Source organism: Oenanthe melanoleuca, chromosome 11 (assembly GCF_029582105.1).
Source record: "Oenanthe melanoleuca isolate GR-GAL-2019-014 chromosome 11, OMel1.0, whole genome shotgun sequence".
Taxonomy (NCBI): domain Eukaryota; kingdom Metazoa; phylum Chordata; class Aves; order Passeriformes; family Muscicapidae; genus Oenanthe; species Oenanthe melanoleuca.
Window position 1 is genome coordinate 3,199,799 of NC_079345.1, and position 124,436 is coordinate 3,324,234.

The following is a 124,436-nucleotide window of genomic DNA, read 5'->3' on the forward strand; positions in this document are numbered from 1 at the left end:
GCTGGATCACACAGGAAGATGCTGGATCACACAGGAAGCTGTTCCAGAACCAGGCTTTTATAGTCCAAAGTTTTGAAAAAAAAAAACCAGCCTGGAACTGATTGGGGTAATTTGGCAATGCTGAGATGTACAAGAATATGACTGCATACTATATATAGTATATATATATATATATATACATACAGCCCTGGGAAAGGCATGAGGCAGGAACAGCTTCCTCTCTCACACTTTAATCCAGTGTCTCACCTTTTCCTGGATATTCCTGGAGCAGAGATCCCAGCACTGAGCAGTCAGCAGCAACTGGGTGCTCCCACAGCCTGCACTGTTTTTGCTTTGGGCAATAACCATCCTATCATGGTCACTGGGTTACTCAGTGAAAGGTAAACCAAAGGCTTTGGACTCTGAGAACTCCACACCTGGACAAAAATATGGAAAGCAATCAAAAAGATGAGTTATTGTGGAAAATAAACCGTCCTGCACTAACAGAGAATGAATAGATCAAATCCAGCCCAGGTGGAAGGGAAGCTGTGTGGGAAAAGGAGCTGCATGTAACAAAGCAGTGCAATGCCACTTGTACAAACCCCTGTGAAACTGCAAGAAATTTATTTGTTTACTCAATGGCTCTTGACACCACAAGCCATGATCGTGTTTCCATCACTTATTTTCAGAACTTAAGGGTTTTCCCTACAACAGAGGACAAAAGACTGGTTTCTTGTTACACGGTGGGTGTCAGTACTGCACCCTGCCAAGAAACACAGCTGCCCTGCTGAAAACGTCTTCCCTCACAAATCTAAGATGTTTCAAGGGGGTTTCTCCCACTGTTTGGAGAAAGAGTCTGCATGCATTGAAGAGGTGAACAAGGGTGAAAATGAGTTCAGGACTGTCACCAGAACTTTCCCATCTTGTATTCAGACATGTTTTTGTCTGCCAGATGCAGTGCTCTAGAATTGTTTGTTTTTCACTGTGTTTCCACCTCATTGTTTCTGGTGGCAGTAGCACTTCCAGGGTTTGGGGTGGGCAGACCAGTCTGACCCCAAGGAATAATTGGGATAACAGCCTGTGAGGTGATCCGTGCTCACAAACAGAACAAAGAGTCTGGGCCACAGTGTTACTGTGAGTAGTGCTGCCCACATTTCAATTGAAATAGATGGAATTAAGCTGTGTTCTGAGGAAATGAGACCTTCTGTTTCCATCTGTCCCACAGCACTATATATGGAAACAACTGAAGTTATGTATTTTCTATGGAAGACTTCCTCATTGGAAAAAAATACCCTCAACAAATTCTAAAATTTCTTCACAGAAAGCAGCTTGTAAATGAAAAAACAAAATCAAACCAAATAAAATAAAGAAGCAAACCCAAAGACTGTTGATATTCACTGAAAGACAGAATTCTACCATTTGATTCCTTTACTCAGTTACAGGCTTGCTGTACTCCTCTTCAGCTTTCACTAAACACAGATTACAAATCTTTGCAAACAAAACAAAAGAGTTGGGTAATGCAGTAAGTAATCTGGAATTTAATTCAAACTAGGTCTGGGCTAAGCAGAAAATAAACAAAAGGGGTTGTGTAGGGTTTCTAAGCATCAGAGGTTGCATAGTTTGGTGGAAAAGTTCCTCTTGTTAAGAATTGTTTGCCTTGTTAAATTATCTGTGGTTTATATGAACATTATCCCACCTATAAGTCCACTTTCTAAAAAACTGCATGTTCTAATCTACCCATTATCACAGAATCAGAGAATGGTTTGGAGGTGACCTTAAACATCATCTAGTTCCACCCCCAACAATCAGATTCATTTGTTCACTGCACCCTTTCTCCTTTTATAGAAGAGTTGGTTACCAGCAGGCAGAGGGGTTTGTAAAGGGAAGTACAAAGACTTGCAAAACCCAGAACTTCCTTTGTGACTACCTAAGGACTCCATTTGGGTGAGAATCAGACTTGCTTTTACCCTTATATGGCAATCCCACAAAAACCCAAAGGCAAATCAGGTGAGAAGCTGAGAAGGTTCAGCTCCTACAGCAGCCAGTTCCAGGCAGAGCTGAACAACACACAAAAGGCACCAGGGGTAGGTTTGGATTATACCTTTTAAAATCAAAGGAATTTTGTGCTGAGCCTACTAGTTTCATCAAATAACATTATTGCAGGATTTCACTGTGACTGCAGATGTGAAACTTTGTGTCTCCATCAAAACAGGAAACACAGCCTAATGGCATTAAAAGAGGTGAAATGACTTTTGTGTTCACTAGACCCTAAAATATGGATAAGGGTCTTTTATAATTTAGCTATTTTAATTCAAATGTGACCTCTTTTGCAAAGGCCAGAGTTCTGCAATATAATAATGTAACTGAAATGCTGAGTAATAACTGGAACTGAAAAGTATCAGAAATGTTTCCTCCATGTGACTTACAGCAGTGCTTATCTACACCCAGGCTGCAAGAGGCCTGAACATAATGGCTTCTTTTGACCTTTAATCCCAATCTCCCTCTCCCAGAAGGTGAATATACCCCCAAAATACCCTGCTGAAAAGTGCCTCCAGGGTGGTATCACCATTTTTGGAGTTCTCAGATGCCTGTGGTTTAGAGGGCTGGAGCTCTGCTCATTGCATGTGTGAATGCAGTGAATTATAAGCTCATTGGAACAGAAATCCTGTCTGTCTGCACAGTCTTTGGCACAGCAGGGTCCCTTCTCAGCTGGCCTTCTGTGAGACCCAGTTTGAAATATGAATCATATCAAAAGTGAATCAGAACAATTCTGAGTCACTGACACCAGAGAGTAACAACTTTCACATACAAGACCAATGAGCTGCAAAATTTCTCTGTTCCAACTCAAGAGAGGAGAAAAAATTATTTTAAAGAAACTAAAAGATAACTGAGGTAAAACAGATGTGCTTGTTATAAACACACAGCTGCTCAGCTCATCATTTACATTCTATTTTGTTATCTCGGAATAATTTATTCTCACTGAAGGAAACTTACCTGAACTGAGAGACTTGACCTGAAATGAGGATTACCTGGAACAAAGATCATCTAAATTTTCTGTGGTCTTGGTAAACTAATAAAGCCAAATCTACTCAGTTTTAAAGTCAATAAGTATATAGTGTTTTAAATAAATAGTTTGGGGTTTTGTGGTTTTGGTTTTTTCACTCTGCAATCAAACACATGTCTAACACCAGTTCACAAAATTAGCCACAACTGCTTATAGAACCTTCTTGTATTTTTTTTCCTCTTTTTTATACAACAATATATTCCTGAATGTCCTTAAAAGGCATCTTAGTGTATTCTCTCTTTCTTACTGGTAGAAACAAAGCACTCGAGACACTTAAGCAGCTCTGCTGAGTAGCTGAAAATATACATGAGGAAGTGACGACTCATTTAAGGAGAGCTGCGAATTACCGCCCGCATGCACCGCGTTTCCAGCTTGACTTTTTATACTCTCGGTGCAAAAAAAAGGCGTTGAAAGGGTGTTTAGCCTCTGACCTGGAAATTCCCCCGCAGCAGGAGCATAATCTGTGCGATTTAGTCTGAGTATCTTGTGGCTTTAAGAGCTCGTTGCCCTGCAGTTTACAGCCTAATGTCACAGGCAAGTGACCAACGTCATCCAGGAGCAGCAGGAAACTCGGGTTAGATTGACGGGCAGGGCAAACAAACCCACAGTTCACAGTCAGCTCAGTGACAAACGGGCAAAGCTTGAACAAAAGAGGATAAATTCGAGCTAAGCCAGGCCAGGTACCTTTCAGTAGCTTTTGACTGATTCTAAGCTCAGCAGCTGGAGAAAAAGGGTCATAAAATCATCATTTGTTTGTTAAGATGATACTGATCAGTCAGAATTAGCTGGCTGGTTGTCAGTGCAAGGTCAGTAAGACTAGAATCTCTTGTCTTGCATTTCCAGACTGAAAAGAGGTCCTACAGAAAGAGATAAAATATGAAAGACAACCCATAAAACAAACAAATGTAAAAATCCAATTGCATGTGAAACAGTACATCCACAGAAACACTAACCTTTAAAAAGAAATTAAAGAAGAAAAAGTTAACTTGAAGGAAAAAACTTTGTCTTTCTCATTCTGCGTGTTTCACTGTTTTCCTTGGGCATCAACTGAAAGTTCATTAACACTGATGGAAACCAAACACACTTTGGACTTTTTTCAGGACCTGCTCATGTAGCCCAGGGAGGGACTTCCAACAAGAACCGACTTTTGTCCTCAGGGTTATTACACAGAGTTAATAGGATATATTAATTAATTTATTACATAAGGTTTTACTTCTAACATACAGTGTTAAAAGGGAAACCCAAACCCACCTGGACGCTGTTGAAGCCCGCAGTGTGGGCACACAGAGAACTTGCTAAACGTGCGATGCCATCGTGTGGGCAAAGACATCTCCTGCAGTTTCCAGAGGAATGTCATTGAACCCTAAAATGTTTTGTGCTGTTTTGAGTTAAAATGGTCATCTCGACTGTGCTACAGGCAGGGACACCTTCCACTAACCCAGGTTGTGTTCACATCATATGGACATGCCATTAATTTCTTAATTTTTCTTGCTACGTCCCGACCCTCTGACAGGAGCTGTGTAACTTCTGTTCCTCTAGTGGTGATCAGAGAGAATCTGAAACAGCATCCACCCTGGAATTCTGGTCAATCTGTTTTTAAGTCTAAACTGGCAACAAGGAGATTATTCTACAGGTTTTTATGAAATTTTGCATCTGTAAAGGTTGAGAAACCACCCCACAATTAAAAAGTGTGGTTTAACTTTATCAAGGTTTTGCTCATTCTTGCAAAAGAGCAAAACAGTGGGAGCTCTGCCATGGTTAGTACAGAATCACAGATTGGGTTGGGTTGGAAAGGACCTTAAAACTCATCTCATTCCAACCCCTGCCATGGGCAGGGACACCTTTCACAATCCCAGGGTGCTCCAAGCCCCATCCAACCTGGTCTTGAAAACTTCCAGGGATGGGACATTAATAACTTCTCTGGGCAACTAATTTTTTCCCCCTAAATTCTCCTCTTTTGTACATTTCTGCCTTCTGTTGAACAATCAGACTATAATTAGAAGTGAAATGTCAAAGCTGCTTGCTGGTACCTCGCTGCAGGAACACTCACAACATCAGACTTGTGGGAATTTGCCCATCTCCCATCTGGGAGGAGAAGGAGGCTTCACACTGAGCTCAGGATGCAAGAAAATCAACCAGAGTCAGACAAAGCATGGACAGAAATGGTGTCACTGCTATGAAGACGTTGGTGTGCTGCAAACCCTGTGGCTGAAAGAACAAGGAGAATAATGCAAACGGGATGAAACATGACAACATGAAAAAAAAAAAAAAAAAAAAAAAGAAAAAAGCGAGATCTGGGAGCAGAGCTTTGCAACCACTGAGTTTATCATTTTTCTCCAAGTATTCACATGTCTGATTGAAGGTCTGGGCAGTCCCTGTGACCTTGCATTTATCCCTTAGCCCATGGGATCCCTGTCTTTTTACCTCAGCCTCAGACAAGCCTGATTTTGCCAACCAAACCTATTGATTGTGAAATTGTGCTTTCCCTCCACTCCCCATCGCCACTGATATTCACCAGAGCCCGAGTGTTTACCCTGCAAGTGACCTGTGTGTGTATTTATTACACACAGGCACACCCAGCTTTTCCCTTCCCAAAGGCCAGGAACTGTCTCCAGCACAGACCAGGGTCAGCAACACCTTCCCACAGACATTTCTGGGACTTCCCAGGACACTTTTTGGGATGCTTTTCAAAATGCTTCAGCACCGGGCACCTCAGCCCTGACAGGAGCTGCAGGGGTGGTTGCTGTGTCCCAGCTATAGCTTTATATTTTTACTATTTTGAGACACATTTTAGGGCTAGGGAGGCTGAGGGGAAAGGGATGCCTCAGGGAGATGGGTCTCCTCAGGGAGGAGTTTCTCTGGAAAAAAGCAGTGTCTTCTCAGGGAAAAGGGCTCCTAAAAAAGCAGGGTCTCCTTAGGGAAAAGGGTTCCTAGAAAAGCAGGGTCTCCTCAGGGAAAAGGGCTGCTGGAAAAGCAGGGTATCCTTAGGAAAAAGGGTTCCTAGAAAAGCAGGGTCTCCTCAGGCAGGATGGTTCCCTAAAGGAAAGCCTCTCTAGGGAAAAGAGTCCCCTCAGGGTGGACGGTCGCCTCAAAACGGAGACTTTCATCAGGGCGGAGGGTTCCCTCACAAAGGAGGGAAGTGTCCGCTCAAAAAGGAGTCTTTCCTCAGGAACAAGCGTTCCCTTGGGCAGAAGGGTCCCCTCAAGGCTGAGGAGCCCTCACGGAGGCGGCGTGGCGGCGCTGCCGCTGCTCTCCGGCCGCCTCCCCTCCGCCTCCCACCGCGGCCTGCGGCAGCGCCCGCCTGTCCCCACCGCTGCTCCGGCCCTTCCCTCCTTCCTCCACTTCCTCCATCCCTTCCCTCCTTCCTCCACTTCCTCCATCCCTTCCCTCCCGCCTCGCTCCGCCCGTTCCCCGCCGTGCCGAGGGCCGGCCCCGCGCTCCGCCCCGGCCGGGCGGGCGGAGGTGCCGGATGGCGCCGGCCGGGCCCGGGCCGGTGTCACAGCGCGGGTCCAGCGGGGCCGGCCCGGTGTCACAGCATCGGGGACAGCATCGGGGACATCACCGGGACAGCGGGGCCGGCCCGGTGTCGCATCCCGGGGGCTGTCAGGGGCTATCGGGGCCGGGCCGGTAAGCGTGGGGCGAGCGGGGAGCTCGGCCCAGCCTCAGCCTCGGCAGCAGGACGGGATGGGACGGGATGGAATGAAATGGAATGAGGTGGAATGGGATGGGATGGGATCCCTGTACTGCCTGCGGAGGGCTGAGCAGGGCTGAGCTGAGCTGGGCACACCGGGAATAAACCTGTCACCCCCTTTCTCCAGCGGCTCGCTGCTTAAATTAACATCGTCTGCACGGTCTGTCTTTGTAGGTTACAGTGGTTTCCATTCAGCCCTCGGTGTTTACCCCACGATCTGCATCTTCCTCAGGCCAACAAGGCTTTAGGCCTGAAGGTGGAGCAGCCACAACCCGGCCTCTTATTTACGGTAAACAAAGTTCAGGACAGAAATACTGCACTGGGCTCAACAGTGTGTCCTTCAGTGTGGATGAAGGGCTGCGTGATGGGCTCGTCTGATAAAGAGAGGTGTCAGGAAGGACATGGAATTTGCAGGAAAAAACACTACAGAATGATCTTTTCATTCCATATCTGATCTTTTTCATATTGTCACCCCAGACTTGTGTCTTCCCCAGACAGAGGGGAAGGCTGTTGGCAGTGGTGGCTGTCACTGTGATCGTGGTGGAATTCGGGGTTTCAGGTGCTGTTAGGTATGTTCTGTGCTGCTGCAGGGAGAAAGGCAGAGCACATGGCCCAGAGAACACTAAAAATCGAGTCTCTGTAGTGCAGGGGACTCCTGGGACATTGAGAGAAATAGTTGTACCACTAGAAGTGGAAAACAAAGAAACCCAAAACCAACCCCCCAGCATCAACTTTAATTCTGTGGGTACCAACTCCCAATGATTGATTTATTGGTTTTGTTTGAATTGGTTTTTAATGGGCTTGAATGGTGTTCCTAAGTATTTTTGTTCTTTTATTTAAAATTATAGTGTGTCCATAAAGAAGCCACTCTCATGTGATTTTGGGAGACTTTGCAGTGATGGTGTTTTAGTGCCACATCATATTGACATTAGGTTCACTCCATTAATGCACCAGCAAGATGCAGCATAATCTGTCATAACTAATCCATTATTAGATTTTTCCCTTCATGTTAGGGATGTATTCCAGCTGTCAAACTCACGGTCACTTTGTGTAAACTAATTTAACCATTAGATCATATTGGTTTTTCCATTTGGTAAAGACTTGACTGAGGTTTGCATTGGTGGCCAGGGTGGTTTTAGCCACAAGCTGTGCTTTTAAAGCACAGTTGCTGTTCACAGATGTTCTCCACGTTCATTAAGCCTTGGTGAATACAGAGCCTAAACAGTAGTTTTAATAATTTCCTGTAAGGCTGCTGATTTGCTCTTGTAAAGCTTGCACTGGTATGTTAGTCTGTTTGATGTATGTTTCATGGCCCTTGTGGTACCTTTCTGTGTTTAATGTTTCTTTTGATTTTTTTTCTTTGTTTCAGGTTGAAAAGATGGGGAATGCTGAAAGCAATGCCTATCAGAATCACCTTTCCAGATTTCTTCCTGAGGAGCAGTCTGACATTGATGGACTATTCGACACCTTATCAGGATCAAGTGGCTCAGCTGGAGCAAAAAATGCCAAAGCTGCAAAGAAAACTGTGACTCTGGCAGCACTACAGGCAAGAGAGTCTGTTACTAATGGTATTTCTGGGATGTAGTGATTGAACAGAATTCCAGAAATAAGCTATAAAGATATTTTTTAAGGATTGTTCATCTCAATTTAATTTTTCATATTTTGGGACAGGACAGATATTTAACTTTTTCTTGCAGCTTAACCAGAATAGTGACTTTCAGGTATGCATTTATCTCTTAAATTGAACTTTAGGGTCCATTTGGAGCTTTCCTGATTCTGAAGTAAGTTGGGGTGTATGGAAATATTTTCACAGAAACCTGAAGAATATTTTTACTCCTGGAGTCTGTAGTGTGGGATCATTTACAGATTGTCTTGAGGAGCTGTCACCAAGTCAGTTTTTATTTGGTTATGCCTATCTCCCTCGACATATCACTGTCTCTAATCACTTGTACTAAAAAGGGAGAATTCAATTTGACTTGATTAAACTGTGGCTCCCTGTTTTGGCTAATTAACATGCATTATGCTTCTGATTAACTTTGCATTCATTTTCTAATCAAGAAAAGAGAAAAATGAGTCATTGGGATGCTTAATAACTTCAGCTAGTCAGGAACTAAGTGGCCAAATGAATGTAGTGGTAAACTGCAGTTTTGTATATATTACACAGATAATGGAGTCAAATTAAAACTCTTTGAAAGCAGCAGGTTATTTTAAGGTGTTCAGCAATGCTTGTGCATACAGACCAGCTTCAGCCTTCCTGCAGCCTGGCTGTTTGTGAGCTCTCACCAATTTTTGGAACACCAAGTTTGGAAATGATGTTCCTTGCTGCCTGGTTTTTCAGCACTAGTTCATCCAACATCCTTGGTGCCTGTTAATTGTTTGGGACCTGACAGAAGTTCTCTTCCTAGCTTTTCCCTAGATCAGTGTGATCTTTGATGAACATTTACCTTTTCCCTTCCTGCCTTTTTGTTGGCCAGCTTAAATTAAAATCTTTTGGAAGGCTTCCTGTTGGTGCAGGGAGAATGGCAATGGCATTTCTGCCTTGTTGGTGACAATGCTCATGCCTGGGCTGAGATGTGACAGATTTGATCCAACAACAACCTGGTACCATTGGTGAGGCCCCAAGCATCATCTCCTGTGCTCTGCTTAGGTTATTACACATCTGGGCCAGGACAGGCTGCACTGCATAGCTTGGGAAGCAGGCAGAGCAGGAACCTCTTGAAAATTTCATGAAGCCTTTTTACAGCAAGGGTTCTAATCTGTCAGAGGTGTGAGTTAGATGGTTATTAAGGATTCCATTTTTACACACCTCCTTTTTTTGCACCCCAGGTCCACTCTTTGGAATAGCTAGAAGGTAAATGAAGCAGCACAGTTGAAGTGGTTGGATTAGGCAGGGAGTAGGTAGGTAATTCAGGAGTGAGAAGTAAAAAACCCTCGAGTATAATGTTTTAGTTGTGTTCCCTGCTGCCTCTCCCACTTCAGGCTCATGCAGGATTTTTAGAAAGCCTCTCAAAGACAGCTGTACCCCCTGTGAGCATCCCTCCCTTGCTGTGGAGCACTCTGATGTGAAAGGCTGTGGCTGCTATTTCTGCTGCTGCTGGGATCAATGGGAGTTGTAGCACTGACGTCAGTGCAAGCAGCACAGAGCTCAGGATATTGGATCTCTCATGCCCAGCAACAGCATTAACAACATTAACAGCAAATAGGAGCAGCCCAGGTGGCTTCCCAAGAGTGGTATTGAGCAGCAATCAGTAATAGCAGCTCCCCTGAGTGGAGTTGGGCTGTTAGGCAGGTGGGGCTCCACTCATTTCAGCACAGTCCCACTGAGCTGCACCTCGTGTGGAAGAGTCAAGGCAGGGCTTCAGCACATCTCTGCACAGTGAGGACACTGGGTAATCACGTCCTCCTCCATGAATGTATTTGAGATGATTTATTTTTAAAGTGGTAATTATCTTGAGCACTCTGAAAGTTGAATCCAGAGTCAGATCTTTCCCACAGAGCTGTGATGAATGATGATATATTCCAGCTAGCTTTCAATTCAAAGGGCCAAGCATGCAATTCAGATTAATAAGTTCTGATTTTGACTCTCTTAACACCAGGGATGCTTTTTAATCAGGTGATCTGTGCTTCAGTTAGTTGCTTTGCAGGGGGAGATTTTGCAGGGTTGTTTCTACATGTGCATGTAGGGTTAAACACGGCCTTGAGGACAAAACTGAGATACAGAAAACACTCCACTTTGTTTGTAAGTGAGTTGCACTATCAAAAGCAGAATTGAAACACAATATTGAATGTTTTACTGGCAGAGCTGTAAACCTTTGCACCAGAGTTATCACCTAGAAATCCTTTGCTAATACCCTATTAAGACTTTACAGTGTTGATTTTTCTGAAGTCCGTGGCACTTCTAGAAAAACAGCATCAACTAAATCACTAAAAAAATCACTATGAAAATAGAGATTTTTAGTTTTTCTCTTGGCAAAGCAGTTCTTTGACAAAAGTTTATTGCTGATACTACAGACTGTACGTCAGCACAGATTAACTGGAGTAACATCAGTTACTCTTCATTTGTAAAATGTGCTCTTTGCTGTTTCTCTCACTGCAGGCACACACCAGGGAGCCCCTGCCAGAGCCAATGACTGCTCGGTTGTACAGTGGGATGAAAAGCATTGACCTGCCTGGCAAATCATCCGGGCTGAGTGAACAGATTGCTAAAGAGCAGTTTGTAATTTTTATGTCAAACCTCTTGAAAGGGAATGCAGATGAGAAGATTAGCATAATAATGAGAATGATCGCCAAGACGGGAGGGCCTCTGAAGGGCAAACAAATCCAAGAGGTAAACGAGCAGTTAAATGTGTGTTGGGGGGACAGGAAGAGAGCAGGGCTATAGTTAGGAGCCAGCAAGGGCTGTGGTGTGGCTGGTGTTTCTGGGAACTGAGTAAAATGCTTTCTAGAGCTCTAGTTGCAGGATCAGCTATGTAGCTTTTGAGATATCACAGAACAGTAATTCACTAGCAGCTCCTATACTTGACCCTTCCCTCCCTCTTTCGTTCCCTGTGTTATGGAGGTGCTTTGTGAAGTAACATGTACAAAATGTCTTGAAAAAGGATCCTTTTCAAGGCCTGTGGCGCTGAAATAGCATTTCTGTAGTTCCTGACTTGTCCTGGCAGAAGATCCCTGCCTTTGGGATTACAGCATCACTACTGCTTGACCTTATCTTCAGACAGTCCTTCGAAGCTCTTGGAAATTTCACTTAAGAAATACCAAAATGGTGATGTTTTAATCTTTGAAGTTCACAGAGGATCTGATCACGTCTGTAGTCCATGTACTGAGCTACAGGAAGGAGCTGAAAGGTTGGAGTTTGGAGAATACGAGGGATTCTTCAAGTGGAGTCAAAGCTTTGGCTTCTGAGCTGCTCTCAGAATTGAAGTTTCCAGGTAAGCAGCCCTGATTCAGCATATCCCACAGCTTGTGCAGTCACTGCTCTCATGAGAAGTTCTCTCTTTGGGTCACATCTTTGAATTTCAAGGGTGAGACCAAAATTTCAAACCTAGTGCTTAGAAAATGACATTGGAATTTTATTTATTTAACCTTTTCATCTTTCTCCCCTAAATTCAGGTGAAATTTGATCTTAAGTCCCAGTTTGTCTTGGAGCATTCCTATTTTACAAATACCTGACTTGCAAATTATAGGAATGGACATCTAAATAGTATTTATTTAAATAAAATTTATCATGTATTTTTGACTATTTATAAAGCATAGGTCTATTTTTGCACTGTTGTAATAACAGATTTTGCTGTCTTGTAAAGAACATTTCATGAGCTGCAGCTTAGAGTCTGTTTCTAAATCATGACAGGCCAACCAAAGAATGCCACAGGTGAAGCTTTCCCAATTCTATGGTTGCATTTGCTTAATGTAGTTAACACCTTACTATTGCTAGCTCCTTTCACATGTGGTTTACAAGTTCATTACAACAATGAAGTATTTTGTTTACACTTAAAAAATCACCTGATTATTTTCCAGATGGGGAGGCTTACTCCTGTTCCTGTGTGTCTTGTTCTTTAGATGGGACAAAACCTGTGGGTTCTCAGCTGCTGGAGACAAATTTTGACCGAAGTGTCATTGAGGATTGGGTATACAGAGTTCCCCAGATCTCAGTTTTCCTCAGTGTTGTCATCAGGCAAGGCCTCCACGTCCTGCATTCCCTCCCAGACCAAACCAAGGACATCCTCAACCTGGTTCCTCACTGCAAAGGCATCAAAGGACGGGGGGTTGTCAGTCTGTTTGACATCCCAGCCATCATCTACATCAACTCCCACCTGCCTGCAGAGATGCAGCACAAGTGGCAGCTTTTATTTTCCTCCAGGCTCCACGGGGAAAGCTTCTCACAGTTGTGTGCCCATATAGTGAACAAAGGTCCTTGCATAGTCATCATAAGGGACTTGGATGGTTTCCTCTTTGGTGGGTTTGCATCTCACTCTTGGGAGGTGAAGCCACAGTTTCAAGGTAAAACTCACTTTTCCTATTTTAATGTCTCTGGTAAATTCCCTGGTTTTTGTACAGGCACAAGAATCCTGTCCCCTTAATGGATACTGTCCTTTTAATGACACAAAAACATTTTTTACACTTCCAAGTGAATTTCTCTGTGGAAAAAATAACACTAATTTTCAAAGAATACAAAACACATGCAAAGTTATTCTTAGCACTATGTCAGGCGTGTTGCTGATTAATATTTCTGGTTTGTTATTTGATAAGGCTTTTAAAATTGCAGGACTTATTGACCACAGAACAAGTTTTCAGGGAAATCTGTCAAGTCCTGTAGCTGCATAGGTTGAAAATGAAATGAAAATGAGTGAAGTAGAGCACATATGATGAATTAGTGTCTAAATAATTTGTCCACAGGATGGCAGTCCTCCATCAGGAACACCTGAGCCTCCTCTTGCCGTTTGTGCACTGTCTTTGTTTCCCTTCTAAAATCCAGCAGCCAGAGGATTCTTTGGACAAGCTAAACTTCTTGTTCCCTTAAAACTTTGAGGGAGAAGAGAGGGTTTTTGAAAAACTATTTGGAAAGAATGTTTGTGATGGATTTGTGAAGAAAAAAAATGGCTATGGGTGTTGCTGGGAATCCTCCCTATGGCTACATTAGAAACTCAATTCATCTCCTAAATGTGTATTAGAAAATTACCACTTCAGACAGTTAGTATAATATTATTTTACACTGATTACACCTCCCTTTCCTTGTATTTTTTCTTGCTAGAGAAACATATAAAGCATACAGGGCAAGCACACCACAGGTGCCACTGAATCCTGAGCTGGGCATGGTGAAAATTGCTCTGAGTCATTGACTCTGAACTGATTTATGTGTCAGTGTAGTCAGAACTAGGAATGTCTGCATTCACACCAGTTTGTCCAGATCTGTCAGCTGGCCAGTTTCAGGTGATATAATGCAGTCTGGGGTAGGTGACATAGTGACATAATGTCCTAGTGGTGCCTCTGTCCTTGACCACAGCCTGTAATTGCATTGACTTTTGTGACTGCATAGAGTTCACTGAGAATAAAAAATAGATATAAATCTTGATGGGAGGTTTACCAGCTTCCTGAGATGGCAGCTGCTGTCTTTGAATTATTCAGCTTAAATTACTTATTCTAATTAATTTGTAGGGAAGTTATTGCTTGACCTCTTGTCTGACCTGAGGTGCTTCTCTGTTTTCAGGTGACAACAGATGCTTTCTGTTTTCTGTTTTCCCCACTCTGGCTGTATACACATACACAGGGTACAATGACCACTACATGTATTTAAACCATGGCCAACAGACTATGCCAAATGGACTTGTAAGTATTTAGAAATGATGATTTGGAATTCAGATTTATGGCTGGCACTTGGAAGTGTTCTGTGTTTATTTTCTTTCTGGGAGCAGATTTATTTTGCTTGTTATTCTCTGAGTAAATTTGTATGCCTGAAGCAGCACAAAAAAATGATCTGTGTAACTGAGGATTCTTCCACTTGCTGCTCTCCCTGCCACACCAACTGCTTTTGGAATTATGGAGGAGAAAGACCAGCAAAATGAGAGTGCAAGTAGCTGCTACTGCTGTGTGATGGCAGTGGCAGGAGCTCCTCCTACTCAAGTTCACAGATGAGTTCTCCAGAGCAGAGGAGTTTCTATAGAGCTACAACACACCATGCCTTAGAAATACTTTAGTTTTAGAGCATTATGTGCCCATAACTTTGGGAATTGCAGCAGGCTGGAATTAACTTGCTCTAGAGAAAGTGAAAACATCAAATTGCATTATTGTAGATACTTTCCTAAATGGAAAGGAGGCAGCAAACCTGAGCACTGACACTCTGTTAATAGTCAATAAACAAAAGCAGGAGTTTAATTTCTGGCAGAAGTCACAGGTATTTGTATTCTGTGAAGCACAGAGGTAGGGCAGTATCACTCAGGTAAATTTTTAGTTGTATTCAGGAATAGATGCGGGTACAGAAGCCCAGCTTCACTCACTTCACTTTTTGCCTGTCCACAGAAGTGTGGCATAAATACTCACCACAGCAGCTTGTTCTCAGGTTTCCTAGCTTTCCCAGTCTGCTTTCCCTGTGCAGGATGTGTTCAGTGTGCTGGTTTTCCCCACAGGGTATGGGTGGACAGCACGGCTACTTCGGGCTCTGGATAGACAGTGACTACGGGAAGGGCCACAGCAAAGCCAAACCTCGGTGCACCACCTACAACAGCCCCCAGCTGTCAGCCAAAGAGGACTTTACACTGGATGCCATGGAAGTGTGGGCAGTGGGAGATGCCCCTGAGAGTGCAGGGGTAGGTGAAACTGTGAACTGAGTCTGTGGAATTGTGTTGGAACAGCAGTTGTGAATGCAAAGCTCACAGATGCAATTTTTTGTTAACACTGTCTCTCCATTGTAGTGAATAACATTTCCTTTACCTGGCCTTGGGGTGCCATGTGTTTTGTAGCACCAAATTGCAAAACTGTATTGGAATTATTGAGGGTGCCAACAAGAAAGAATTATCAGGAGCCATGAGGTGATAAAGTCAGAATAGCAGTACTTTTCAAAAGGGATTTTTGATACTGAGGAATGGTCTCCAGAGGAACCTCTGTGGAGGGGCTCAGTAAAACCCAGAGTTTCTAAAAGCACTGGAAATTCTCAAGTCTAATCTATAGTTCAGGAAGAGACCCAAAATCATTCTTTATCAGTAACTTTAAATTTACTATTGTTTTACCATAAATTTGTGTGAATAGGTTTATACCAGTCTTTCTGCACTTGGTTTATTTTTGGGTATGAGTAGGTGCCCTTTCTCCAGCCTCCCCTATCCCTGCAATTTATTCTCTTATTAAACTATCTGGTCTGTACAGTTTGGTAAGGTTTTAAAATTTATTTCTTTTTAATTTTTGCTTCTTTTCATACTGAATTCATGTGCCCTGACTTCACTGGACACGTAGCTCTATGTAGAAATAGAGCAAACTGTTTACAGAAAACGTTGCATTGTAACTGGATCTCCTCTTTAAAAACTCCACATCAGCACTTCAGACTGAGGTGGGGTTAACCAGGATGTCCTGGATGGCTTGTAACCTGAATAAACTTGAAATGGCTGACTGTCATCTTAGGAAAATTTATGGCTATTTTATGTAGCTGCAGCAATAAAAACCATTTGATGTACTTGCAAATTTTGAAATTGCAAATACATCTTCTTCATTGTGCCAAGCTTGCAGACCACATCACTTCCAGACTTTTGAGTGTGTCCCTTCCCTGCAGCCTGATACATTTTAAACTGACTGTATTTTATTTTGTTTTGAAGAGAAAAGGTAAGAAGAGTATCCTGGATGTGGATCCTCAGGCTCAGGCCTTGTTGGAGATGGCTGGAAAAAGCCGTCAGAGCGAAGGTCTGCGGGAGCCCGTGGAAGAGGATGAAGATGATGATGATGAGAGCTAAAGGAGCCACAGCAACACTAAAAACCTTTACTTTTGTTTGCTTCAAGTGGTGATGATGTCCCTTGGACAAGATATTTTTTCCTTTTTTTCCCCCCCTTGAATGTTCCTAATTGTCTGGGACAAAGCTTAGGCCTTGTACTTGTGTAATATTTAGGTCTAAAGCCTGTAGGTCTGTACTGCCTGAAGGGTTTTGTTTGGGGAAGACAGAAAATTAACTGGGGTCATAATCATTAGGCATGGCTGAGCTGGAGCTGGATATGAATTTGCTTTCATTCCCCATAGATCACATCTGCACACTGAATTAAAAGCAGCAGAAGTTATTGACAGTATGGCTTTCTGTCCTGGAGAATTGATATGTACATATTTACATATTTATAAAGCCTGTTCAAGGCACTGATTAAAGCTCTTATACCTCAACTGCACATATTTATTTGCATGCAATGAAATTAGTCAGCAAAGCTTATAAACTAATGATGTCTTACACTGGTGAACATAGAATAGTCCATGTGATGCCATATGAAGGATGCTATTAATTTGCATTGCTTCAGTTAAAACACTGAATTTCAAACTTTCTAAGTCAGATTTTCAGCAGGTGATTCCATGTGAGCAGTAGGATGTCTAGAATAGTTAAACAGCAACAAGTTTTGTAGTACAACACTATCCCTAGTGCACCTCACTTCATCTGTTTCTGCAGAAGCTTGTCTGTTGCTTTTTAAACTTAGAGCAGAATCGTTGGAGCCATATTTATCCTAAAAATGGGCCATACCTCCAGCACAATTCTCTAGAGAGGGTACATTCTTTAGTAGCCTCATGAGACTGGAGTAAAAGATCAGGCTGTAAAAAAGGCTCAGAAATAAGCAGCCACATTTAATTGGGAATAGGATCTGCAGATACCTTGTGAAAGAAATAAAAATCAGGGGTATGTCTGTAAAATGTTTAAAGAAGATTGCTGTATACTTTATTTCCACATAATGAATCATTACTCTGCTATGGAAAAGAATCCCCACAATGTGAAATGCAGTTCTTGGGGTTTGTGCTTTGTTTTGTGACTGTTCATCAGTCAGCACCAGTTTTGTCAGGTCTCTTATACTCAGGACTTTTTCTACTTGAATTAGTTCACATCTCTCAGAAATTATTAGTTTGACCTTGCTAATTCTATGAGTAATTAACTTGTCAAAAATAACCCTGATTTCTAGCAGGGGCTGTAATTTCTAACTCAGCAACAAGTGTTTGGTTATCAGTGTCTCTGATTATCAGTCTTTCTCCAGAGGAAGAGGACTGTGCCCAATCCCCTTTGTCCTGGCATGAGTTTGTCTTCTTGGCAGCAATAGAATTGTATAAATTCTGCTCATGTGGCCTTCCTTAAAATTCTTCCCCTCAGTGTTTTCCTGTATGAGACTTTTCCCCCACCTGTTGTTTTTCATAGGGAGCCAGATTTGAATATTCTGAACAATCTGCACTTGTGCCTTAACGTAGAACTCATTTTTAAAAATTATAATAAAACACATGAATTTGGCCTTGAAAGGAGAGCATGAAGAAATCACTCCAGCCAGGCATCCTAGGACTCAGCTGTGTGTTTTGTAGAGTACCTGAACTAATGCTTGGGGCATTTATGTGCTGTTTGTTCCAGTACAGAGAGTGCTGTGAAATGTCTGGGAGAATGTCCTTTCATGCTGTATTTGCTTAGAGAAACCAGATAATCTCCCAGCACAAAGAAAAATCAAGCCTCAGAACAATTGCACTGATACTTTTGTACAGTTTTGTTCTCTCTGTATATTAATAATATTAAATTTTACAGTGTAAGGAGTAGTAATGATGCTGTCTGTAAGTGTGGTGATAGCAGCTTTTGTTTGAACATTCTTAAACTCCCACCATGAGTCTCAGAGTTCTTTTTCACTCAGCAGTGACTAAGCCTATTAAATACTCCCATGTGGATGGCATACAGGATGAGACAGTTGAATTTCAGCAGTTAAACATAAAATAAATAGCTAGACTTTATTTTCCTTCCATTACAAGGCAGAACATGTTTTTGAGAACTGAAACTATCTGCAAGAGTATAAAAAAATTTAATTGTACAAAGCTACTCCCCACCAAAAGTATTTCAGTGGCCAGGTTTTCTTCGATTTTTAATGAGTATCAGTATAGCTGTTTCTTTCTAGACTATGAATCCAAAATAAAATCCTGTTTAAACTTCATCTTGTGACTATCAGCATAGCATTGTGACCTCTGAAATTGTAGTTTTTTGACAAGTTTGTGTCTGAGACTCTTCACTTTGAAGTTGTTACACTGGGGCAAGAAGAAAGCTGACACTGGCACTTTAGCAAATGTTCAGTGAAACACTATGCAGATGGGATTATTCCAAATTGTTCTTTAAATGTAAAAGATGGCTTGGGAGAGACTCAGTTTTTCTTTCAGATATCTGGGCTTCATGCTCATGCACCTAAAAATGTCCAGAAAGCTTTTGTGGGCAGTGGGCTTAGCTGTGATCTGAACAGCTCAGTCCCTTTTGTGCAGTTTTGACCCAACTGCAAAGCTCAGCATCCCTGCTCTGTTCCTGACTCATCTTTATTCTCAGGCTCTTGTGGAGGCCAGTCCCTTTCCCATTAAATCACCCAGTGTTGAGCACTGGCTCTGGTCAGCCTTCCCTTTTTCTCCTGTCAGTCACACAGGTACAAACACTGACAGCTGAGGGTTGGCACTTCAGCTCCCTGCTCTGTTTGACAGCTCCCCACAGTTTCCTTGAAAGTCTTGCTGAGTCAAGCCTGGATATCTGGGAATCCACAAACACTACAGAGTGAAGGAAATAGAAATGCTTCAAGGTGGCTCTTTTCCACTCTTCTAATTAAACATTAAAGGATGTGTCTAAATCACGAGTCTCACTCAGATACTTGTCAGCAACATTTTAAAATGTAGATTTTATTAATAAAAACGATTTTGATTTAAATAAATAAAATTTCAGCTTATGCACAATAGGTTTTTCTGTACAGGTGTGAAGCTCTTCTTTTGTCTGGGGCTAGCACAGCCTTCTGGAATACAGATCAGTGTTATAAAAATATACCTGCTCTTGGTTTAAACCAGGAGCCACTCTGGGGGAGTGGGTAGGAGAGTCTCTGGTGTAAGGACTGTTGGTACAGATGCACTTGAGGACCTTCAGGAGGGATGGACTGGGGTTATCCAGCATCACAGCTCTGTTCCCAGTGTGTTGTAGAGCAGTCTCTCAGTTGTGACATCCCTTTGTGTGCTTTGGGTGGCAGCAGCGCTTTTCACACAGCTTGACGAGCTCGGACACCACGAACACTGAGGAAGCCAGGCTGGTGAGGAACAGCAGGTCTGGAGAGCAGAGAGGAGCTGAGCTCAGCTGGGCAGGAATCCCAGCCCAGGCCTTCCTCAGCTGGGAACTGGGCTGGGGAGCCCCTGGGTAGGGGCCTCGCTGTGCCCTTGCCAGCTGAGAATGGGGGACACTGCTGCAGCAGACAAGGGCCACCAGCCACAGCTGGGACTGTCCCCTGGGAGGCTGGAAACAGGAATCCCTTGGGATCCCTGCCCCCTGCTTATAGCAACAGCCTGATATAGATGTAACACGGTGTGGCAGGGTGCAATTTGCTGATTTAAATTAAAACCTGTGTTGCATTTCAGCTGGGAAACTGAAGTTTAACCCAGCTCTTTCCACAGCTCCTTCTTTTCCACACAATCCAAGAAATATCATCATACAGAGCTGGAAAATCTTGTCTCCATTTACTTGCATTTATGTGCAGTAAATCAAAAGTCAGAATCTAAGCTGGGATAATATGAAGTACTACTACTATTTGGGTACAGCTCTGTGTAAATACACAGAGGCAGGAGCTGTGGTTGATGTGTTGGGAGCTCACAGAGCAAACTGGGAACAGCATCTAAAGTCACTTTAAGGAAAAAAACCCAACAAAACAAACCATTACTTATTTTGCAACTTACCTAACACTCCTAAATTCTCTGTCTGGAAGACCTTTTGTAGTGGAGGGATGTAGATAACAGCCAGCTGTCCCAAAAACGACCCAAGCACAGAATACAAGAACATGCGGTTTCGGAAAAATCCGATTTCAAATATCAACTTTGTCTAGAAAAGGGGAAAAAAAATTAAACAGTAACTTTTCCCAATCTCTGTTGGAGCTAAATGTCCCCCTGTTTCTTTATATTTCATCTCCATTACTTTTGAAGTTACATAAACATTTAGAGCTACATAGTTGCACTTGAACCGTGATAGATAATTTTATCTATATAAAAGGTTGATAAAAATCATACTGCTTTAAATAGCATTTAAAAAGCCCTTACTATGCAAAATGCTGGTATTCTAATGTTTATGTTTGTGATTTGAGACAAGAAATTACTGCTGACAGAGCCATCTCACCTGAGAGCGACATGTCAGGGCATTGAAGAGGTCAAAAAACACAAAACAGGTAAAAGTCATGGTTGTGGTTCGGGGAGTTATGCCCCCTTTTGGGTTCTGGAAGTACACAAAAAATCAGGGGTTAGTTTAACCTTACAAAATAGAAGAATTAAATGTTCCCTTTAATGAGCCCAGTCAAATCAAAGGGTAGTAAAACAAAGGAGTAAATCTCGTTCTAGCTATTATGGGTAGCATTCAGTTCTCTCTGCTAATTTTAAAGTTGATGATCTTATCAACTGTATTTTAAATTCTCAAACTGGTGTGGACTTTGAGTAAAGAACATTCTAAATTAAATTGCTGAAACTTAAAGTACCAACAGAAATCCATTGTACTTGGCATTTTCTGCTGGGAAAATGGAAAGCTAGAAGTGAAAAGTCTCTTGAAGTACTGATGCCACATCAAGAAATAGGTTTCCATTCTAGATTGGAAGGACCAAATTAGAGGTAGCAGAGGGATGCAGGGGCAGAGCTGGGAGCTGACCCTGCTTCCTCAGCCCTCTGCCCACACTGATCCTTCCCATGGGATGGATTCCAGAAAATCCTTCTCACGTCCTTCAGAAACTGCCCTCACTTTGTGCCCCCCCCACCCTGATGGAAACAAGATCTGTGTGCAGATCTCCCTCACCTCCTTCCAGAACACAAAGAGGGTTCCACTGATGATGATGAATGCTGACATGAAGATTTTCAGGATCAGGGATTTGCTGAGGATGGTGTCTGTGATGCACCGGGGGGGCTGCTTGATGGTGTCCCTGTCAACAGGTTCAACCCCCAAGCTGCCTCCAAGAGAAGCAGAGGGATGTGATAATTAATGCAGGGGGTCCCAAAATGGACATCCTGAGAGGAGGGAGCTGGAGGATGCAATTCTTTGGAATACAGCATGAATATTCAAACAAGGTGACATAAGGCTCAAATTTGTCCATGACACTGATACCAAAGGTCTTTTCTGCATATTGAGCTGCTAAAATAACATTAGATCATCAGCTCAGTATCCCAGCCCAAAATGAGAGCTAAATGTGAGAGTGTGCATAATGTGCAGGATGTAACTGCATTTAGCTGTAGTTGTAATTAGCAGTTGGATGATGTTCCTAAGTCTTGTGATTTTGGGAGATATCCCCACTATTCCCTGGCCATTCCACCAGCAGGTGATGCTTTCAGGATAACAGGCCATTCCTGGCCAAAAAATTAAATAGGCAAGTGATTTCACTGTAAAAATGGAAAATACAGAAAACCTCAAGTAAACGTGAAGTGCTTTTTGAAAGACCAGGAGGGAACATAATAATATATAATAATATAAAAAGTGCAGCTTATTGAACCCTTAATGGTTATTGCTGAGGAAATACTGAGCTTGTGCTCCTAGGCCAAATTCAGACATATTAAACCCAAAATTATTTTCCTCACTGGACTCTTCCATACCTCTGTGCAGGTGGCCCATCCATGATGATGTTGATCCATAAGATCTGCATAGCATTGAGTGGATTTGGTAGGTTGAGCACTGTTGACAGGGTAATTAGGCTCAAAGCTGAAATACTCCTGCAAAGCACAGAACATTATTCTGCAGGGCCTCACCCCCAAGGTGCTTTTGCAGGAGCTGAAGTGAGCAGGAACTTACGTGCTCAACTGGAACCGGACAAAATTTTTTATGTTGTAAAATATTCCCTTTCCCTCTTCTATTGCATTCCTGGAAGGCAGAGGAGAGTTTGTTAAGTCAAGAGCACTCACACTGTTTTACACTGAGCTCCCTGTGATACTCAAAGCACAAATTGACTTTGGGAGCCCTTATTTCAGTGGAAATTCAGAGCCCAGCTCAGGAGGAGTTGTCAGTGCAGCTTCTCACGTACAATTCCTTTATCAACGAGTAGATCTGCAAACCTGGGTCATGTGGCCAGGTTTTGGTTCATAAAGCAGACCTGAGACCTATTTATACACTCACTGTACCCTGCCCACCCTCTCTCTTGCTGCCAACCAACAGAGCATTGCAAAGTATGTTTTTCCTGGATGAGGCAGAGCAGGAGGGAGAATCAGAAAGGTTGGAAAACACCTCCAGGATCATCGAGTCCAAATTTTGACCAACAAAAGCTCTGATCTACCCAGACCTCTAGATGCTCTCAGATCCCAAATTAGCTACAGCAATGAGGACCCAGGGCTTTCAGGTGAGAGGTGGCTTAGAAGGAAATTCATTGCCATGGATGCAACTAAAGATGAGTTAGTGCCACCTTGGCGCTCTCCACTTCCATTCCTCACACAACAGCCAGAAGAGAGCTGAAGGGGCAGGAAGCCTCTAGACCCACATGACTTTTGAGAAGTCATCATCCACGAGGATCATGTTGGCAGCCTCCTTGCTGACGTCCGTGCCCGCCTGCCCCATGGCGATGCCGATGTCCGCGCATTTCAGCGCCACCGCGTCGTTGACGCCGTCCCCCGTCATCGACACCACAGCTCCAGCCCTCTGCAAGGCCTGTGGGAGGGGACAGCTCACAGCACCCCGAGCCAGAACATGGACAAGACATGCTGGCAGTCTCAAAAAAGTCTGTGCTGTTTGCTTTGCTCTTTTTGTGTGGAATGATCAGCTCTGTTTGGCTCTGAGGGTAGAACGGACTCGGCACAAAACTAAGAATGAGGAGAATGGTTTTTCAGGAGTATAGGGAATCTCACAACTCCAGCAGGTGTTAGAAGAGGGGAGTAAAACCCTCAGAAATCATTCTCCCGATGATATAATTGCTAACACCTCACTAGTTTTATTGCAAGGCTCAGACTTGCAAGAACAATCATGAAATCATGGAATCATAGAATATCCTGAGTTGGAAAGGACCCACAAGGATCATCAAATCCAATTCCACAGCCAATACCTTCAGAGAAACAGTGCCAGTGCTCTAGCTGGGGTTTTACAGTCCTTTAGTTTGAGCTGATGCTGCTGGGGAAGACCAGATCATCCAGAGAACTGAGGCTCCCTCCCCCTTGTTTTTGTGAGGTGTACCATGAATTTCAGAGGCTCTTAGTACCTTTATTATTTTTAGTTTGTGCTTTGGACTTGTTCTGAAGAAAATGGAAACCTGGAAAAAAACAAACAACAAAACAAAACAAGACAAAATGTAAAATCAGATTAGATGGAAGCTATTGGAAATAAGTTTTTTTTGTGTAGTCAAAGCCATTACATTTTGGACAGTGGAGGAGAGCTCTGCCTCTGCCAGTTGGTCCAGCTCTTCCCCAGACATGGCTTTCAGCTTCCCATTGCAGAGACCAATATTCTGTCCTGCAAAGAAAAGAGATACTCACACTCTAAATATTAGTGGGTTCTATAATCCTAGCAATGCTATCTGTGTCTTTTAAGAGCCTTACACTGAGATTTTGCCATTTCTGGTGGTAAAATAGTGGAATTAATTTACTGGAATTTGGCCCAGACTTCATAGCTGCTCTATATTCCATTTAATGTTTGTTTCAATGGAAAAGCAAAAACTCAGTGACCTTTAAAGCCTCTACTGCAAACACAAAAATGATGCTTAAGTTGATTATTAAGGGATAAAACACTTGATTGATGTGACAGACATACCCCAGACCTTCAGGAAAGCAGCAAATTTTGGTACCTATAGCCACAGCAGTTTCCAGGGCATCTCCAGTGACCATCTTCACTGACACACCAGACTCAAACAGGACTTGAACTGCTTCTCTCACTCCAGCCCTTGGGGGATCAATTATTCCAACCAGACCTAGAAATGTTAGTTTGCCAAGTTCTGGACCTGAAGCCAAAGCAAGTACTAGTAACAGAGGAGAAAAAAAGAGGACAAGAGTAAATTGTCAATGATGATGCTTTAAAAGGAATATTTAGAGAAGATATTAAATTGCCTTTTTTCCAGCAGAAAAAGTCAATCAAAGCAGATCTTTAGCCATTACAATCAGGTCTTATATAGACACAAATATTCAGTCCACTAAATAAGTTTCTCTGAATGAGAAGCATTTCTGTTTGACATGTTTCTCTTAGGATTTCTTTCTTTCTAATTTTAAGCTGTCTACCACGTCTTCCCTAATTGCAGATGGATTAAATCTGGACAGTGTTATGTTAAACCAGACACTATTAAACTACTAAGTTAAACAATAGCATTCCTGCAAAAACTTACACTTCTTTTAAAACCTAAAAATGTGAAATGTAAATTCAGTTAAAGCAGTGAAACTCCCATCATGTAAACATCCAGGCTCTGAACATTTTGTCTCTGTTCTTGGTGCACACCCGTTATCATTCAATCATTCTGAAATCACTCAAGGATATTTTGCCAGAGGCTCATGTCAGTGTTGCTTTGATGATGGAATCAAAAGCTGCAGCAGCTGCCTGAGTTAATCACTTCCCTTCAGAGCAGTAATTTGCCATTGCCACAAGGGCAGATGATTTGGATATTGTAAATCAAGCGCTGCACAGGAGTTCCTAACCACAGGACACAGGGTGGGGGAATCTGTACATTAACTACAGCATCCTCCAGATCCAGCTGCCAAGGCTTGTTCTCATCTCCTTGCAGCCTGGGAAGGGTGTCTGTGCTGCTGTGTGAATGTCTGAGATGTTCTGAGGGGATGTTTCTGCTGATGAAGGAGGTGACACGTGTGTGAGGCTCCTGCGGGCTGTGCACTGACAGGCAGCTGGCATCAGGACATTGGGAGATTTGGGCCTAACAAAGGGCTGAACTGAGCTTCAGACAGAAATCTCAGTGCCCAAAGCCATGTGTGGAGCTCATTTCAAAGTGGCTTCTTGTTGCTGTCTTCTCCAAAAACAAAACTTGGCAGAGCAGTGCTTAGGTCGGGCCCAGCACAAAGCTCAGTGCATCACCCTGAGTGTATCCCAGACAATCACAGCAGTCCATGGAAGAGAAACATTCACATTCCCAGTGCTTGTTTTTAGTTCCTTTCAACCCCACTAATTTAAACCCAGGGAAAAAAAAATAAAAATAAAAAAATAAGAGCAGCTATCAGACCTAAGGCACTCTGACAAGCGTTGGGAAGAGATGGTGTCAGTGATGCTAAGAACTGAGGAACTTAGGGCTTCAAACTGAAACAGGGGAGATTTAGATTGGAGGTTAGGAATAAATTCTTCCCTGTGAGGGTGCCCAGAGAAGCTGTGGCTTCTCCTGGATCCCTGAAGTGTCTAAGACCAGGTTTGGACAGGGCTTGGAGTACCCTGGGGTGGTGAAGGTGTCCCTGCCCATGGCAGGGTGGCAATGAGAGGAGCTTTAAAATACCTTCAACCCAAACCATTCTGGGATTCTGTGAGGTCTGAGCCTCTGCCCACTCTAACCACAACAGAGCAGGAAAGTTTTAGGCCAGATAACCTGTAAGCTTAAGGGACATTGGCAGTAAGGACTTGCCATTGGATTCTACTGGGAGCCAAGAAAGCAGCCCTTTACAGCAATGATTAAACACCTGCTGGATTATAACAATGATTAAACACCTGTGTACTATGTGCTGTTTTGCAGAAAGCATGTTTTCAAAGAGCTGTTGCCTTCTTGGACCAATGAGTCTTTTCTAATCTATTTTGCACAAACTACCCTGTGTAAGAGTAGTGTTTCTTTAAATAAAGCTCTCTCTTTTTCACTTTTCCATTACACAAGGAACTATGTTGCATTATCCTTTTTGCTGCTCTCCCATAGCCTCAGATGCCACAAGGACTGACCTCGAAGTCCTGAGGAGCCCATCCTCTTCTCTTCCTGCTGGTACAGGGCTTTCTGCTGGGGTGTGAGTGACAATGAGATGCCACCACTGTTGTACAGAGTGCAGTGCTGGATAACTTCTTCAAATGCTCCTTTCATAAAGTAAATATCTTCCTGATCCTTTAAAGCAAGGAGAGAATACAATTCATCCAAATAAAGGAGCACATTTAAAATGAATTAGTCTTTAATTGTAGGTAGAAAAGATCCTGTTTCCTCTTTTACCTGTTTCAAGAGGTGCCCAGGAGCATATATTATGGATGGGATGGGATATTTTTGCTCTGGCCATTTTTCATGTTCAGCCCTCACAGACAGCATGGTAATGAAGAGGTTGGTGAGTTTTTAAACCAGAGCACAATATCAGCCAAAATTATCTCCTTACCCCAGTGAGGGATAAAGGGCCAACCTTTCCTCCCAAACCCCAGACCCCTCTCTCCCTGTCAGTATCTCTGAAAAGCTTTTGTTTTCCTGCTTGAACCACTGTATGAGAAGTATTCCCTCCTCTCATTCAAACACAGTTTTACAAGCTAAATATCCACCCAAGCCGGGAATTCTGAGGTTTGTTCCGTTTTCTCCTGACATAGTTAACTCCTGAAAACATTATTTGCTGAAGAGATACCATTTCATGCCCTTTGTTGAGGTGCACAATTAGAAACATGAAACCAGCCCCTGCCTCTGTTTGCTTTACCTGATTTTTCAGTGTGCATTTCACAGCCATCCACTTCTGCTCGGAGCTGAATGGAATTTCCTTCTTTCTTACATAAATGTCCTTTATGTCAGCTAATTCCATCTGAAGCAGGGTAAAACAAAAAGAGCACTGTAAGGCTGGGCATTGCCAAAACCTGGATGTATTTTCCATATCACAAGGGTTGACTGTGTTTCAGGATGTCAGATACCACAGAGCTCAAGAGAAAACAGGAGAGCAAAATTCATATTTCAAAGCATTTTTTTCCTTTTGGTGTGTCTGATGTAGGATAAATTAAACTGGAGTTTGAAGCTTGATTCCTGATAAATTTTTAAAGAATTAGGGAGCTGCCCTGCCTTTTTGTGAGGCTTTGGGTCAAAGGACAACCATTCCCTAGATCTGTGGCAAAGCAATGGGCTGAGCAGATTTCTGGGTTTATTTTCTCAGCAACTCTACTTGAAAGAAGAAAAGAAATAGCAAATAACAGAATGGTCAGTCGTGGGTGTGGTTTTGAATTATTTCCAGGTGAATGAGACTCAAAAAGCAATTCACAACACAACCTTTCAGTCCAAATCAGTGCACTCCTGCTCCAGCAGAGTGTGGGTGTTCCAGGTGAAGTGGGAGAGACTGGAAGCTGCTCGTGGTCACCTTTGTCCCCAGCTCCCACCAAAGCAAAACATTAAAAACAAAAATAGGAAAGCAACATCCCTCATATTCTGCTATTGCTTGGCTACTGAATTCCAAAGTGAGAGGAAGATTTAATTCAGAATTTGGGAAAATGAAATGACATTGTTTAAAAAGGAAAAATTTAAAAAAAAAATCATGACTTCAGTGCTAGAGTTAAAAAGCTGGAGGTGAAAGCAGCAGGCTGGGTGACACTGATTGAGGTGACACCCAGAGGTGTTTCACAGCTCTGCCCAGGAGTGTGAATGCAATATTCATAAAAACATCTTGTTTTACATAATCATGACTAGGAAAAAGTAAAAGTCAGCAGATGATCCAAAATGAGGGTGACTCTCTGCTGTGCAATCTGGCCTGGCCTGTTCCTGCCCATTTTTAACTCTTGTCTTCCTCCTGGACTCTTAACTGGCATGGGCAGGAAATATAAAAAAGGCACAAAAGAAATGCATCAGCCAGCCTAATGCAGGATTAACAAACCAAACAGTGATGGCTGTCAGCACAGCAGCTCAAGGAAAGTGTTTGTCCATGGCTAAAGCTGACTGGGGAGGAAACTCAGTGACCTTGGGCACAGGAGACAAGGGAGGACTGAAATCACTCTGGGGGGTTTAAAGCAGTCCCACTCTGCTGCCAGACCTCACAAATCCAGCTCTTGTTTGTTTATTTATTTATTTCAATAGCAGGAAATGCTGAACTCTAAGGATCTTACCTTCATTGCCAGGGCAATGAGAGCTCCTTCTGTGGGCTGTCCTATCACACTGTTTTTCCTGATGACAGCATTATTGACCACACAGCCAGCCTGCAGGAAGGGACAGGTTCACAAGGGCTGCTCTTGTCATTGCTGAAGTCACAGCTTTTTCATCTCTTTAAATGAAGGAATTATTGGGGAATGAAAGCAGCCACTTCCCAAAAGTTCTGGGAAAAGATTTCCCCACAGCAGCATCACTTGAGATCAGTCCTTGTGTTTCTAAAGCCACTTCATCCATAACAAACACCAATATTTTGGTAAAGTATTATGCTTTGGATAAATTAACATCAAGAAAACATGAGAAACATATAATGAGCTTGATAGATCATGAAAATGGAAGCTCAGTCTCTCCTACTATTGTTTCTAATGTGCAGTATGAATAAAACAAGGCCTAATCTCCATTTGAGATTCCAGCTTAAATCATTTCACCACCCAAACACTCACTTTAGCCTCCAGCTGAATGTTCAAAATTTTATATAAAGCTGACACAAAACCCAGAGAACCTCACAATAAATTTATAAACTGACTGTGTAGCTGGCTAATGTCTACAAACTGTGCACATTAAAAACCTGAACGTGGTAAAATGTATTGGTCTGTCTTCTGCTAGAATTGTATTTTTATTCAGAATATCATTGACTCCTGAAGCTGTTGGGTCTGAATGTCTTATGATCACTGCCTTTCACTTCTAAGCTTCAGCAATTACATCTCACTCAGTCTTTCCATATGTTTTAGCAAGACAGTCCATTTTAGAATTACAAAAGTGTTTTTTTTCCACACTGATTATCCAAGGTTATTTGTGCAACTGAAAACTGGGTGTAACTAGGATAAGCTGGTTCATAATTTATACTTACCTCCACAAGTTTCCCAATGGAGATGTTGGAAAACTCTTTCAGGATCTCTTTGGATGGCAGAAGATAAACATTTCCTTCTCCATTGTAGCCCACCCCACTGACCTGAGGGAGGGAGAGAGAAATGGGAAATTTCCCCTTTGCCAGGCAGGACTGGACTGAGGATGTGTGCAGGGGGCTGCTCTCTAGAAAATTCTCATTTTCAAGGAGTGCAGGGGTTCTTCTTTCTCTCTCACAGCAATGCTTACAGGAAAGGCTGCAGAGAGTGACAATATCACATTAAAATGGCTTTTTAGGGACAAAAGGAGCCAATTTATGCTATAGGGAACTTACTTGTCATGATTCCAGAAGTCTCCTGCAGCTCAGGGGAGAGATGCAGATCCTTGGCAGCAGTGGCATCACTGGGTTTGTTCAAGCCCTGCCCTCTGTCTGACTGCCCTGTCTCTGCCTCACATTTTGCATTTTCCCTCATTTTGCACAGAGAGGAATGAACCAAGCAGAGAATGAAGCTGCTCTTTTAATAAATATTCCTCCAGGAGATGGGTCAGTGGCAGGTTTCAGTATTTACAGCAATTGCAGGGAACAGCAGGTTATGCCAATGGACATCTCTGAGCAGTTTTTGTACCCTCAGCCCCAGCTCTGCTCATCCAGGGCTGCAAAAATCCCTTCTGCTTATGGGATGTGCAAGAAACTGCTTGGTTTGGGTCTGAGTGAACCAAAGGGAAATTCAGTGCTGCTGGATTCCAGCAGGGAAACCTGCATTCCTGGCAGATCCATAACTCTGCCTCATCCACACCTCTCCTGGTCCATAACTCTTGGGGTTAGTGAGTCAGGGGTGTCTCTGAATCCTTCAGAGAGAAATCAAAGTGCAGGGATTGAATTAAAGCCTTTGGATGGACTGAAGTATATCAAGCCACTCACACATAAAGTTAGTAAGTTGTAATTTTAGGGTGAGTTCTAATGCTTTTAGTAAGTGAAAGGTTTCAAATGCCAGAGTAGCAGAGTGAGTTCTAGTGAAGGTTGAAACACACTGATATCTTCAGTAGAGGCTCCAGGCCCACAGATGTAGACAGGACTTAGACATAATAGAGCTATAATAGGAATATTGCTTACATTTTTCAGATAGAACAAGATAGGGTATATGTGTATTTCTATATGTAACCTGGGGTGCTAAGAAACTGGAATTCTAATAGGTTAAGGAGTGGTGGTTTGGGTTTGTGTCTTAGCTTGTTGGAAAAATCCTATATAAGAGTTTGTACTGGGGAGAGTTGGTGCTTTTAGCCATTGGCTTTTGCCAGGGCTTTTAGCCATTCTGCTTTTAGCCATTCTGGCTTCTAGCCATTCACTTATTGCTACTGCTTTGCTGTTGCTTGTCTGCTTGCCCTTTGAGACTGATGTGCTTTGTAATAAGATGTGCTTTGTAATAAATAACCTTTTTAACTATTAGCTGCTTTGCTTATTTAGAAGATTACCCAACGAAGTAGGAGCCTAAGAGCTCTGGAGGTCTGAGAACCTCACACATAACTCTCCTGGTCCATACCTCAGCTTCATCCACACCTCAGCATCATCCACACCTCAGCCTGGTCCACACATCTCCTGTTCCATAACTCTGCCTCATCCACACCTCTCCTGGTCCATACCTCTGCCTTATCCACACCTCTTCCTCATCCACACATCTCCTGGTCCATACATATCCTGCTCCATCCCTCTCCTGGTCCATACATTGCTGCCCCACACCTCTCCTGGTCCTTACCTCTGCCTGGTCCATACATCTCCTGCTGCACCCCTCTCCTGGTCCATACCTCAGCCTCATCCACCCCTCTGCCGGATCCACCTCTCTCCTGGTCCATACATCTCCTCTCCCACCCCTCTTCTGGTCCATACATCTCCTGCCCCACCCCTCTCCTGGTCCATACATCTCCTCTCCCACCCCTCTCCTGGTCCATACATCTCCTCTCCCACCCCTCTCCTGGTCCATACATCTCCTGCCCCACCCCTCTCCTGGTCCATACATCTCCTCTCCCACCCCTCTCCTGGTCCATCCCTCTCCTGCCCCACCCCTCTCCTGGTCCTCACCTCAGCCTGGCAGCCGTCCGAGGTCACCAGCCGTGTCACTGTCATCTCGTTGGCAGTCAGAGTGCCTGTCTTGTCTGAGCAGATGACATTGCAGCAACCTGGGACAGGGGTGGTTTCAGTCAGAACTGATAAATAGTGCAGCCCAGAAGTGAGGCTGAGGAGAGGGAGAGCAAGTTTCACTAATGTTTGAACTGCACTGGTGAAGGGGAGGAAAGATAGGAATGGATGAGCTTCCTTTTTCTCCTTTTCAGAAGTTTCACTGGCAGTTTTGGCTGTTCCTGCAGTTCCACCTCTGTGGGTGCAGCCCTACCAGAACAAATTCCCTCAGAGGGAAAAGCTGTTTTACATGTCCTGGGTCAGGGCAGAGACAATAAAATCAGGGTGATAAGATTCCTTAACTGCAGAACAAACAAGGGCAGCTCCAACAATAGCAGGACAAGTTTCAGCTGCAGGACCCAGCTGTGCAGCAGATTTTGGGAACTGCAGGACCAGGTTTGGTATTTATTGTGCATTTAGTGAGTGCACATGTGTCTCCTTCCTGACCCAGCAAAGCCTGGAGTGCAGCCACCTGGGAGGAAGGGACAAATTAAACATCAGGGCAGGTTGAAGAACAATTCCATCCCAGTTCCTTGTGCCCTGCAGCTCTGAGGATGTGATTCCCAAGGTCCCCTCTGTCCCTCTCAGTGACTTTTTGGATAGCAGGGAGATGGCCACCAGCCTGCAGAAGGATAAATGGCTTTATTTATGCTGCCAAGCTTGATTTGGCAGGAAGGGGATGGCAGGTTTTTTAGCCAGGCACTGAAGAAGTGGACAGAAGGATCCCACAGCATGGAGAGGAAGGAGAAACAAAGATTTTAACCCAATGTGTGTCTGCAGAGGGGCTCTGCTCCCTGTGGGCTGCACCATTCCCAGCATGTGCCCATATCCATACCACCAAAATAAGGGAAAAGGGTGAGAAGCACAGGGCAGAAAATGCATTTAATTCCCAGTGGGTTGCTCTATCCCAGCAAGCCTATTCCAAATGCACTTTTCTGGATCAGACCAAGGCTCCAGCTCAGATTTTGGAGCCTGGCAGGCCCCTTGGCAGCCTTACCTAAGGTTTCTACTATGGGCAGCTTCTTCACAATCACCTTTTTCTTGGCCATGCGCAGCACTCCCAGCACCAGGGTGACAGTGACCACGATGGGAAGGCCCTCAGGGATGGCAGCCACAGCCAGGCTGGGGACAGAGAGACACAACAGCCTCAACACGGGCCCCAAGCCACAGGCACTGACCCACAGGTGCCAAAGGGACATTGCCAGGCTGAGTTTTCCTAAGGGTCTGAAGGGGATGACCACTGGGACTGCTGGCACACTGGGAATACAAAAGCAGGATATTTATCCAGCCCTTCCACCTTCTCCTGGGTGATTTTGACAGAGTAGCTGTTTCTCTTTACATTACCAAAGAGTAGGAATTTCTGGCTAAGCAGGGATTTAGAGGCTGGGTTTCATTTCATTTATTTAACTTCCTGAGGATGGGAATTGACTATTCCCTGGCATCAGGGCTCACATGTTAACTCTTCCTGGCCACATGCAGCCCCTCACCTCCTCTCCTATCCCACAGTGTGGGGACAGAACCAGCTCCCCAAATATCCCCAGCAGCAGAACCTGCAACACCTGAAAAATCCAGCCACAGTGTATATTCAATATTAGATATTCCTTGGAAAACTCTGCATGCTTCTGGGAATGTACAAAATGTAATCCAGGAGACATTACAAAACCATAATCTGCCCTCCAAAACTCAGGATTAAACACTTTTCTTTGCTACCACATCCTCCTGGGAGGCAGGAAGGTGACCCTGAGTCAGTTTTCCTCCTCACCTGGGATTTTTTTTTTATTTCCATAGAACCCTTCTTTTTCTAAAAATTGATTTTAGAGCCATGACAACACCAAGTTAACAGGTTTTATGGGCACTACTGGGAACATTTTTTTATTGTGTTTGATTAAGAAGCTGTTAATGCTTTTTTATGGTGTATGAGATGTGCATTCATTTTTTTTAGATGTAAATCCAGTAGGAATAGCAAAGAGCAATATTTGCTGTTGGTACACTCCCACTAAACCCATAGCACAGATAGGAAAGGGCATTCACAGCAGGATGAGGTAGAGATGCCAGTGAAGATTTTCAAGATAACAATTCACAAAATTAGATAAACCCTCAAGCTTGGTTTTGTTTAAACCTCACATTAATTTTGCCAGAGCAGGAGAAATATGCATTTATGAAAGGTTTTACTCAACTTCTCACATGTGAAATGCCTGTTGTTTTGAGCAGGGAATTCCCTGGGACATTTCATTGGAAATCCAAGGGGAAAGGGCTCACCTGACTCCAATGGTGAACATGCTGAGCAGAGGCTTCCCCTGCAGCCAGCCAATGAGCATGATCAAACCTGGGGGTGGGAGGGAAATGACCTGATTTACAAGAGGTTTAAAACATCTCTAACCTGTTTCAGCTGGTGTTGTACAACTAAAAATGCAAAGAAGCACCCAAATCTCTCCTTCAGAACCCCCAGAGTCCAGCTAGCCCAGACCCAGGAGTGTTTTTGGAGGAGCAGCCCTAGAACTAGAGGGATGCCAAGGGTGAGCCTGCATCCCACTCACCAATTATCCCAAAGGAGAACAGGGTCAGCTGCTTCCCCAGCCTGTCCATGCTCTTCTGCAGAGGTGTCTTGGGAGTCTGGGAAAATTAGAGATCACTGGTTTTGCTCTGGTTGTTGTGTGGGATGAGGAGATGATGGTCAGCCCAGAACAAGTGGCCCACTCTGTCCTGGCTGTCAATACATGATTCCTGTGCTGCTCTGTGTTTTCCCACCCTCAGCCCTCCAACATCAGAGCCTGTCCTGTCCTTGTGTCAGGCACTTTGGTGTCCCTCACTCACAGCAGAACTGAACCCAGTCCTGGGACTGCTCCTGCTCACAAACTTTCATCCAGGACATCCAGAATTTCCCCAGACAGGGACTGTGTTACCTCCTCAGCCTGCATCATCTTGAACACCTCGCCAAACTGGGAATTTTCACCCGTGCCAATAACCACACCCTGAAAAAAGGAGAAAACAGAGATAGAGGTGGGAAAACCTAGAGAATCCCAGACTGGTTTGGGTTGGAAGGGCCAAACTGGGAATTTTCACCTGTGCCAATAACCACGCCCTGAAAAAAGGGGAAAACAGAGATAGAGGTGGGAAAACCTAGAGAATCCCAGACTGGTTTGGGTTGGAAGGGCCAAACTGGGAATTTTCACCTGTGCCAATAACCACGCCCTGAAAAAAGGGGAAAACAGAGATAGAGGTGGGAAAACCTAAAGAATCCCAGACTGGTTTGGGTTGGAAGGGACCTTAAACACATCTTGTTCCACCCCATCCATGGCAGGGACACTTTCCACTCTCCCAGGTTGCTCCAAGTCCTGTCCAGCCTTGGACATTCCAGGGATCCAGGGGCAGCCACAGCTTCTCTGGGCACCCTGTGCCTCCCCACCTTCCCAGGGAACAATTCCTTCCCAATATCCAACATAACCTGCCCTCTGTCAATCCCCTTTTCCTGCCACTCCATGCCCACACCCAGAGACTCTGTAGTGAACGATCAGTGATGTCAGGACTCACTTTTCCCTTCCCGTACCGCACCAGGGTCCCCATGAAAACCACATTGCTCAGCGTGGTGATGTCCCCAGCTTCCAGCAGGACACCATCAGTCTTGTTGCAAGGCTCAGCCTCTCCAGTAAAACTGGATTCATCCACCAGCAGATCTGTAACCTAATTAAAAAGGTGCATTTCTGGCAGTGTTACAAGGAATTTCCCATTTCCCTGGTTTCCAGCTGTATTTACCTCGATGAGCCTGAGGTCTGCAGGAACCCTGTCACCCACAGACAGGTAGATGATATCTCCAGGCACCAGCTCTCGTGCTAGAAGGTGCTGCAGTTTTCCTTCCCTTAGGCTGCACGAGGCAAATGAAAAAAAAAAAAAAAAAAAAAAAGAAGAAAGGGAACCAGGCCTGTGAGGTTTTTATTCCTTCTGCAAGCTTGGGAATGTGGCTGGCAGGAAAGCAAGAAGCTTTGCCCCAAAGATCTTCCAATGTAAATAAGAACAGAAAATCTTCATAGCAATGAGCAGAGGATTATGTTCAGTTTGGGCTCACTTTTAATTCATAAACAGATGGGCAGGTTCTGGATGATTTACATTTCAGGAGTGACTTAAACATTATTTATACAATAGAGGAGCAATAACAAGTTGTGCTTTCATGCTTTAAATAATGAATTGCAGATTCTTGAACCTAAAAAGACGCTTTTTAAAGCTAGAATTACCCCTGGCATTCCACTGTTGCATTCAAAGTGGAGCCTTCCAGGCAGCTGGATGCTTCTGCTGTCATATCATAAGTAAATAAAGAACCAACATGGGTTTTGTAAGCTGCAGGGTGAACTTTGGACCAAAGGAAAACCTCACACCTCTTTGGCAGGGCAAGGCTTCCCTGAGCCTCACAACTTATTTCTGTTGGCTGTGACAAAACTGATTTGCAACGACATGAATGGGAAAAACGTTTCCTGTAATTTCCAGCCCTGATAGCAAACATCAAAGCCACAGGGAAAGCAGTGTCTGATCCCCCCTGCAGCTGCTCCATGGGCTGTGACCTGGCTGTGCCTGTGTGCAGCACCAGCTAGGACAGGAACCCCATCCCACCTGCACCTGCACTCAGGTGCTGCTTTGTGCCCATCTCCTGGGGGGAAAAACTACCCTAAAGCAAAAAAATATATACACAGGTGAGGTTTTCCCTGCCTGGGGAGACAGTGACGTGCAGGATGCTGCAGGGATGTAGAGCAGGATTTTTCTGGGACCCTCCTGTCTCTTGAATTTATTCAATTCCACAGGGTGCCTACTCCTTATTTCTAATTTTATCCGAATAATTAAACAAAAATTCTAATAATTCTAATAATAATACTGATTATTTCATCCCTTTTCCTGCCACCTGGAGCTGCACCCATTCACGGTGCCACCCCTCCATTATGTGCACAACAGCCTGGAATAATTTTCTTCTCCTGCTGGCCCTGCCCTCTCAGCCCCTCTCAGCCCCTCTCAGTCCTGCTGCAGCCACCTCTCACCAGTTGCACTCGGGGGGCACCAGCTTGTGCAGCTCTTCCAGAGACTTTTCCGAGCGATATTCCTTTCAAAGAAGGGAGAAGAAGGGCAGGTTACAGCAGAGATCTCTCCTGAGAGCCTTGGGCATGGAGCAGAGCTCTGCACAACCCACCTGGATGAAGGCCACGGTGACCACGATGAGCACAGCCTGGAACAGAAAACAGGGAACAGAGAGGAGAGAGGGGAGAACAGAGAGCAGGGAGCAGGGAACAGAGAGCAGGGAACAGAGAGCAGGGAACAGAGAGCAGGGAACAGAGAGCAGGGAACAGGGGACAGAGAGCAGGGAACAGGGAACAGAGAGCAGGGAACAGAGAGCAGGGAACAGAGAGCAGGGAACAGAGAGCAGGGAACAGGGGACAGAGAGCAGGGAACAGGGAACAGGGAGCAGGGAACAGAACAGGGAGCAGAGAGCAGGGAACAGGGGACAGAGAGCAGGGAACAGGGGACAGGGGACAGAGAGCAGAGAGCAGGGAACAGAGAGCAGGGAACAGGGGACAGAGAGCAGAACAGAGAACAGGGGACAGAGAGCAGGGAACAGAGAGCAGAGGGGTGTTACAGGTGTGGCACAGAGAGATGGGGTGGGGGCAGGACAGGGGACACCACCATGGGGATAAAGGACAGGTGACAGCCGTGGGGATGAGGGATAAGTGACACCCACCATGGGGACAAAGGACAGGTGACACCCACCATGGTGATGCTGGCAGCATCCTCGTACTCCTTGGTGATGACACTCACTAGAGCTGAGGCCAGCAGCAGGAGGATGAGGGGGTTTTTGAACTGAGGAAACAAGAACAAGAAGGAATGGGAGGTGCTGAAGCTGAGCTGGTGCAGACCCCATCAGGAAAGGTGGGGTTTTGTTTCCTGTGTGGTTTTTTGACCCTCCTTGCCTCAGGGTCAAGTTTCTGCAGTTCCTGCCCCACCTGTTGAGTGGCCTTGGGACCAGCAGGACAAAGTTCACACCAAAACACATGAACCCCCCACTTTTCCCCTTTTTGCACAGGCTGTGCTCCCCTCTGCAGACACACAGCACAGAGCTGATCCCAAAAGCTTCTTAGATGCACAATAAGGACAAACAAAAACATTACTGTCTTTTTAGAATCTGAAACCAGAAATCCTCTTTCTTCTTCTTTCTCATTTTTTCTTTAATTAATCTGCTCAAATCTTCACTGGACCGAGGGCTGTGGGAGTCAGGTGCTCACTTGTTTCACTTTTAAACAGAGATTTTGAGGCCCCTTTTCCTACCTGAGAAAAAATACAGCTCTGTTTAACTGCTGTGGGAATTGATGGAAAGGAATTAAATAGATAAAGATAAATCTGCCTGCTTGGTGCAGCAGATGTGTGGTGATGCTCAGCAGGAAAGCCAGGGTTTAACTTTATTCCTGGCTGGATCCAAAGGTGAAAGTCCCTCCATTTCTCTTTAGAAAACCGAGGCAGAGGGGATGTTTACAAAAATAGCAGCTGGAAAAAGCCACAGCAAGGGGCTGCTGAGGGCTGATGCTCAAGGGCAGGGTGTGAATGGTGCAGGACCAGAGGCACCAAAATTTGCAGGAGGATCAGAGATGCACCAAGGAATCCCTTTGGTGTCCTTGTAGGAGAAACTGCTGCTTAAAAAAAACCAAAAAAACAGCATCTCACTTCTATCAGGAATAAAAGAATCCTTGAAGAGATTTAGTGATGATTACCAAAAGGTTAAAGAATATAAATTATATATAAAAAAAGGGACAAACCATGAAATAAAAATGAAGCCTTTCAAAGAAACTCAAATTCTTGTAATTTAATGAAGAAAGAAAATCAGTCAAATCATTGGAAATTAAAAATAAAAACAAACAAACAGAAGGTCCTTCTTGCCTGGTTAACAGCTCTCAAAGGGAGGTGAAAGACATATTAAGAGAAATAGTTAATAAAAGCAAAACTCAAGGATAACTCAGTTGGGAAAGAGAAGATAACAAATATCACCTGCCTGGCTTTTTGGGGCAGTTGGTGTGAAATTGTGTCAACATGGCACCATTTATGGATGTACCTGCCACAGGTGGATCACTGACAGAGCCCTAAAACCCCCCTGAGCTGCCCCTTTTCTGGAGGCATGGCCAAAGCCAGAGCATCTTCCAGCTACCACTGGCTCTCCTCCAACCTTCCACAATTTTATCACTTGCCTTAAAGGGAATAAATATGCTCCAGCAATCAGGCCCCTGGTGTGCAGCGTTTGATTTGTGGGCTGTGTGGAGATAAAAAGGTTCATTTCTGTTTGAAGATGTTATCTGCACCCTCAGTGAGCTGCAGAGGAGCCTCACAATGGTTTTCCCAGCAGAAGGAGCAGCTCCTGTGCCCAGGGCACAGCCTGTTCCAAGGCTCTGGGGGTAGAAACCCTGAATATTTCAATGCAGACACACTCTCAGAGCCAGCCAGGTTTTGTTTCTGCCAAGAAATGAGGATCTGTGCAGAAAATCCTTACCTGGTCCAGATATTTCTTCCATACTGGCTCTGTGCTCTCGACCTGGAATTCGTTCCAGCCGTGCTTGGAGCGGCGCTGGAGCACGGAAACCTCAGAGAGTCCAGCCTGTAAATCAACCTAGAGGGCAAAAAAAACCAACCCAGCCCGATCATTTCACATCACAGGAAACTGTGTGTCAAGTAATTTATGTCAAATTCTATCAAATTTATATATAAATTATGCCAAATTTATGTTAAACCCCTATAAGCAGACTAGGCAAGATCTTCATGGCTCAGTCCCAAATATATAAAAATTGATCTGCCTGTTGTTTTTATGTTAAACTATAAAATTTTGCCATCAACCACCACAGAAACCCATAAAGTAAGCACGAGTTAATTAAAAAAAAACAAAGTCTGTTTCCAAAAAGGAGAAATTATATCATAGATGACAAATTAAAATAGTAAAAGAAAGAAGCAATTTCTGGTTACACTGTGTATTTAAAGAGAAAATAAAAATAAATACACCCTGACAAAGTTCAAAGGGATCCAAATGAGAAAGGATAAAATCTATTCTGCCTGGATTTAAAAAATGCTGAGGTCAGAAACCAGAATGCAGCCACTGGGGTTTTCCCTGATGGTGGGGACCCTCTGAGGAGAGGATCCATCCCACAAAAAGACAGAGGAACTGGGCACTCCACGAGCCTGCAAGTCAATTCACGACTGACTTTGCAGCTCAGGCCCTTCCCCCGGGCAGATCCCACATTCCCAGAGACAAATCCTTACATTTAAAGCTCTTGCCAATTCCTCCTTGTGGCATTTACAGGCGTCCTTCGGGGGCAGGACTGCCACCTCCTTCTCCTGCTCGATTATCTTCAGCTCACACTCCTCGTGGGGCTGAGTAAACACCACAAAGAATCATTAGGTGAGAGCAGTGTTAATTAAAGTTTTCCAGCTTTAACCTCCTTGCTTCTTCCCTTAATCCCATTCCCTTCCTGTCACTGTGACTCTGGATTAGAGATAGACAAGACACACTTTTCCAAATTGTGAAAAAAGGTGTTTTCAGTACCTACAGCTTAAATTTATAAGTTTTTCTAAAAGTATTGTGTTTAATTGGTTGGTAGCCAGTTGTTATTTGGTTTGACTGGTTAGTTTGTTAGTAGTGATATGTGGTTGTTGAAGTGTTTTTCTTTAGGTATGTTTGTATTCTTTTTTTAATTATTTAGGATAGGTGTAGTTAACAGATTTTACAGGTGTAGTTAAGTCTTATGGTTTTAGAATCTTTTCTTACGAGAATAAATAGATTTTTACTGTTACAGGATTCTATTTTCATGAAAGTTGTTCCATTTTCACAGGTATGTTTGATTAAGTCAGAGTTTGGTCCATGAGGCTTTCAAGACCTGTTGTTCAGCCCTTGGGCACCTTCAGTCACTCCACCACTTCCCAAATCTCAGCTGCTTAATACCAGCTCTAATTAACCCTGATCACACCTCAAAGCACATTCTGGTAGGGGGAGAGAGACCCTGAGGAGCTGCAGAACCAGAAAAGAGAAACTCACAGTGCTGATGAGCACTGAGCAAGGAAAACCCCTTTCCCCTCATAAAAACATCATCAGTGAACTGAAAACATGAGCCTGAAGGAGAAGCAAAATTTCCCCTCCTGTGCCCAGGGCTGTTTTGCTCCACCACTGCCTCTGCAGCTGCCTCCAAGCAGGACAAACCCTTCCTGCCCTATCCCAACCTCTCCCTCTCAATTCTCTTATTCCCTTCTCCAAATTGCAATCCCCAAATCTCTGCCAGGCCCACGATGAAGGCACTGTGACCACTTCTGCCAAGGGAGAGGAGTTCCATTCCCTTTTGCCTTCATTCATAAAGCACAAGAGTGTGTCTTCATTAAGAAACACACTAAGAAAGGAACACATTAGGAAAAAAAAAACCAGGGAGCATGGCTGGCATTTGGCACTGGCTCCCAGCCCCCTGGATTGTTTGCTGTGGGATGCACTCAGGCCTGGCTCATCCTCCTGCTGTGCTTTTTGGGGACTCAGCCCTCCCTTGAATACTCAGGAGCTTTCTAGGAACACCCAGTGCTCTGCAATCTAAAGCCTGAGATAAAGGCAGAAAATCATAAATGCAGAAAATCATAAATGCTGAAAACCATAAATGCAGAAAATGTCCTTGGCTCTGTCTCATGGAGTTATTCAGTCCTGGGGTTTCAGGAGAGCTCAGAGCATCTCTAAGCCCTGCTCCTGGAGCAGGCTTTGGCCATACCCATCTGTTGCAGCCCCTCTTTTCCTGCCCCACAGCTCAGGGGATGCCAGCACCCCTCTGCTCCCAGTGGAAAAGCACAGGAGTCTGCTGGGCAGGGCTCATTTAGAAACCATCCTGTCCCAAGAACAGCCTGCTTTTCCAAACCCCCAGCAATTTGCCCAAGATCTCCACGGATTTTCCTGCTCCCACTTTTCCCCCAAGCTTGTGGCCCCAAAGGAGCTGCAGTACTGCTCCCCTTTTTAGGCAGCACTGGACATCACCCTTATTTCCACATCACCCTTATTTCCACATCTCTTTAACAGACCCCTTGAGAAGGGACAAAAGTACTCCTTCCACGTTTAAATCTCATGATTTATCCCTGTCTGGGTGTCCTGGCTGTACAAACTCATCAGTTCCCTGTAACTTTGTTGGCTCCCAGACACTGAAATCCCAAGAGCCAAGAGCTGGAAGGGTTTGGTGGGAAGAAAGCACAGGGCTGCCATGGGCAGACACATCCCTGAATTCACTGCCATGCTGGTCAGGTGGCCTCCCCAGGCTGCTCTGTGCTGCAGGTGACACACACAGGTATCAAGGTACAGCTCTGCCCTGCAGCAGTTTAAATTTTAATGAAAGCAGCTGGAGGGCAGGAGGAGACCCGGACATGGGGATAACATGCCTGCAGTCCCCAAGGGCAGCAGGGCCCAGCTCTGTCAGCAATATTTATTTACCTTCCCAAAGGTGTGGAGGAAATGCATGACAAAGGCTCTGGATGTGTCTGAGCCCTCTGTGGTTTCTCTAGAAATGCTGGCAGCTCCCTGCTCCTGCCAGCCAGGGCTGTGACAGGAGCAGCTTTATTGGGATGAGTGAGCCTGCACTGCTGATCCTGCACCTGGAAGGGGTTTCCCTCCTGAACATGGCACTGCTTTTCCCCCCTGAAATGCACAGGCTGGAAATGCATCAGTGGGACCCCATCTCCCTCCTCCTCTGCATGTGCTGCCCCTGCAGAGCCCCTGTGCCCCAATCCCACCCCACCCCACCCCACCCCATGGATGATTTGCACCCTGTGCAAATCTCTTCTTAAACCTCTCCTCGAGCTTTACTCACTGTTGTATTTACATTGCAAAGCAGATGTGGGCTATCCACAAAATCCATTTACATTTACAACCTTTATCCTTTCTGCAGAAGGGCACAGACTCCACACAGCAGGGCAGGAAGAAATAACAAAAGGGCAATTATCAGTTTATCTATTGCTTTGCAAGATCAGGAGATACTGGAGGCTGTAAAGGGCAGCTGGTGTGGCTGGGAGCCACCTTGGAGGTACCTGAGCATCCCTCATCCCAAAACAATCCATCAATTGTGCTGCTGAGCAGCCCATGTGCAAGAAAGGGAGCACGGGGCTTTCTGCAGAGCACACAGCCCTTTTTGTATGCTCTGGCAAAAAGCCCAAAATATCAGTTCTCGGGATTTCCCCCCACCTCTGCCTCTGCTGAGGCTTTGCAAATTCTTCTCCCTGTCTTAGGTTACTTTGGAGCAGTTAATGGACTGCAATCCAGAGCGGGCTGGGTTATTTAGTCTACATGAAGCCCTTCCAAACATTAACCTTTATGCCTGCTAAAAGTACAATAAATAGATCAAACCATTCTCTCCAAAGCCTTTTACATTTCTTTTTTTTTTTTTTTCTTTGGGTGGACATGGCAGGCAAAAAGACCCATGTTCCAGGGGTGCAGGCAGAACCCAGAATCCATCCTAGAGCAACCCTCAGCCCTGCAGGTGAGGAATGCCTTGCTGGGCTCCCCTATCCAAGCTCTCAGCCCTTTCCCACCACAATTTCTGCACTTCCCACACAATTTCCCACTCCCATGTTGCACATCTGTCAACAGAATTCCAAGATTTTTTTTATGTGAAACAAAGATTTTGCAGATACAAACTTCAGAACAGTCCCTTTGATTGTTCAGAAGCCACAGGTTTTCCAGTACAGCTGATTTGAAGCACCCAGCTGCAGCCCTTGAGAATCCTGCCCTGGACTGGGGGTGACCTTGGGGATATAAAGAAGCAGTGCCCAGGCTTTTCTCCCACTTTCACACACACAGGCACATGTGATTGTGCATGTGCACACACACTGGAATGCTCAGAAGAGAAATCTTTGACTGTTCTTCAGATTTCTGCAGGAAACACACAGCTCTGATAAAATGCAAATCAGCCCCACAGAAATCCCCCTGGTTCTGAATGGGGCTCTGCAGAAAAGGAGTTAAACCGTGCACAGCAGGGTCTGGACCCAGGCTGGGTGTGGCTTTGCTGTGCCAGGGGAGTGCCCTGCCATCCCCAGGGAACAGCACGGCCATCACCCCACACTGACAGCACTGGGCTTTCCTTCCCAGCCCATTTATCCTGCCTGCAGTCCCATTTATCCTTGGGCATTTATCCTGCCTGCAGTCCCATCAGATCCCCTGGAATCAAACCTTTACAGCCCAGCACGGTGCTCTAACCTAAATATTTAGAAGGTTGAAAGTGCTCTTCAACTATTTTCAAGTAAAGAAGCAAAATGATGTCAAACAGGGGGAAAATGAGTAATTTACCAGCCTAAATCATACTCTGAGAACAAGTTCTTGATTTACCAAGTTCTTATTTTCATTTTACACTGCTGTCTACTTCCTACTCCGTGCCAAAGCTCTCCTCACCTCCCACTTCTGTCACAGACCACTCTGCAAGGACCAGAGCTAAAATTCAAGAGGGGTTTGACTTGGAAGTAAATACATGTCACTATTTATTTTGGCACAGCCTAAGAACAAGGCAGCCTAATTGCCAGTATCCTCCTGCCTACGTGCAAGCAGAAAATCTCAGTTTCCCACCAAGCCAGGTCACAGGGACCTTCTGTAACCGCATCAAGATCTTCTTTTCCTGGGATTTTGAGCTCTGGGTGAGCAGTGCAGAGCAGCATCACCCACTGCACTGCACAGGGTAAGAGTTCAGCATCTCATTTTCTTCTCCCTCTAACACTGACCCACCCCACACTGGACAGACAAGGCTGAGAAAAGGGATTAGCTGAAATGATACCTGGGAAAGGCCTCAGGCAGTCAGGAAAAGTGCATGAATCTCTGCAGGTGTGTGGATGGAGCTCGTTGGGGTGGGAGCTCGGGCCAACCCCATGTGCTGAAGGAATTAGACAATTGTGGTTCATGTGGCAGAGCACCCAACCAGTCTGCCATGTGGGAGAAAAAGTGGGGCTTGAGCCACAGAAACCTTGTGCCAAGCAAATAAACAGATAATCCCAGAGCAGATTTTGTGGTGAAAAGCCAAGAAGAGCAGCAAATGTGCCACCCAAACCACCACTGGCCACTCCATCTGCTGAGGACAGGCAGTGAGAGCAGGGAGGGAACACCAGTGCAGCATTTTTCAGGAAAGGAAAGCAGCATTTCCAAATGGACTCTGCAGGTCTGAGCCAAAACCCTCCTTGGCCACAGGTTACCAGCCCTGACTGCAGCAACAGCACAGAGAAGAGAGAGTCTGAGGGGCACAGCCAGGGTCAGAACTAAGGGTCAGAGCTCAGGGTCACAGCCCAGGGTCAGAGCCAAGGGTCAGAGCTCAGGGTCACAGCCCAGGTCAGAGCCCAGGTCAGAGCCCAGGGTCACAGCCCAGGGTCAGAGCCAAGGGTCAGAGCTCAGGGTCACAGCCCCAGGGTCACAGCCCAGGTCAGAGCCCAGGGTCACAGCCCCAGGGTCAGAGCCCAGGTTAGAGCTCAGGGTCACAGCCCAGGGTCAGAGCTCAGGGTCAGAGCCCCAGGGTCAGAGTCCAGGTCAGAGCCCAGGTTAGAGCTCAGGGTCAGAGCCCAGGTCAGAGCTCAGGGTCAGAGCCCAGGTCAGAGCTCAGGGTCAGAGCCCAGGGTCAGAGCCAAGGGTCAGAGCTCAAGGTCACAGTCCAGGTTAGAGCTCAGGGTCAGAGCCAAGGGTCAGAGCTCAGGGTTGGAGCTCAGGGTCAGAGCCCAGGGTCAGAGCTCAGGGTCAGAGCCCAGGTCAGAGCTCAGGGTCAGAGCCCAGGGTCAGAGCTCAGGGTCAGAGCCCAGGTCAGAGCTCAGGGTCAGAGCTCAGGGTCAGAGCTCAGGGTCAGAGCCCAGGGTCACAGCCCCAGGGTCAGAGCTCAGGGTCAGAGCCCAGGGTCACAGCCCCAGGGTCAGAGCCAAGGGTCAGAGCCCAGGTCAGAGCCCAGGGTCAGAGCTCAGGGTCAGAGCCCCAGGGTCACAGTCCAGGTTAGAGCTCAGGGTCAGAGCCAAGGGTCAGAGCTCAGGGTTGGAGCTCAGGGTCAGAGCCCAGGGTCACAGCCCAGGGTCAGAGCCCAGGTCAGAGCTCAGGGTCAGAGCCCCAGGGTCAGAGCCCAGGTCAGAGCCCAGGGTCACAGCCCAGGGTCAGAGCTCAGGGTCAGAGCCCAGGTTAGAGCCCAGGGTCACAGCCCCAGGGTCAGAGCCCCTCTGCCAGTGGCCAGCACTGGTGACAGGGGTGCCTGGGGACAGGGGATCCCTGCTCTCCATGTCCCCTGTTGTACCCACACTTCAGAGTGCTCCCAGGGCACTCCAGGGCTCTCCCACGCTCTTCCTTAATTTGGAACAAAGTTCCTGGGCAGGATTTGGTTCTCAGCTCCGTGTCTTTGGATTGCTGGATAGAAACCAGGCTGCCCATGGCTCCCTGACCCTGGCAAACCCCCCCAGCCCATCCCTGCTGCCGCACAGATCTCGAGTTACCCCGGGACAGCGCAGGCGAGGCGGACAAAACCAACCCCAGCCACACCAACTACCCCAGCAGGTCCAGGCAAGAGGCACAGGCAAATCTCACCTCCCCTTCCGGCTCGCCGCTTCCCAGGGGCTGATATTTCTGCACGAAGCGGAGGAGCGACCTTTTCTGGAGGAGTTTGGTGAAACTCCCCTCGCCCATCCTCGCCGCGCCGCGCCGCGGAGCGCCCCGGGCACCGGCGGGGTGGCACCAGGGGGATGGATGGCACCGGTGACCGCTGGCAGGGCCGGCTCCAGCTCCCCCAGAGCTACCTGCAGGGACACAGAGGCACCTGTAGCTGCCGCCAAGTCACGCCTTCCTTCGCTCGGCGCCGCAGCCCCGGAGGGGAGCGCTCCCATAAAAGCCGCACGCAGCCCGGCCGTGTGTGGGACACCGGGCACTCCTCCATCAGCGCCACCTGAAGAGCAGGTTGGGGCTTTTCCTCCGCCCTCCCCAGGATTGCTGCGGGAGGAGCAGATAGGGAAGGTGTTTGGCCAGGGGCGGGACAGGTTACGGGCACCGCCGAGCCTGTTTGTAAACTTTGGGATAGTCCTCCTTAGGAAATGCTCCAGTCAGCACAACGCCGCGATTTAGAAGTGTTTACATCAGGGGTGTGTGATGTGGGGATTTGTAATGATCATTTGTTAAACCCACAGTGTTTCATTTGTGCTTTTGTGGCTCAGCTAAGGCTGGACTTCGGTGTCCAGAGCTGGACTTCAATAATCCGTTCCAGCTCGGGTTATTCTCTGGTTCTGTGATTCTAGGATTGATAAAGTTCACTGGTTACATCATTCCCAAAGCTTTATGGCTGCCTGTCAGGGAGCATCACGCTCTGGTTTGCCCCATGAGACTGACATCCTCCCCCATGCACCGTGGCTGCAGGATCCACTTACCCTCAAATTGTCCCTGAGGTGTAAACCGTGAGATTAAAATCCTCCTTTGACAGTAAAAACTGCACCGAGGGAATAACAGTCATTCCCAGCCAGAGAAAAACGAATGAGCAGTTTTCTGCAGGAGAACAGTTTCCTCCAAGGACGATGTCCAGAAAACTGCACATTTATTTTTCTCTGGACCATGATGATCCCAAGCCCCTAGACCTCTGTGGCAGCCTGTGGTACCCAAAACCTGGCCAGCCCTCCCCAAAACGCTGCTTTCCCAAGCTGGAAGAGAGCTCCCACCGGGATGCTGTGGATGGAGGGGCTTCTTCCCAGACCGAGGGGAAAACAGGGATTGGGAAACGCCCTGCGAGGAGCCGGGAGCTTGTAGAGCACAGCTGGGCTCGCTGGGTTGAGCAATGCTTTCGCAAGGAGCCGAGCAGGATGCGTCAGGCAGAGGGAGGAAGTTCCTGCATCACCGAAACAGCGCTCCTTCCCATGGGAGAGCAGCCAGCAGTAATGCTGGGCTCTGGTTTTCGGGAACCTCACATGCAGGACCTGCCCAGGGTTTAGGGAAGGGCTTGGAGCAGATCCAGAGGGATTTGGACTTTATTGTATCAGGAGGTGAAGTGTCTCTGAGCTCATTTATGCTCTTGAACTGGTCCCCTCCTTGTCCATGGAGCAGGAGCACATCCATCTGCCAGCTCCTGACAGGGCACAGCCTGGCAGGGAATCCCTTCCCCTGCCCACCTCAGCCTGCTTGTAGCCACCACAATCTTAAAATCACCCCAAATCCTCCTGTTTCTGCCTGAAAAGGTGGTGGAAAACATCTTCCCCCTCTCTAGACAGAAAATTTCCCTTTGGTTTTGCTTTTCTCACCCCAAATCCTCACCCATCATCATCATCATCATCATGAAGCTGCTGCCCACGAGGAGCATCCAGGGGCTGTGCTGGGGAATTGGCAGTCCCAGTGAGGCCCTCATTAGCCAGGGTGGCTAATTGAGCAACAGGCTGCTCCTTTCCTTATTTAACATCATCCCCTTGGCACAAACCTGCTGCTTGTAGAGACACACGGAGCTCCAAGAGCGAAGAGCCACACCCTGGGTTAGGGAGGGACAGCAATGCCTTGAGTGGGACTGACAGAACTTCCAAGGCAAACAGGACACAGAAAAGGAGAAAAATGCATTGATGAGGATAATAATGCACTGTAACAATCAGTGCAGGGTGATTAATTATCCAACAAACTGGCAGCTGGGTTTGGGCTCAGGACCACTTCCCTCTCTCTCATCTTTGTGTTCCCTCAGTTCTGTTGTGAGAAATTATATTTGATGAGATGGAATAAATGCAGGAAAAAAATGTTGCTGTTTGCCACTCACTCTGAAAAATTGCTGAACAGATTCAGGTTTCATTTTCTTGCTGCTGTTTCTTTTCTGTTAGGAAATCTAATGAAAAATTAATGTGTTTTGCTATCCCATGGCTCGGAAAATGCTGGGAATAGATTGAATCAGGACTATAATGTTAAGAAAACCACACTAATACAAGTTGTATTTCTTCACTCTATCATTTTCACACTCTAAAAATGTAACACACAGCCCAATTACAGTGCCCTAACAGTATTTCCTATTTAATTAGGTAATAAAGCTCCAGTTCTAAGGAGATTATTTGGAAAACTTTTTTTTTTTTCTTTTAAATAGAAAATATCTGTTATAAAGACACACACAGCAAAGGAGCCATTCTCTGAAACCCTCTGAGCCCAAAAATATGATGCTGTGAGTTCAAAACTGCTCCCTGCCAGGACTGGGACGTGTTGCACTTTTGTTCCTCTTGTGCCACCTTGAGGGAAAAAAACTCTACTGTGTGGGTAGAATGGAGTTTGCAGCTACCCAAAAATCCAAACACTTCACTTTTGGGTTGGGATTTTCCTGGGCAGTGCAGGATCCTGATGAGCAGGTAGAGCAGGACTGGTGGAGTCTGGGATCAGCCCAGCCCCTCTCCTCTGCCACCCTGTCCTGCAGTGGGCACAGCCCAGCTCTGACCCCACCTTGGCTGGACTCTCCACCCTCTGAGCCTCCTGCAGGCTGCCTGAGCAGCAGCAGCAGCACTGACCCTTTGTGGGCAAGCCAAGGTCACAGCCCAGCCTGTCCAGCAGCTCCTCTGCAGGCAGTGCAAGTGCAGGGGCCAAGAACTGAGGCTCTGACCCACAGAAAAGGAAAGGAACAGGAGTGCTGGATGTGTTTTGGGGTCTGTCACCTCCATTCCAGTGGACAAAATAACTTTTGTCTCCCTACTCTTGTGTTATGTTCTCCCAACAGCAAAAATTTAGAAGATTTGTCCTTTTTTTTTTTTTTTTTTTCTTCCAAAATCCAAAACTGAAATCACATCAAGAAAACACAACAGAAACTCGGCAGGGTTGAAAAATAGACTGGTCACTTTTTATTGAGCACCAAAGCAGAACCTGAACGTGTGTGAGCACCAGGGGCACAAACCAGGGAGGGGCTGCACAGATCCTGGGGGTGGGGAGGCATTGTGAGCACTCAGTGACACACAGCAAGGTTGTCATAGCACCAAACATCTGCAAAGTGTGCATGGAAATGTCAAAAACAACCCACACCAGGCATTTCCTACCGTGCTGCACCAGGTAAAGCAGCTGTGGAGAGAAGAGCAGCTGAGCACAACTCACCTGCTCTGTGCTTTCATTTCACATTTCAGTGTTTCACTTTTGGAAACACAGCACTTTGACAAGTCCCTTCTGTGGCTTTTGTTTCTGAGTTTGACAATTAATAACTTGAATTTACTTGGAATAAACCCCCTGAGCGTTATAGCACCACAAAGAAGGGCTGTGAAACACCCAGTAAACAGAAATTCGTCATCAGATTATTCATTTGTCCATTTTCTTCTTTTAAAAATTACTTTTGCAAGGAGAAAATACCTGTACTGTCCCACCCAGGTGGTCAGGTATGTGCTTCTGCAGCTACAAAGAAATCAAACACTGAAGTGAACGTGTCCACTCAAATTAAATAGATTTTGGGCTGCTTTGGGAGATTAGGTTGAGATTTGAAGTTTTAATCTTTCAAATTTGTGAAGGCTCAACACCAGTTTTTCAACTGGCTCCTCACAAGGTTTTAGGAATTTTTTAGGTTAAAATAGAACATTTTGGCATTTACTCTGTGGGCCTTAGCAGTGATCACTGGAGGGCTTTGCTCATTTAATCAGAATTTGATTTTTTTTTCTGCAGAAAGCAATGCTGAACAAAATCAATCCATTTCACTGAGCAGCACTGAGGATGAGGCTGCAGCAGGATAAGTGGCAAGATTCTGGTCCAAACACAGATTGGAACTATAAAATATGGATTGGAGCCTTGATAACCTGGTCTAGTGGAAGGTGATGAGCTTTAAACTCCCTCCCAACCCAAACCATTCCACAATTCTCTGGCTCTGTGGCTCCTGTGTCCAAGCAGGAATTAAGATCTCATTGCAGGAAGCTGTATAGGATAAAATTCCAGAATTAGCTCTGTCCAAACACAGTGCTGCATTTAATATTTTGCACTTTGGAAAAAAAGTGAGTTCAACAAGTGAAGATATTTAGGAAAATGTGGAGCCCTTCAGCTGTTCCTTTGCTCTGTAAAGCACCCAGGACTGCTTAAATAGGAAACAGAAGAGCAGTTTGGCACTTTCCATCTCTCCAGCTGCAAATGTCATGTGCAAAGTATCAAGAGTTTTACAGGTGTCTGGGATTTGGCTTAAACCATTTAGTGAGTGGAAAAAAAAAATTCTGTATTTTGTGAGTGGAAGCAGGCATTGCCTTTATGAATTGGGTATTTATATGCAGTGCTACTACTGTGCAAATTGAAATGCTAATTTCATGCATGCAGGTGGGAACGTGGACTAAACCATGGAGCAAACGTGGCTTTTCTGCCAAACAATTCTGATTTGTCACAATAAATGCAACTACCCCTTCAGGACTGCCACAGGAAAGGAAAACCTTAATAAAAAAAATGCATTTTCCATTGTATAATGCTAAACAGCTAAAAGAAGCTGTGAGGTCCAAGTACAAATATCCAGCCCTTAAGGATTAATGGAAGCCAACACAAAGGTACAGGACTCCTGAGGAGCAGTGGCCCCTCTGCCTGACAATCCTTCTCATCACACAAATTTATCCTGGGTTTGCTTTTCCAACACATTTCTCAGGTTATCCAGACTTCAGGCCTCTCACTGAGGTTCTGCAGGTACAAAACCACAGATTTTGTGAGTATTAAGGGCACATTACAAAGCCTGGCATGCATCTGTGTCTGCCTGGATACTGCAGGAAGGAATCTGTTCCATTATTAATTCTCAATCTGCAGCTCTCCAGACTGAGAAGAGGAAAGTAACCTAAAATCACTTATAAAGCTGGTTTTGCTCCTAGCTTAAAACTCCTCAAATTCTTAAGACTTTTGCCATTTAGAGTGGGTGTCAAGCCTGGTTTCTATCTGGATATAAATAGGAAAAGAAGGAATTTGCAGGTTTGTTTGAATTTTAAGCTGATGAAAAGGCTTCTTTAAAGGAGTTGCTCAAGACAGGCAGGCATTGGATTTGATCCAGAGAACCTCTTTAGTCTCACCTAATTTAAAAGAACTTAGATATGATTTTAGGTGGAATTCTGACGTCAGAATGGGTTGTGTTCACAGGCCTGAAGTCTGAATTGGTCACACAACGAGCACATGAAGGGCAGGCAGCCTGAGCATGGCACTGTGGCTTGCAGGGATCCCTTGCAGGTGTTTGCATTTCATTTGTAGAAAGGCAGCTGATAAGCAGTGTGGTTTCCTTCAGGGGATCACATTTCTCCCCTTCCTGGTGGGGTTAAAATCTGGACTCATCCTGCTCCTTGGGTAATGGGATTTTTTTTGTCAGTGATGGGCAGGGATCAGGGGGATGCTGGAGATGTGATGTGGAGATCTGGGGCCAGAAAGCTGCTGGGTAAAGCATTCCTTGACAGAGTGGTCCAGCTGGGTGAAAACCAAACAACAAAAGAAAAAAAAAAAAAAAAACAAAAGAGGAATTAAAATATTTATCCTTCCTGGGATGTTTGCACAGAACTTGTCCTTAAGTAGCTGAGTAATCTTAACAGCCAGCCTGACGTAGGTACAGAAAGACACTGAACTACTTTGTGTTCATAACTCCCTGCTAAGCCCAAGTTAATCTTAAAGTGAAGCTGAAAGTGTTGAGGAAACCATCTTGGGACAGAACTTTTGCTATAATAAATATTTTCATTCTTGTCTGGTACAAGGTTGATAAAACAGAGGGAGCTTTTGCTGTTGGCTTGGCTCTGGCCAGATAAATGTGCCTTTGCTCACAATTTTATAATTATAAGTGAGACCCACTGCTCTGCACAACTGTTCACACACATAAAATTATCCCACAAAACCCCCCATGTGCTGAAGTATTTTCAAGACTGACCCTTTTTGCAGCCAGTCCAGAATAAACAGCTTTTCAGTTGTCTGGCAGGACAAGCTACACCTGTGTTAGAAGAAGCCCTTAAGCACAAAGTTTAAAGTCTTAAGGAACACCAATTATTTTTCATCCTAAAAATCACCCCATCCTCTAAACACCCACGAGGCAAAGGTTCTGCAAAGAAATCAGGTGTGTCTGGTGGAATGAGAGTGTTTCATGCACCTGCTCAGGGTTTTAAGGTGCTGTCCTTCCTCCAGCATTCTGATTAGAGGAAATTTCACCCTCAGACAATGGTTTCTCTGAACAATTCCATTCTAAGCACCAGCTATTTGCACCCAGCTTTCCCTTTATTCATGGAACACTTACCCAGGCACACCTTCAATCAGCCTAAATGCTTCTGCTGGTTTTTCACATAGCCGACCAAATTGTTGGAATTGCTCCCTGCAAAACAAGTATCAGCAAAGTCAGGTTTTAGGCTAGGCTGTGGCACATGGCTTCTCGAGGTCCTCTCAGTTTTATTGGTCTCATTGTTAGCAGGTCTTTTGAAGAGCTGGGACAGAGCTTTTGACAGAGCTCTGTGTTCAGCTGCAAGAACAAGAGCAAAGCTCCAAAAATATGATTAAAAATTAAAAAAAAATTAAAAAATTCTTGTACTGGGTGTTTCCCCTGGCAGAAGAACTGCACAATTTAACTCACCCTGTCACAGCTGAAAATTCTGGTTCTCAAGAGTCCACAGTCAGGACATTGCAGATGTTAAAATAAGATCTTCTGACCAAGGCATAGAGTTAAGGATGAAGAATCTTTTTTTTCTATGTACAAGCCTTCATTTCATAAGGAACAAATTCCTTGTAAGCATTGCAAAAACGATAAAGCTTAATAATAGCAACAAACACTTCATGCCAGCAGCTTACCAAAATATTCCTTGTAATATTTATGCCTCAGGTTGTGTCCATCTGGAAAAGAAGGTACATGGTGAGAACATACCCAGACAGCCTTCATTTTTTGTGTTAAACTCTGACCTCCTGTGTACAGAGATATGGAAATAACAACCTCACAATGAGGAAAAGAAAAGTCCTCTGCAGCTGAAGTAATTAGGGTTGCTATAAACCTTTTATAAACTGCTGAGATTACTGAGCTCTGTGGACAAAACTCACTTGCCACAAGAGTGGGAATTGCCATCAGCATTTTATAATCTTTTCAGTAGCTACAAGTCAAGGAATCAGAGGCTTTCCCAAATTAAATAAAATTTGGGTGACATTTCAGACAATCTGTTAGTATTTCACATAATTCAGGTTCCAGCTAGGTTGTTCTGTTTGCCATTTATATAATTATTTAAGCCCTTAGAAATAGTTCATGTCTAAGATCCCCACAGTTCTACATTACATTGGAAACTATGGGTGTTATTAAAGAAAAGGTTATAAAAGAGATGATCCAAAAGCCCTTAACTTCTGGCTTTTTTTAACTTTTTTTAACTTTTTAAGAGAAAAACTCTTAATCTGTTTTGGAAGCAGGTCAGAGATCTGGTTTGATGCTTCCCCTGGTTTTTACAGTGACCAAATGGCAAAACTGGTGTCTCACATCTCTCTACTGAGGTGATTTGTAGCCCAGTGCCAATGTACTTATCCTACCATTCAATGAATATCTAAAAATGCTATGAGCTTTCTTGGAAAATATTTTGGCATGCATGAAATTCTTTTTTGGGCAAAGACGTCAGCAGAATAAAGGCAACAAAGTTCTGGATGCAGAAAGCAAAGTCAGAAGACAAAACTGGAATTTCAAACTCAGTAACACATAAATATTTCTAATTTTTGTGCTGCACAGTAACAGCACAGCCAGACACAACACCAGAGGACACTGGCACGGAGTGTCCTGGTGATGCCTTAAGTTTCACCTTTCATATTTTTTAGATTCTGTACTGCCTTAGTGTGTGATTCTGAACTTCATATGAAATGTTAGCAAGTTCTCTTCACATTTTAGTTAGACAAAAAAATCCCTTTCCAGCTTAAGAACCAAGGACACTGCTGGAGCTTCAGATCCAAAAAGTGTAAATAACAGCAAATTGAGGAGAGAATCTGGGAGGGTGGGACTGCAGAACCTGGAGCTGGAATTGGACAATGAACCAATATGGAAATGGACCAAAACTTATAAAAGTGTGAAAATATGTGATCCATCTTGGGTGTAGCCATGGCTGGGCTCTTGCACTGCCCAAGGTGAATCCTTTGAAGGCTTTTAATAAATCCCCACTTTATTCCTTTAACCCTGCCCACCCTCTGTCCCATGCCAGCCTCTCCAGCCATCCCTGTCCCTGTTTTTCAGGGGGTGGGCACTGACCTGTGTTCCCTCTCTGTTTGGTTGGGGACACCCTCAGCTGTGTTTCCAGGGTTGATGATGTGGCACTGACCTGTGTTGCCCCTCGGTTTGGTTGGGGACACCCTCAGCTGTGTTTCCAGGGTTGATGATGTGGCACTGACCTGTGTTGCCCCTCTGTTTGGTTGGGGATGCCCTGGGCTGTGTTTCCAGGGTTGATGATGTGGCACTGACCTGTGTTGCCCCTCTGTTTGGTTCAGGATGCCCTGGGCTGTGTTTCCAGGGTTGATGATGTGGCACTGACCTGTGTTCCCCCTCTGTTTGACTGGGGACACCCTCAGCTGTGTTTCCAGGGTTGATGATGTGGCACTGACCTGTGTTGCCCCTCTGTTTGATGCACTGGCCCCGGTTGGGGACGCCCTCAGCCGTGTTCCCAGGGTTGATGATGTGGCACTCGTAGCCCGTGGGGCAGTGCAGGGGCTCGTCCCCGTCCTCCGTGGTGCTGCACGCCTCGGCTGCAAGACAAGCTGCAGGTCACCACCCTGCCTGTCACACAGGGGCATTCATGTCATATTTTCCAGATTCTGCATTAGTCTATAACTCTGAACTTCATGTAAAGTGTCCCAAGTTCTCCTCCCAGCTCATCACACAGAACAATCCTTGTCCAGCCCAGAACCAAGGACACGCTGCAGCTTCAGCCCCAAAAAGTGCAACCAGAGAGAACTGAGGAGAGAATCTGGGAGGGTGGGACTGCAGTGTGCTGCCCTGTTCCCTGCTCACACCCACACACCTGCTGCTGAATCCAAAGCTCAGCTGTGGCTCCCTGCCCCTGTCCCAAACTGAGGTTTCATCACTTTGACCCGGGACAGGCAGCAAGTGCAGCTCAGGAAGGGCAAGCAGGACTCAGGCAGTGTCTGTGGCTATACCTGTACACACTCTGCAGGGCCACTCCACCCTCTCATTTCTAATTTCAAGGACCTCTGCTGTAATTCTCATGCCATGGCTGATGGTCTTACTTCCCTAATTACTCCCCCAAGCTGAGATGAAGGTGTTCAGATAAGAACAAATAATATGAGCATGACAAGGATGGATGAGGAGGAACCTATTTTATCTTATTTCTAGCTGTGCAGCTTCAATGAGCTGGAGGCAGAATTTTCTCTTCAAGAACTTGGAGTTTCCATAATAGATGAGAGTTGAGGCTCAGCGAGTCTAAAACCATCTGTGTAAGACCAGAGAGGGGAATTTATTGGCAGTACCTGGGTCTGACTAATGCTGATCAAAAGCTGGGTTGGCACTTCCATGAAAAGCCCAAAAACTTCAGGTGTCCATACATCTGGGAATGCCACTTCTCTTCCCATTTCCCCACTCCCTCCTTATTTCAATTTTAGGTGTTAGACACAATGAATTTAAAGCCCTTTTCCCATGGAATGAACTGGAAGCTCAATCTCATGATCAGCCTCCAGACTCAGATGCCCCAGGTTCACATCAGCTTGGCAGCAGTCTGCCAGGGCTCCTGGCCAAAGCACCTCCAGATCCAAGAGCCACAGCCCCAGCCCAAGGCACCTGAGTGATGAGGCCACTCTGGATTAAAGGATCTCCCATTCCAAGTCCACCCACGGTCGATCAGGAAGCTGGCACAAAATTATGCGTATGATGACAAAACCTTTTTCTAAAAGGAAGATATATCTCTAATTATTTGAAGAATGGGTACAAGCCCAGTTCCCTACAGCTTTCCTAGTGCTCTGGACAATCCATATCCATAAAAAGCAATTTATTTACTGCACAGAAAGCAGCCCCCAGCACCACACAGAGTAATTCCTGTGGAAACTCCAGACAAATACCAGCAGCCCCAACAGCCCAGGCAAGCTCTGTGCATGAGGCATTTATTCTCCAGGGCCTTTGTGTGATTATGGATGTTGCAGAGAAGACAGAGAAACGTCCTGTACCTTGTAAGACTTCCTCTGGGCCGTCCAAAAGCCACCCATTGCCTCCCAGCCAGCGGGGTTTGGGCTGAACCAGCCAGTCCAGGACTGCAGAAGAAAAAACAAGAGACCACAGTGCCAAGATGGAGCAGCCAGAGGGCACAGGGTTATGGAAAAGTCATGGATTTCCTCTAAGGGCTGGTGAGAAGGTTGCCTGGTGGATTGATCTGATTTTGACTTCTATTCATGCTCTTGTTGTCCCAGTGGAAAGGGAGACATGGATGTTGCCCAGGGCCACAAGAACCTGCTGTTCTAGAAGCAGCTGCTGCTTCCCACTGCCATTGCCATGGCAGGGAACGGTGAGGTGGCTGCCTCACTCCTGCCAGCACTAGGTAAGGCTGGGATTGCCTCTTTTCCTGGGTGTGGAAACACAGAATGGTTTGGGTTGGAAAGGACCTCAAAGATCCAGAAACAGCAAAGGAAAAGGGGCAAGCCAGGGGGCTGAGACTTCATAACCTGGAGCTGTGGTTGGACAATTGACCCCAATATGCAGATGAACCAAAACTTATAAAAGTGCAAAGACTCGTGACCAGGACCCATCTTGGATTTGATTTGGTTGTAGCCCCAGCCAGGCTCTTGCAGTGCCCAAGGGGGAGCAGCACAAGGGCCACCCCAGCAGCAGAGGTGGCCATCCTCTCACCCTCTGGGGCCAGCCCAGCAGCACAGGTGACTATCCTCTCACCCTCTGGGGCCAGCCCAGCACACAGGTGGCCATCCTCTCACCCTCTGGGGCCAGCCCAGCAGCACAGGTGACTATCCTCTCACCCTCTGGGGCCAGCCCAGCACACAGGTGGCCATCCTCTCACCCTCTGGGGCCATCCCCTCAATCTCTGAGCCCACCCCAGTGCAGGTGTCTACACCTGGCGGGGGCTGCACGGACTCGAGGTGGCCATCTCCTCCCCTCTGAGCCACCCCTTTGGGGCCATCCCCTCCTCCTCTGAGCCACCCCAGCAGCACTGGTGGCCATCCCCTCCCACTTTGTGGCCATTCCCTCCCCCGTGAGCCATCCCAGCATCAGCAGGTGTCTGCACCTGGAGGGGGCTGCACGGGTTAGAGGTGGGTGGCCATCCCCTCCCCTCTGAGCCACCCCAGCATCAACAGGTGGCCATCCTCTCACCCTTAGGGGCCATCCTCTTCCCCTCTGAGCCACCCCAGCAGTACAGGTGGCCATCCTCTCACACTTTGGGGCCATCCCCTCCCCTCTGAGCTACCCCAGCATCAGCAGGTGGACATTCCCTCACCCTTAGGGGCCATCCCCTCCCCTGAGCCCATCCCAGCGCAGGTGTCCGCACCTGGCGGGGGCTGCAGGGACTCGAGGTGGCCATCCCCTCCCCTTTGGGCCATCCCCTCCCCTTCTGTGGCCACCCCAGCATCAGCAGGTGGCCATCCCCTCCCCTCGTGAGCCAGCCCGTGCAGGTGTCCGCAGCTGGCGGGAGCTGCACGGGTTAGAGGTGGCCATCCCATCCCCTTTGGGCCATCCCCTCCCCTCCGTGCCCCGGTGTCCGCACCTGGCGGGGGCTGCAGGGACTCGAGGTGGCCATCCCATCCCCTTTGGGCCATCCCCTCCCCTTTGGGCCATCCCATCCCCTTTGGGCCATCCCCTCCCCTTTGGGCCATCCCCTCCCCTCCGAGCCCAGCCCGTGCAGGTGTCCGCACCTGGCGGGGGCTGCAGGGATTAGAGGTGGCCATCCCCTCCCCTCCGAGCCCATCCCAGCCCCGGTGTCCGCACCTGGCGGGGGCTGCACGGCCTCCAGGCAGGAATACTTGCAGCCGTTGTAGCAGCAGCGCTTGTGGCGCTGGCACTCGCTGTCGGAGCGGCAGCTCGGCACCTCGCAGGCGCGCTCGGGCAGGCTCTGCGGCGGCGGCGGGCACCGCTCGCTCTTGTGCTGCCCGCCCTGGGCGAGGAGGGGGTACTCGTAATCCTGGGCAAAGGGGAAAAGGCAGGTTCGGTGAGAGGGTACTCGTAATCCTGGGCAGAGAGAGGGAAAGGCAGGTTCGGTGAGAGGGTACTCGTAATCCTGGGCAGAGAGAGGAAAAGGCAGGTTCGGTGAGAGGGTACTCGTAATCCTGGGCAGAGAGAGGAAAAGGCAGGTTCGGTGAGAGGGTACTCGTAATCCTGGGCAAAGGGGAAAAGGCAGGTTCGGTGAGAGGGTACTCGTAATCCTGGGCAGAGAGAGGAAAAGGCAGGCTCGGTGAGAGGGTACTCGTAATCCTGGGCAGAGAGAGGAAAAGGCAGGTTCGGTGAGAGGGTACTCGTAATCCTGGGCAGAGAGAGGGAAAGGCAGGTTCGGTGAGAGGGTACTCGTAATCCTGGGCAAGAGAGGAAAAGGCAGTCAGGCTCGGTGAGAGGGTACTCGTAATCCTGGGCAAAGGGGAAAAGGCAGGTTCGGTGAGAGGGTACTCGTAACACTTTGCAAAGAGAGGAAAAGGCAGTCAGGTTCGGTGAGAGGGTACTCGTAACCCTTTGCAAAGAGAAGTGTTGGAGTCAGTGAGTTGGGGGTCTCTGAATTCTTCAGGGATTGAATTGAAGCCGGTGGATGGATTGAAGTATATTAGTATTGAAGTGTGTATATATATATATATATATATATATATACATATATATGTTGAAGTATATTAGGTAGAGGTGTAAGTTTCTTGAAGTATATAAGGTAGGGCTGTAAGTTTCTTGAAGTATATAAGGTAGGGCTGTAAGTTTCTTGAAGTATATAAGGTGGAGGTGTAAGTTTCTTGAAGTATATAAGGTAGAGGTCTAAGTTTAAGTTTTAGGATAAGTAAGTAAGTCAGTAAGTTTTAGTATGAGCTCTAATGCTTTTAGTAAGTAAAAGGTTTAAATACTAAAGTAGAAGTGCAAGTTCTAGTGAAGGTTGAAAAACATGCTGATGTTTTCAGTGGAGGCTCCAGGCCCACAGTGGTAGAGAGGACTTAGACATAATAGAGCTGTAGTAAAAATATTGCTGACATTTTTCAGATAGAACAAGATAGAGTGTATGCATAGTCTATTAAGAAACTGGAATTCTAATAGGTTAAGGAGTGGTGGTTTGAGTTTGTGTCTCAGCTTGTTGGGAAGATTCTATATTAGACCATGCATTGAGGAGAGCTGGTGCTTTTTGCCATCTGTTTTCTGCTTTTCCTGCCATTGCTTTCCTTTTGCTTTTGAGACTGATGTGCTTTGTAATAAATAACCTTTTAGCAACTATTAGCTGCTTCACTTATTTAAGATAACCTGACAAAGTTGGTGCCCAGAGAACCAGAGGTTTGTAACCTCACAGAGAAGGAAAGGAAGGTTCAGTGTAAGGTGAGTATGGAGCATCCTGCTGGGGCCTCAAAGTGGTTTTTGGGTGCTCATCAGAGAGGGAATTAAGCTCCCCCAGCACTGTATGATCCCCTTAGGGAAGTGCTTTGGAAACACCAAACAATCACTAAATTATTGTGTGGAGCTTCTTTTATAATTGAGATTATTGCATTGAAAATTAGAAGGTTAAAAAAGGAAATTCTTTCAAGTCTTTTATGTCACTATAAAACTAGGAATGATATAGCAACACACAACTTCCTTCAGAGGCAGAAAAGAAGTGATTTATTAAGAAAGCAACCGTGCTTTTATAGATTAGATTGTGGAATACAGGATAGAAAAAGCTCATTGGTCCAGGAAAGGCAACACCTCCTGAAAACTTGTTTTTACAAAACATCACAGAGCTCACACACAGCTCTGTGATCAACACCAGGTGCCAATCTCTGCATTAATTCCTTTGCTTCATTTTGCTGCATCTTTGCCTGAATCTTCACCAGTATCCACACTTTTATACTTGTCTGGGAAACAGGGAGAAGACTCCAGCACCCTCATGAAGAGGACACCAGAACACTTGGGTAGGGCAGCAGTGGAAATGAGAGCACTGTGCTGCTTTGGGGCATGGAACAACGTCCCCGGTATCACCTCTCTCCTCATGGGCTCCTTCCATCTCCACCACCTGGATGGGACCAGGATTTACAGGGGAGCCTTTCAAGTTTATCCACAGTGGAGCTCTGGGTTTGTAAATTAGAGGCTGTTCCTGAATCATGGGACATTCTGGATGAGACCTGTGAGAGTGATGCCAGCTTCATCCCAAAGAAGATGAGGCCGCGTTTCACTGCAGCAGAAAGAAGCTGAGCTGCTCGTTGTACACTGACAGGACTGGGGAGGTATAAAGTGGATTAGCAGGCACTGAGGCACCTTTCAGATATTTTTCACACTGGGGCTGTTTTAGCAAGAAGCCAAATCCCTCCAGCAGAGAGGTGAATCACCCCAGCCCACTCCTTTCTCAATCCCTCACTCATCTCTGGGCTGCAGCTCAGCTCCCCAGGGCAGCAGAAAGTGCTCAGGGCACTCAGGTCTCAGATTTATTAACAGCCATTTATAAACTCTAATAAAATCAAAAAGTGGATTCTGCATTTGCACTTCTTAGACAGATCAGCATCAAGCCAGGGCTGTGAAGTGAGCACTGATGGCATCATGAGCAGGCTGGTGAGAGTCATAAATACATAAAAATTTGTGTAAATATACACTTGGCCCAATCACTGGTGTGTTACAAAATCAGTGATGAGAAAGCAGGGTTGTTATTTCAAGAATAAACATGGTGCAACAGTCCCCCAGGGGTTTCTAGGAAATTTCACCACCAGACTATGGGGAAATTTGAGGTGGGATTAGCATCCCTCTCTGCATCCTGCTCCATCCTTACTGCTGCCCCCAGTGGCTCCTTTGGAGCATCTGTGCCTTTGGTAAAACCTGAATTCTCCCAAAAACTGACCAAGGAGAGGCCAATGCATGGAGATGGAGTGTCAGAGAGTCAGAGAATTCCTGATATTTTCACTAATGACAGTCTCCTGCCCTGTTCCCAATACCAATAAACAATTTTCTTCTGTTCCTCCTTTAAAACCCTTCCATGACATTCTTTTCCCATGAACTGGTAAATGTTTAAACCACTAAGAAGGTTTGGAAAAATCCAATTTTGATGATGTTTTCCACGCTGAAGGTGCAAGCTCTCATGTTAGTCCATCCCTCAAAAGCTGCAAATACTCCAAATTTGAAGCATGTTTTAAAATTGAAGATACTGAAAATACACTTAGTTTTTTTTCTTTTTGTCTTTTTTTTGGGTTTTTGTTTGTTTGTTTGTTTGTTTGTTTGTTTTGTTTGTTTGTTTGTTTGTTGGGTTTTTTTGGTTGTTGTTGTTGGTTTTTTTTGTTGTTGTTGTTGGGGTTTTTTTTTGTTGTTGTTTTTTTTTCTTTTTTTGGGGCGGGGGGTGTTGCTGGATTTTAAATAGACAAAATTTTCAGACCAGGTATAATTTTGGTCTATAAGGGAGCACTGAGCAGTAAATCTGTGCAATTCCAAACACTGAACAGGTCTCCTTGTTGGAGGGAGTGTTCATCCTGGAAGGTCACAGTTTACTATTCTATTTGAAAGGTCATCTGCAGAGGGAAATGTGACCAGAATAATACTGGCAAATAATGGATACATGAAAAAACCACCAAACAATTACTGCAGTTGCTTCACAGATGATTCAGAAACCAAGAAGCCAAAATTGCAATGAACAGCTGGCTCCATGAATGAAATTTCCGTTGGGGAACAATACAACAGTTGCAGCCAAATAACTTTGTACCTCATGACCTCCCTGCCCATTTTCTCTGGTCACCTATTGCTCACAACTCATTCCTTTCAAAATAAGAATATTTTGCTTATTTGGTTTAATTGTGTGCATAAAACAGGATTCCCTCATTCCCCACAATAACCTGGTTAAGGACATCTCCAGGTTTGGGTTACAAGGTTTTTTTAAAAGCTCTCCCAGCATTCACAATTTGGCTCTGATCAAAATTTATTTAAAAACATTTTTTAGTGCAGGAGGTAAATTTCTGCTTCCCATGGAGACTTATTAAATAATTTAATGACAATATCTGCCTTAGAGATACCCAGAAACAAAGTAAGGAGAAAAGTTCAGAGTTCAGCTGAGGAACCCTGGAAATCAACAAAAGATGAGGAAAAACCTGGATGGAATCACTCAGTCTCAGCCATGATTTCAACAGCAACTGAGGGATGCAGTCTGCCTCCCAAAAATCCCAGTTCTATTCTGTTATTTGTGTCTGGAACTGGTCCCTGAGCTTGTGTCAAAGCAGAGCTCTCTGCTAACTCATATTCTGCATGGAGCCCCTGGAGATGACACATGAGATTTATTTCAGCCTCCCACCACCAGCTCTGGCCTGGCAGGTATTCCCAAACACTGCCCATAAAACACCTTTCCCCTGGAAAAAAAATACAGTCAGGGAGAATTTTGAATCCTGCAATATTCCCATTAAAGACCTGGAAAATCACCCATCAGTGATGATCAAAGTGGCAAACGTAAAAAAGGCAGCTTAAACAATCTGTAGGACAAGACCAAAGCAATGGGAATAATATTCTCCTGTTGTTGGCTCAGGATTTGTCATTTTGGTTCTGCTGTTTGCAGTTGGAAGAGTGCTGCAGGACTGGGGTGGGCTCCAAGAAGATGCACAATAATGACTGAGAGGCTGGAAAGCAGGAAATGCAGGAAATGCAGGAAATGCAGGAAATGCAGGAAATGCAGGAAATGCAGGAAAAGGTTTGTGTGTGTGCAGGTCCCAAAGGGGAGGCTGAGGCTGCTCTGCTCACAGGTTACTGAGGATATGGGGACCAGAAATCTGGGAACAAAGAGGGTACCCCAGGGCTGACTGATGACAGCTGGCTGCTGGAAGGGCAAATAAATTGTTGGAGGAACATTACAGCAGCTGTGAGGAATTCTTCATTTCTGGAAAAGTTTAAAAGAAAGCTGGGATTTTTCTAAAACACTTGCTGTAGTTGACAGTGGAATGAAATCCAGACTGGCCCAGCTTTTCCCAGCAGGCTGCTGGGTGTTTTACAAGGAACTGGAGCCCACTCCAGGTAGTTCCCTCCCTCTGCCCTTTGGGAACAGTCCCTGGAGCGTGGGGGCTGCACAACCCCAAATCACTAAACTTGGCAAGTGTTCCTCTGTAAAATATATGGATTTTTTTCCCATTATGACTACCAGATTTTTCTCCTCACTGCAATCCCTCTTTCTCCCTTCTCCATTCACATTTGTCCCCTCCTTGCCACCCCAACCTCTCCTCAGGGTGAAGGAAAACCCCCTGGCCAGACCCTCATCCTCATCCTCACATTCTGCACCCAGCATTTTTCTGGATCCACTCCTCCTGCTCAGCCTCAGATTTTCTGGACTCAGACCACACAAAGCTCCCTCCCCCACATCCTTTGGGGTCCCACAGGGATGTCTGTGGCCCGTTCCCATATGGCTGCAGGTTGATGTAAGCACCTCCATCTGTCATCCCTCTGTCCAAGTGACTCACAAATCACCTGCTCTGCCCCCAGACTCTGATTTTCCAAGCACACAGCATTTGGTAGGAAGGAAAACATCTCCCTGAGGAACCAGAGGGGCTGCCAGAACTGACTCCTGGTGCAGAAGAGGATGGAGAGCAGACACTTTCCCCCTGACAAGGCACTGAGGAGGGGAAAGAAAAACATTTTCTGTTTTCAGTGGACCAATGCTTCTGTCAATATGAGCAATTCTAGCTGAGCTTGCCAGATCAGTAGCACCTGGATTCAGGGCTGCCAGGAAAAACAGCCCTTTGAAGAAGTGCAGGTTGAAAGAAGAGGATATATCCTCAGGGGAGCTCCTTATCTCAAGATCAACATGTAAATTCCTCTTCTGCTCCTGTCCTATCTCTCTGGGTCATTCACCTCACAGCTCCTATTTGATTTGAGCTTCACATTGAAATATGCAGAAGAGCATCCATATAAGTGCACTTTCCAGTGAGTGATTTTGCAGGAAATTCACCTCTTTATATCACCATTTTCCAATTAAAGTTCAAACCAGAAAAAATACCAAATATAAAAATACCAAAAATACCATATCCCAAGAGAGGTTATAATGAAGGAATTTTCTTACAAAATCCTGAGGTGCATTTCAATATCAACACAAAGTTTTCTGCAAAATTTCAAGGAGACAGAATTTCACTTTGCTCACTGGGGGGCAAGGGATGTGTGTCACAATTCTGAGTCAGCAATTGCACAAACCAAATGTTGCCATGCACAGACATCACTCTAAAAGTCACGGGCATCAAAACATCCTTTCTGAATTAAAAGCTGCAGGAAACAGATGGAGGAATCTGCCTATGGCACCAAGGTGCTGTTTACACACATGCAGTGGTTGGAAGATGCAATCAGACATGAGCACAAGAAAATAAACTGTTTGGGGCTTGCACCCAAGCTATTCAAGGGGCAGAAACTTTGGCTCAGTGCTGATTTCTATGCCAATGGACCAAGTAAAAATTTTAAATTTATAACTTTTTTTTTTTTTTTTTTTTTTTTTTTTTTAATAGCAGATCCTAAAACTCAAGTTATCAATTTTTTTTTTTTTTAATTTTTTATTTTATTTTTTTTTTTCCAATTTCCATTTCCCCTATGGCCATCTCTGGTCGTTTGGCCCAGCCCCACCAGGACAAGACCCAGCACCATCCCTGCACTCCAGTAACTCGCATTTCCAGCCCAGCCCCGTGTCCCGAGCGGGTTTGGGCTGTGCTCAGTGCCCTGAAGGATGCCCAGAGCAGCAGGGGATGAATTTTGGGGATCTCCACCTTTCAGGGTGATGGGCACACCAGGGATTTACAGAATCCACCATCCCTCCCTCCAGCACAAAATTACTCCAAAATTACCCCAACAAGCAGCACAGGAGCTGGGCACCCTCCTCGCTCCAAGCAATAAATCCCATTATTTTCCTCCCCTGCAGGGATTGCATCCCCCTTCTCCGCAGTCACTTTTCCCCGGGGGTTTTCCAGGGAAAGCGGTGCCGGTGCCACCCCAAACCCCTTTTCCTGCTCCTTCCCAAATTTCCCCGTGCAGCAGCTAGGTGGCAAAAGTTCCGCGCAGCCTGGGAAAACACAGACCGGGGACCGATCCCAACCCTCCTCATCCCCAAACGAGAAAGGAAAACTTCCCCAAAAAACCCCCAAACCTTACTCACATCGTATTTCTCGGTCATTTTGAGCAGAGCGCGTTTCCAGAGGGTCCTGGCACAGCCCGGCTCCGGCAGCACCACCAGCGCGCACAGGGCTGCAGCCAAGACCTTTCTACAGAAAAGCATCTCTGGCAGCAGCCCGGAACCCGCTTTTTAATTTGATTTTTCCAGGGAGAGGTGGGATAAAGAGCCCGGCTCCGGGGATCCGGGCGGTTCCGAGGTTTGGCAAGGAGGGAGGGAGGGAGGGCTGAGCGCTCCCAGAGCCGCTTTTCCCTGCGCAGCTTCTGGGAAGGGAAAAAAAAAAAAAATAAAAAAGAAAGAAAAAAAAAATAAAAAAAAGAGGCCACAGGCAGAAGCCGGGAGCTGCTGTTGAACTTCTTTAAGTTAGATCAGGTTCTCGGCTCACATGTTCGCACAAAGCTCACGCTCTCCTCGAGTGATGGACGGGAAGATTACTCGGAAAGATTATTTTTAGACCTTTGTTCCCAACATCTGGCATCCTCCGAGAGCCCCATTCAGAGCCAAAGCGTGGGATCAGATGACAGCTGCCGCAGGGGGAAATAAAGGTCTCGGAGGGGTGGGCTCGGCAGAGTTTTGCAAACAGTTCACCCAAACTCCCCCAGAGCCCGGGCTCTCCCTTTGTGCTTCCTGCTGGGGGTTTGCATCAGCTTTGACAAAGTGATAACTTCATCTGAAGCCCACTTGAAGGAAATTATTTAATGACACGGGAAACATCCAGGGGCTTTCATTAAACCAAAGTGACGCTGGTTTTCTGAAAATGATTTTGAAGGAGGGGAAAGACGTGGCTGTTGGGAAAAAAATAAATCGGGGTGTGGAATGGGGAAGGAAGGTGATTTGGAGATTACATGAGCACGGAGAAAGCAAGGAAGGGGACATGAGTCAGGCTGTGCCTGACAATGGCAGGGAGGGAAGGAGAGGACGTGGGGATTTGGACATCCCCATGGACATCAGTGCCTGGAGGATGGGAATGGACTGCTGAAATCATCCTGTGCAAGGGAGACAAGCAGGTGCTGGAGGAGAACTGTAAGAACGAGCCAGCTGCTGCATTTATGTGTATAAATATGATAAATGTGTATATCTGCATGTATATAACTTTAGAGACATCAGGAGGGCTTGCTGAGCCAAATGTGGGGAGAGTTTATTTTATAATTCCTCCTGAATTTCTCCTCCAGCAGCTTGTCCAGCCTCCTGAGTGAAGGAAGAAACAGAACCACAAAACTTTTTGAGATACAGACATTGAGTCCTGTTTGCCCTGCTGAGCAGAGAGGAGCCTTGCTGGATGCACTGGATATTTATTTTATATCCACTCTAAAGTGGGTCTGCAGAGGAGTGTTATACCCTGTGGACACACAAAAAAATCTTCCAATTATTCCTTGTACCTGAAAGCTCTGGAAATTCACTTTGATCCATGCCCAAGTGTCAATAGCTGCATGCAGGTGGAAGCCAAAGGATTTTGTCTTGAAGCTTGCCAGAATATGATGATGGGAACCTGAAAAAAGAGCAAGCTTAAAAAGCTCAGTATTTAAGGGAGTATATTTGATTTATTCAGAGTTGTGGTTCCTAAAGGTTTTCTAGCAGTAACTGTGCTTTGGGCAGGTCTCTATCTCTACTGCTCTAAAAAGGTTCTTAGTAACAAAATCTGCTCAGTTCATGCCAGGGAATTTAAAACAGAATTAATCCAAATTTTCCTTCAGACAGGTCGTTTTCCTCAGGCTTCTCTCTTCATGCAGTGGTAGCTGTGGACAGCTCACAGCCAGCCTGTGGAAAAGTGAGTCCCTAAGGACAGGAGTGTCACCTCTGGGTGCTGGCAGAGCTCAGCAGCTGCAGGTCACTGTCACCTCCACCCAGATCTCATCCAAGCACTGTCTGAAATCAGCAGCTGAGCTGCAATTAGTGACAGGCACACTCAGGCAGCTTTGGTACATCCAGAGGGGAATGGATCTGTGCCACAACACTGAGACCTGCTCCTCCTCTGACTTGAATTTTACTGCTCAGAGGGCTCTGCCTGACCCTGCAGGGTTCTCCAGCTCCTCTCACAGACACAGCTCCCCAGTTTGTTTCCATATTAACACCTGCACCTGATCCAGCCCCTCTCAGGCACATCCAGCAGCTCCCACCCATGCCCTGACTCCTGTGCTCCAGGGTGACAAATGGCACAGATGCTTGCACTGAATAAACAAGATTTTTCCTAGGAGTATTCCTATTTAATTGATGTCTCTGTGCTGATATTTCACTGGTCTCTGCTCTCACTGAAACCCAAACCACCATGAAATAACTGCTCACCATCAATCTCCCTAATTTAATTCCATTTTTTGTTGTTTCATATACTTGCAATCTGGACTTGGAGCATCTAATTCCACAGATTAATAGCTACTTCAGACACCATTTACTGGCTTTTATTTTTGCAGATACACAGCTTTGACATTTATCTGGGGGAAAAAACAGGGTCTGTGCCTTGCAGTCCAAGGATTGTACACTGAAAAAAAATGAGAATTCTTCAGGACCAAAATTCAATAGCTGGTCATGGTCTTCACATCAAAATGAAAGTTGATGTCACAACATTTATGGAACTGTAACTCATCCTGCACACAACTCTTTCATGAATTCTTCCTGCCACCCATCTCCATTCCTCACATGCTTCTACCTCCAGTCTGGTGGAAGCTGGACAAGGGATGGTATATTTTTTTACAATGTTAAGGAAAATTTCCCTGGCAATCCTAGAAAGAATATTTTTTTCTCCCCTTTTCTGGATATTCATCTTCTTGGCAGTCCCTGGCTGGTTTAAAATTTAAAATTTAAATTTAAAATTTACTAAGCAGGTGTCTGAATTGTGTAACTCAAATGCCAAGTATGATGATTTAAAAACAACTGTCCCAAGAGGGATAAAATTACCATCCATTTCCTTTTAAACTGCATTTTATCCACACACAACAGCAGGGCTGAAGCTGTTTACTCCAAGTGGAGCAGTTCCCCCTGGGATGGCACATCCATAGGGAGTGGGTGCATGGCTATGCCCAGGGCAATGAGACATGATTGAATTATTACAACATCTTGGCTGGATTTGGCTCCATTTAGGTGAAATTTTGGTCATTCAGCAGGCCAGCAGCTAAAACCATTTTTTAACATGTGATTATCCATGGAATCCAGAGAACATCACTAAGATTTCTCTGCCCCAGGATTTGTGGTGCAGTTCCTGCTGCCTTCAAGGATTCTGAGTGAATTGCTCCACACATCAGCACTGAGCACAGAGTCGCCCTCTGTGCATGAATCTCTGAGAATTTCCATCCCACAAGTGCTTTCAATAAGGCAAATTCTGCAGTGCCATAAATTGCTGTCAGATGATAATGCAAGAACATGGGTGAGACTTGAGCACCTCCCCAGGGCCTGTGGAACCAGGAAGATGGATCTGAAGGAAAGGACAGGCATTTTATATGCTTAATTATTTTATCAGCAAAAAACAAAACCCTTTTTTTGGAACTGGGGTTCATGCTGCCTGATTGGGATGACTTAAATAATGTTCTCAGGGAGGTTGTGAGTGAAAGTCATGGGGCAGCCAAGGAAAAATGTCATTTTCTAGCCAAAAAACAAGGTAGGTCAGCCTAAGTCAAGACTTGCCTTTTCCCAGAGGAAAGATCTGACTTTTAAAGACAGATTATATCAAAGAGAGAGTTTCCTCAGAGCACACCACTGCAGCACACGAGGTGACTCATTTCAGCTGGATAGAATCCAGCACCTTCATGCCAGGGGTTGCTGCAATTCCTTTTCCAGGGGCTGTTTCATGGCCAGCTCTGCACAGGTTCTGCTGCCAGCAGCAAGGGCAATGGTTTTCTGGGGGTTATTAGAGATTTTTAATGTTACCTAATCCAGTGGAAAGGTTACAGCTGCTTTGTGTCCCCCCTGAAAAATAATCTAATGCTCCTCCCCTGCTGCTCTGGCTGCCTCATGAAGGCTCAGTCCTGAGGCTCTGCCCCACTTCCACTCAGAAAATCAGAAAAAATGAGTAAATCCAGAGTGGTTTTGTTGTGAATATGAGCACAGAGAAAGCACAGCTCTGGTTCAGATTCCTCAGCTGAACCTGCCCCATGGAGAGCAGGGAGAGCCCAGGATGGCACCGTGTGTGCTCACCCCTCCAAACTCTGCTTTGTGCAGGGCATCCTAAAGCAGCAATATTACAACTGGTACCTCTTTCTTTTTTACCTAATCCAGCAATTGGAATTGCTCCCTGCATGGGTTAGCAGGAAAAGGAGTCCCTGAGCTGTGCCAGCCCTGATGGGTGAATACAAAAACCAACAAACAGAAGAACCTGCAGCATCTCTGGAAGGGTGACCTGGATGCAGGTGATTCACCCCCTCACCCATTGCCTTATTTTATGGCCAGCTCTACAGCAAGACACCAAATCTGGGGCTTCAATACTGGATTCATTCCTTCCCTGAGCAGGAAAAACTGTGCCAGATGTTTGCTACCAGCAAGCTCCACTGGGAATTTATAGAGTGAAATAAAAGATCAAAAGCAATTCAGAACACAGACAGGTGATTCCCTTTAAGCACCTGGCCCCAAGCCCTCACAAAGCCTGGCAGAGGTCAATGTTAAGTGGCCCCTGACCATTTGGAAAGGCCTGTAAAGAAGAATATAAAGGCTCTACTTTTATCCAGCTTGGTTGGATATGAGGTATAAATGAAGCAGAGGAACGAGGGCTGCATCCCACTGCCAGAATTCCCAGGAAGCCTCCCAGTGCACGATGCTATTAATCACAGGCAGAATGGCTCTCAGTGAGGGGAGAGGCTCCTCTTGGTGCCCTGGGGGCTCTGCTGGGATCCCAAACAATTCCTCTGGGTGGGAGTGCCCAGCTGTGGTTCTTGCCCCCTGTGCCAGCTCCCAAAGCTTTGGGCATGCCTGTCCCAAAGCCTTTTGTCTCCAAAGAGGTGCTCTGAGCCCTTGGTGTCCCCACAGCAGAGGGTTTGGGGGGCTGGGGGCAGAGGGATCCTCTCCCAGGCCAGTGGGAATTGCTGCTTGTTTTGGGAGGGGAGGATGTGCAGTGGAGCTCTCACACTGGGGCTGCTGAGAGGAGACGAGCCACAGACTGGAAATGTCAGAGAAATCTCCCTGGTGGGCAGATTCACCCTGAAATTAAAGACAAGGGAGGTTTGGCTGTGGATCCACATGGATTTCACAGCAAATCCTCAGTTTTTACCACACTCTGCATTCAGCCAGGCTGAATTCCTGGGGGTAACAGGGTTGCATTCAGAGCTCCCAGCCCTAAAAGAGCTGAGCTGTGCTCTGGGAGTCCCCAGAAAGTTTGGGGCACTTGCTTGGACCACAGCAAAGTCAGAGCCAGGGCCCACCAAGAAACCCACCTAAAAGGCACATGCCATTGCAAATGCCAGTTTTCCCACAACTCTGAAACAGGGCTGGTGCCCTGCTCTGACCCAGCAGGACTTGGCCAGTTTGGTTTTGGGGCTGCACCTCTCCCAGCTGAAGCTCTGCCTGCCTGTAGCCCCAGAGACAGATGGTTTCCCATAACAAATGTCCTGCCTACACCCAGATATAGCAAATCCATACTCAAGGGCCTGGCAGGGACACCTGCAAACCCTGCACAAGGCAGGGGAAAGGGCAGATGTGTATCAGCACCGTGCCTGTGTAGGATTTCCTTTATGGAACCTTTAACCTCCACATCCCACATCCTATTGCCAGTGAACTCCTCGCCCTGCTGCAGCTCCTCTGAGGCCAGGAGCACTTTGGCAAGGACATTAAATGATATCCCAGGCCCAGGCAAATGCCTCTAGAGCTCTGGAATAGCTCCAGCTGCTCACAGCAGCCCTGGGGATGTCAGTGCTCTCCATTGTCACCTCGAGCTGTGCTGCCACCTCTGCAGGGATCAGGGGCTCAGCAAGGATCTGGCAGGCAGGGAGCATCCCTGAGCCCCTCAGGGATTGTCAGTCAGTAAAGCAGAATTCCTTAGAAGGTTTCCAGGGGTTTTGGAGCCCCAGCTGCATTTGCTGGATCACGCTGTTTGCTATGAGAAGGCAAAGAGCTTTTCTTGTCTTTTCTTATCCAAAGTGCAGGGTTGAACAAGCCGTAGAAAATCCCACTTGCCTTTGGCATCTGGTAAAAGCCTTATCTGGGGCTGGCTGAAGATAGACAGCAATATTTGGAGCTGCTGCAGGCTGGGCTTTAGCTGGGAGAGTTCCCTTTCTGTCCTTGTGGTTCCACCACCCACCTGGCCTGAAGGGCACATCCAGGCTCTGTCCTATCCCAGATCTCTGCTAAGTGGGCTGGATCTCACTCACCACTGGTGCCCAGACAGAGCTCAGGCTCTGGCTTCTGTCCTTGCATTGTTTTGAATCCTCTCTTGGCTTTGGGCATTCAATATAATGAGATCCCATTTCAAAACCAGAAATCAAGAGATGCCAAGCTGGCATTGTAAAGCAAAAACATCCTGTAAGAAAATTCCCCAAACTGCCTGTTGACATCCACACCTGCCTCTGGGCAGACAGATTTTGCAAGCATCAGAGTGGCAGAAAACACAACAGAGCTCAGGGAATTTTATTTTCTGGGGATGTATGTGGCCCTAATTCAGAGCCTGGATCTTCTATACTGGCTAATTTCACTCCTCAGCTCAGCAAGGGACTTCTTTCAGCAGTCAGACATAGCTTAATTTTTTTGAAGGTGTTGGAAGAAGTATAATAGAAGGGGTTTCCTCCACTGGTGTCTCTGTGTGAGGTCCTGAGCAGCACATTCAGTATCCAGCTGAATTCCTTCAGAATTGTTCAGCAGGCTGGGACAGACACATGGAGAGTTTTCACCTTTTATCTCAGCTCAGAAGTTTCCATCTGAATAGCATGGCTTTACTGGGAGGGTTATTGTCCTCCAGTGAGCCACTCGTTTTTCAGATGCAGTAACTTGCATTTTGCCACAGATGTTTCCTATTACAGCTTTTCCCAGCCCTGGCATAAAGGGGAACCTGCAGCCTCTCCCAGTGTTGGCATTCCCTGCCATGCTCTGCTCTCTAAATCCCCTGGGCAGGACAGGCAAGGATGAGCACCTGGGACAGGAGGGCATGGGAATGGGCACAGCTCTGTTACAGCCATGGCTTGGTTACTGCAGAGACCTCAGCTCTAGTGGCCTGGAACAGAGACCAGGCAGAGCAGAAGGGATAAAATAGGTATTTATTGAAAGGATAAAATGGTGATTTATTGAAAGGATAGACCTTGGGCAGTGCAAGAGCCCTGCTGGGGCTACACCCAAATCAAATCCAAGCTGGATCCTGGTCACAAGTTTTACACTTTTATAATTTTTAGTTCACCTCCATATTGGGGTCAATTATTTAACCACAGCCTCAGGCTATGAATATTCAGCCCCCTAGCTTGCCCCCTTTCCCTCACTGTTGTTTCTGATTTTGGGTACCAGGTGTCCTTGATTCTCCAGCTGGGAATGGATTGCTTTGTCCAACCACCCTGTGAGGAGAACTTACCTAATATGAAGTTTGAGTTATACACTAAACAGCAGACATTCTGAAAAATATAAAAGCCAAAACCCAAGGCATCACTTGGAGCCCCTGCTGGAGCAGCAGAACAATCTGGATGTTGTTAGCTGAGCACACAGCCAAAAATCCCTGCACACCCTGTTAGCACCAGGCAGAGATTAAGGGCAGCACTCAAAGCAGGCTGGATTTCAGACCTGGATCTGTCATTTCTTAGAGCTGAGTGTGGCTGCAGAGGACAATCAAACCTCTGACTCTGGAGGGAGCACCCCCAGCTTGGCAGGGCACAGCTGCCTTTGCTGTCCCCCTTGTGGATTTTATATGCTGGAAAATGTTTATTTCAGTTTTGCTTCAATGTTCTTGTTAAACTTTATGTACTATATAACTATGCTATATAGTGGTGTGTTTATGTTATATAAAGATAATTATTTTTATATATCTATGTAGTTAAATTTGTTTACATACCCATAATTTACATCTCCAGCATGTTTCTTATGTGTTTATGCCTCTCTAGCCTGTCCCCCAAAAAGAATGGAGGAGCATCATGGAATCCCTGATTGGTTTGGGTTGGAAGAGACTTTGGAGCTCATCCCATCCCACCCCTGCCATGGGCAGGGACACCTCCCACTGTCCCTGGCTGCTCCAAGCCCTGTCCAGCCTGGCCTGGGACATTCCAGGGATCCAGGGGCAGCCACAGCTGCTCTGGGCACCCTGTGCTAGGCTGCCCACCCTTCCCAATAAATTGAGAAGAATTTATTCCCAATATCTAATCCCAATCTAATTATCAATCTCTCTGCTTGGTATGCTATAGCTCCACTTAATACCTGCAGAGCAGCTCCAGGCCTTGCCAGAGTTTGAGCTCAGATTTACACTCATGTTTTGAACCACTTGGGAACTTTTTTTCTGCTTCTTCAGGACTCATTTATCTGAGTTTTGCAGTGCCCAGCAATGCTGGACATGTTCCAATGTAAATTATTTCTACAGAACCAGCAGTTGTATATTTTGTCCAGCCTGAATCCTGGCAACCCCAGGCCTCTGTGACTTGTATTTAATTATTAGGAGTAGGAGAACAACCTAAAAGTATGTGAGTGCACTGGTGCCATGGGCTGTTTTTCAGCATGTCTCCATAGGATGGGATGAATATTTGCAGTTGATTTGGCACCTGTTCCAGGTCCCCTTCAACTCCACCTGTCTTTTAAAGTCATCAGCCTGCTCTTGAGTGTAACCAGCCCTAAGAAATCACTTTCTTCTGCCTTGCCTTCCAAAAGTATTCCCATTATTTCATCACCCATGTTTTCTTCATTCTAAGAGTGTTAATGGGAGGAAGTGAATAGCTGTGTGTTCAAATCCTTTCCCACAATATCTCTCTGTCTTCTCTTTAAAGTCCTGAATTTGGGGTTTTTTTTCCAACTTACATCCAGCAAGCTCTTTGGCAAGAGAAAGCTCAGATGAGGCTTGGTCCTTTAATTACATTATTGGCAGACTGTGGCATTCCTTTGTTACTTTCTTGATCTAATTCCCCCAAAGAGCTGCGAGAAAAAAAAGAGAGAGAATGGTGGATTAATTTAATCACAGCTCCTTGTGTGGTTAAATACCAGCTCCTTTATTGTCCACCCACACCTTTGGGTGCTCTGAGCTCCATCTCTTCCACCCAGGGTGAAAGGCTCCTCCTCTGGGTATTTTTTCACTTCAGACTTAATTCAAAGGATAAAGTCCATGTGTTGGGGATTCAGTAGCTGGAGCAGAGGATTCAAAGCCTTTTTTATTCCATCAAGTCCTTCAGGGACAAAGTGACAAGGCTGATGTAGCTGATGGCCGAGTGACCCCTCCCAGTCAGGATCCCTGACAGAAGGATCCCAAAATGTCAAAACCCAGCGCTGAGAAACGAGTCTGCTGGAGGTTTTTGGGGCACTGAGCCCCACACCCTCATTTCCCTGTGTGGAGGGAAAATCCTTCTCATGACAAGGTGCTGGAGACAGATGGGGCAGGAGCTCTTTCACCCTGCAGAGCTGGCACTTATCACCAACTTTCTGCCTCAATTAACTCAACACTTCTGCCAGAGGAGCCCTGGACATGCTGCTTGCAGCAGGGCAGGTTTACTGCTCTGTGCAGGCTCCAGCAGCTGCTCCAGACTGTGGCTTTTACAGCTGAGCTTTTCCAGACTCTCCCTGGAAATGTGAGGTGTGTCCCTCGGGTGGGAGGCCTGCCTGTGTCTCAGGGGGTGAAATCCCACTTCCCCTTTGGAGAAATCCTGCCTAGGTCCATCCAGCTTCCCATTCCTCAGGCTCTCTCCTTTGGGAGCTGGTTGCCAGCCATAAATCCAAGGGAGCCTTTGCAAATCAAAGCAACATTTAATTTGGGCAGAGCTATTGATTGGATCATTGGGTAGTCCTGCTTCTAGAAATTCCAAATAAACTCTCTCCTTTCAAATATTTCCTTGAGCAGAGGACCCTTCATTCTCTGCAGTCAGCTCTGTGTCAAGGTTGAAAAATCAAGCTGCAAAGCTGGGCTGGAATAGGTTTTTCCCAACTAATTTCTTAGGATTTTCTTAGCTGAGAGATTTTCTTTGAAGCTTTAGTCTGGAATTCCCACAGAGGAAGTTTTTCACACCTAAATTGGCAGATTAAACATCTCAACAATCAGTTTATATACAGTAACTGTGAATTACTACAAAGCAACACCTCACTCAGAGAATCAAGGAAAACAGATTTAAACATTATCTGAATGAATAGAAAGGATCTTAAATTAAGGGAGAATGAAGACTAATAAACCAGCAGTCTGTGCTATAGGAAGGCAGCATTATATCCAGTAGAAAACACTGGAATTTAGGTCAGAAATTCCATAACTTACACACAGGTCACACATGACCTGGCACAGCAGCCCAGCTCCTCCAGTTTTCCTCTCTGAGGAACAAAACGTGCTGCTCTCCCCCCTCCAGACCAATTTAGGTTTATAATTGTGTGTAACTCGGCCTGATTCTGATTTCTTTGTGAGTAATTGTTTGCTGAGAGATCAGAAGAGATAATAACTGAGAATAAAGCACCTCCCTTCACGTGAATAATTGCACCATCAGCCCTTTAGTGAGAGTCACAGCCAGAAACTTCAGGCTGCTGCTGGGACCAGTGCAAAGTCTCAGGAATGCATAAGCAAACCCATTAGACACAATGCATCTACTGGAGCAGGGATTCATTCAGCACAGCAGCTCCTGGGAGCATGGAAAAACATGTTCAGCACAGGAATAACTCATGGCTGCTCCCCCCAAAGCTGAGCACTTTTTATAAATAGATAGGTGAAAATACTAGTTCTTCATAAATATATTTTGGGCAGCTATACCACAAACCCAAATGGCAATGCATTTCATCAGTTTCCAGATTTTCAGAGGAAGAAAATAAAAATTTTATAGGCTTGCCTGGAATAGGAATTCTGAATGGAAAGGCTGAAATTGTGCCCACCAGTCACCCAGGGGCATTTCAGCCTGTTTCACCTTCACTCTACACAGTCCTCCTCATTCTATCCCTCATTCTGCACATTTCTCCTCATTCTGTCCCTCCTTCCTCTCACTCTACACATTCCTCCTAATTCTATCTCTCCTTCCTCTCATTCCTCATCATTCTATCCCTTCTTCCTCCCATTCTGTCCCTCCTTCCACTCATTCTGCATATTCCTCCTCATTCTGTCCCTCCTTCCACTCATTCTGCACATTCCTCCTCATTCTATCCCTCCTTCCTCTCATTCTGCACATTCCTCCTCATTCTATCCCTCCTTCCTCTCATTCTACACATTCCTCCTCATTCTATCCCACCTTCCTCCCATTCTATCCCTCCTTCCTCTCACTCTACACATTCCTCATCATTCTATCCCTCATTCTGCACATTCCTCCTCATTCTCTCCCTCCTTCCTCTCATTCTGAAGTGTTTTTTATTCCCACACCCAGTGCAGAGCAGATGCAGGGAATAATTCCTGCTTTCTCTGACCCATGAGCAGCACATCTCTGGCTGAGGGCTTTGTCACCGAGTTCCTTCCAGGTCAGAGCTTTGGGGCCACCCTGCAGAGAGGCTCCTGCTGCCCTGAGGTGGGAGCCCAGCAGCTCAGGGGTTACTGGCAGAGCCACAGAGACCTGGGAAGGGCCTCAGGAGCTCCACAGGAATCTTGGCCTTAGCCCTGCATTTCTTGGGATGTGAGTAATGTCTCCAGCCCTGCTGCTGCTCTGCTCTAACAAATGCCAGGCTGGATCCTGGCCCTGCCCACCATGGGAACCCCAGAAACCTGAGATTTTTGAGCTTTCTGTGCTTTCTGGCACCCACCCCCAGGAGAACACTGCTTTTGACCAAATTTGAGTGATGGAGTTAAAACCACAGGTGTGTAGTTAAATACAAGTGTGTGATTTCACATGGTGAAGGGTTTTAAATCTGAGGGTTTTATTGTATTGTAATAGGTATGGGACAAGATGGAGGATTTTGGGTGTTGTCTTTTTTTGGTGTTCTTCCTTCTTCATGGTTTTAGGTAGTAGTTTCTGGCTGGTCAGTGAGTGTCACTCTGAGGGTCATGGGAATTTAGTTATTGGATTAAAAGTATAAATAATAAAGGTGTTCATTCTCTATTGGGCTGTTTAGCTTTAAAAGACTTTGTAGCAGCTGCATCTTTCTCCATTTTTTCCTCACTTCTAGCAGGTAGCTGGAAGTGCTGTCAAATGCTCTGTATTTTTTATAAGATTTAATAAACAACCATTTAATAAACACAATAAAATCAATTTCCTTTGTGTATTTGTTAATCCTGGCTCTGAGTGAAGGCAGAAGAGACTGAGACAAACCACAAATTAATTGGTGCAAAACTCCCACTGCTGTTAGAGGGATGGAACTCCTGTTTAAGGGAAGAAGCAAAAAGGAGAGAAGGTTTTATGACAAGGTAAAGGGAAAACAGAGTGAGAAATTCAAATGCCAGCAGGGTTTGGTGTTTCATGCCTTGAGGTTTCATGGGTGAGCCCCAAAATGTGTCCCAGGGAAGGGTTTTGTCTGCTGGCATCACAAGGGTCAGTGTGACTCAGGGGAGGGCTCATTGCAGACTTGGCTGCTCCAGCTGCTGTAAAAAATGAACTCAAGCATGGTCCCCAAAATATAGCACAGCTCACTCTTGGAATTGAAATTTTCCTGCCTTCCTCAGGCTGCTGGGTCCTGGCCTGGCAGAGAGGGAAAGGCTGGGAATGTGTGATGGGAGCAGGGATGAGCAGGGATGTGTTTGCACCTCTGGGGCTCCTCTGGGTCAGGGCACTGAAATGGGACACAGCCCACCCCAAACAGGGGAGAAGGGTGTGCAAAGGATGGGAGAAATGCTGGGTTTGGGAAAAACCAGCCTTCATCAGAGGGCTCTGCATCAATCTGTGTGTGCTTGGGCTCCCTCTCTGCACACAGGGAATATTTTGGGACTGATCCCCACTTATGACCCTGCTTGGTTTTGGTTATTGCAGAAAACAGAGCAAAGCAAAACCCTATAAAGTAGAAAAGTCAGAAAACTGACAACAAGCAGAGAAGAAACTGAAATTGTTTTTAATTATTTTTTTTTTTAAGGTATATCCCTCCTGCTTTGAATTTCACCACTTAAAGGCAGCTTATCCCCTCAGCTGGGATAAGCTGCTCTGGGACCATTGTATTTTGGGATGAAATCCTGCTCCCATTTCAAGTGGAATTGCTCTTCATTCTCAAAGCCCAGGCATTGCAGCATCTGTGCTGAAATCTGTGGGTTTCACACTCTGCAGGGGAGCAAATATTGCCTTCAAGACACAGTTTTCATTGAGGATTTTATGGAAGCAAACATTCTAGTCATTCAAAGGCTCCATTTTAAAAATGCTGATTCAAGGTCTTCAATTTGGAGCCAAATTTAAGGTAAGGGTTGCCCTTTCCCCATGTCAAAATCAGAAATATGAAAAATAGTTGTCAAAAGATTTTTTTATTAAAGCCTGAGAAATTAGGTCAGGGGGTCAAGGAGCTCTGGAAAACAGAAATGCTTCAGGAGCATGCCTGGTTGTTTTTTTTCTGAATGGGAAAGTTGATTTGCTTGAGCCTTTTAAGAGTCTGCTGATAGAGATGAGGCAAAGCTCAACCTCTGAGGATGAAAATGGAACTGAAACTCCATCTCAGGGAGTGGAGTGTTTTGGAGGAGCTGACCCCTAGGGATTCAAAAGCCAAATATTGACCCCAAAGAACAAGCAGAAAGATGTTTTGGTGGGTTTTTGTTTGTTTGCTTGCTTTTAAATTACTGAAAAGCTAAAAAACAGATATAGAGATGCAGATTCACGTGGCTTTCCTGGTGAGGTGACATGGGAGTCACACAAATCTCTGATGGGCCATTCCTGCCAGTGCCAACATTTCCAAGGAGCTGCTTCAAAATATGGAGGAGTGAGAGAAAATATCTTCCCTGCCTCCACATGGTGATGAGATCAAGAGTTTCCCTCCTGTGCTCTGTCCTTTTCCCAACAATTTGCTTGTTCCTCCTGCATTTTGGTCACCCTCTCTCCTCTCTCTTGGAGAAAAACCATCTTTCTGAATTTTATTTTCATGGCTGCTGAGATGCTCAGGTTGCTGATTTATCAGGAGGAGCAGGATGTGCCAGCTGGGGGATCTTTGAAGGGAGGAGTTCCTTGGCTGCAGGCTCTGCAAGGACACATCAGTGATATGGAGCAGTTGGAAATGCACCCAACTTACCCAGAGAGGGGACAAAAATTTGGAGGCTGCTTCTTTTAAAGAGTGATCCAATGTTCATTCCTCTTTGATTGCAAGTTAAAATATCTCTTGAGGAAAAAAAAATCAGTTGTTCTTATTTTCCCTAGGATTTTTTTTTTTTTGTGTAGGAGTATAATAGGAGCATAATTGCCTTAAATCAGGCATAGGCCATGAAGGAAACAGATGCTTATTTCTTTTAGAGATTAGGCAACCTTGCAGACTGCCCAATAGGAAACAGAGTAGAAGCCAGGCAATATATCTCATAAGCATCAGGCAAATTTCAACAGTGCTCAGGAAATAACCAGATTTTATGACTGATAGGAAAAAAGCTCTCTCTCTTTTTTTTTTTTTTTTTTTTTTTTAATGCAGGTTGTAGCAAGATTTCATTCATTTTGAAGTAATCTGCCTCTCTAGCAATTGTATTTTGGCCAGCTGCACCACCTAGATCTGTCTGATGGTTTGAAAGAGAAGAAAAAAGGGTATTTCCTGAAAATCCACTGCACACACCTATAGCCCAACACCAGCAGCTTTCCTTGAGCTGCACCTTGGGGGTTCCTGAGTTCAGGAATTTCCAGGAGCTGCTGACCATCCCTTCAAGGACCTCAAAGCCCACACACCTGTGAGGACCTGGGGCTGGGCCAGCCCCAAAAGCAGCATTTTTGCTGTCAGGGCAGAGCTGGAGCCTTGCAGCATCCCCTGGCCCCTGCAGAGCAGAGATTTTCCAGTTCATTAAAGCCCTGATGCAGTAATGGGCTGTGCGTGACTCCAGGGGCTGCTGTGCAGGGCTCCTGCAGCTCCTGCCTGCAGCTTGTTAGTGTGATTTTCTAGCATTGATTCCACTGGGAAGCCTTGGGGAAATGCCCTTAATCCCCCTGCCCGAGGGGTCCCTGCTGGGCTGCTGCTGCTGCTGGGATGTGACTCTGAGGGAAAGTTCTTCTCTTTATGGAACTGCATCGGGTGCAATGGAGAGCCATTAGCTAATGGCAGCTTCGTGGAGGCACACACTTCATTTTCACACCCCCCAGCTTGTCTGAGCCCCCAAGGGCTCCCACAAAGCAGAGACACTGACTCAATCCTGGCTTCACCCCTGTACCTCCTATAAAGCTCAACAAGCTCAGACAGGGATGCTCTAGATGGAATTTTACCTGCTGGAAGGACACTGTGGGTATTTTAGCACAGAAGAGTGGTGTATCTGTGTGAGCTATTATACACTGGAGAAAGAAAACTAACCAGAATAATTCAATTTCCTAGACAAAAGGTGGAAAGTACTAAAATTAAGTAGTAAGTAATTCGATTTTCCAGTTACAAAACAGAACATTCTTGGTAGAATTAATGAATGAATGCCGAGTTCCTGGGCCAGTGTTTACAAATCAAATCTCACAGTACACAGGTGGCAAGGGACAATAAAAAGTCTAATTCTAAATTAGGGCCACCAAAGGAGGGGCTTGGAAGCTGGTTTATATTTTGAATAAGTTTTTGCCTATTGTGTTGAGGCAGTTGGGGATGTGAACACTGCTTGCAATATCTTGTTCCAAGTGCAAAATGACCTCCAGTGATTTTCAGTTTTACATTGTGTAAAAACTTACCCCAGGGAAAGTATTATCAGCAATGGCCCAAAGAGGGAAACAGTGAAACTTAGAGAAAAGCAAAGTGCCTAAAGATAGACAAATTGTCTGGATAGTCCAGACATTGTTTTCTTATCTCTGGCTAAGCTGGGGAAGTGGATTTGCTGGTCCTGACCAGAAAGCCCTTTGTACATAGTGGGAGCAGGGGGCCCTGGGGGATGAGAACAATGGGCTTCCTTTGACACTGGGATTGATGACCTTCAGGAAGTGCATGTGGATGGCTCAGGCATTGAATTCCACTCTTGCTTTTCCAGGATCATCTAATTATATTACAGACTCTACCCTGCTCCTTTAAATGGCCACAATCCCTTTTACCACGCTGGTGAAATAACCACTGCTTTAAATAATGGTATTTCTGCAAAGGGCTCTGAGCCAGCACTGGAACACTTTCTGCTCTGACTCCAGGAAACTCCAGGGATGTGTTGGCACATCCCTGCAGGCAGGTGCTGTGGGTCTGTCCCTCCATCCCATTCTGCCCAGCTGCCTAAACCATGCTGGCAGGAGTCTGGCAGGGGGAGAGCTCCTGCTGCTCCTCCCCATTCCCAACCAGCAGTGAAATGGTTTCTGAGAGGTAGGAAGGAAAAAACAACAGGGCAGTGCTGGTTCCTCTTGCATCAGCAGCTGCACTGGATGTGGGGACACTGTGTCTTTTCAGAGTTAGAGGGGACAGCACTGTTATAAAACCTTTGGTACTGAGGCCATGGAACCAGGGAAAAACCCAGGCCTTGGGTTTCTCAGGCTGCACAAGGACAAGAAATTACAACAATGATTAAACACCTGCTGGATATGTGAGAGATGTTTTGCAGAAAGCATGTTTTCAAAAAGGTGTTGCCTTCTTGGACCAATGGGTCTTTTCTATTTTGTATTGCACGAATTACCCTATATATATAAGTGTGGTGTTTCTTTTAAAAAAGCCCTTTTTTACTTCTCCATTACACGAAGAACTATGTTGCATTTTCCTTTTTGCTGCTCTCCAATAGCTCAAATGCAACAAGGCCAGATGTGGCAGCTCATAGGGAGCCCAGTGCTGTTTTACCAGCTTCATGATTAATCCAAATTTCTGAATCAGCCAGCACAGCACCAGGCTCACTGCTCCCCTCACAACCCAGCATCCTGCAAACTCCAGCTTCTTTCTTAAGCAATCTGCTTTGGGAAAGTTTGCCCCTTCCCCTTTCCTCACACTGTTTGTTTCCAGGGAGATGCCAGCTTGCCCTGCAGCTGTGGCACCCTGCACTGCCCAAGGACTGCCCTCAGTCCCTTCCAAGAACAAAGGAGATTTGTGGCTGTTTGCTTACAGACTTTTAAAAGCACAGCTGTAATTTATGGGAGATTTCCCTTTCCTGTCAGCAGAGCTAGAGCTGGAGGAAAGCTCTGTGTTGCTTGCTGTGGTTGTGTGCACACAGCCCTCGGATGCTGAGCTACCAAGGACATTTCCTTGCACAGATGTTGGGGATTTCATTTTTTTTTTTTTTTTTTTTTTGTGCTGGAAATGATGAATTCCAGAGATCACAAAAGCTAGAAAGCTGTCAGCAAAGAGCTTGTGGTTGAGGGCAAGGCAAGGCAGCTGCTGGGAGCACCTCTCCCCCTGGGGCCCCTGATGTGACCTCCACCTCTGCAGGGAATCATGAGGAAGAATGGGATGCCAGAGCTCCCACATGGAGGTCAGAGAGAGCAGGGGTGCCAGAGGTGATTGGGAAGGAGCAGGGCTCCCAGAGAGTTAGAAGTTTGTGAATAGAGGCCATGGGAGTGGTTCACAAAAGATGCTTCACTAAAAAGAGAGCTCAGATTGACAGAAATTACCCCCTCACCATTGCTACCTTGATATTTCACTATCTAATTAAATCAATTTCACTACCTAATTTTTTTTTTTTTTTTTTTTCATCAAAACAGTCTGATTTTTACAGCCAATTCTGTGGCAGAGGAGACAGACCCACAGGTAAATCATCCCCCCTTTCCAGCTGACCTTTTGCTTTATTTACAAACATCAGCTCACTGCTGAGGGCTGCAACTGTTGATGGGTGCTAAGGTCAGCTGAAACATCAAAGCAAAGGCAATTTATGAGCAAGGATGGAAAAAACATGGCAAGCTGCCTCCCTTCCTTCCCAGCCATGTGCCTCAGCCACGGCTCCATCCCTTGGAGGAATATTTGAGAAGAACAGGCTGCAGCTTTTATGGGCTGAAGATGAAATAGCCAGTGTGGGCTGGATGGCAGCAAACACAAATCTCCTGATTCCTCAGAGCTCCAGGTGCCACTGAGTCCTGTGCAGGGGATGAGGAGGAGGATGATGAAGGCTCTGTGTCAGTGTTACCCACTGGGCTGTCCCACCCCAGCAATTAAAGTCACTTTGCTCAAAATGGCTTTATCAGGATCCACAGCAGGATATAAAATCCCTGCTCATTCCTAACTTTATGTGAGCAGCGAGATCCCTTTATCCTCTCAGCCCCAGGACCTAAATCAGAGATGTCCCCTTGACATTCTCTCCCTCAGCTTTCCCAAGCTGCAGATCCCACAAAAAACACCAGCCAGGATTCTTCCCCCATCAGTTTAGATTCTTTCAGTCCTATTTGAATCAAAAAGTGGTTGTTTTTAATTTAATTGTGCTATTTTTTCCCTTTTATTATTATTTTTTTTTTTTTTTTTTTTTTTTTTTTCTGGCAGATTTAAAAGACTAAAAAGAGCAATTAATTTTTCAGATAAAGTATTTCCTTGAACTTCCCTGGTCAAGAATTGGGATGTTTTCAATAGTTTTCAGGTTCAGACAACCAACTCTCTCTGTTTTTCTTGCAAAAAACCCAAATTAAACACACAAATCAAGGGTATCAGTAGCTTAGTATCTTGTCAGAAACTGTAAATAACACACAGTTTATTCCCCAGGGGCATATTTTGGAAAATACTTTTGCCTTTCAAGAAGGCTAAAGGTGCAAAAGGAGAGGAAAGCTGGGCACAGTTTCCTCTTGTTCCCATTCTTTCATTACATTTCACCTTGACATTTGTAATTTACCAGATAAATGATTTGCACCAAAATGGGAATATTTCCATTGATGAGGGAGGATGTGCACCATCAGAATACTTGGGAGCCTTGTTCCTTCTGTGTTTGGCTCCTGAGCTCAGAGAGCTATTTTCCACTGTGCATGGCTCTCTAATATATCTCCCAGGAGATATTGGGCTAAATAAAGCCACCCAAAAATGGCATTTGTGTTAAAAAGTACCAATATATCCATTTCCCCAGGCATGACAACCTCTCAGCTTTGTTTGGCTCTTGAGAAGAAGTGAGAACACTGAATTTCTGTTTTTACTTAGAGAAGGGAGCTGAGCCTGGAGTTGGTTCAGAGTTTTTATTTCTCTCAGAGTTGTCATTGTGGTCAAACTGCTTCCTGGAGCCTGGGGTAGATGTCAGATCCCCAAAATGGACTTTCTCCAGTTTCTCCTGGGAAAAGCAGGCTGGTTTTTTTGCAATCACAAGTCCCACACCATTTCAACCCTTGGTAGCCTTTTCCCTCAGGTCCTGGCACTTTGCCACACCTCAAACCCTTGGGAGCACACTTTCCTCTGAATGTGGGCTGAGAAAGAGCAAACGAGCCTGAAACCTCGTGGAGACAAAGAGGGGATACTCAGACACACAATTTCTTATCATTCCCTCAAAAACCACTGGCTTGTCTTCCAAACTAATATCTTACCTTGGGCTCTTACCTCTCCATCACACCCCAAACACCAAATGCCTCCACCTCTCCACCTGAAGGCATTTTTCACTTTTCCAAAGCCATCTTCCAAAAAACCCCAGATTACATTACAAATTACCCCATATTTCGTCCTCTCTTCTTTCCAGGAGAAAAGGAGGGTGGAGAATATTAATTTCTAGGGATGGAAACTGGGAAATCCTTTAGTAGATTACACTACACTTCTGTCACACTTCCACATGAGGATACTTCAGGAATCTTCAGGTGAAGGTCACTGGTAAGGATATAAAATCAGAGGATTTTGGCTGCACAAGGTTTTAAGCACTTTAAATAAGTCCCACTGAAGGAGGCCTCATATGTTTAAACCCCCAGATGGGCTGTAGGGTTTTGCTGGTTTGGGATCTTGGACCCCAAAGCACACGAAGGAGATCTGTCAGGCTTCAGATGAACCACAAGGGCAAATTTAATCTGCTTAGAAATGTGCAGCTGACTTGATACAGATTTTCTGGTGCACAGATCAAAGGCAGCGCAGCAAGCTGGGCTGGCCTGAGCCCCCATGTGTGAAAGAGATGGAGAAAAATGAGCAAAAGTGAGGAAACTGTGAATGGGGCTCCAATCTGTGATGGATCCCCTACATTTGGTAGAGATCCTGGCTGGGAAAAGGAGAGGGAATGCAGGAATTTTGTTGCTGCCTTCAGACAAACCCCCAAAACTGCTCCAACTACTGGCCTGAGTGGTTTGCTGCCAAATTCTTTCACCTTCTTGGAGAAAATTCATTCTTTTAGCCTGCTGGTGGAACTGGTCAGGCAGAAATGATTCCAGACTGGAGAGGATGGGATGGCTTTTATATTCACAGCACAGAACGATTCCAAGGGCTGGGGGTTTAAGTTGTGTGGCTCTCTGCTGTTGAAATGGAAAAGGAAAAATAAAGATGTTTTTGAGGGTCCCTGCTGTGCTGCAGTGCTCCTGGCACAGAGGGGTCACAGCCAGAGCTCTCCATCACCCCTGAGCCTCCCTCCTTGTCCCAGAGGGAACAGGAAAAACCTGGTGCCTTTCTGGGCCACTTGATCTAAGGAATAAAACAAGAGAGTCTGTGGGAGGGTTTAAGCTGGCAAAACAGCTCCCAGAGCACGGATTTGGAGATGCCTTGTTTGTGTGAGCTGCCATAAAGGACTCTGCAGCCTTCCCCAGACAGGCTGTGGCAGCAATCAATAACGAGAGAAATGAAGCCAATTGTTGGCAGCAGGATTTAATATCTCTTTGATATGGGGCTTTATTTTATTTCTGTGCCTGGCTGTCATCTGCTGGGACAGGATCTGGGAGGAGTGGAGCAAAATCCAATTTTTGTTGCACTTCCACAGAATGAGCAAGTTTGTTTTGCACTATGAGATGAGGTTGTGCAGAACACAGAAAAACTGCTCAGCCCTCTCTTTGTCCCCCATCCCCAAATTCCTGAATTCCTCTGAAAGGTTAAATATAGCTCTGCTTTGACCTGGAAAACAAGATATGTCTAAGGGATTTTTAAGGATTAACTTTTCCAAGGTGCATTATTTAACTCATTACTCCAGTGCTCAGCTGAACTGTCAGATTTGGGCTCTGCTGGGATCCTTGGGATAATCTCCAATTAGACACAGCAGATTCTGCTGGGGAGGCAGACAGAAATCAGGCAGGGCCCAGCACAGGGGCAGACTGAGCAAAACTCGTGCAGGGACAGGCAGGGCTTTGCTGGGCTGAGGTTTGGGATGTGGGCCAGCAGCCAAGAGCAGGAGTCAAACCCTTGGCACTCTTGCCTTGCAGTGTGAGGAGATGACCAGCTAGGGCTGTTTATTCTGAGATTTCAGAACTTTATGCAGCAGGTTTGTGGGGTTTTTTGTGTGTTGTTTGTTTTTGTTTTTTTTTTTTTTTTTTTTCTGTGATTTTTCATTCAGCCCTCACATGAAATGTCATGGCAGGAAAAAGCACCAGGTTACTTCCTTAGAGCACTGGGCAGCCCCAGCTGTCCTGGCTGCAGCACACTGAGAGCTCTGCTTGTGGCAAAAGAGACACACAGGACAAGAAAGCAAACACTTCTACAACACCTGCTATTGGAAGTACAGCACTTATTCCTCTGACTAGCTTTAAATCTGGGTTTTAACCTTAAAACAGGTATTATTTCCTATATTAATTAAGAATTTAAAATTATTATTAATAATAAAAAAAAATTAATTGATGCCCCAAGTCCTCATTGTGTTGACAACAGCTTCACCTGGAATTCAGAAAGGTGATAAACACACATTTTAACATTTTGTTTACAAACTCTCCCCTTCTCCCTCCAGGAAAATGAGTGTTTAGTAAATACCTCTGATGACACGAGCACATTTTATTGTTTGAGTTAAATGAATGTCACAGACTTAATTAGTTACACATTTCCCCAGCAGGAAATGGGAAGCCATTAGAACTGCTGCACTAAAATATCCCTCAGCTACTGCTCCTCTGCAGATGGCTCCAATTTGGCTCATCTGCATTTCCCTGGGAGTGGGTCCAGCAGAGATGCTCAAGGAGAAGCTCCACCACAGAGAAGTGAGGTTTGCAGGTCCCTGTCCTGCCATGTGTGCCCACAGCTGGAGCAAGAGGCACCCTCCCATCCATCCTTCCCTTGCAAACAGGGAATAAATAATCAATAAATAATAAGCAAGAAATAGGAAATAAATAAGAAATAAGAAATAATAAGAAATAATAAATGAAATAATAAATAATAAATAATAAATAATAAATAATAAATAATAAATAATAAATAATAATCCCTTGGTCACTGTTGTGGCTGTGTCCCTGCACTGTGCCCCACCACTCTCCTCACTGCCAGGGTGGCTGAGGAGCAGAATTTGGTTCTAAGCTCTGCTCAGCTTAACCAAAAAATCCCTGAATTATCAACAGCTTGCAGCACAAATCCAAAGCACAGCCCATGAAGATGAGCTCTGTCCCAGCCCAAAGCAGCACACCTACACCCCTGACTCAGCCTGTACATCCCTCTGGCTGCAGAAGGGAACCACACCTATTTCTGGACATTCCTGTGCAATTGCAGCCCTCTGGTGTCACCCCTCACCTACAGCTCAGAAATAACACCCTTTCTCTTTGCAGCACTGCCTCCACGATCAGGACAAGCACAGGAAGATCTGAGATGTGAGCTGACAGAAGGGTTTCAGTTTGCTGCAGCTCCCAGGATAATGAGGAAGATGTACTGCTCATTTCAGCTCAGGGCCACTTTGAAACCAGCTGAGCCACTTAATTAATGAATATATTTAAAACAAGGAATGGAGGGATGAAAATCACTGAGAGGAACAATTATTTTGACAGATGCTGCAGGTAGGGTCCTGTAATTCCTCACAGGAGGATTGTGCAGAGCTATTTGTAATGCAGTGGCTCCACAAACAGGCTCCTCTGGGGTCTCCTTGGCTTTGGGGGGAATTGCTCCTTCACTGGGGCCTTCTGAGACCCCAGCAAAAGCTGAAAACTGTTGTTTTATAACATAATACAGAAAATGGGTGAGAGCAACCACTGCAGTTTGGATTAGAGCTGGGACAGGGTCTTGGCACCCCAGCCTCGAGCTGCTGGTTGTGTTGGTGTTGAACACACCCAGGCACATCCAGACAGGCACAAAAATTGCCTGAACCATCCCTGGGATACCTTCAGGATGTCGTGGTCTGACAAATGGCCAAGGGTAAGGGCTTGTGAACCTTTTTAGTCAAAGGTGGGCACTGAAATTCTTTTACTGTGCCCCTGCAAACTGAGAACAGCACATCTGGAGAGCCAAACTCCTCCTCAGAACACTTATCTGTGATTTATGTCACCTCCAGCTTTTAATCCTCCTCATAAGTCAAACCACAGAGTTTTCTCTTTTTTTTCAGCATGCCCTAGGTATCACACAGAGTTCAGAGCTCAGACTCCCTGAATCCCAGCTGCTCTGAGGTTCTCACTGTGAGCTCAAAGCCAGGCTTGCTTGGTGCAAGTGTAAATCTCAAAGTTGTGGAGTCTTAAAAGTCAGGGCTCAAACTTCCTCAAGCAATTTGCCATTTGAGGATGAATACAGAGAGATGTGCTCATTTCCAGTGAGGTCTGATTTTGTTTGGAAATTAAATCTATTTACACAAGCTCTTTGCAGCTTAACAGCTGTGGGTAAACCTCCTGTAACCCCACATGGCATTATCAGTTCTGTCTGAGAAGGTACTGAAAGCTGAAAACTCACATTTTCTGATTTCAGAGACTTGTTTGCTTTCTTTTTTGATAGCATCCTATCTCTTCTGATGCTCCATTTCTTCCATTTCCACTTAGGAATGGCTCTTCCATTACTCCAGGACTATCAAATATTGCAAAAGACGAATTACATGGAAATAGATGTGTGGTACTTTGTTAATGCTACTCAGCAGCAGCAATCCAAAAAGCATTATAAAGTCTCTAAAAGCCACTCAGAAAAAGAGATAACATTCATTTAATTTATTTTAGTGATGCTGTTAGTGTCATCCTCAAATGTCACACAGCATTTTCTCTTCTTTTAAAGGCAGTTGAGGATCTGACTGCAATTCTGGTACCCATTCTGCCACAAGTGTTGATTTAACTTGAAAGTGTGAGTGTTTTTATGGCACAGAAAATGTCACAACAGAAACATCCAGAGCTGAAGGATCTGAAAGCACAGCATGGCACTGCAAACTGGAGCTGGGCTGGGGTCAGATCCACTCCAGGATCACACTGGGAGATGCCTTTGCTGAGACATTGGAGGGTGTTTTGGACATTTTTAAAGAATTCAGCTGTCCCACTTGAAGTAAAGAGCTTCTTAAGCTAAGACACTGCAATGTTCATGCACATGATGATTTTTTTAATGGGAGGAAGAGGATGGAGAGCCTTTGCTGCCTGAATACAGTTATCCATGGAATGAGTTGTGAAATATCTGGGTGAACAAACTGAGATCAGGGAGAGCCTCTGCTTTGAAAGGTTAATTGACAATAAACTGGGGATGGGACCCTCAGCAGCACTGGGTGCACAGCCCCAGCTCAGCTCTCAGTGTTTTCCTGCAATTCCTGTGGGTGCAGCCACTGTGGGGTGCCTGGGGCAGCATCTCTTTCCTGATCCATGCCAGTCAGGGCTTTGCTCTGCCTTCCCATTCCACTGACAGCCCCGATGGAGATTTGGCCCTGCAGACAGAAACTGCATCTTCCACAGCAGAGAATGGCACAGATGGAAGGCAAAGGCCTATTTTATATTTTATATTTTATATTTTATATTTTATATTTTATATTTTATATTTTATATTTTATATTTTATATTTTATATTTTATATTTTGTATTTTATATTTATTTTATATTTTATATTTTATATTTTTTATTTTTTATTTTTTATTTTTTATTTTTTATTTTTTATTTTATATGGCATTCTCTCTAAATGTACACCCTGATATTGATGTATGGCCATTTTTACCACTGAGTATCCACCTGGGAACAGAAGACACTACAGATTAAGTGTTAACTTCAGCTGGGTGTGTGAACATCCAGGACAAAAGACTTTCCCCCAGAAATCTCCCCTGTGTCAAAAGAAACATCTTTCAGTGGTCACCTGAAGAAGTTCAGCCACTGTATTAACACAACACCATTAAAAAGTGCTTAGGATAAATTTCCACAGAGCAGTCCCAGCTGAAATGAAAGGACTGTGGTGCTTTGGCTGTTCACTGATGCTCCACAGCTGAGTCCTTCCAGCCCCTTCCCCTTAAAATCTTTCTGCAGAGACACAAAGTCAGTACAAATGTAGAAGGAATTGCTGAATATGTAATTAGCCAAATGAAGCACTACAGGTTAAGGGCACACACACTCCTTCAGCTGCTGATGTAAACAAGCACTCCATGATTTTTAAAGCATTTTCAGAAAAAAAATCATGGTGTGCACTAAGCAGAGGAAGAGCTCTTCAGAAAGAGCTTACAGAAAATAAAGTGTTTATTTGCTGATTCTCAGTGCTGGTGGGAGGTGTCTGACTTGCAAACACACTGTGATGCCATAGCAGAGACCTAATTCTGGTTTTTTCATCCACAATTAACCTTACAGGTTAAACAAGAAGATATCTACCACAGAAGTGCAGCTGAAGGACGAGGGTAAAACACAGCCAGAAAAGTCTCCTTGCATTGCAGTGCTCCTGAGAGCAAAGAGAGAAATCAGGAAAGCAAATTTGAGCCTTTCTGTCTGCCCTGTTTGCCTGACACTTCAGGTGAGTGGCCACAAATGGGAAATTCAGTTTAAACCAACAGGCAGAGATTTGGGCACACACTTGTTAACACACACTGCAGTTTTAAAGCAAGGATTTAGCAGCTTAGAGGAGAGGGGAATAAAAAGAAGTGGAAAATATGTTGCTGTAGAAGCAGAGCATTTAGAGAACTTGTGTTGGAGGCAAAGTGTGGAAATAAACAAATTCTTGTAGACACTGCCCTCATGCTGCCTTTTAATTGAACTACATAGATCAAGGAGTGCCACGGGGAAGGGAAAAACAAACCAGTGAGGAATTTAAATGAGCTTTAGGAAGGAATTAGGAAAGTCACCATCAAGCCAGGCCCCAGCTGTAAACACCAGGGATCTGTGATAATCTGGATTTTCACATCTCACAGCCACTGGAGCAGCTCAGCCAGACCCCTCACTCCTTCCTCCTGTGCTGGGGGTGTTGCTGTGGATCCCTCCCCACATCTGTGTGTGTGGATAACCCTCCATGCAGCTCCAGCCAGCCTTCCCCAGGATGCCTGGCTCCTACACCAGCCCCTGAGTGCTTCTTGTTTGGGACTGATAATCCTTCCAGACCCAAACACACTCTCTTGAAACACTCTGGCTTCAAAGGGGGCTGTGGGCCCCCAGGGAAAAAAAAAAAAAAAATCATTTGGTTATAGGCAGGCACTTGTCAGGATTTTGTCAGTGATGAATGACCTAAAACCCAAATAAACCTCTTTACTTGCCCAGTGCCACCAAGCCTGAGATTTAATTGGAGATCCCAGATGTTACCAGATAATATATAATTACAATGATCATCTTCTGATTAGACCAGAACCCAAAAAGCAACAGTTGAGTGCCACTGAAGTCAGTGGGAGCTTGGCCAGCATCTCCAAGCTGGCAGGATTTCACCCAACATTTCTTTCACAGGAGATTTAATTAGTGCTTGGTAATGAGGCACTCTTAAAATTCTCCACATCTGGGGAAAGAGAAACATGATTCGATTAGAGTGTACAGTTATAATTCACAAATAGGATTGTTAGAACTAGTTTTCCTCTGCTTTTTTCCTCCTTCTTTGCCAGGAATAACACAATTAAACTCATGAGTGAGTGAGGAGTGACTGAAGTGAGGTGGTGGTGAGGAAAGCTCCTGACAGGGGACCCTGATTTAGGGCTCCCATTTCAGATTTGAGGGAATTCACATTAATTCACATATGGCATTTCAGAGAAGGGCTGCAAATTAACCACAAATCACCTCAGAACACGACATCAGATGGAAAACAAACCAAGAGGAAATTAGGCAAAAATGGAACCACCTCTTGCAGGAGGTTAATAGACACAGACTCCTGGCCAGGAGTGTCCTCAGTGCTGTGTCCAACACTCCTTGGACAAGGCATCAAACACTGATGAGCCCTGATGTGCATATTTGAGCTGTATATTCATTTTTCACAGCTCTGAGCTCCCCTGGATTCACTGGGCCAGGCAGAGCTCTCCTCTGAGCCCCTCCAGGCACTACAGACTGAGGATGGAGCAGCATCACCCTTGTTTTCTGTGCCTGAGCTGCACTGAAAATGCACAAACACACACCCAGAGGCATGGCTGGTATGGAAATTGCTCATGAGAGAAGCTCAACAAAAAGGTTGCACACATGGGGTGATAAAAAGAAGAATTTCAGAGATCTGGCATGTAATTTTTATATTTCTTAGGAAAAAAAAACCAAACAGACAAACAGAACAAGTTTGTTCATATTTGAGAATTCCATCGGAAAGTGTTTCTTTGATTTACTAAGCAAAAATTTTCTTGGTCATCTCAAACTCCTCCAATATTCTAGGTCAGGAAAAACATCAAATTCTGGAAGCTGAGCTCAAGAAAATGCTGTGACATAAACCCAAAGTCAGACCTGAGCTGTAATAATGTCTGGAAATATGGATTTTATTTCCATTTGCTTCTCTGAGCAAGTGCTCCCTGGTTTTCATTAACATTTGGAGGAAATCATGCTGACTCCAGACTGGTTAGGAGGGGAAGGCAGTAAATGTAACCTGGATTATGGGATCACTGTCTGGATTAAACTGGCCAGAGAACCTTCACTTTCACAAAGCACAAGGGTTTCCATTTGAGCATGCAAATGACTGGACAGCATGGTTACAGACATATTACTATCTCCAGGGCTTTTTTCTCTTTCCCTTCCCAGAGGATTACTCCTTTTGCTTGGAATAACAAGCAATAAAAATGAGCAGGCTGTAAAACCCAATGGTCTGGATGGAATTGCCTCCAACCTGCTCCAAAGAGCAGATGCCCATGATCCTGCTCAGACCATGGCCCGGAGTTTGCTGCAGTCCCAGGAAGGACAGACACAGATTTCCACACTCACAGAGTGAGGAAGGATGACTGCAAATGTAACTTCCCTTAGTTCAAATGCTCATTTTAATGTTCCTGCCTTTCAAACCTCCTTTGAGTGGAAGGGTGGTATTTGTTTCACTACACAGCCTGCAAGTGTTGAGTTTCTGAGCTGCCTGTGCTCAGCTAGCACCACAAAGAGCTGTCCCACTCAGCAGAACTGTAAGATCAAATGTCATAAATAGTCTGGTGCCTTCATACTGCCCTGGAGGGATCCCATTTTCATCCTCATCAAGGTGTAATTGTGCCTGTCTACCAATGTCACCTCCATGGGGGAAAGGTCAACCTTGCATTTTGCACATGAGCTGAGATGCTGAAGAAAACTTCTGTCACTGTTGGTTGTTTAGCACAACCAGTCTCCCACAAAATTTACTTGAATCTGTTACTGGCATCAGCTGGAATCTCATAAAACCTCAGAACAGTGGTTGACTTTGCATAAACCTTTCCCTGGTTAGGAATTGCCTATCAAGTTTGCAATGAATAGATTTGTCTCACTTCTCCAAAATGCTTGTGGAAATGTGTGACCTTCAGGAAACAGGGTGATGCTTTGGGTTCCAAAGCTGAGGGGAAAATGTTATTCAAGTATTTCAGTTGTCACTAGAAAGAGGGACTCTGGTACAGAGCATTCCTTGAATTCTCAACTGCAATGGGAAATTTGGGGATTCAATCACATCAAATCATTCAGGGCTAACAGAAGCAGAGCTCTGAAATAGCTCCTCACCTATACACAAAGTTTATTCCTGCATAAAACCAGCACATATTCACAGAGCTGAAAGCTCTGGGGCAATGCTGGATCTCTCACCAGCCTTTCCCAGAGCCCACTCACCCCGAGGAGCTGCACAAACTGGAGAGACCTGATAACATTTTCTGACAGAGCTGTGCTGTCACTGCCCGGCCAGCCTGGCTCACCCCAGGGAGTGAAGCTCTGCACAGGAGCAGAGCTGGTAAAAATTAAATGCTGCTGGGGTGCTGGCCTTTCCTCAAGCTCCAGGTCTGGAACAAAGATGTTTCCCTCCAGCAGCAGGGCAGGGAGTCTGAAACTTGAACAATTGCTTCTTTTTTTCCTCAGGACTTTTCATCCCAGTGTAAGAGCTTGCCTCTCCTTCCAATTATTTTAACTCCTCAGAGAGCAGTCACCTCTTCTAATGGAAGTGATGCCAAAACTCCTGGGAGCACCAGCATGGCCCTAAAGAATATAAATCCTTCTCCCACTTTCTCTCTTAATCTCCACTAAATCCCCTTACATTATGCTGAATTAGATAACAGGGAGGGCATTAATATTTCCTCAGATAAGAAATAAGCTGCCCTCAGTTAAACAACCCCTATTATTTATATCCATGTGAGCAAGTAACAACCATGAATTAGAAACTGGATTCCCTGGATTTTTTTCTTTGTTTTGCTTGTTTATTTTTTTAAATTTGGGGTTTTTTATTTATTTTTAAATATGGTGGCACATTTCAAAAAAAAGCAAACTTGTGAAGCTGAGGCCAGAAGTTATTAAAGTAATGGGAAAAGCCTGATGGAACAAAGCTGATCCAGAACATGGATTGAGGAATATTATGTAACTCTCAAATGTTTCCCAAAAGCAAGTGAATAGTGCCCTGAATCTGTGGACATGACATCACCGCCTCCTAAGAACTTAATTCCCACAGATCCATTGTATCTTGTGATTATTTACAGGGGAGCACCGAGTGAGATTGTCTCCAAAGCACGAGCTGGGGGCAGCCATTAGGCTTAGGAAGTGCTGCTGCCTGTCAGGGCTTCAATAACTGGGTTTATGGGCTTCTCTTTTATTATCTCTGCTCCAAGATGTGAGTCCCATCCAGTCCACCCACGTCTTCATGGGGGAATTGGCTGCTGCAACTTTTTTCAGCAGCACTCCCCTCTCAGGAGAGAGTTTCTCCACCAAAGTGGGAAAGGATGTTGGAATATTTTGGCTGAGCCACAGATGGAAACATTAAGAACCTAATTAGGAAAGTACATTTGCTTGGCCTGGCAGGTTAATCTGGATGGTGACTATGGATGACACAGCCTCAGGTAAAACAAAATTCACATGGCAATTCAGCAGGAGCAGCTGATTAAAGAATTACGATCATGAATCTGCATTTCTGAGGTCCAGCCCTAATTTCTCAGCAGTTAACTTAATGGCCAGCTGAAAGCACAGTGCTCAGATGGTTCAACAGAATATTCCTTCACCATCAGTAAATACATAAACCAGGAGTTAGGAGGAAATTGAGGTACCTGCTGGAATTAGCAGGATCTGGGCAAACTAACTGTAATCATTTCTTTGATGGATGAGACTTTCCCCCTTGGCAGACAGCACACCTTGTAATTCTTGTGAATGTGCTTATTATTTTAAATTGTTTGTTCTGTCATTGTCTCAGCAAATGAAGGGAAATGGGTTGTCAGGAACACATAACTTTGGTTACCCAAATTGCTTGTTTAGCCTCAAAAATGCTTATTTTTCATGTCCCTGAACAGAAATCAATTCTTCTGCTGCAATACTTGCTAAGTGTTTTCTTGCAAAACAGAGCAATTCTGAAAATAGGAATAAAGAGGAATTATTAACAAGGGAAGCAAGGGTTTTCCAGTCAGATTTTTGCAGAGTTATTTCTGTGGGGACTACAGTGGGGAGTCCTCTGACTTGTTTATTCATTGCACCCACCACTCTCAGTCCATCCCACGTATTTCCTTCAAAAAGAAACCAGCCTGTAACTCCCTGCCCCCTGCAGTTTCCACAGCCTGGATCTGAATCCAGCTGCAAAGAGCTCCCAGCATCAGGCAGGGAGATCACCTGGATCATTCCCATCTCCAGTGTTAAGGCACACAAATCTCTGCAGGTCTGAGCTCTGCAGGTCTGAGCTTCCCTCTGAAGGGGTCTGCCCTCCCAAATTCCCCCTCCCCACCCATCCCTGCCTGCACCAGCCCTGCAGGAGGGTTTCTGTGTGCTCAAGTGAAGAAATAGCCTGACAGACTGCTGCCCGTGTCTAATCCTGCAAATCAGCACCAATAATCACCTTAGCTCCCCAGCAGATCTATTTTTGATGAGTGCCACCCCCCAGCTGACTTTGGGCTCCCAGTTCCAGATGTGAAGCCATTGGCTGCTGGCTAATACTGGACTTTCACTGGGGCTCTGTAATCCCTCGGGATTACTCACTGAGATGCTTCCCTCTTCTCTTTACATAACCAAGGGGACCTTTCTTATTTATCACCAGAATGGAGTGGTTTCTAAATTCAGGCCACAGAAGCTGTTCTCTGAACTGGCCCTCTGTACACTGATATTTATCCTTTTATAAATACAATATACTGAACTCACATAAATAGGCTCCTAATTCTAGGGCTTCCAGTTTTTCATTGTGACAATCAAATCTCAAATAATAATTTTTTTTTTTTTTTTCACTAGATTAAAATTTTTCCCTGGGGGAAAATAAAACCCACCTTTTAGTCATAGCCCAAACCTTATATAACTCTTCAGGATGTGATTCATGCCACAACTGCATTGGGTGACAACTGCATTTTGAAAGACACACACACAGACATTGATGTTGTCTGCCAGCATCTCAATTCTCTTTGAAACACATAAACTCTCACTGCCTTCCCTTGGCTGCAGGAAGAAATCTGACAATGTTTTTAAAGTGCAGCATGAAATACCTCCCTTGCCACAAGAACTGAGTGGGAAGATTTTTCCTGTTCCCTGAAGAGCTGTAAGATTTTGGAAGTGTTTCACGTTGTGCATCAGGACAATCCATCAACACTTTGAAACTCCTCGAGGAAGAGAAATTCAGATTTCTTGTCATCGGTTCTGGGTGGCCAAAAAAGTTCCATTCCTGGATCTGAAAACATTTTGTTCCTGTGTGAAGCATCTCATTTTTGAGATGGAGATACCTGAAATATGGAAATGAAAACATGATCACTTTCTAGAACCCACCAATTTTCTTATTCTGATAGTTGCTTAAAATATGATTTTAAATTTCCTTTAAAAAATTGTCATTTATTAAAGGTAAAATCCAATTGATTTCAGGTCAGAATTTCTCAGGGTGACTATTTCTGTAGGAATCAGTTGGTTTGAGCACTCAGTTACCTGGATTTGAGTGTCCAAATTAAAATGGACCATTGAGCATGGGCCAGAGAGAATTCCCAGACCTTGGTGAGGTGTTACCAGGGGGGAACAGTGGAGGTGGCTGATTTTTGCCTACTGAAACACACACGTTTCTGCCCAGAAATCTTAAAAATATTAAATATTTCTCATGGTTTAATCAAGGGAAATGCTGCTACATTATTTTATTTTAAAGAATTTGGAAGTTTACAGAGACAAAAGTTGTTTTGATTTTGACTGCAATGTTTTTGGCTCATTCTGATACTGTTTAAAATCCCAATCCAAATAAAATGGGATATTTGCTATATCACAAATTCCTGCCCATTCTATCCTGCCCAGTGTCCCTGCAGTGACCCTCCCATTGATGCTGCCAGCCCCAGAGCAGAGCCTGACCCTGCCCTGCCCCTCCAGAATTGCTGTGAAAGCTTCAGAGCTCAACCCACAGCAGCTGGAGCACATGGACACATGGGGACTGCAAAAATGGGTTTCCTAGGAAACCAGAAAATAAAAAAAAATGTCATATTGCTTGATGGAAATATTTAATTAAGCGATTTAACAACTTTCCCTAGATTTAATTTGGTATAAATAACATTTTTTTAAAAAATGCTGACTGTTTGAGTAGAAAAAGCCCATTTTATCATCATTTTAAAAACTGCATCACAGATGGTTCACAGGACTTGGGCAAAAATACAGCAAAGGTTGCTGGAGATGTCTTGATCTTCCAGACCAACACTTTGTCTGCTTAGATAATAAATTTAAATATGTTTTTTTATATATGTAAATACTGTGGTTCAGTTTAAGGGTTCAGGTTTTGCCATTAAGATGTTTTAATGACTGCAGGGGGTTTCAGACTTGGGGCCTGGATGCACCAGGTACCACAGAGATGAATCCAGTTAAACTCTTCTCTGGGCTTTGTCCCTGATCATCAACTTGATATTTTCTTGTACCATCAATTTTTGTCAACAATAGACCTCAGAATGTAACCAGGGGCATTCTGTTATAAGAAAAGAAAATCAGCCAAGAGGAAATCCTTGGCTGATGTCCTTTCAAACCCCCCCTGTTACCTGTTACTGAATTAAAAATAAAACATTTGCATGATGGAAATTGAAAGTTGTTTGCTTGCCTTTGCTGTTTGGTTCCCATATATTGGCTGGGTTGTGCAGAATATCATTATTATTCAGTGTCACCCCAATATTTTTCTCTCACAGACTCTTAGGATTTCAGCAGCCACTTCTCATACTCTCACTTCAGCCTTAAAATCTCTCTGCTAAGTCAATGTACATAATCCAGTGATAGACTGGGCTCTTCCTGTGGAGACAGAAGAAATAATCCAGTGCAGGGCAGAAAATCCCAGACACCCATCTGACTTTACAGCCAGGGAAAGCAGACAGCCCTTAAATGACAGAGAACATGTCAGCAAGCAGCAGCAATGCAGTGAGCTGTGGCCCAGGGTGGGCTGATCCCTGTGCCAGCTCAGGGCTGGGCTTGCCCAGCTCATGCAAGCCACAAAAATAAATAGAGTGTAAATTAAGCTGCTAGAATGTAGAATAAGTACATTTCTAGAGTGTTTATATTAAGGGGCTTGTGGCCAACATGGAGAATATGGGGTGTGGATGCTTCTTCCTCCTTCTCCTCCATGTCATCCATGCTGGGTGACACGCTGGCACTTTCAGATTGGATGGGGACAGAGCTGGACCATGTGCAGACTGAAGTGTATTGGGAGTCAAGTGTAAATACCTAGTAAGTAATTTAGACTATAAAAGATCAGTCCTGCCTCTGCCAGGCAGATTCTGCCCTGGATGTCTGACTAGCAGACTCTTCACTGGACAAAGCATTCCTGAGATAAGGAAGAATAAACAACCATGAAAACCTCTAAGAACAGCTCCTGCAGTCTCTCATCGGTGGGCATTGGAAAGAGCTGGGCTCCAAACCACCTGCATGTCCTCCAGAGGTGATCTCAGGTCTGAGGAGACACCTCGGGATGTGACAGTGAGGAAATGCAAGGCTGGCACCAGAGAGGTTTCTGAGGCTGCAGAGATGTGTTTCACCCTGTTCCATTTGAGGCTGCAGGGATGTGTTTCATGTGTTTCACCCTGTTCCATTTGAGGTAGCAGAGATGTGTTTCATGTGTTTCACCCTGTTCCATTTGAGGCTGCAGAGATGTGTTTCATGTGTTTCACCCCTGTTCCATTTGAGATAGCACGGATGTGTTTCATGTGTTTCACCCCTGTTCCATTTGAGGCTGCAGGGATGTGTTTCATGTGTTTCACCCTGTTCCATTTGAGGCTGCAGAGATGTGTTTCATGTGTTTCACCCTGTTCCATTTGAGGCTGCAGGGATGTGTTTCATGTGTTTCACCCTGTTCCATTTGAGGCTGCAGGGATGTGTTTCATGTGTTTCACCCTGTTCCATTTGAGGTAGCAGGGATGTGTTTCACCCCTGTTCCATTCTCACTGGGTGTTTCTGTGGTAGCTAAGTGGGATCAGTGGTGGAAGGAACTTTTCCCTCCTCGTTTTTCAGAGGTTCTGTTCAAACCAGCTCTGTGCTGTGCCTTCACACCCAACTCTTCCTCCCCAACAAGGGAGCTCTGCTCCCTGCCACAAACTTTTAATCCCAGTGAAACCTGTTGCAATAGATACAGGCAGCACTTCATGCAGAAAAAACAATTCTTTATTCACACAGCTTGTATTTATAGGAAGTATCAGAAGGCACCTTGTGAAATCCAGCTGGTTAACAATCCATTGAAAGTCAGTTTATTGGTCAGTAAATGGCTTTTGTGTCTGTCCATCAAACCCTTTATTCCTGGAGATTTTACATCTCTTCTTCACTGATTCTCATGGGACAGATTTATTGGTTTTGTGCAACTTATTTTTAACAAGAGTAGATTGTTATGCAAACTGACTTTTATTCCTTTGATTCTTTCACATGGGAACTTACAAGCTAGCTTAGTCAGAGTAGCAGGGCTTAAACCATATTTTTACAAGGCCTTTCTTGTAAAAGGATTTAGGGGTGGACAATCTGTGGGGGAGAGAAACACACATTGAATGGAATTAGAAACATTGCTGAAAATTACAACCAGAGCAACTGAGGGGGCTGAGAGTGAATATTTCCTTTTCATTTTCATGCCTCCTGGAGTCTTCCCTCCTTTAAGATCTTTCAAATTGAGTTAAATCTCCTGATCCCCAGCCAGGCATCATTCCCTGTGGCTGTTATTAAGCATCCTTCTCTCACACCTCCTGAAGATACACCAGGCCCTCTCTGTTTATTCCACACTCACACACCAGATGGACACAGAGCTCTCCAAAGAGCTTCACTCCAACACCCACCCTCCAGGTTGATTTTTTTTTTTTTTTTGAGGCAACCCCAGTAATGAAAATAAATGCCTGGGGCCTGACAGAAAGCAGGCGTTTGATTACATTAACAGCCAGTTTTCCTGCCAAAAGTGATAACAAATTAAATAGCCATCTGAAATGGGGAGTGATAAACCCAGGAATGCTGGCACAAATTGCCATCTGTGTGTTGCTCACTGAGGATTCAGTCTCCAGAGGAACCTGGATGCAGCAAAGTGTGTGACTGAGTAAGAGGCTGGTTCCAAAATCTCCCCAAAAATCCATAAAATGAGCACAAAAACCTCATAAAATGGGCACAAAGCTTTGTATTTATCTACTTTGCTACAATAAAGGCAGAAAATCAAAATGTAAAATATATATGAACATTTAATATATATGTGAGCAAACACATCCTTGAGTAAAGCATTGATGGGTCACTTCCAGTTTGCTCTGTTAGGAATAATGTAGATACAGACAGCCTGAATTACTTCACAACACTCAATATTTGATCCTGAAGCAATCAAATGATGGTAAATCAGACAAAAGATTGGACATACATTTCTGACATGATGGTTTTAGCAGCCTCCACTAGCAATGCTTCCCCTAAAAGGTGAATTTGTGTCTCTGAGGTTCACAAGCTCCTGTGTAAAAGTTTGCTCTGCACAGCAAAGTGGGTGAAGAAATACCAGTTGTGACACACAAAATCCCACTTTTTATGGTCTCACAGTTCACTGTCCAGGTGTGCAAGAACTTTCCACGAGAGGTAGATTTGTGTGAAAACATTTCACCTGAATCATTTGCTGCTAAATAAAGAAAAAAGCCAGAGCTTGCCAAATCCACAGGTGCAGAGCACCTGCCCAGGCTGTGAGCAGCATTTTCCTTGTAAAGAATATTTGCTTTTAGGTTTCACAGCAGCAATACACAATTTAAGCCAAGCCACTATTTTCAATTTCATTCCCCACTCTTTGGTGCTTTCCTCTCTTCCTTTAAATTGCAGGTCCAGCAAGTTGGTGGCTCCAAGACTTTTAGCCCACAGGAAATAAAAAAAATAAGAATAAAAAATAAATTCAACATTAAGACTTCATCATTACCACTAAAATATTAAAAATGTAAACATACCTTTCAGAACCAAGCAGGAGGTACAAGCAGAAGAACATCTTCCTTTTTTTAATAAACAAAATTTGCAAAGATTAATTTGTGATTTAGCTGCAGGTGTTGGCAATACTGTTGTCAAGCACCTGCTCCATCCATATGAAATCCTGTTAGTGTGTTTGATTTAAATGTAAGTACATGAAAAACCATGTTCTTAAACAAGAGCTGCTGGGAGGAAACTTCACAGCAAGGCTGAGTCTTTAAATGAATGGATCTCCAAACTTTTCCATCAAAATTCCCTGCTCTGACACCAACACTGTGTCAGGAAATACTGGCACAAATTCTGTGTGAGAAAGAAAAACAATTCTGGAAGACTTTGATTGTTTCAGGCACTAAAGAGAGAATTGCAAAAATATTCTGATAGTTTCAATACTGAAAAAAAATCTTTATATTGTTAGAATGTTCATTTTACTTTTGAAACAAAGGGTTTTTTAGGAAAGATGCCTTGGGAGAGCAGAAATGAGAGGTGGCAGAGCCCTGCAGGGAGAAGCTGCAATCCCCAGGAGGGACAGGGACTGAGCTGCTCCCTCCTGCCTGTGTGGCACCAGCTGTTCAGTGAGGCTGCAGAAATGCAGAGTTATTAACCATGCCCTGCTCTCCCCACTGCTCCTCCTGACTCTGCACTTGCCCCAAAAGCACCTTGTCCAAGCTCCTGTCCCTGCTGGGGGTGAAGCATCAGCTCCAGGGCTCTTGAGGTGCTCCACAGTGATGCTCAGCTGCTGCTCCTGCTCTCCTACCAGGGAACAAATTCTCCTCTTCCCTGTGAGCTGCTGTTTCCTTATTTTCCAACACCCACGTCTGCTCCAGCTGATCCCAGGGCTGGCAGCTGAATTATCCCATCACACAGCACAGGAAATGTTCCTTTGGTTCCAAAGTGCCCTTGGGATACACAACTGTCTTCTGCACCTTTGGGATGGCCCTGTACCAATTAGCACTATAATGCTAAAATATAATTACACTATTATTCCATTCTAAAGGCTTAGACAATGTGCCCCATTTGTCTGTGCATGTCTGAGTTCATCCACTTTGATTTTACCACCTTGCTGCACTCCTGGCTGTCTGCTTCTCCTCCCCTATGTGCTTTATGGTGTCATTAAGGAAACAAACTAGTAAAACCTACTAATGATGTCATCCCCTCTGGTTTTATTGCATTTTCCTGAGTAGATTTAGATGAGATATCAGGAAGAAAATTTCCCTGTGAGGGTGGGGAGGCACAGGGTGCCCAGAGCAGCTGCCCCTGGATCCCTGGCAGTGTCCAAAGCCAGGCTGGACACTGGGGCTGGGACCACCCTGTGACAGTGGAAGGTGTCCCTGCCCATGGGGTGGGACTGAATGAGCTTTAAAATCCTCTCCAAACCACTCCATGATTCTACAAATGTTGGTCCTGAAATTTCTCATGATCCCATGGAGAAGGCACTCAGCCCAATTTAATTTTTTTCTGTGCTGCTGTATTTTATTTTATTTTTTTTTAATAGATGGCCACCACCAGTTCCAGATGTCTCTAAAGATGAGAGCATGTGAGTAATTCAGCACTCCCAAGTAGCAGCAGTGTGCAGGCAGAGCAGATGGCCATTCCCACAGCCTTGGATGCACGTCCTCCTGACGTGTCAGATGGAAACTGCAGGGCAGGAAAGGGAAGGTATTGGACTTTTTATTAACTTTATGGGGTGAGTGACATCTTGCTGGAAGCCAGGCTATTTCTGGTTGCCATGAGTGCTGCTGCTCATACCTAAATTGGAGATGAAGTTGTGGAAACTGTCATGATGCAGCAGACAGCAGGAGGATGAAAGTCCCTGGTCTAGACAGATGATGATAGAATCACATATTTTTAATTTAGTATTGAAGGACACCTCTATCAGCACCTGCTGTCAGTGGACACATTCAGCTCTGTGACAAAATAACCAATTATTACAGCAATTCTATACAAAGGAGTGGGATTATCCAAGTAGAAATTGATGATAATAAATATATAAAGAGATATCATGGACTTCTTGAATCCAAATGTGCAGATGAAAAGTTGCAGATAGGTTTCCACATAAAGAAAAAATACCTAGATGGGCAATTAGTTGTCAAGGTTCCTCTCATTAAATACAGCCACATTTTCTTCAAATTTTTGTATTGAAATTAATCATTATTTAATTGAAGCAAAAATAACAGAAAAATAAATTCAGCCCTGTCTTAGCTTTGTGATTAAGTACCTATGACCCATAGCAGGTTTTTCACAAAACCTTTCAACATCTCTGCAGAAAGAAAACCTAAAATTGGGGCTGCACTGTTTTATTCCATGATTAAGTAAGAATGTCTCTGCTTCCAGCAGAGTTCTCCATGCTCTGATATATTACTCTAAGCACACACATTTGGATAATTTGCATATTCTAAACATTCCTCTCTGGCATGTTAGCCCAATTTCCTTTAATAACCTACCAGAGCTGAAACGTGCTAATTCCCCTTGATGTGAGTGATGCCTACACCAGTCATTTGCACAAACTCTGGTTCCTGATTCCTGAAGCCTCCTCCTGTTTTTAACTCATTCACTCTAAAAAATGTCACACTTTAAATGGAAAGCTTTAGAGGTCAAGTTCCTGGGCTGAAATCTGACTCTGAATCTTGCTGCAGGGCTCACATTAGGGTGGCACTGACATGTGAATGTTGCTTGATGCTGTTTCCTGCCCATGACATTGGCAGCAGAGGGCAGGGCCATGTCTTTGGGGCTGGGAGAGTGAGGGCTAAGAGCATTCCTGAGAGTGCTCCCAGATCCAGTCAGTTCATTTGATAAACATCATTTTCCTGCCATTCTGTGGTCAGGAATTATTAGAATTATTATCTCCAGGAGCACATTGTGCCAGGCAGCCCCTGCCCTGCAGGCTCAGCAGGATTCTGGGCTGCCTGAACTGTTGACACCAAAATTTGCATTAGCCCTGACAGAGTTCTGTTTTTTGGCCCCAATCTGCAAGTGGTCTGCACACCCCTGTGGGTTCCCATCTTTGCCACCTGGATTACTTTGGTAGCCCAGTGGTTTAAAGAATGTTATAGAGCCTCTTGAAGCATTCAGAGAGTAATAAAGGTGGTGGGAGAGCTGGGAAACATCTCAGAAGGTGTTCTAGACACCAAAAGCAGTTATTGAGCTGTAATACACTGTGTGGTTTTCCCAACTGCTCTGCTCCTTGCAGCTCTCCATAACCACTGGACAAGGTAAGAATGGCAGAAGGGAGTTTGAAAACTGGGGAAAAACCTGACAATTTCTCTCTTGCTAAAGAGAGTTCAGCACTGGCAGCAGAGGAATGGATCCTCTGTGGGATGTTCTCAAGGATCCCTTGTGCCAGGGGAGAGGGAATGGGCAGCAAGGGGAGTAAATTAACAACTACCTGCTGGGAATGGGGTAAAAATATTTTAATCCTGCTTTGGGAGCAGGTGTGTGTGGCCTCTGGAAATGACTCCCACCCCTGTTTTTCACTGCTCTGTGTAGATTTGTGCAGCCCCTCCAGGCACAGAGGTTCTCCCAAGCAGAGCCTCTCCCAGCCCCAGGGGATGGATGGCTTGTGCCAGCTGTTCCCATTCCAAATAATTAATGTAAAGTCAAGCTTTAGCTACCTCCTCCCTCAGTTTCATAAAAATACTGATGATAAACCGTTGTTCTGTGGGACAGTCTAAAACCAAGATGCTCCACAATCAGACTTTTCTCCAGCCCACAGATAATTTTCAGTCCCACTGCTGTTTACAAACCCCCACAGTCAGGCTGTGCTCCATCCTCATGAAAACAACACAACACACGTTTCCCAGCACATGCATCTCTTTGCCAGTGATGGGGCTCCTTGCCAGGCTGCTGGCATTTCAAAATCCATCCCATTCCCCTTCTTCTGTCCCTCTGAGGTGCTCACATTAGGCTGAAATTAAACTCCAGGTATTTTCACTTTGCTCCATGATGTCATTTATTTTAGAAGAATGTCTAAAGAAGGAGGGGGGAAAAAAGAAACTCTTATTTTTTAAATTTGGGCCACATCACTGAAGCAAGCAATGAACTCCTCATCTACCTGCTTTTTTTTTTTTTTTTTTTTTTTAATTTTACAATCCCATTGCTTAATGTGGGCAGACACAACAAAATCCAGTGGGAGCCTTAGAGCAGTGAGAAAATTCATCACTGAGCAAACTCACAGTGAGAGGAGTGAATGCTTTGGGTGGCCACAAGCCACAAGACTGAAATCAGGTTTGTAACCCCCTTGCACACAGAATAGGTGCTGCAGATCCCTTAGCTTCTAAAAGATTCTGGTACTTTATCTTTATCTCTATTAATATTTATATTAATATTTATATTAATATAAATATTAAGATTGTATTAATATTTATATTTATAGTTATATTTATTTTATATATTTATATTTATATTTATATTTACATTTATATTTATATTTATATTTATATTTATATTTATATTTATATTTATATTTATGATTATGTTTATATTTATATATTTATATTATTTATATTTATATTTTTATTTTTATATTTATGTTTATATTTATATTTTTATACTGTTTATATATTTATATTTATATTTATATTTATATTTATATTTATATTTATATTTATATTTATATTTATATTTATATTTATATTTATATTTATATACATTGAGGACTAGAGAAGGTAATAGAACAAGCTGAAGTTTCTCAGCTGGTCTTTGAGAATTTTTGAGGACAGGCACCTCTCTCATCCCTTGGCACAGGAACAAATGCTCTGGCATTTAATGATGGCAGGGAGCTGTCAGGTGGACGTGTCAGACAAGGGAAGGCAAGGATCAGGTTCCCTCTGAGCACTCTGATGTGGTGTCAGGTGTGCAGAAGCCCAGCTGGAGATCTGCCCCACACACAGTTGGGGCAGCAGCAGCCAGAGGTAACCTGAGACCCCTGGAAATGTGCAGCTTCAGTCCTCAGCACTGCATTTCTTGTTCCCTTTGTTGCAGTAATCTGCTTTTCCCTTACAGATGTTTTATAAGTGCACAGTAATGGTTCCAAATAGCCCTTCCCCTGGTTCCAAACAAAAGCTAGCACTGAGAAATAAAATGTGTTTTAAAGGTATTGCACAGGCTGCTGTAATAGCTGCCATATAAATGTATTACAGTGCTGCTCAGAGCTCTCCATTCAGACCAGAAACTGGGTTTCATGATGACATTTTTTGTAAAAGGGAGATGACAGTGGGACCAGCTTGCTGAGCTTGTCAGAGAGATTATTTTGATTAATTTACTCCTGCCTTGCTCACTATTCTCACAAGGGCTGGAGGAAACGGCCTCAGGTAGAGCCAGAGGAGGTTTAGATTTGAAAATATTTGAAATATTTGAAAAAAATTCTTCCTAGAAAGGGTTGTCAAATGCTAATGTTCAAAGCAGGTGTGGATGTGGCACCTGGGGACAGTGACCAGTGCTGGACACGGTGCTGGGCTGGCAGCTGGACTTGATGAACTTGGAATTCTTTCCCAACCTCCCCAACCCTATGATTCTACAATTCTGCTGCTCCTGAGACTGCCAGCAGCATTAGAAATCTCTGCTTTCTATCAGGATTGTTTCTATAAATCAGAATAAGTGCACCAGGAAAGTTTTCTTCTTCCTGGACCTTTGGAAAACTCCAGAGGGTGGCATCTTGATTAATATCTGTGCTTGGAATAACAACCTGTGTCTCATTTATTGCAGTCCTGCTTGGGTTTCTTAGTGGACTACACAGCAATTAACTTTATTCTTGCTTTTCAATGATAATACACAGGTGACCTTTTAAAAATGTTATTATTAAATGAAGAAGTTGCTGGATTTGTTATAAATTTAAAGCCTGTGAACAATTTGCCCCAAGTTCTAAAGAGAGACAGCTACAAAAACTACATAATTAAAAAAAACACTGAGAATGGTTTAAAATTCCTTAAAAAAAAAAAAAAAAAAAAAAAAAGAAAAAAAAAAAAAAAGAAAAGTTTTGTTTGGTTCAGTGCTGGATCATGCAGCACCACAAAGTCACCTCCTGTTTCTCAGGGCCTGAAGTCAAGAAAAGTTTCCCATTGGTTTTACTGGGTGTGCACTTTAAAAAAATACAAATACACCTTCACAAGTGTGACACAAACTTTGTCACATTGTCCTAAAATCTCCTGGCCTTTAAACAAACACCCCCAACAGTAAAAAGTCAAAAATGTGACTTTGCTCAGCAGGTCTGTGGCTGCTGGGCCCAGGCAGAGTGAGAGATGAACAGAAGTACATGTTCCTTTTCTCTCTTTTCAGGCACAAATGTAACCCTGAAGATAATAAAATATTCATGATACTAAATATTTAAATTCTTCCAACCTGCTGGCCTGGATTCTACATTCACACACACAAAAAAAAATTCTAACAAACTAAAAGGAGAAGTCCAGTGAAACAGAAAAAAAAAAAAAAAAGTATGATTAGCAAACACAGGTGAGTGCTCAGGAAATTGCATTAGCACTGATGAATTTATTGCAAATAAATAAGAATTGAAAAGTAACTCACAGGGTCTCAGGTAAGGGAGCACTTGCTGAAGAAGGGAACTGCACCTTCTCAAAAACAAAAAGTTCTCAAATCTTTTTGTGCTGGCCTTTTAACAGGAAACACTTTATGAAAAGTGTTTTAAGAACCACTAGATTGAGTTGAAAATCACTTCTTCTCTATAGATATTTATTTATATTTTATTTATTATGCCTGTCCATAGGAGACATCCAGATCTCCTCTCACACTTGGTTTTTTTACCAGTTGGCATTTATGTTTTCCAGACAGAGCCAGAATTATCCACAAATCCATGAAAAATCCATGAAAAAATGTTGATATACTGAATATAGAAAACACATGAGCAAACATCTTCCAGATATGCTATTAAACTAAAGTGATAACATTTATCCAACTCTGCAAACACAAAGGCAGGAAAAAAACCAACAAATAACATGCCTGTAGAGCCTTGGCAATTTTACTTTTAAATGCAAAGCCAAAGCATTCAGAACAAATAGAGCATTTCTTTCATTTCCAGCCACATGAGTGATGCTGAATTAATATAAGGGGCACATTTGAGGGGCTTTGCTCCAGTGTTAGGCCTTTAAATACAAGGTTTTGTTCTTTATTTCTTCCTCCCATTCTCATTTCCACAGTCCTGGGTATGTGAGGGACTTTAACTCTTTAGCTCTTGGAGGTTTTATTCCCTTGACACAGCTGCAACCACAGCACCAGGTCACTTTGCTGCAATCCCCAAAATCTGTGTGGTTGCTCATTGTGCTGTGATCAGCAGCAAGAATTCAGAGCTCAGAGGGAGGAATCAATCAAGAGTAAATTATTCTCCAGAATGGCTGAAAAATACAATTCACCAGGAGCAAGTTATCCCAAGTAGTAAAATTCCAGAAATAATTTCATTTTTTAGGATTTTATAGGAATGTGATCTGTGGAAAGCCAAGGGGTGAGGAGCTGTGTTACACAACTCTCTTTGCTCACGTTTCCTCAGGCAAAAAGCTCCATAAGAGCCCAATCTGCCAGTGTCACCCACACTGAGAGCTCTGCATCTGCCTGCCCATGTGAGAGCTTAATCTGCCTGCTCCATGAGATAATTACTGCAGGAGTCACTAATGTTGGCCATAATCACTGGGATTTGTTCACACCTCTAAACCAGACCAGCTCACCCACCAGCTTGCACAGAACTTGGAACTCTGCACTGAGGGAAGGACAAAAATTAGGGCTGAGCCTGAAATTTGCTGCTTGTGAGCTCTGAGCCCACACCCAGAACAGCCCTTTGGGGTCTGTGAATGATCCAGCAGTGAAACAGCTGAAAGAGCAGAATTCTCTCAAAATAATTGGATTGAAACAGAAAATAATGTGGAGCATGCAGCATCCCTTTAAAGGAAATTCTAACGCTCAAATGTGATGCAGAAAATGATTTCTGCAGTTTGGAAATCAGTGTTAAACAGAAAACTCCCCGTTCCTGCCTAGTGAGAGCCAAAACATTTCTTAAAGGAACCAGAGCAGTGACTTTTTTTCCCCTTTATATTTCTCAGAATCATTCCTTATTCACCATTTGTGGCACATCTATCTCCCAGAGTAGGTGTGCACAAGTGCATTTGTTTACACACATGATGTCAAGCACAAGCAATAAGAATTAAGAAAATGAAGTTGTACAGTGTTGAATAGTAAAGGCAAAGAAAACTTCTTATCAAATTTCTTATGCAAGTGATCCACACAGAAATGGCAGCAAGGAAATGTTCTTCATATATCACCCTCTGCATATAGACTGCATGAAAAGAAAAAGCTTTTGAAAGGACAAAAATATGATTATTTGTCAAATTCCTTACTCAGTATAAAAATGATCTTGGCCAATGCAGGAAAACTACTTCAATTCTTAACAAGGTGTTTATTTGAGTGGTTTTTTGGGGAAGGGAAGGGAAGGGAAGGGAAGGGAAGGGAAGGGAAGGGAAGGGAAGGGAAGGGAAGGGAAGGGAAGGGAAGGGAAGGGAAGGGAAGGGAAGGGAAGGGAAGGGAAGGGAAGGGAAGGGAAGGGAAGGGAAGGGAAGGGAAGGGAAGGGAAGGGAAGGGAAGGGAAGGGAAGGGAAGGGAAGGGAAGGGAAGGGAAGGGAAGGGAAGGGAAGGGAAGGGAAGGGAAGGGAAGGGAAGGGAAGGGAAGGGAAGGGAAGGGAAGGGAAGGGAAGGGAAGGGAAGGGAAGGGAAGGGAAGGGAAGGGAAAGGAAGGTTTCAGCTTTGCCTGGGGCACAGAGCCAGGCAGGAGGGATGCCAGGGGAGGAAGGGAGGGATGATCTGGAGGCAAACAACACCTGCCAGGTGACTCCAAACACGACACCACCGAGCAGATGAGCTCCTTGATGACAGACTCTGGAGCACCTCTCCTGCCATGTGTCTTTCCATGACTCAGCCCCTGGTTTTAATGCTGCTCTCCCACTGCTCGTGACCCAGGAGAAGACATTAATCAAAGCACTGCTGCTTGATTAAAGCATTAATAATATATTTTCCAGCAGCAGGGCTGCATGTTAGAGGGAGGCTAAACCATCTTTGGGATGAGAGGTGTTTTCTTTCATTAAATGTCCAAGGAGAAAAGTTCCAAAAACTGAGCAAAACCAAGATTTGCCAGTGAGTAAAACTATTCTTGCCATGATAATTCTGCTGACCCCAAAGAAAGATGGGAAATGCACTGAATAGAGGTATTTAAGCAGGGATTTGAGGTGACCTCATATTTCTGACCCATTTTCTTGAATTTTCCAAAGAGAGGAGGGGTCTCTCCATGGTGCCAGCCATGGGAGATCCAAGTGGGGATAACTGCTGTGGCTCAGAGCTGATTGCTTCCCTATCCCTTTGGAAATATTCCCACTCAGTTCCTGTGGCATAACTCTGGATTAGGTCATTTTAGGAGTCAACTTTCCTCTTCTGAAAGAGTGGGGTATCTGCCATTGTTAAAATTGCCCAGAATAAACTTTAATAACAGATACATTAGAAACATCTTTTCCTTAAAAAGAACAAAATTAGCAGCAGTGGGACAAAACTGGAAAAGGATGAAGCAGTGAAGAATATTAAGATTGACAGCAGTGTCCTTTCCATTCATAAATGTGATATTTCCATTTGTTTTGCAATAATGATATTTAACACAAGTGAATGGTTTAAAAAAAGAACATTAAATTAAAATGTGTCAGTGTAATAAAAATGTTTCCAAATCCCTGGCCTGATTTTCTACTCACTTCAATCTCTTTTCGTTGGTGTAGTCCCATGGAATATAATGGCTTTGTGCTTCAGGGGATAAAATCAGATGCAGAAATAAAGTTACAAATGGAAATGATTCCAAAAAGTCACAACTTACTCTCCTGTGCATCATGTCAGAGTCAGGAACTGCCAGAAATCATATTTTTGTCTAGGTAAAAAGACAAATGAATAGACAAAAATTAAAGGTCAATTGTTAATGAGTATTAAACAACACCATCTGAAAATAGTCCCAGGTAGATATAACCAAGAAATTACCATCTAAAAAACAGAAATACCCAAACAAAAACTCATAGAAGGCTGAACATCCTTTAAAATGTGTCTTCATTTTACCTCCAGCAGAGACCAGACATTCCAAACTCTGCAGCTTCAAACTCAACTGGACTTAATCCTTACTGCTACAGGTACTAAAGCACTTCTGTCCCTTAAAAAAACAAATTCTAATTGCCAGGATATCAGAAACTCAGGAAAAATAAACAGCACAGCATGGAATGCTTTAAGAATATGAAGCTCTAGGAATTATTTTATATATTTTCAAGGCGAATCTACCGAAAAAATTAATTTGGATTTTTTTTCTCTTGTCTTTATCTGAAACAGATGTTACAAGGAATGCTGATAAAATCACTTTGCTGTCACTTATGCATTGAACTGTGAGGCAGATAACAGAGGTGGTTATGGTTTCTGAGTTAAAATTATCAAAAAATAACTAAAAATGCTAATCATAAACCAAGTGGAACTTTTTAGGGCTTTCTTATGATTTCAGCATCTTTACAGGGTCAGTCATGAGACAGTGTGTTTGAAGAATCCACACTCATACCAGCTTTAAACCCAAAAACTAACCCTTAAACCCATACTAACCCTTAAAACCAAAGGGGTGGATAAGGTCTATTTTTGCCTTTAAGTCAGCCTAAAAAACTAAACCATAGCTGAATATACCCGGAGAAAAGAGTGTTTGCTGATGTGATACATCCCCTCATCCTAAGCAGGGTGTGACAAAGGAAAGCCCCGAGTTTGGGACATGGGTGGGGCTGGGTGAGCTGCCCACAAAAACTTTGACACTTTGTTTGTGCCAACATCACAAAGGGACCAGCAGGAAATCATCATTCTGCATGCCTGGGATCAGCTCTTAAAAATTGACACTAAAAAACTTGAATTTAATGGAAATAAAAGGATCTGGGAGTGCTTGTATCTCCAGGTTGCATCTCCATCTAGAAGAGCTCTCCCCTCATAACAAATTCACTCCAGGTTCTATCGACTGGCACAGAAAATCAGAACACTTATTGAACAAACAGTAAGTGCTGCACCCAGCTTTCTATTAGAGCTGTAAACGTAATGAAATTAAAATCTCTTTAAAACAAGGTGTTTTGAATCTTTTATAAAGGTGTGTGTCTTCTGGCTACAAATCAGCAGCCTGCTGTAACTCTGAAGGGATCCCAGGAGAGACACACGGTGTGAATCTGGCAGAACAAAGCTTCAGGAGAGCAAGGAATTAGCAGTGGAATTTCTTATGAAAGGATGAAGTTCAAACACAGAGCCATTAGCCAGCTAAGTCCATTGCAAATAGCTGCTGGAAGGAATTACAGCTCAAAGGACTCATTAGCTTAAGATGTGTTAATATCAGCCAAAGAGCTTCAGTGCCTGCAGTGAACTGGGAGATGCTGACACTTGCTCCTGCAGACTTTTCTGCAGATGATCTGCAGCTCAGCATTGCTTCCCTGGAGCCTGGAGCATCCCTCCTGGTGCCCTGAAACACTTGAGGGACCTTCCTTCCCTCCAGCCACTGCTGACAGACCCTGCTTGCCTTGCTCGTGCCAACTCTTCCTGCTCACACTTGCAGACACCATCCAGGGGAATGGAGTGAGCAGAATAACCCTGGCATGGAGGAAAGCAGGACTTGGCCCTTCCACTATATGGAAATGGCCAATTAGTGACAATTATGGGGATTCGCTCCAGAGCCTCTCCCTGAAACCAGAGACCAAGTTTGCTTTGAAAATGGGAAATATTTTCATGCAGCACAGAGCCTGACTTAGTCTGCTGCATTTATTTCTGGGGTGAACTTTCCAAGACAGCAACCATCTGTCTGCACCAAACAAGAGGGTGTTCCAGTCTATTCCTGCTGCAACACCACTAATGACCAATTGAAGGGAAAACAATCTTGTCTCAGACACCAGAGATCCAGCACTGACCTCTGGGAAATATCAAAGGAAGAAAACATTGGTTTTTGCTGGAAATCATAATCAAAAACCTCTCAGAAATTCCCCAGCAAGGGGGATGTGCTGCAGAAGTGGTTGTATCCCAATGCCCTGAAACACTTCTTCCTCTGAGCTCTAATATAAGTTGTGAGCTAATATCACCTCACATGAAAACAATGACACTTCTGTAACAGGATGATAATTAGGAGCACCACCAGAATGTGAATGTGGGATGCACCAGTCTTTCCAGAGCCCTGCAGCCAGCAAAAAATATGTTGGGATCTGAAGCTTCACAAAGCCTTTTCTTAAAATTAAGATCTCATCCTAAACCCAGGAAAACATTATAGCACTTCTTATTTTTCTAATCAGCTTTAGTTCTTTCCTTCTTCTATCATCAGTAATGAAGAACTCACAGTCCAAGCTACACCCTCCTTGCCCTTGGGTCCCTCAGCTCTTGCTTGTCACTGAACCCTGCATGAACTCTTTGATAAATTCTGTTGACAAAGCAGAAATAGATGATTTAGCTGCTTTTTCTGCTTCCCCAAAGCTGGAGGAGAGCAGCAGCCCCAGGACCAGCAGCAGCTCTGAGTCCAAGCAGGGAGGTGCTGAGTGAAGCAGCACAGTGGATTCTCTTTATTCATTGTTCAGAGTGACACCCTCTGCTAATCTCGTGTGTAGATCACATCACCTCAAGCACCCTCCCTGTTTTTACCTGCTCAGGCATTTACAGGTGAGAGGAGGAAGCATCTACATTGATTTTACAAGGTTTTGCAGTTAAAGAGGAGAGTACAAGCAACAGCACCTTATACTATCCCTTAACAAAGAAAAACATGCACTTTATTCCTTGGTTCCATCCCCATGGTCCAGTACACTGAGATGACTCCTGGGGGAAAAACAGGCTGGGGAAAGTTCCTCTGAAAAGCACAATTGCTGCAGAAATAGTGTAAAACCATTCCAACAAAGCCCAGCAGCAATCAGAGTGTGGAGGGTTATGGAGACTCATCCAGGATATGATTTGAAACCAGGGGTGTCTTGAAGGACTCCACCAAGAATGGCACCAGGGAAAGCTCACTGGCACTTCTGCTGCCTGCATTACTTTAGGAGCTTAGGGTGACTTCATTCTAATCAAAATCTTTTCCTATTTCTAATCCCTTCAGCAGATTAAATATTACTAGAAGGAAAATCGACACCCACACACAAAGCCTGGGCTGGGCCATTGAGTGCAATTATTTATTGAAGGTCATTAGGGTTGGAAGAGAGGCCCCTTTGGCCAGTTAAATACCCAGAAGGGAAGGACAAGCAACAGGAGAGATCTCTATCACCCTCTAAGTAGTTTCTCATCCTCTGCTATCGAAATAAATAGTCTGGAACGAATAAAATTCAAATTAGTCTCTGTTCAGTGAGATGGAGCTGGGCCAAGTGCTGCCATTTACTGAAGTCCTTCCACATCACTGCTAAAAAGGAAAGTTCTAAACAGTGACATCTTGGAGACAGAATTTGTTCTGAGCACAGACTGAGAACAAAATGTATGCACCAAAGTAAAATTCCCATGGCCTTGGAGTTTCTGCAGCCCCTGTCTAAACATTACTGAGGGTAAAAAACAAATAGCATGATAATTTCTGCTTGCTTCAAGCAAGGGGGTTCCTGGACACGTTTATTGTGTTTTTCCATATGAAATGGTTAAAATGAACTGTGAAAATTCTGGCTTGGATGCACGGAGAAATATTGCAGACACAATTTCTGCCTCGCTTGCTGCCACACATTTCTGAGTAAGGCACTGCCAGGATATTTCCCAGGCAAGCAATAAGAGACCAAGTGCTAATGAAGTTATTTCCCTCCAACGTCAGGAGTGTTTGGAGCCAGGGTCATATCTCAGCATCTCCTGCACCTTTCATGTCTTGTTGTTTATCAAAGCAGCAATGAAAAGGAGCCTGGGAATGAGGTGTAGATGAATATGAATTATTGAAAGGCACCAGGAAGGAAGCGCTGCAGAAACAGGAGGATCTGTCATTTAAGCTGCAGGTAAGAGGTTTTAAAGCCCAAATGAGAGAAGTGAATGTGAAAATGCTCTGGGTGCTGTTTGTGCTGCTTAATAGAGAGTAGGGGGTGTTGCTTCTACAGTTTGCAGCACTTGAGCCAAGGGGAAAAATCACCCTCTCAAACCCCATCCTCTCCTGCTTACACTCATCCAAACCAGCACTGGATGAGGACAAGACTTCTGGGGAGAAGAGAAACTTCACTGGAAACACTCCTTTTCCTTCAGGAGCCTACGTGGCATTTTATTGAAGACATTTTCTGTTGTCTAGTCCAGCATCCAGCATGAAATTTTGGGTCTTCCCTGAATCATTCAGAGGATGATTTCCTCTCATTCATGGTAACAGCCACTCAACAGCTGGGGATGGGTGGTGTCACTCAAAATCTTCCAAGTTCTTTTACCTTTCCTTCATAAGACAAAACTTTCATATCTTTGAATGATTTTGTCAATGCCATTTGTTTCATATTCTGCAAATCCCTTTCAAACAATGAAATCCAAAGCCACAGGAGGTGAGAATTTAGCAGCACACCCATTTAATCCATGAGCCATAGAATCTTCTTTGCAAAAATCTCTACAAGCATCCTCTGACTCGTTGGGTGGATAAACTGAACAAATGGAGCCATTTTGTGTTTTGCTGTGTGCCAGCCTAACATTTTGAAACCAGCCAGCACTTCTGCTTTCCAGACTCTTGCTTTTCATTGCATTCATCCCTCTTCCCACTTCATGCCTGGTTTGCTTTAGATTAATCCCCCATAGTGGACACACAGTAATTTCCTCAGGTTCAGCCTGAGTTTACCAGTGCCTTCCATTTTCCCTAATCTCTCCAGCTCTGTCTCTGTATCTACCCTGCCAGGCATTTCCCTTGATTTTATCGTTAATTAATGCATCTTTGTAGTGTTTACAACAAAAGCTGGGTTATAAACATGATTCACAGATCCATCCCTTGCCCAGTCCCACCTTTGCTGACTCAGTGCGATCTCAATTTTTAGATTATAGTGAATGAAACATTTGCTGATTATTTTTCCTCTCTGGCCTTTTAGCAGTTGCAGCTGATAAGCCCTCATGACTTTGTAGGATAAGAGGAGGTGGGGAATACAGATGGAGAGAGCAGAATGATCACTTCACAGGAGGCAATGCCAGCTTTGGGCAGGGAAGCTCACAAGGAGCACTTAGACCTTCCTAAACTTCCTGATCCTTGTTCCAAGCCAGCTCTAGAGTGCCTTCAATCAGTCAAAGGCTCCTCTGCATGAAGGGGTGATGAAGCAACCAGAGAAAAGTGAAATTATTGGCAGTGGGACTTGAGCAGCCCTTTGGGGTTTGCAGTGCTGAAGGGTTTTGGCAGCTCTGTGTGCTGGGAGGGTGTCCTGGTGTGAAGGACAGGTGTCTGCCAATAAAGGCAGGAGCTTCTCTTTGAAATGGAGAGTGGAAACCCCCTCCCTCCAAATTATAATTATTTTGAAATTAAGGGGCTCTCAGGCAAAGATATGGGAATAGGAATAACAGTTCTTTACTAGGAAAATTAAAATAGCAATGCAGTATTACACAGAACAATCCCAAACCCTGCCAGAGTCAGAATCCAAGCTGACACCCGTCAGTCAGTCAGGGTGTTGGCACAGTCCCATTCAATGGTGGCTGCATCCTCCTGCAGGGGCAGATGTGGTTCAGCTGGAGCAGTGCTCCTGGAGAAGGTGCAGTTTCCTCTGAAGCTCCAGGGATGATGTGGAAAGGTCTGGCTTTCCTCTGGGATCCAGTGGAAAGAAGGTGCCTTGGTGTCCCAAATGTCAGTTTTTATCTGGGTAGGAAAGGCTTGGCTCCTCCCCTGGCAGGAGCATCTCCCAGTGGGATGATGGAATTTTATCAGTCATGCCCTGGGACTCACTGGCCATTAACAGGAGATATCTCCTGGAGGGAGGATGGGCTGTGGAAAGATAAAGATGATTGCCCAGCTGGTTTAAAGATGGCCCATGAGCAGATAATGTGTGCCAGGAGATCAGGGTCACTGCCCCACCTGTTTAACAGCTGGTGACAGAATTCACACTTTTGGGCACATCCTGTATTGCTGCCTAGCACAGAGGGTCTGTCCCAGGCTGGGGAATGGGAACTTCCAAACAAACAGGGAAAGACTTTGGAGGGAGGAAGGAGAAAACCAAGGGCTCTGAATTAATTTTAGAATTCACAGACCTGCAAATCACCTGGGCTGCCAGATGGGCTGAAGGTCTAACGATGAGGGAAGGGCTTGCTTTCCCTCCTGCTGATGGGGTTTCCAAAGATGCTCAGTGCCAGCCCCAGAAATCCATCCCCAAAGCAGATGCAGGGACTGACACCAGGAGGAAAAGCTCTGTCCTTCCCTCTGCAAAGGAAAAGTGCAGCCCCTTCAGGGCCATGGGCACCTCTCAGCTCTGCAGGGACTGCACTGCCAGCACAGGGTCTCCTAACAGCTCCTAACACGACCAAGTAATTCCTTTATATCTTAGCCTCAACAAGGCTAACATTTCATGGATTAAAATACAGATCCCAAGGAGGAGCCAGCCAAGTTATTAAGAAGAGCTCAAGGGTACTTTTTAACATCTGTGTGGCACTAAATACACAACAATGAGTTTTATGCATATTGCTTTTAACACAAGGTCTCCAGGCTTGGGAAGAAACATAATTGGAATGATTTTTTTTTTAACATTTAATGCATCATAAATGGAGAACTGGATTTGTATGGTAATTTGAACAGTATGGTATTAAGAAAAACAAGAGGAAGAAATCAATCTCACCAGTAAAAACTAAAAAAAAAAAAAAAATTAATAAATTCTCAGCCCTTCCTTCACTAGTTTTAAATGATTTGAGAAATAATTTATAACAGGAGTGGGGAAAAGTCAACAGCATTCAGCATTCAAACCCACCTCACCTGCTTAGCAATTCATGTTTTAATCTGGCAGTTTGTCACAGTAGCTAATGGAATTTTAACACTATTTCTTTTTCTCTTTGAAAACTGAAAGCACTTCTGTGTTTTATTCTTGAGCTACATAACTTTAAATAATCAATCTTTCTAGTAACTTACCCACCTGTTAAAAAGCTGTCTTCTCCAGCAGAACTAGTTGAAGATCAACTTTTTAATCCCTCCTGTCCTTCTCCCTGAATGGGAGTCTGTTGTCATATTTCAATGTTTTTACAAGACCACAGTAATTATGTTTATTTGATTTATGACTGGGAAAGCAAGGCACAGAGATATTAAGTGACATGGCTGGGATGACAAAGAGAGAATTTTACAGTGGTAACTGGATTGTGACCACAATATTACCTTTTCCCTTTTAATCCTGCACCTGACAGGTACTTCAGTGTGCACTGAACTTGCAACATCTGGGTAAAATCTTCAGATTTTCTTCTTAGAAAATTAACACATTCTTCTGTCCTCTTCAAATCCTGCAATGGGTGTGATTTTCTCTAACTCATGGTGGCACAGGGACAATCTCTGTCACCTGGCCCTGTGCACACACCCTTCAGACAGCTTCTCTCTGGATCAAACATTCTTCTGGTTAACCATGCCTGCTGTTCCTGGCTGTAAAATGCATGAAAATGGTAAAAAACCCAACCTTGGCACTCAAAGCAGTCAAATACCAGGCTTCAGAGGGTCACCAGAAAGAGAAGTTATTATTTGTGTGGCTGTACCCTGTACTCTGTATTGGATATTTGTGGTATTTCAGTGATCCTGAGCTGCACCACTGAAATGACTCCCTTGATATCAGTCATGAAAATGGTGTGATTCAGAAATGCCCTGGAACTGAAATAAAAAGCACTTGATAAGAAAAGCATTTATGTGGTTCCCAGTTTTTATCTCACAGTTTACTTTGTCAAGATGTTTCCAGCTCTGAGAGAAACATCAGAATGCACAGTCCAAATGTGCCTGCAGAGTCAGAGGGAAAATGGAGGGAAAACTTCATTTATCAGCCCCAGCTGATTATCCCCAGGCCTCTCTTTCAAACCCAAGAGTTGAAAGCTCTCAGTGAGGTCAGAAACTGCCCAAATTTGTTTCCTGATGTGCACCTGCTGAGACAGAACTGCCCTTTTTGCTTGGTCCTCCTGATGCTCAGAGGTGGCAGAAAAGCTTCCTCAAAGCTGGTGTGGGGCTCAGGTGAGACTGACCAGCAGAGCTGGAATCAGGAGAGGTTTGTTTGTTCCAGCCAGGACACACCTGGGGCTGCTCTGCCTAAATCCTGACAGCACCTGGGCTGATCCATCCCCCCTGTGTGCAGAGGAAACAGCACTCACCCCAAACCAGGGCATCCAGCTTTTCCTCTGCCCATGCCAACAACATTATCATCCCTTTTAAACCCAAGTGATTCATCCCTTATGCAAAATTCATTGGGGTCCATGTAGGAATGAGTATCCCTTTGGGATTCCTTTCCTTTATTAACAGCATCATTTTCTAGATAGCCCAGAGGAAAAGAGCAGGGAAAAGTTCAGGGAACTTCAGCAAAGTTGGTCCAGGTTCAGTCTTTGTGCATGGAGAGGAGTGAAACAGCACAGAAATGTGTGTTACAGGCATAAACATTATTTTACACTTACATAGCAAAGAAATGCCCCAAATTTGCTTCAGTGGTAATTCAGATGTGACCCCTTTCAGCTTTCACCAGACTTGACAGAGAAGAAACTTGCAAAGGCAAGGAAAAAAATGAGGAATAAAACACTGCCAGTGATATGTGACTCAGTCTTCCAAGGAAATTTGTGGCACAACAGGACCGTGGATCATGGCTGGGGTTTCCAAGGGCAGGGATGAACCAGCAATACTTTATAAAATGTTCAACAAATCCTGCCTACCCATGGCCTGATTTACCACATATTCCTGGGCCATTGCAGCATCATTCTCTTGGAATCAATAATGCTGCAACTTGGTAAGGCTTGAATAATGAAGAGGTGGATCGAGTGCTTTACTGTCAATTTAATTATTCATACAAACGAGGCATTTGGCAAGAGAGGGGATTTCTATTGCTTCATAAAGACAAATTATGGGAGAATAAACAGGAACATGAAGCAAACATTGCTGGACTGAATAAAATGTTGGCATCCATCCTTAAAGTTTACCTTGCAATGTGTAATGTCATAATTAAATGGAGAAAAGGAGGCCAAGCTATTCTTTATGGCCAGTGAGTAACACAGGGATCTCAAAAGAGGCTGAATTTCCATGTAACAAGGCTATCTAAATCCAATTAATTCCAGAAGTGCTAAACCACCAGTGAACACAATGGAAGCATTTAAATGAATTTTTGGGTGTTGAAATGCTCTTTTCAATCACATGTAATTACTTTTTTTTTCCCCCAAATAACAAAAAAAAATTGTTTTATTTATCATCAGCATTCACATGGCACAAACATAAAGAACCTGAGGAAGGCCAGGCCCATTGGCTGAGGCCTGAAGGAAAACCAAAGCTCACAGACATCAGCCTGTGTACTCAATCAATAAAAGAAACAGCATCAAATAATTTTGTGATGAAATTGCACCCACCGAAGATGCAGCACTGAGCTGATTTCTAAGCCAATGAATGAGGACAGTGCAGGATATGAAAATTAATTTCTTTTCCTCTTTCACAGTTTCCCAGTGAATTCATATATCCTTAAATACTTATTTTGATTTACACTTTTGTTTTCCCCCTGACTTTAAAAGCCTGAAATGCATCTTGTGTTAGAGATGCCAGGCAAAGCAATTATCTTGGTATTATATTTAAGCATCACAAAAAGCCTGTTTGGGGAGGGAGGAGGACTGACAACAGTGCTTTTATTAAATTACAAGCTGCTCCCTGCAGAATGATGGGGAGGCTGGAAGCACGGAGTGAGATTGCCCATTATATACAAACATCATTATACATGCACATATGGATATAACCAGATAATTCAGATCTTTTTTTGGCCCTTCTGGCAGAGAAATATTGCCAGGTAAATAGTGCATGACCAACCCAAAGGTGCAACACCAACCTAAGAGAGCCCAGGCCACCCTCAGGTGTCTCAGCACAAACATCCCCACACCAGCACCCCCATGGACATCATCCATCAAGGATCTTGGGGAAAAGAGAACAGGAAAAGCATCCACGTTGTGCTAAAACATCTCCCTGGGGCCCAGGAATTGGTGGGTTGCTGAATTTCTGTGCCAGACACTGGATCTGCCTGGGGAACCTTCTCTGCATAAATTTCTCAGTTCTTTTCTGAATACTTTACACTTTTGGCCACTGCAGCAGCATGTGCCCATAAATTCTATTAAAATAAATTTTTTTATGTGCTCTGTGGAAAAAAGGAGATTATGTGTTTTCTGTATGTCTCTGCTCTTTATCCAGGTGCTGGCATAGCTGCAGAGAGCAGAACAGGAGAGATGAAATCACAGGTGAGCAAGTGAACACCACCAGCTTTCCCATCTCCCACTGCATCAACTCTTATCAATCCCTGAATAAGAGCCCTGAGAGGGCTTTAATTACTGAAATCTCTAGGGGAAATATTCTCTCTTCTAAGGATGGCCCTGCCAGGTTCTGCTGTGTGTGTCACAGGGACAGGTTTGAACTGCACCTTGTCCTTGCTGTGCAGCAGGGGAGAGAGAGGAAGGGCTAAACCAAATCACAGGAGAATGGCAAAACTGCCAGAGGAGGAGGGAGGAATGTCATCCCTGCCAACAAAGCAGTGAAGCATATGGAAACTGCTTTTAAGGCATAAAGGGTGTGTAAGGAGTTGTTACAAGCAGATGGCTAAAGAGCAAGGAGAGAGCCATTCCAGAAATTGTGAGTGGAACAGGGAACAGAGGAAGAAATTAAGGATTATGAACTTCATACTGAAAAGGGCATGGAGAATTTAAGAGGAAAACTACAGCAGTAGTGATGAAAAAATTTAAAAAGTGAAAAAACACAGCAGATGTTAGAAGTGAGCCAGAGTTTGCCTTTCTCACCTGCAGGGAGGTATCAGTGCTGAGGAGGATCTCCCACGATGTGGCAGAAGGGTCCAGGAGGGCAGAAACAGAGCCAGGACAGCTCTGGGCTGAGGTACATGTTTGTGTTCTTCAGGGCTGGGTTCAGGGCCTGGCTTCCTCAGACAACAAATTAAGTATTTTTATTTTGTGTGCATTCATCTCCCATTAATAAAATTCAGATAGAAATATTTCTATCCATTCTCTGCCTCTGACACATATTTGTATGATCCTAGCCAGCAATGAGGTGCTGATCTAGCCACAGACACAGCTGCAGGTCCCAATAACACAACTATTAGAGAACCCAGTCTCAGAAAATTTAAAATTAAAGTACATGTATTTCTTGATAAATAAATCTACCACTTAAATCACTCAATTGCAGACAGCATTTACTCCTTGCCTTGGATTTATTCACCTTCTTGTCTGCTGGCTTCAGAAAAATAACCTTTAACAGCACCATGCAAGGGCTTCACAAGGTAGGAAGGAAATGCTAATTAGTTTTATCCTTTTGTGAAACAATCCATCCAAAGGTAATTAGAATAGGTTTGCTTTTTCTTAGCAGAAATAATCCATAAGAAAGACTGATGGGCAGGGCAAGCTGTGTCCTGCACAGAGGTGGTGGGATTTAAGTGATTCTGAGCTGTGCTCCCAGAACTCTGCAGCCTTCAGGCATCTCTCTGCTCTGTCTCTGGATGGCATAATGAGGGTTTGAGTGCAAACCCCAGTGGTGGAGCCTGATCAGAAGTTAATCTCGTGGGCGCCACGTGGGCAGAGAGATGTGCCCAACAGCCCAATTAGCAAGGGCTGCTGCCCTGGGCTGTGCCAGAGCCGGGCTCAGCCTGCTGCAGGGCTGGGGAGCAGCTCAGGGCTGCACAGCCCCTCTCAGCGCTGCACTCTGTCCCCATCTCGCTCCTCGCTGTCACCTTCACACCCCCTGCGTGACATTTAGATCCCACAGATTCACACAGCTCTCTGGAAACAGGATTCTCCTCCCAGCCACAAGCCACGGCTTTTCTCCCTGCCTGGGGAGCCCCACAGAGGGGACTCATCCACACACCCTGATCCCAGGTTTCCTGGACCCTCTGACTGAGGCCAAGCAAACAATTTGTGTGAAATCTGTGCCATCCCAGCTGCAGAACCCAACAGCAAACCCAGCCCCCTACAGCCATGCACGAGCAAAGCCAGAAAATGGGGAGGTTTGATTTCCCATCATCTGTAAAGAGGAAAGGAAAAAGTTCTTGGCTGTTGGAAAAGCACTGCAAATCTGGAAAAGAGAGGCAGAAATCCTTTCTTTTATGGAAGTAAAGCACTTCCCTAACGGCCCAA

The 124,436-nt window shown here is 44.8% G+C and overlaps 3 protein-coding genes across 6 annotated transcripts; 1 reads left to right on the top strand and 2 right to left on the bottom strand.

Annotated features, from left to right (window-relative positions):
* Window positions 1-6,475: 6,475 nt before the first annotated feature.
* MEAK7 (MTOR associated protein, eak-7 homolog) lies at window positions 6,476-18,359 on the top strand. The gene is made up of 9 exons (XM_056500477.1): window positions 6,476-6,670; window positions 6,909-7,023; window positions 8,104-8,280; window positions 10,831-11,061; window positions 11,518-11,662; window positions 12,291-12,731; window positions 13,939-14,057; window positions 14,855-15,034; window positions 16,031-18,359. Exons 1-9 carry the CDS (start codon window positions 6,513-6,515, stop codon window positions 16,163-16,165), a joined length of 1,701 nt encoding a protein of 566 aa, XP_056356452.1. The 5' UTR covers window positions 6,476-6,512; the 3' UTR covers window positions 16,166-18,359.
* Window positions 18,360-19,231: 872 nt separating this feature from the next.
* Window positions 19,232-48,269, bottom strand: ATP2C2 (ATPase secretory pathway Ca2+ transporting 2). Of its 2 annotated transcripts, XM_056500475.1 has the most exons (27): window positions 45,956-48,269; window positions 39,673-39,783; window positions 38,912-39,028; window positions 37,147-37,236; window positions 36,572-36,607; window positions 36,423-36,484; window positions 35,155-35,263; window positions 34,933-35,082; window positions 34,305-34,373; window positions 33,939-34,014; window positions 33,661-33,727; window positions 32,399-32,523; window positions 31,306-31,403; window positions 29,233-29,334; window positions 28,343-28,432; window positions 26,959-27,060; window positions 26,237-26,393; window positions 24,168-24,338; window positions 23,739-23,836; window positions 23,586-23,636; window positions 22,875-23,041; window positions 22,196-22,264; window positions 22,000-22,116; window positions 21,212-21,359; window positions 20,549-20,644; window positions 20,116-20,257; window positions 19,232-19,494 (listed from the first exon to the last, which is right to left on the bottom strand). In XM_056500475.1, exons 1-27 carry the CDS (start codon window positions 46,052-46,054, stop codon window positions 19,382-19,384), a joined length of 2,832 nt encoding a protein of 943 aa, XP_056356450.1. In that variant the 5' UTR covers window positions 46,055-48,269; the 3' UTR covers window positions 19,232-19,381. The 2 variants fall into 2 exon arrangements, with proteins under 2 accessions (XP_056356450.1, XP_056356451.1); XM_056500476.1 differs by lacking the exons at window positions 19,232-19,494; window positions 20,116-20,257; window positions 20,549-20,644 and having other exon boundaries at window positions 21,247-21,363; window positions 45,956-46,180.
* A 908-nt stretch (window positions 48,270-49,177) lies between these two features.
* WFDC1 (WAP four-disulfide core domain 1) lies at window positions 49,178-66,203 on the bottom strand. 3 transcript variants are annotated; one of them, XM_056500479.1, is made up of 8 exons: window positions 65,927-66,203; window positions 65,527-65,804; window positions 58,215-58,407; window positions 56,450-56,533; window positions 54,878-55,030; window positions 53,108-53,149; window positions 52,563-52,637; window positions 49,178-51,751 (listed from the first exon to the last, which is right to left on the bottom strand). In XM_056500479.1, the coding sequence occupies exons 2-7, from the start codon at window positions 65,644-65,646 to the stop codon at window positions 52,579-52,581; spliced, it is 651 nt and encodes a 216-aa protein (XP_056356454.1). In that variant the 5' UTR covers window positions 65,647-65,804; window positions 65,927-66,203; the 3' UTR covers window positions 49,178-51,751; window positions 52,563-52,578. The 3 variants fall into 3 exon arrangements, with proteins under 3 accessions (XP_056356454.1, XP_056356453.1, XP_056356455.1); XM_056500478.1 differs by having other exon boundaries at window positions 65,527-66,203; XM_056500480.1 differs by having other exon boundaries at window positions 54,878-55,018; window positions 65,527-66,194.
* Window positions 66,204-124,436: the final 58,233 nt, after the last annotated feature.

What these genes read in the sequence shown, in the direction of transcription:
- MEAK7 (XM_056500477.1), top strand. Translation starts at nt 6,513, where the DNA reads ATGGCGCCGGCCGGGCCCGGGCCGGTGTCACAGCGCGGGTCCAGCGGG. An exon ending in TGACTCTGGCAGCACTACAG is followed by an intron (nt 8,281 to 10,830) that starts GCAAGAGAGTCT and finishes CTCTCACTGCAG; the next exon opens with GCACACACCAGGGAGCCCCT. An exon ending in AGGGCAAACAAATCCAAGAG is followed by an intron (nt 11,062 to 11,517) that starts GTAAACGAGCAG and finishes TAATCTTTGAAG; the next exon opens with TTCACAGAGGATCTGATCAC.
- ATP2C2 (XM_056500475.1), bottom strand. Translation starts at nt 46,054, where the DNA reads ATGGGCGAGGGGAGTTTCACCAAACTCCTCCAGAAAAGGTCGCTCCTC. An exon ending in AGATGATGCAGGCTGAGGAG is followed by an intron (nt 34,015 to 34,304) that starts GTAACACAGTCC and finishes TAATTTTCCCAG; the next exon opens with ACTCCCAAGACACCTCTGCA. An exon ending in CCATTGGGAAACTTGTGGAG is followed by an intron (nt 28,433 to 29,232) that starts GTAAGTATAAAT and finishes CCCTTCCTGCAG; the next exon opens with GCTGGCTGTGTGGTCAATAA.
- WFDC1 (XM_056500479.1), bottom strand. Translation starts at nt 65,646, where the DNA reads ATGCTTTTCTGTAGAAAGGTCTTGGCTGCAGCCCTGTGCGCGCTGGTG. An exon ending in AAATGACCGAGAAATACGAT is followed by an intron (nt 58,408 to 65,526) that starts GTGAGTAAGGTT and finishes CCCTTTGCCCAG; the next exon opens with GATTACGAGTACCCCCTCCT. An exon ending in CAAACAGAGGGGCAACACAG is followed by an intron (nt 53,150 to 54,877) that starts GTCAGTGCCACA and finishes CTTCTTTTCCAG; the next exon opens with ATGGACACAACCTGAGGCAT.